The following is a 121,896-nucleotide window of genomic DNA, read 5'->3' on the forward strand; positions in this document are numbered from 1 at the left end:
AATAGATTTTAAATATTGATTAAATCCTTCTTCTGTTCAAAGCATAATAATAAGCACTTAACATGACCTATCTCATTTAAACTACCAATAATCCAATAAGGCAGGTATTATTGGAGTGGTTTAAAATGGGGGAAAGAGGAAAGGAAAAGTTGTGGTTTTGCCCCCTGGCGATGTCTGGCAATGTCTGGAGACATTCTTGATTGTCCTAACTGGGTTTGCTACTGGCATCTAGTGGGTAGATGCTGCCAAACATCCTTCAATGTACAGGACACACACACTACCCGAGAAAGAATTATCCAGCCCAAAATGTCAGTAGAACTGGGGTTGAGAAATTCTTTGTTACTGTTATTCCCTTTTTAAAAATTGGAAAATTGCCACCCATTGAGATTAAGTTGTCCAAGTTCACACAGTTTTCATAGAGTCAGTTATGAGTGAAGACTAGTTCTTACTCCCTGACTCTCCCTTACCAGATGTAGGAGGAGTTGCTTATTACAAAGGAAGCAGGCCGGGCACAGTGGTTCACGCCTGTAATCCCAGCACTCTGGGAAGCTGAGGCGGGCAGATCACTTAGGTCAGGAGTTCAAGACCAGCCTGGCCAACGTGGCAAAACTTCGTCTCCACTAAAAATACAAAAATTAGCCAAGTATGGTGGCATGAGCCTGTAATCCCAGCTACTTGGGAGGCTGAGGCAGGAGAATCACTTGAACCTGAAAGGCAGAGGTTGCAGTGAGCCAAGATCATGCCATTGCACTCCAGCCTGGGCAACAGAGCAAGACTCTGTCTCAAAAAAAAAAAAAAGAAGAAGAAGAAAGAAAGACAGGAAGGAGGGAAGGAGGGAAGGAAGGAAGGAAGGAGGGAAGGAAGGAAGGAAGGAAGGAGGGAAGGAAGGAAGGAGGGAAGGAAGGAAGGAAGGAAGGAAGGAGGGAAGGAAGGAAGGAAGGAAGGTAGGTGCCTGCTGGGCTGGCCATGGCAATGTGAGTCCAGGATTGGTCTCAAGGAGGCTCGGGCATCACATGTTGAAAGATCCAACCCCAGCTGCTTCTAAAGAGTGAGAAGGGGATGACAGTGACACTCTGTCTCTAAATAAATAAATAAATAAATAAATAAATAAGTGAGGGGATTTGGCCCCAGAAATTATTCTCAAAGTGAGTCAATCTGATGGCCCATTGGGCTGTCTGCAAAATTCATTTAGGACAATAAAATGAAAAGGAACATGGAGATCACTCATTGCGTAAATACTTATTAAGAACATACTCTGTGCCTGCACTCTTCTAGGTGGTGGTGGAGTAGTGAACAGAAGCAAAATAGCTCTTGCCCTCATGGAGTGTACAAGCTGGTGGGGGAGTAGAAAAGCAAATGAAGAAGTGGGTTAGAAAAATTACAGTTGTGATAGATGCTGTGAAGGAAGGAAGTGCGTGAAGTGCTATAGTAAATAATCTCCGTAGGGTCCTCTTTAGAGAGGATAGTCAGGGAAGACTTCCCTGAAGAAGGGATATGTGAGCTAAGATCTGAAGGATGCAAAGCCAGCCGTGGGAAGAGAAGAGAACAGGCATCGACACAGTGGGACCAGCAGGGCAGGTGATGAGGCTCTGAGCAGAATAAGTTTGCTGTTTTCTAGTCACCAAAAGGAGGTTATTGTGGCCTGGTTCACTGGCTCATGCGTGTAATCTCAGCACTCCGGGAGCCCAATGTGGGAGGATTGCTTGAGGCCAGGGGTTTGAGACCAGCCTGGGCAACAGAGTGAGACCTCCCACCTCTACAGAAAAGGTAAAAATTAGCCGTGCGTGGTGGTATGTGCCTGTAGTCCCAGCTACTCTGGAGGCTGAGGAGAGAGGATTGCTTGAGCTTGAGTTCAAGGCTGCAGTGAGCTAGGATCGAGCCACTGCTCTCCAGCCTGGGCAACAGAGTAAGACCCCATCTCAAAAAAAATAAAATAAAAAGAGAGAGAGAGATTATTGTGACTGGAGCACAAGGACAGAGGGAAGGGGCAATTCAGGACCAAGGTAAAGAGGTCAGCAGAGACCATGCCACACTGAGCTTTATAGCACTATGTTCCTCTCATCTGCCTGCGCTCAGGACTCAAAATAGGTGTGACAAAAAGGAAGCCCCAGGTAATAAGGGCTGGGCAGGTGAGTGTCTAAGGAGGGTGTATTAGTCTGTTCTCATGCTGCTAATAAAGACATACCTGGCCAGGAGCAGTGGCTCACGCCTGTCATCCCAGCACTTTGGGAGGCCGAGGTGGGCAGATCACTTGAGGTCAGGAGTTTGAGACCAGCCTGGCCAATATGGTGAAACCCCGTCTCTGCTAAAAATAAAAAAAAAGAAGACATATCTGAGACTGGGTAACTTATAAATGAAAGAAGTTTAATTGACTCACAGTTCCACATGGCTGGGGAGGCCTCACAATCATGGCAGAAGGCCAATGAAGAATAAAGTCAGGTCTCACATGGTGGCAGGCAATAGAGCTTGCGCAGGGGAACTCCCATTTATAAAACTATCAGATCTCATGAGACTTATTCACTATCAAGAGAACAGTATGGGGGAAACCACCCCCATGATTCAGTCATCTCCACCTGGCCCTGCCCTTGACACGTGGGGATTATTACAATTCAAGGTGAGATTTTGGTAGGGACACAGCCAAACCATATCAGTGGGTGGTGGGGAGGGGTACCTGTAGGTACCTAGAGGGACTTCTAGTCTCTCCCGTGCTCCCACACTCACCTCCCTTAACCCGTCACCTCTACTGACCCAAGATTCCCAAATGCCAGGATCCAAGATGTGAGTGTGTGTATGTATGTGTACAACAATGATGAAGATCAGATGGCATTGGAGAAATCCTCAGCACATGGGACTGGAGGACCAACATGCCTGGCTCTGTGCTGAGAATGTCACACTAATAATTAGTCATTTGATTAGCAGCTGCCCACTTAACCACTGCACTGTTCAACAACAGTCCAATGGACTGGTGCCCTAGAGCTGGATTAACTTTGCAGAGTGGGTGAACAAACTAAGCTCTGCTCAGGGAAGCCCAGAATTCCAGAACAGTGAGACTCATCTCAGAAAGCAGAGAATGGCAGAAGGTGGAGAAAGAGGGGAAGAAACAGACCCTGAGTAAATTCACTGTGCCAGCTGCTACGTGAAGCTTCACTATACATGCATTATCTCATTTCATCCTTCCAACAATACACTTCAGGGGTACCCTTTTCCCTATTCTCCACTCGGGAACTGTATTAGATCCAGTCAAGTCCAGGATTGGAATCCAGGTCTCCCTTTTCCTTGGTGAAGTGCCCACCCAATGTCTGGATTTCACCGTCAGTGATTCAAGGAACTTCTTTATCTATTCAGAATTAAAGAAATGAGCCGAGGAGCCACTGGTGTGCCCAAGACAAAGATGGCCTCTGAAAGGAGAGAAAATATAGCCCTGATGAGGGGAGGAAATGCTAAACAGAATTTGCCAGAACTCTCCAGAAATAATGAATGCCCAGGAGAAGAGCAAAGGTATTGAGAACTTGGGGAACCATTTGACTGTGTAAAGGGGGTAATATTTTTGAAACTATCAAATAGATCCATCTACTTTTCATCCCTGTGAGTCATGATGCTCTGAATCTCTTCTTTCCACCACCCCCAGCCCCATTAAATCAAGAGGAGTGCCGACCCCACCTGAAATAAAGAGGCCATCCTTTAGCTTTGAGTCTGTACAGAGGCCATAGTCTTAAAACCTAGCCTGGTGGGGAATACGGAGAGGTTCTTAATTTCAAAAACTTCCCTTTCCATGCAAAGGCAAATCTGGGAGGTCTGAGCTCTGGTATATATTATAAGCAGTCATTAGATGGCATTCAGTAAAAGAGCTCAGAAGAAGGTGATCTCTTCCAAGCCCAGAAGTGGAACCAAGAAGGCAGGGAGATTCAGAGAAAATGCAACCAAGAGAAAGATGTTGCCTGGAACACTCAGGGATTCAGTGCCCCCACCTCCCTCAGCCCTTGCCCCAGTATGGGATGGAAAGAAAATAGGAATCCAGGGCTGGGCTCAGTGGCTCACACCTGTAATCCCAGCACTTTGAGAGGCCGAGGCGGGAGGATCACTTGAGGTTGGGAGTTCAAGACCAGCCTGCCCAACATGTGAAACCCCATCTCTACAAAAAATATAAAAATTAGCCAGGCATGGCGGTGCACACCTTTAGTCCCAGCTACTCAGGAGGCTGAGGCAGGAGGGTCGCTTTAACCAGGGAGGTGGAGACTGCAGTGAGCCGAGATCATGCCACTGCACTCCAGCCTAAGCAACAGAGCAAGATTCAGTCTCGAAAAAACGAAAATAGAAATCCCAGAAGGTGAGAGGAAAAGGAGAAATCAGAAAGGGTTTTTCTTCATTGAAGCTCTGAGACTGTGCCTCTGGGTGACCAAGGAGCAGCCAAGATAGCAGAGAGATGGTCGTAGCCTTGGAGGATCCATCAGGGGCAGTCACAAAAACAGAGCCTCTACAAGCACTGTGGGAATCAGATTTCATATTGGAACAAGAACTCACGCAGATGTGGGATAACTTAGAGGTGGAAATCAGAGGGCCAGACAAACAGCCACTATCATGTCTGCTGGAGCCACTGATGTGAGTGGACACACCACAGCTTGCAGGGAGAATCCAAGAAGCTCTTCCTATCTGCCCAAAGGAGGCCATGAATGAGGTCCTTACAGAGGGGTTGTAGCAATGGAGAATAAAAAAAAAAAAAAAAAAAAAAACAAGACAAATTTGAGAGATGCTTAGAGGTAGAACTGAAAGTCCAGAAATGGTATAGCAGGGAGAGGGGAGGGAAAGGGTGGGGGGCAAGGGAACCCTAGATTTTTGACTTGAGCAGCTAAGTGGACTGAGCACTGTGCAGTAAGATGGGAAAGATGGGGGAGGGAGCAGGGTCAGGACTAGAGTGAGCAAGTGAGGTACTCACTTCAGACACCAAATATAAGGCTGCGCCTCCAAAAAAAATCATTAAAAAATATAAATAATGTTTTAATGTGGTAATTTTTTTTAAAAAAATCAAAATGAATGCAAAAAAAAAATCCATGAAGAACAAGATCAGGGTTACTGATTTTTCCTTTTGCTTCAGGCTTCAGTATGGCTCAGCACAGCACTATTTCTGATCCTGTCTTGATTAAAATGTTTAATCTTTTGCTCACCATGGATTTTTTTTGCATTCATTTATTCCTTTTTAATACTGCATCAAAATATTATTTGATGGTTGTGTTTTCTGGTGCCACCCACATTTTGCACCTAGGATGAGAGCTTCACTCACCTCCCCATTTCCAGCCCAGAGGAAGAGGTCTGGGGAAAGGAGGTTAACTAAGGTTCAGTCTTGGATATACATGGGGATTAAAATAGATCTCAGGGCTGAGCATGGTGGTTCATGCCTGTAATCCCAGCACTTTGGGAGGCCAAGGCGGGCAGATTACCTGAGGGTAGGAGTTCGAGACCAGCCTGGCCAACTTGGCAAAACCCCGTCACTACCAAAAATACAAAAATTAGCTGGGCATGGTAGCAGGTGCCTGTAATCCCAGCTACTTGGGAGGCTGAAGCAGGAGAATTGCTTGAACCTGGGAGACAGAGGTTGCAGTGAGCCGAGATTGCGTCACTGCACTCCAGCCTGCCCCTGGGCAACAGAGCAAGACTCAGTTCTCAAAATAAATAAATAAATAAATAAATAACCTCAGGTGTGAAGTGCCTGGACCAGAGAGGACCTTTAACCTGTATTGTAGTGGATTCTGTGGGTACCTGGCTTGTTCCCTAGGTCTAACCATTTCAGGGCACAACAGCTGCCATCACCTGCATTTCCTGCCTCAGGACTCTCTTGGCCACCAAATGAGAGATACTGGAAATGCTGGGTAATTAACAGCCCCCCCATCCGCATCCCCACACACACACCCCCCCACATCCCCCACCCAGCAGCCTTCTGAGGCAGGAGAATGGGGTCTGGAGGCAGGGAACCTAAGGCCCTTTCAGGCTGACTCCCTAGAACTAAATTGAAAGAAAAACCATAACTTTCCATACCTAAGTAAAAAAAGGACCAGAGTCTACACCCTTTGCAAACACCCACCTTTTCTGCGGGGCAGATGGGAAATGAAAGTACCAAGACGTTTGCATAGGAGTGTAACTTTGTGACTTCACTTCAGCCTCTGATTATGGGCCACCACTTCATTTACATGAGGTGAACACCAAGTGGCCAATGGGAAACCTCTAGCGGATATTTGGACCACAGAAGATTCTGTATCCAGGGCCTGCTCCCACACTGTAGAGTGTACTTTCATTTTAAATTTCTGCTTTTGTTGCTTCATTCTTTCCTTGCTTTGTACATTTTGTCCAATTCTTTGTTCAAGACACCAAGAACCTGAACACCCTCCACCAGTAACACTTCAACTACTGATCCACAGGAGTTGGTGTATAAATACCCCAGCTCCCTCGCCCCTCAGATGGGACCATTTTGAGATATATATGTTGCACCATTTCCCAGAGTCCAGGTGAGATGAAGCTCCAGTTGTCCAAAGTGTAACTGATTGGATGATATACCCATATGCTCTGTCCCTTCCCCATCTCAATTCTCTCCCCTGTTAATGGCGTTTCCCAGGGTGACTTCCCAAAACCACTGCATGCACTTGAATCCTTGTCTCAGGGCCTGCTTTTAGGACAACTGAACCAAGAGACCTATGCGTCCTTCCTTTTTCCCCCTCTTCTCTGTGGAAACACAGAATGTTCTGCACACACTTGGAAGTCTGAGCATACCCTCTAAGGAGAGACCCCTGACTCCCAGCATTCCCCTGGGACGGAGGTCTGTAGGGTGGTAATTGCCAGCCAGCGCTAGGAGGACTGGATCTGAAATGGGCTTGGCTGTGTTTCTGTAATCTCTGCACCTTGAGTGGAAAAATAATTGGTAGACACCTTTCTTGGCCATTAATTCTTTACAGCCAACACTGAGCCCTTGAGGCAAAAACTGATTGTCTGCAGTTACTGCCTGCCTGGTCCTGAATTCCGAACAGGAAGCCTGACTCTCTACCACCCTTTATTACAGACAACCACTCCTCCCTCTTACAGAGATGAGATGCCCTCCCTCACTTCCTCCCAGAGTCCAAGAGGGGCCAGAGAAGGCTGGTTGTACAGATTGGAGGAGACATAAATGCCCCTCAAGCCAGGGGAACTAAGGGTTGAGAGCCATGAGTTAAAAATCATGGAAGGCATAGCCTTTATTCATGCTTTCTTTTTTAAAAATATTTTTCATCATGCACACTTTTTGCCCATTAATACCCACACAACAACTTATGCAGTAGATGTTACTCTTAACACCCATTTTATAGATGAAGAGGCTCAGAGAAAAGGAGGGGCTTAGCCCAGGCCACATAGAGAATAAACTGATTTGGACACAGGTCTGTCTGACTCCAAACACCATTCTCTTCTTCATGCTATAGGTTGTTTTTCTCCCTTCAGTAAACGTTTCTTGAGCACCTACATGTCCCACACCCCATGCTGGCCTGAAGGAGGACACAAAGATAGGTAAGAAGCATTTGTTCCTTTCAGGAGGAAGAGATAAAATCTCCCCAATTCTTCCCATTTCTGCCCATTCCCTATACAGAGGGTCAGCATTTGCTTGTTGTTTTTTGTTTTTTGTTTTAGACAGTCTCGATCTGTTGCCCAGGCTGCAGTGGCATGATCTTGGCTCACTGCAACCTCCCCCTCCCAGTTCAAGTGATTCTCCTGCCTCAGCCTCCTGGGTAGCTGGGACTACAGATGCCTGCCACCACGCCTGGCTAATTTTTGTATTTTTAGTAGAGATGGAGTTTCACCATTTTGGCTAGGCTAGTCTCGAACTCCTGACCTCATGTGATCTGCCCCCCTCAGCCTCCCAAAGTGCTGGGATCACAGGCGTGAGCCACCACGCCCACTCAGCATCTATTTTTATAAGATGTATATATTGCCTATAGCAGCTTTAATGCTACAAATTTGAGTAGGTGTAGCAGAGACCATGTGGCCCACAAAGCTGAAATATTGGCTGCCTGGCCCTTTACAGGAAAAGTTTGCCAACTCCTGGTCCACACCGTGCCAGGCACTGACGATGCACCACCACACTTACTTCTCAACTCGACTCTGGAAGGTGTCCTACTACGATGTCCATGCTACAGATGAGAAATGAGGCTCAGAGGCAGGAGATGGCTTGTCCCATTGCTGGAAAGGTACAAAGTTGGATAATTCCAAAGCCCACCACGGCTCCAAGCCACATAAAAAATGTTGATGGCCAATGTTTTGAAACATTGGCATTCACTCTTGAAAGAGCTCACAACCGGCCAGCGCAGTAGCTCACGCCTGTAATCCCAGCACCTTGGGAGGCCAAGGTGGGCAGATCACGATTTTAGGAGATCAAGACCATCCTGGCTAATACGGTGAAATCCCGTCTGTACTAAAAATACAAAAAATTAGCCGGGTTTGGTGGGCAAGCGCCTGTAGTTCCAGCTACTTGGGAGGCTGAGGCAGGAGAATCGCTTGAACCCGGGAGGCAGAGGTTGCAGTGAGCCAAGATCACACCACTGCACTCCAGCCTGGGTGAGAAAGCGAGAGTCTGTCTCAAAAAAAAAAAAAAAAAAAAAAGAAAGAGCTCACAACCTCTATTAGCAGTGGGCCACTGGACTATCCCCATAGTCCCCACTCCGCAAACACCTACATCTGCCATGTTGTCTTAGAGAGACCTGAACCTGGCCAGGTCCCCAGTCCTGCACGGGTACCCTTCTCCTACAGGCACCAGAAGACCTTTCACTGTGGTGAACAGGCATTCATGAGTTCATCCAAAATCTGAGGCTGGTGTCATGATCTTCTGTTACTCAGTCTTTGTGGGAGGGCAGGTTCACGTCTGAAGGAGGAGCTGAAAGTTGGCTGGAGTGCACCACATGGCAAAAGTGGCCCATTTACGAGAAGCTCCTTTAACTTGGTCTTTGTTTTTCTCTACTCCTGTGAGACAGGTAAGATGCTTAAATCTACACTTTTTTTTTTTTTTTTAAGAGACAGGGTCTTGCTCTCTTGCCCAGGCCGGAGTGCAATACCACGATCCTAGCTCACTGCAGGCTTGAACTCCTGGGATCAAGCGATACTCCCACATAGCTGGGACTACAGGTGCCCGCCACCATGCCCAGCTATTTTTTTTTTTGTTTGTTCGTTTGTTTGTTTTTGGTAGAGATGAGGTTGTGCTGTATAGCGCAAGCTGGTCTCAAACTCCTGGGCTCAAGCAATCCTCCCGCCTTGGCCTCCCAAAGTGCTGGGATTAGCAGGCCTGAGCCACCACGCCCAACTATATTACCTAGTTCTTTTTTTTTTTTTTTTTTTTTTTTTTGAGATGGAGTCTCACTCTGTCTCCCAGGCTGGAGTGCAGTGGTGCGATCTCGGCTCACTGCAAACTCCACCTCCCAGGTTCAAGCGATTCTCCTACTTCAGCCTCCCAAGTAGCTGGAATTACAGGCATGTACCACCACACCCAGCTAATTTTTGTATTTTTAGTAGAGATGGGGTTTCGCTATGTTGGTCAGGCTGGTCTCAAACTCCTGACCTCAGGTGATCCGCCCACCTTGGCCTCCCAAAGTGCTGGGATTACAGCCATGAGCCACTGCTCCTGACTACATTAACTAGTTCTTATCAGGAGCTGACTGCCTTTAGCATACACAATTTGCACTGTTGTCCTCCCAGCACTCACCTTCACAAGCCAAAGGCTTGCTCGGAACTCCTACCTCCCAGCCCTGGGGCTTCTTAATTTCTGGCTGTGGAAGAAGATTCAGCCAATCAAGCAAGCAGGAAATGCCAGAGTGAACACTCCTGGAAGCAAGCTTCAACCAAGGGCAGCTGGGCAGTTAACGTATGAACACCCAGCTTTCTCCCTGCTTGGCTGGGAGGCCATCCTCTCCCCTCTGTCCGAGGTGTGTTCTGCACCGTCTCCCAGAGTTCACAGAGGCATGAAGCTCCAGTTGCTCCGGGCTGTCCTCATCCCACAAACACATTGGCTGACTTCCTCCCATTCCCTGTCTCACATCTTCTCCTACTGGTGCTTGCTGGGATCACCTCCCAAATCAACTACTTGTAAAATAATACTGAGAATCTTGTCTCAGAGGCTGCTTCTGGAAAAATTCAGAGACAAGCACCAAGAGTTCTTCATGCCCTCTCACCTGATCCTGACACTGCCCCGGGAGCCAGCTTCATCCCCATTTTTCTGAGGTGTAGGCTGAGGAGCTCATAGACGTAAAGCAAGCAGAACCCCAGCCTGCTAGGCATTAGCAAGGGCCAGAGGGCTCAAGAAAAGGTCCTGCATCAGGCATGGTGGCTCACGTATATAATCCCAGCACTTTGGGAGGCCAAGGCAGGCGGATTACTTGAGTCCAGGAGTTCGAGAGCAGCCTGGGCAACATGGCAAAACCCTGTCTCTAAAAAAAAATCAGCCAGGCACGGTGGCTCATGCCTGTAATCCCAGCACTTTGGGAGGCCGAGGTGGGTGGATCATGAGGTCAGGAGATCGAGACCATCCTGGCTAACACGGTGAAACCCCGTCTCTACTAAAAATACAAAAAGTTAGCCAGGCATGGTGGCGGGCACCTGTAGTTCCAGCTACTTGGGAGGCTGAGGCAGGAGAATGGCGTGAACCCGGGAGGCGAGCTTGTAGTGAGCCGAGATCGTGCCACTGCACTCTAGCCTGGGCAACAGAGCCAGACTCCATCTCAAAAAAAATAAAAATAAAAAATAAAAAACTTAGCCAGATGTCGTGGCTCATGCCTATGGTCCCAGCTACTCGGGAGGCTGAGGTGGGAGGATCGCTTGAGCCCAGGAGATGGAGGCTGCAGTGAGCCATGATCATGCCACTTAACTCCAGCCTGGGCGACAGAGCAAAACCCTATCTCAAATAACTAAATAAAATAAAAAGAAAGCGTCCTGGGGGGGAGGGGATTCAAGCCTGTCTTCATCACAGAGTGAAACTGTCCCAAACCGAGGCTACACTCCAACCTTCCAGCTCTTTCTGCTCCAGGTCCAGCTCCCACCTCCCATGTAGCCATCCTCTATCCAAGAAGATGGCTGTAATGGGACCAGAATCAGCCTGTCATAAAAGATGGAGAACTAAGAGCTCTCCATAAAAATGATCTCCATGGCAAAATTAGGAGGGAAAAACAGCATGGATGAAAGTTGCATTTATTAAATAATAATCGCGAACGCTCACTTCATGCCTACTGTATGCTAGCTGCTGTTCCAAGTGTTTTACAATGAAATAAATTTTTAAAATTTTTGCACGACTCTTTGAGATAGGCACTATTGCTTTCTTCATTTTACAGTCAAGGAACTGAGGCACGAGAAAGTTATGAAGTTTGTCCAGGGTCATAAAGCTAGCAGATGAGGGAACTAGACTCAGGCAGTATAACTCCAGCTACACTCATTACAATGAGCCACACAACATAGTGGGTCAAGGAGGAGCCACTCACACAAAGATCGTCCCATAAGATTATAACCGTATTTTCAACATACTTTTCTATGTTTAGATGAGGTTGGAGGCAGGACTGGACTCGAGGTGGAGCTTGCACACCAGACCAGATTGAAGACTAGCTGAAACAGGAAAGAGGTAAAAGGATGCTCTGTAAGACACACCCACCAGTGCCCTGTCAGTTTACTGTTGCCATGGCAACACCCGGACGTTCTCACCCCTTCCCATGGCAATGACCCGTCTACCCAGAAGTTACTGCTATTTTTCTAGAAATTTCTTCATAATCCACCCCTTAATTTGCATGTAATTAAAAGTGGATCTTGACCGGCTGCAGTGGCTCATGCCTGTAATCCCAGCACTTCGAAAGGCTGAGGCAGGAGGATCACCTGAGATCAGGAGTTTGAGACCAGTCTGGCCAATATGGTGAAACCCCGTCTCTACTAAAAATACAAAAATCAGCCGGGTATGGTAGCAGGCGCCTGTAATCCCAGCTACTACAGAAGCTGAGGTGGGAGAATCGCTTGAACTCTGGAGGCAGAAGTTGCAACGAGTCGAGATCGTGCCAATGCGCTCCAGCCTGGGTGACACAGCAAGACTCGATCTCAAAAAAAAAAAAAAAAAAAAGTGAATATCAATATGAGTGCAGAACTGCCCCTGGCCCTGAGCTGCTATTCTGTCACACTGCCTGTGGCAGTACCTCTGTGGCTGATGTACGCTGCTTCAATAAAAGTTGCTAACATCACCGGCTCACCCTTGAATTCTTTCCTGGACAAAGACAAGAACTCTCCCAAGCTAAGCCCCAATTCTGGGGCTTGCCAGTCTGGCGTCATCCATACACAGACACTTCCCACTGTCTTACCATCGTCTATGTTATGGGGTCAGTTGCATGCTGCAGTTTGTAGCCTAGGGGTGGCAGGCTGCACCAGCCCTAGTGTGTGGGAGGCTATCCCATCTAGGGATGTATAGTGGACTCTATGATGTTCACACAGGGTTGAAATCACCTAATGCAACTTTTCTCAGAACATATCCCCGTCTTTAAGGGACACACGGCTGTACTCCCAACCCTCTTCCCCATAGGGTGCCTGTGGCACAAAGTGGGTTCTCTCAATGGTCCGTTGAGAGACACTGTGGCACTGCGGGAGACAGCGTCCCCTACAGGCCTGGAGGTCCCAGTTTTCGGTTTTGTTCAGATGCGAAGGAAGTTCTGGCATCTGCCTAGGGTGGGGTGAATTTTTTAGGTGGGGGGTGGGGAATGGAGTCTCCCTCTGTTGCCCACGCTGGAGTGCCGTGGTGTGATCTTGGCTCACTGCAGCCTCCACCTCCCGGGTTCAAGCGATTCTCCTGCCTCAGCCTCTGGAGTAGTTGGAATTACAGGCACGCACCACCATGCCCTTTTGCATTCTTAGCAGAGACGGGGTTTTACCATGTTTAGCCAGGCTGGTCTCAAACTCCTGACCCTCAAGTGATCCGCCCACCTCAGCCTCCCAAAGTGCTGGGATTACAGGCGTGAGCCACTGCACCGGGCCGTAGCGTGGGATGAAAGAGGCTTAACCAAGGCTCTCTGAGGACAAAAACATGGGATGACCTTCTTAGCTTTTTTTTTTTTTTTTTGAGAGGGAGTTTTGCTCTTGTCACACAGGCTGGAATGCAGTGGCACGATCGTGGCTGGCTGCAACCTCTACCTCCCGGGTTCAAGCGATTCTCGTGCCTCAGTCTCCCGAGTAGCTGGGACTACAGGTGCCTGCCACCATGCCTGGCTAATTTTTGTATTTTTTAGTAGAGACGGGGTTTCACTGTGTTGGCCAGGCTGGTCTCAAACTCCTGACCTCAGGTGATGCACCCACCTCGGCTTCCCAAAGTGCTGGAATTACAGGCGTGAGCCACTGCGCCTGGCCAGCTTTGTTTTTTATCATCTTTATTGATACATAATTTACATATGGTAAAGTGCACCTATTTTAAGTAGACAGTTCAATGAGTTTTGACAAATATATACGTTTGTGTAGACATCGCAATAATCATGATCTGGAACATTTCCCTCACTCCTTCCTGCCTCTCGACAGTCAATTCCCTCCTCCAGTCGCCAGCTGGGGCAGCCACTTATCTGCTTGCTGTCCCTTCAGTTCCACCTTTCCTAGTGTGGTCCCCTGAGCATCTGCCTCTCGGCTCTGCAGGAGGATTTTAACATGCAGGGCCCCAGGCCCTGCATGCACCCAGGGAGCCTGATGCTGATGATGGGACCCACATATCCATGTTTCAGTGGTGCTCGCCAATGCCTGAGATCACTGCCTTGGGACTGCGATTTTTGGATGGCCCACCTGGGCCTGTCTCATCTGGTTATGTCCCCTGAGATGAGCACTGTGCCTGGGCTAGTTGAGGTGCCTGAAAACAACTCATTTCCCCTCACTCTCCAAGGAGGTACATTCTGTACCTCTGCCATGTGGCAGACCCGCTCAGCTTTTCCTGCCTGTGACATTAGAGGGCCACCATGTGAGGCAGCTTTTGCTACCAGAATAAGGGCTGCAGTGAAAAGCACATGCACCCCCGAGGCAATCAGGAACATGCTTCCATTATATCTGTCCAGATGACAGCATGTGGAACTAATGATGAGTAAAAGGTCTGCAAGCCACAGCCTGGCCAGGCCGGAAACCTGCATGCACCAGCTTCAGGAAAGATCTGAGAGGGGACCTCAGTGCTGCTTCCTGCAGGATTCTGACAGGCTTGAAGACAATGCTGCTAACTGAAGTATGCTGTGGGCTGTGAGTAACTGTCTCTGATCTTCCCCATGGCCTCATGCTCTTCACCTGACACGTGGCCAACTAGGATTTTCCTCATCAACATTTCTTTTTTTTTTTTTTTTTGAGACAGAGTTTCACTCTTGTGCCCAGGCTGGAGTACAATGGTGCAGTCTCAGCTCCCTGCTACCTCCACCTCTTGGGTTCAAGCCATTCTCCTGCCTCAGCCTCCTAAGTAGCTGGGATTACAGGTGCCTGCCACCATGCCTGGCTAATTTTTGTATTTTTAGTAGAGACGGGGATTCACCAAGTTGGCCAGGCTGGTCTCGAACTCCTTACCTCAGGTGATCCGCCCACCTCAGCCTCCCAAAAGTGCTGGGAATACAGGTGTGAGCCACCACACCTGGCATTCTCATCAGCATTTCTATTTCACCACTGCCCTGGAAACCCGGGCAATGATCCTGAGTCTACCCACCAGTACCTACTGGATTTCCATTCTGCTGACTGGCCTGCTTCCACATTTGCCACAATGGACAATTCCAAAAGCTTCTTTTTTTTTTTTTTTTTTTTTTAAGAGATGGGGTCTTGTCTAGGTACAATGGCTCACACCTGTAATCCCAGCACTTTTGGAGGCCAAGGTGGGCACATCACTTGAGGTCAGGAGTTCAAGACCAGCCTGGCCAACATGGTGAAATCCCTGTCTCTACTAAAAATACAAAAATTAGTTGGGCATGATGGCGCATGCCTGTAGTCCCAGCTACTCAGGAGGCTGAGGCAGGAGAATCACTTGAACCCAGGAGACGGAGGTTGCAGTGAGCCGAGATCCAACCGCTGCACTCCAGCCTGGGTGACAGAGTGAGACTCTGTCTCAAAAAAACAAAAAACAAAAAGAGATGGGGTCTTGCTATGTTGTCCAGGTTGGATTCAAACTCCTAGACTCAAGTGAGCCTCCTGCTCCAGCCTCCCAAGCAGCTGGGACTATGGGCACTCATCACCCTTCCCAGCTTTTTCCAGCAGCTTCTTGATTCCAGTCTGGCTCCACGCAGCAGGAGAAGTAGGACTGAGTGAGGAATTGGGCTCCAGCCACCACCTGTGTAAACAAAGGCCACAGCTCTTACCTGGCGTAGAGAACAACAAACTGTGGCACCAATAGTCATATCCAGACAAGTCCAGGAAGGCCAAGGTCAGCTCTGAGGGCCACACATGAAACTGAGCACGTCAGCGGTGAGCAGCCAGAAGGATGAACAGACTTGAAACCAGATCACAGGAGGGATATCTGGGGATGTGTTAGTCCGTTCTCACACTGCTATAAAGATAATACTGAGACTGAGTAATTCATAAAGAAAAGAGTTTTAATTGACTCATGGTTCTACATGGCAGGGGAGGCCTCAGGAAACTTACAATCATGGCAGAAGGTGAAAGGGAAGCAGGCACGTCTTACCTGGCAGCAGGAGAGAGAGAGAAGAGAGAGAGAGGGGAGAAAGCAGGGAGAGGGAGAGGGAGAGACAGGGAGGGAGAGAGAGGGAGAGAGGAAGGAAGGGAGAGAGGGAGAGAGAGGAAGGAAGAGGGAGAGAGGGAGAGAGGGAGAGAGGGAGGGAGGGAGGGAGGGAGAGAGGGAGGGAGGGAGGGAGAGAGGGAGGGAGGGAGGGAGAGAGGGAGGGAGGGAAGGAGAGAGGGAGGGAGGGAGGGAGAGAGGGAGGGAGGGAGGGAGAGAGAGATCGAGAGAGAGAGAGAGATAGAGAGATAGATAGAGAGAGAGAGAGAGAGCACAAAAGAGAAACTGCCACTTATAAACCATTAGATCTCATGAGAACTCCCTCACTATCACGAGAACAGCATGGGGGAAACCACCCCCGTGACCCAATTGTCTCCCACCAGGTGCCTCCCTCCACGGGGGGATTACAATTTGAGATGAGATTTGGGTGGAGACACAGAGCCTAACCGTATCAGGGAGACTATGGGCACTTAGCCAGAAGAGAGGACATGAATAGAGCATCTGAGTGCTGACCCCAACATCTGAAAGACCCATTTGTGGGAAACAGATGTATTTGCACAGCCTCGGGCACAGCCAGGACCAGTGGGTAGACAATTCAAGGAAGGCAATTGTTTATATAAAGAATTAATAACACACAGTGAAAGATGTCCAACAATGGACTTGGACCCCCAGTTAAATAGTGAACTCTCCAACAGGGGTGTAGCCAAGTGAGGGCCAGAAAACTTCTAGGTGAATAAGAGGCTTGACAATTAGAAGACTTGGATTCGGGGACCTTCAAGAACCTTCTATCAATAGCTGTGAGCTTCTTTCAGGCAGGAATGAGCCGCTGTTAATTTTTCTGCCACCGTAATCACACTGATAGCCACCAGGTGGCAACAAAGCCACACCTTCAGCACCATGGATCATGTCCTAGCCAACAGAAAACCCATTGGAAAACAAGCCCCCTGCCCCCTCAACCAAACCATAAACAACTAATTGATTCAGATTAACATTTCTGGACAAAGACTGTAAATCAAGTTCTCAGCCGAGCGTGGTGTAATCCCAGCACTTTGGGAGGCCGAGGTGGGCGAATCACAAGGTCAGAAGTTTGAGACCAGCCTGGCCAACATGGTAAAACCCCGACTCTACTAAAAATACAAAAATTAGCCAGGAGTGATGGCACACGCCTGTAATCCTAGCTACTCAGGAGGCTGAGACAGGAGAATTGCTTGAACCCAGGAGGCAGAGGTTGCAGTGAGACAGGAGCATCACTTGAACCCAGGAAGTGGAGGTTGCAGTGAAACAGGAGAATTGCTTGAACCCAGGAGGTGGAGGTTGCAGTGAGCTGAGATCGTGTCACTGCACTCCAGCCTGGTGGCACAGCGAGACTCCATCTCAGAAAAAACAAATAAATAAAGTTATCAGTAGAGCTTTAGTTACCAGCATGACCCAGAGGGCTCTAGGTGAAGTGTGTAATTGTAATTTTCTTTAGAGATTTATCGTCTTTTTTGTTTTAATTTTCCGGTGAAGTACAACATGCATACAGTAGCATGCACAAATCATCAGCACACAGCTCAGCGCCTCTTCATAAACAGAGCACCCCCGTACCCAGCTCAAGAAAAAAAAAAATGTGATCAGAATTCCAGCAGCCCCTCATACCCCTTCCTAGCCCTCCCCTCCCTAGGTTACGGTGACAGCCACTACCAGCTTTCAGCTTTAATGGACACCACCATGCAGCTTTCCAAAGTGATTGTGCCAATTTACACGGCCAACAACAATCTGAGAGTTCCAGTGGCTCCAGAGCCACACTGGAATTTTCTGTTTGGATAAGTCTTGGCGGAGGAAATGTGGGATCTGGTGAGGACATCCTTGCTCCCCTCTGAAGGTGGTGTGTCTGGGCAGCACTAACCAGAAGGTGGAAGATTCCATCCCACCAGCACATCCTGGTGAACCCATCAGCACACTAATATCTGCTGAATGGAGAGTCTCGCTTCACGTGCTCTGCACAATGTCCCAGAGTAGCACTGCTCTCAATTAGCACTTACTATGTGTGCTGCAGTTTTGTTTTTGTTTTGTTTTGTTTTTAGAGATAGGGTCTCACTCTGTCACCCAGGCTGGAGTGCATTAGCTCACTGCAGCCTTGAAACCCTGGTTTCAAGCACCTTTCTGCCTCAGCCTCCCAGGTAGCTGGGACTACAGGTATGTGCTACTGTGTCTAGCTGTATGTGGACTTTTCTTTTTTCTTTTTTTTTTTTTGAGATGAAGTCTTGCTCACTCTATTGCCCAGGTTGGAGTGCAGTGCTGTGATCTTGGCTCATTGCACTGCAACCCGTGCCTCCCCAGTTCAAGTGATTCTCTTCCCTCAGCCTCCCGAGTAGCTGGGATTGCAGGCATGCACCACTACACCCAGCTAATTTTTGTATTTTTACTAGAGACGGGGGTTTCACCATGTTGGCCAGGCTGGTCTCGAACTCCTGACCTCAGGTGATCCGCCTGCCTCAGCCTCGCAAAGAGCTGGAATTACAGGCTTGAGCCACTGTGCCCGGCCCGTTTTTGGACTTTTCTAAGGACTGGACATGAAGGTGTAAAAAGACAGACAGCATCCCTGCTCCACTGACACTGACATTCTCGTTGGGGATGGGAGAGGCAGAAATACATATCTCGGGTGATGAAAATTTCTACGAAAAAAAGTGGAACAGGGGAAGAAGAGACACAGAGTGCAGGGGAAAAACTCTATTTTTAAATAGGTGGTTGAGGAGGCGCTTCTGATAACAGTCTGTTTCCTGCTGATATACCACAAACTGGGTAATTTATAATGAAATTAGAATACCACAAACTGGGTAATTTATAATGAAAAATTTATTTCTCTCCCTCTTTTTTTAAGGCTAGTCAAGTGACGCAGTGGAAGTGGAGAAGGAACAAAGAAATCTGTAACTGATTGTGATCAATTAGTTGCAAACATCATCGCACTTGGACCAGCCAGAAAAGAAATTTATTTCTTACACAAGACAGAGAGGCACCGGGGCCAGACTCGCTTTATAACAATCCACCCTCTCAATAACCAACCCACTCCTTCCGTAATAACAACATTAATTCGTGAAGGCTCCACCCCCATTCATGATTCAATCGCCTCTTATTAGGCCCCACCTCCCAATATCATGCACTGGGGATAAAGTCTCCAACACAGAAATTGTTGAGGGACATGTTCAAGCCACAGCAATAACGTTGAGCAGAAACCAAAAGAAAATGAGGGGAGCAAATCACAGAAAAATAGTTCCAGATGCAGGGAGCTGTCCCGTGACAAGGCCCTCAGGTCAGTGTATGTTTGGCACATTCAAGAGCTGGTGGGAGAAGGAAGGGTAAGAAATGCAGGGAGAGTTGGAGGGATGTGACTGTATAGGACCTACCCCCATTGATGTTCAAAAGCAACCGCAAACCCATCCAATACACACATGTGTAGTCGTATCAAGAGCTGGGGGTTTTAGGCCAGGCAAGGTGGCTCATGCCTGTAATCCCAGCACTTTGAAAGGCCGAGGTGGGCAGATCAGTTGAGTCTAGGAGTTCGAGACTAGCCTGGGCAACATGGCAAAACCCCATCTCTAAAAAAAATTAGCTGGACGTGGTGGCGCATGCCAGTAGTCCCAGCTACTCAGGAGGCTGAGGTGGGAAAATTTCCTGAGCCCGGGAGGTGGAGATTGCAGTAAGCCAAGATGGCACCACTGCACTCCAGCCTAGATGACCAAGTGAGACTCTGACTCAAAAAAAAAAAAAAAAGCGGGGTGGGGCGGGGCTTGAGGTGGTGTTATTTACAAAAAAAATGGGATCATGCATATATTAAAACTTGCCTTCTTAACAACACTCAGAAGCATCATTAGTGGTCAGTCACACAGATTGAGGTAAGCAAACCTCTTCTGTGAAGAGCCAGCGAGGAAATAGTTCAGGCTTTGCAGGCTGGATAGTCTCTGTTGCAACCACTCAATATAATAACAAATCAAGACTGCTGTTGTAGCTTGAGAGGAGCCATAGACAATGTGTAAATGAATGGGTGATACTGTGTTCCCATAGAACCTTATTTACAAAACAGGTGGCAGGCCAAGATTTGACTGGGGCCCTAGTTTGCAAAGCTGACACATGACGTTACTATGGTTTTCCCAATGCTGAGAACAGTAGGCATTCAATAAATATTTATTTGAAATGAGAATAATCTTACTTATTTTCATTGTGGAAGAGTATTCCATGGCTTGAATAAGCATCCCTGGACCTATGATTTTACAAACTGGCCCCTTGTCAAATAGATTTCTAGGATTAAGGTTACTGGGTCAAAGGTTTATGAACTTGCTGTTTGTCAATTAACCACTACCTCCCTGAAACCCTTTCCACTCCTAGCTTCTGTGACACCACACTCTTTTCGGGTTTTTTCCTTACCTTTTTAGACACTTCCCAGTTGCCATTCCTGAATTTTTGGAAGGGAGGGGGACAGGTCTTCACTCTGTGGCCCAGGCTGGAGAGCAGTCACACAATCACGACTCACTGCAGCCTGAAACACGTGGGCTCAAGTGATCCTCCTGCCTTTGCCTCCCAAGTAGCTAGGACTACGGGTGCGTGCCACCATGCCTACTAACATTTTTCTTTCTTTTTTTGACACGTAGTCTTGTTCTGTCGCCCAGGCTGGAGTGCAGTAGTGCAATCTCTGCTCACTGCGACCTCCACCTCCCAGGTTTAAGCGATTCTCAGTCTCCCGAGCAGCTGGGATTACAGGCCTGCACCACCACACACGGCTAATTTTTGTGTTTTTAGTGGAGACGGGGTTTCACCATTTTGGCCAGGCTGGTCTCGAACTCCTGACCTCAAGTGATCTGCCCACCTCGTCCTCCCAAAGTGTTGGGATTACAGGCGTTAGCCACTGTGCCTGGCCTTTTTTCATTTTTTGTAGACTTGCTATATTGCCCAGGCTGGTCTTGAACTCCTGGCCTCCAGAGATCCTCCCACCTCATCCTCCCAAAGCGCTAGGATTACAAGCACAAGTCCCTGCACCCAGCTTCCATTCCTAAATTTAACAAAATTTCAGAGTCCCTGTGGTAGTGTGTGTGGAATTGGTTCCTTCCGGTGGGTTCTTGGTCTTGCTGACTTCAAGAATGAAGCCGCGGACCCTCGCAGTGAGTGTTACAGTTCTTAAAGATGGTGTGTCCGGAGTTTTTCCTTCAGGTGTTCAGATGTGTCCGGAGTTCCTTCCTTCCAGTGGGTTCGTGGTCTTAAGCTGCAGACCTTCTGCAGTGAGTGTTACAGCTCTTAAAGGTAGTGCGGACCCAAAGAGTGGGCAGCAGCAAGATTTATATGTGCATGTATACATAAATATGTATAGAGAGAGGCTTAAGTCCATGGAATGTAGTTAGGGAAAGGAGAATTTGACAATGATAACATTTGTTACTCATCAAACTCTCATTTTTAAAAAATTTATTAAAATTATTTGCAAGAGTTGAAGCAGGAAATGACACTCTTACGGTATTGGTGGGACTGGACATTGCTTTGGGGAGTTAGTGGGATAGTATTTATTGAAGGATAGGGAATTCGTTTGTCAAAGAGAAAGATGCAGCTGATATCATCCACTCTTCCTCTCACTTCTCTTTCCCAAAGCCCAGTGGCTACCCCTAACAAAAAACCCAAGAGCACTGCTGAGGAAGAGAAAACAGTTTCAAATATCATAATTGAGAGAGGTGTTGGATTGTCACCATTCTGTGGAGTCTTCCTGAGGACTCAACTCTGCTGATGTGTTGGGAGAACAACTCAAAGGAGAAATGGTAGATGTGCAGCATGGGAGCTCATATCTTTTCTTATTTCTTTCTTTCCTTTCTCTCCTTTCTTTTTTAGACAAGAGTCTTGCTCTGTCACCCAGGCTGGAGTGAAGTGGAGCCATCATACCTCACTGCAGCCTTGACCTCCAGGGCTCAAGTGATCCTCCCACCTCAGTCCCTGGAGTAGCTGGGACTACAAGTATACGCCGCCAGTATTGGCCTTTTTTTTTTTTAAGAGATGGAGTCTTGCTATGTTGTTCAGGCTGGTCTTGTGCTCCTGGGATCAAGTGATCCCATCTCTGCCTCTCAAGGTGATGGGATTACAGGTGTGAGCCACGGTGCCCGGCAAATCCCCTCTTGTAGCAACTCAGGTGTATTTGTATGGCGTGGAGTGAATATAGCAGTAGTTGCTCCAGGAACAGAATCCAGAATTGGAAACTGTCAGTGACAGAGTTAGAAAGAATCATGAATCAGATGACTGAAAGATCCTCTGAGGCTCTTCCAACTGGGAGATTGGATTGCATGTTGCCAAGCTAGTCCAAACTTCGTTTTAAAAACTTCCATAGGCTGGGCATGGTGGCTCATGCCTGTAATCCCAGCACTTTGGGAGGATGAGGCTTGAACTCCTTGAGCCCAGGAGATCAAGATCAGCCTGGGTAACATAGGGAGACCCTGCCTCTATTTTAAAAAGAAAAGAAAAAAACTTCTGTACAGGATTCATTTGGAATAGCACTTCTCAACCTCAGCTATTGACATTGGGGACCAGATAATCCTTCGTGGTGGGGCTGTCCTGTGCCTTGCAGGATGTTTCGTGGCATCCCTGGCCTCTACCCATGAGATACGAGCAGCTCCTTCCCTCCTCCAGCTGTGACAACCAGAAAGTCTTCAGATATTGACAGATGTCCGCAGGGGGGACAGAACTACCCCCTGTTGAGAACCACTGCCCCCTGTTGAGAGCCTTCCCAATAGCTGTGACTACAGGCATGTGCCACCATGCCCAGCTAATTTTTTTAAAACAAGTTTTTTGTAGAGATGGGATCTTGCCATGTTGCCCAGGTTGATATCGAACTCCTGGGCTCAAGCAATCCTCTCACCTGGGCCTCTCAAAGTGCTGGGATTACAGGCGTGAGCTACTACGCCTTGCTCCTTGTTTTTCTTTATTTCATTGAGTCAGAGTCTTGCTTTGTCATCCAGGCTGCAGTGCAGTGGCATGATCATAGCTTACTGCAGCCTCGAACTCCTGGGCTCAAGAGATCTTCCTGCCTCAGCTTCCCAAGGTGCAGGGATTACAGAATCATATTTTTTATCTGACTTTAAGCACGGTCTCTATCTCCCCCAGTCGTGACAAACAACGTTTCCCTCCAGACTGCCAAATAGCTCCAGGAGGACAAACCCCGCCCCCCCTTTTCAACCCGAAGCGGAAGGATATTGAGGTTGCACCACTCAAAACAGAGCAGGAATACAAAAATATCCAAAGAGCTGGTGTTGGGCTTGGCACAATGGCTCACGCCTGTAATCCCAGCACTTTGGGAGGCAGAGACGGGTGGATCACCTCAGGTTGGGAGTTCGAAACGAGACCAGCCTAACATGGTGAAACCCCGTCTCTACTAAAAATACAAAATTAGCTGGGCGTGGTGGTGCATGCCTGTAATCCCAGCTACTCGGGAGGCTGAGGCAGGAGAATCACTTGAACCCAGGAGGCGGAGGTTGCAGTGAGCCGAGATGGCACAGGTGTGAGCCACAGAGCCTGGCCTGGGCTGCGTTCTTTCAGGAGGCTCTGGGGCGAATCTGTTCCCTCGTGTCTTCCAGCTTCCAGAGGCTACTGGCACCCTTTGGCTTATGGTTCCTTCCTCCATCTTCAAAGCCATTAACTTCGGTTGTGACTTTCTTACAGCCAATCACTCTGACCCCAATCCCAGCCTCCTTTGTCACATCTGCTTCTCTGACTGTGGCTCTCCTGTCCCCCTCTTGTAATCACCCTTATGATCACATGGGGCCCACCTGGACAATCCCGGGGCATCTCTGCATCTCAAGATGCTCAACTTAATCAGATCTGCAAAGTCCCTTTTGACATACAAGGTAACATCTTCACAGGTTTCAGGGATTAGGATTAGGACATAGACATCTTTAGGGGGAACCCTTATTCTGCCTACCGAGGTGAAGAGGTGAAGCCGGCTGGGCTTCTGGGTTGGGTGGGGACTTGGAGAACTTTCCCGTCTAGCTAAAGGATTGAAAACACACCAATCAGTGCTCTGTCTAGCTAAAGGTTTGTAAACACACCAATCAGCACTCTGTAAAAACGGACCAATCAACATTCTGTAAAATGGACCAATCAGCGCTCTGTAAAATGGACCAATCAGCAGGATGTAGGCAGGGCCAAATAAGGGACTAAAAACTGGCAGTCCAGCCAGCAGTGGCAACCCGCTGGGGTCCCCTTCCACGCTGCGGAAGCTTTGTTCTTTCCTTCAGGCAGGTTGGAGTCTTGCTTTGTCACCCAGGCTGGAGTGCAGTGGCATGATCATAGCTCACTGCAGCCTCGAACACCTGGGCTCAAGAGATCCTCTTGCCTCAGCTTCCCAAGGTGTGGGGATTACAGACTCGTATTTTTTATTTATCTAACTTTAAGCACGGCCTCTACCTCCCTCAGTCGTGACAAACAACGTTTCCCTCTAGACTTCCAAATAGCTCCAGGAGGACAAAACCCCCCTTTTTCAACCCGAAGCTTAAGGATATTGAGGTTGCACCACTCAAAACAGAGCAGGAATACATAAATATCTAAAGAGCTGGTGTTATCTCAGTGATATCCCTTCCTTTTTTTTTTTTTTTTTTTTAGCTTCGGTGACACCCTACTCTCCTGGTCTTCTCCCTACCTCGCTAGTCACTCCTCCCAGTCTCCTTTCCTGTGCTTAAATTTCAGAGTACCCCAGGCGTTGGCCTGGGTCTTCCGCTCTCCACTTAAACTTACTCCTTTGAGGTTTTCAATCTGGTTCTCCAGCTTTAAACAGCATCTCCATTGATAAACTCACAAAATAAGGCACTTTCAAGTCAATGGAGGAAATGATAGTATTGGGACAAAGGACTTTCCCCGTACACGGGAGAAAAAAAATCGTTCGTCGCTGTGGGAGGGCTGCCGGGTCTCGTCCACGCTCCCTTTTGAGCACCTACAGTGAGCGTAGGATTGCCACGGATAGCCCAATCCACAAGTGAGTCAAGCTGCCAGGGCTCCAAGAAAGACCCATGGAGGGAGAGGAGAACGTCTGGGGAGGCGAAGGCTGCGAGTGAGACCCGGAGAGGCTGATGTCGGCGGGTCTGCGCGCTCGCAACGCGACCCCCGCCCGGTCAGCAAGACCTCGGCGCGCGATCCTCAGATTCTGCGAAACAAGACAAGCGACTGGGTCCGAGACCGCGGTCCCCATCAAAACGAGCATCAACCAATCGCTGGGAGAAATCGGCAGCCTCGTTTTAAGCCACCAAGCAGAGACCGCGGCGACCTATTATGATAACCTCGAGAACCAATGAAAAACGGGGATTCGCTCAGCCCGCCTCCCGAGCTTCAACCCCGAAGAGATCGCGCAGAGTTTTATAAAAGGTACAAATTAGAAAACAGTTCTGCGGCTGGATTAGAGACATTGTGTTTTCAAAGACGGTGGGGAGGGCTAGAGAAAAATCCTAGAAGCTAGCAAGACCGCACTACACCGAAACGTCGCGGGCAACGGACTCGCCAGTCACCATCTAGCCCAGGGACGACGCGGGACGGACGTGCCGCTGCGCGCTGACATCACGCTCCAGGCCCCGCCCCACCGGCCGCCCATATAGCGTAAGCCTGGCGCGCGCGCGCGCCATTGTGTGGCTGGACTCGGCCGCCCCTGTGGCGTGAGGCGCGTGTTCGGGCTCTTGCCGTCCCCGCACCCGCACCGCGGCTACTGGCTTGCGGTCCGCCGTTCGACAACCAGCCCTTGGGCCCCCGCCCGCCACGGACATGCCGCGCGTCTACATAGGACGCCTGAGCTACAACGTCCGGGAGAAGGACATCCAGCGCTTTTTCAGTGGCTATGGCCGCCTCCTCGAAGTAGACCTCAAAAATGGGTGAGTCGGGCCTGGGCGCCCGCGCCCAGCGTCCCAGGCCTGGTGGCGGCGGGAACTCTCCAAGGAAAGAAGCGGCCAAGGCCGCGGCGCCGCGTGGCAGGGCCTCAAAGATGGCGACGGCGCGGCGTCGCGGGGGCGCGCGGTGGGGTACGGGCGCGCGCACGGGCGCGCCCTGGCTAACGACTCCCCCGCCGTTGTCCGGCCCTCGCACCGCCCCTAGGTACGGCTTCGTGGAGTTCGAGGACTCCCGCGACGCCGACGACGCCGTTTACGAGCTGAACGGCAAGGAGCTCTGCGGCGAGCGCGTGATCGTAGAGCACGCCCGGGGCCCGCGTCGCGATCGCGACGGCTACAGCTACGGAAGCCGCAGTGAGTCCCACCCCCGCGCGCTCCGCGCCCTTGGGGACCCTGGGGGCGGGGGTGGGTGGGGTGGGGCCTCCCAGCCCGGGCAGGCGCGAGGGCCGGGGGTCGTTTGACTTGGGTGTCCCCGAGCCCCGCTGCCTTCACGTCTGCCCGGGGCAGCCATGGGACGCCGGAGCGCGGGGATTGGGTTTGGGTGTTTGGTTTTGTTTATTTGCCAAGTTGGGAGGTGGGTGGCTTCTTCTGGCCCCTTGTCAGCACTGTCACGGGTTCTTCCCACAGAGGAAGTAAGGGGTGGCTGTATTTGTTGTATCCTCCTTACTTACCTATCAGTGCATTAGTTAGAGGTTCGGGGGCAGGCTCGGGTGGAGGTGGGGTAGGGGGCGCGGGGGACGGGGAAGGGGAGGAGCATAAAGTATAGGTCTTAAAGCTATGGAACTTGATGGGGGCCAAAGAATGTACTATTTTTAAGTAATGTGGTATTGTACCACAAAGTAGATCTAAATAAGCTTTATGCTGTATTTGAACTAATTGGGGCATGTTATTGGGAGGAGGTTGGGGGGATTTTTGGTTATGTTAAATGTTTGATGTTTAAATTGTTGCATGTTGAATTCAAACTTTTTAACAAGTCCTTGATGTTTCAATTTGAAAGTGACCAATGGGGCTGAGGCTGTGTCCACTGAGGCTAAGATGACTGCCTTTCCTGATTGGCCTTGGCTTTTCCATACATTGTGTGACCCTTGCCCTATGACCCTTTGGCTGACCTTACCGGAAGCCATGACGACAGCAGCCTTTTGCCATTAGACGCAGGGTGATGGTGAGGATTCCAAGGGTTAGACAAAACTGGTTAATCTGAACTAGGTGACTGTTACCTTGCGTGTTTTGTGGCCAAACCACCACCAAAAACCTCACACTGTGATGTAAGTACTTAGTGTAAAACTAGTAAACATTTTTGTAAAATGTAGAAATGCATGTAATCAGTTAAGTTTTATATTTTACAATGTTCTGTAAAATAAAACTTAGCGAGGTAAATCGAATAAAGGAGCAGTCACTCTCTAACAGATTGTAGGAGAGGTTTAGTTGGATTTAGTCTATTTGACTTGCCCTTAATTTAATTTTATGGCAAATCACAAATGTGTCGAAGGTTTAGCAATATAATAGCAAAGTCCTACTCCAGTAAATAAAAGTTGATATGTTTGTACTAACTTTCAAAGACATTATGCGTTTTTATCATTACAAGGCATCTAATTGTTCCCTTCATGTGATAAAGGTGGTGGAGGTGGATACAGCAGTCGGAGAACATCTGGCAGAGACAAATACGGACCACCTGTTCGTACAGAATACAGGCTTATTGTAGAAAATCTTTCTAGTCGGTGCAGTTGGCAAGATTTAAAGGTATGTTTTGTAATTCAAGATAGAAATGATATGACTAATGCTTTAAAGTAAACTCATTTTATATTCTTATTTCTGGGAATTTATTATGGTATATAGATGTTTTAAGATTTCCAAGTCTGACCAATCTTGTCTTTCAGGATTTTATGCGACAAGCAGGTGAAGTAACCTATGCGGATGCCCACAAGGAACGAACAAATGAGGGTGTAATTGAGTTTCGCTCCTACTCTGACATGAAGCGTGCTTTGGACAAACTGGATGGCACAGAAATAAATGGCAGAAATATTAGGCTTATTGAAGATAAGCCACGCACAAGCCATAGGCGATCTTACTCTGGAAGCAGATCCAGGTAACTTGTTGAAGGACACTGTGGGAAGGAAACAATATTTGCCAATAAAAAGGGAGTAATTGAGTGATGTCAATTGTTGCCTACTTGAATTAAAGCCAGCTTTTAGTTTGTTTTGGCTGTGCATCATTGCGTTCTTTTCTAGATGTTTTGAACAGTGTTATTTAATTTCGTAGTAAAGAAAAACATTATTCTTTGGCTTATCTATTTTTGCCAGATGGTACGGATGTATTTAAGTTGGATTGGGATTAAGACTTCATTGTTTTTCTCCTAATAGGTCTCGATCTAGAAGACGGTCACGAAGTAGGAGTCGCAGGAGCAGCCGCAGTAGATCTCGAAGTATCTCAAAAAGTCGCTCCCGGTAAATAACGTTGTGTTGAGTCACTGTGAATATTACCGTACTTGTTTATGGAGTATGTGTACATTCTCACAAAGTATTGAGAAAATCGATCTTTCCTTGTCCAGTTCCAGGTCGCGGAGCAAAGGTCGATCACGTTCTCGATCAAAAGGCAGGAAATCTAGATCAAAGAGCAAATCTAAGCCCAAGTCTGATCGGGGCTCCCATTCACATTCTCGAAGCAGATCTAAGGATGAGTATGAGAAATCTCGAAGCAGGTCTCGGTCCCGATCCCCCAAAGAAAATGGAAAGGGTGATATAAAGTCAAAATCCAGATCAAGGAGCCAGTCCCGTTCCAATTCGCCGCTACCTGTTCCACCCTCAAAGGCCCGTTCTGTGTCCCCTCCACCAAAAAGAGCTACTTCAAGATCCCGTTCTAGATCTCGCTCAAAGTCAAGATCAAGGTCCAGGTCGAGTTCCAGAGATTAACTCAGAACTCCTTGTTTGCACACTATTATGGAACACTTTCCTACTTAGGCAGTTACTCTTCCATGTTTATACTTGGCCTCTTCTGCAAGAGGAATCTCTTGAAAACAGGGGCACACAGAAATTTGATTTGTGGCCAAATTGGATGAAAAAGATGAGGCTCTAAGGAAATGGTGGCATGAAGACCCTCTCCCTTCTTTGTAGAATTAAGATAACTTTGATTTTATAGCTTTTGAGCTAACGTAACTTTTGTAAAGATTAAGCTCATTTAGTTTTTTTTTTTTTTTTTTTTTTTTTTGAGTATTTCAGCAGGATCTGCTGGCAGGGTTTTTTTTGTTTTATTTGTTTGCTTATTTTTAAATTAACTGTTTTGAGCTTTGAATACTTAAGGCTTTAGAGGGAGAACCCAATTTTCAATTATGTTGGCTTTTTATAAAGCTTGAGTTATGTAAGATTTAAATAAAAGTTTGCTACCAAGATGATTGCCTTATTGAATAGGTCACTATTAAATTCCTTTAAATGTTGATAATCTGCCATTTGTGGAAACAACGTAAATTCTACTTAAGTGTAAACAAGGCAAGCCTCAGACCAGCAATAAATTACTCAGTTTGGATAACATTATTTTGTGCAGTTAATCAAATTTGCCAAAGTCTTTATCTGCCCCTTTAACAAGTTGAGTAAAAATAAAAGGTATTTTTTAGTCAATGTGTTCCATGATTTTGCTTAAATTAATACTTTTAAGTAATGGAACTTTTTTCAAAGGCAAATTTAAACTATTTAAGAAATAGCTCCTAATACTTGGGATCTTGTTTAGAGAATCCACTTACTGGAAGTTCTCAGCATAATTAGTGTTGAGAGTGGTTCAGTTGTCTTTAATGTTTGTCATGTGGAAATGGAAGTGGCCTCTTTTTGTTCTGAAATTGAGTTTTTTCAAAGTGTAAAAGCACATACTGCATTTTCTGCTGAAAGATCATTATGTTTAACAGGCACTTAATCTCAGTAAAGTCAGTTGCCAGTTAAGTTCCACCCAGTAGTCAGTCCCCTTTGTAGTTAGTGGGATTATTTGATAATTGGTTAGATCATACTTGTAAATTTTAATGCTTTGTGTAATTGGTTTGAAAAACAGTGAAATGGGTAAACGCAAAACTTTTGTACTTTATTACGAGTAAAGTGTAATGAGTACTGTGGAAACCAAATTTGAATACTGCAAATTTGTAGGAGTTACTAGGTTAGCAATTAGTCCATACATCCATAAGCCTGATGAGTTGAAATTGCAGTTTGAGAAGTGAATTAACCTTACATCCCTTTGTTCAGATACCTTAAAAGTTACTTTATTTAAAAGCATTTATTAATCTTAGTCTGAAATCAAAATATAGATTAATTGGCTCAGCTTTAATACCTGTCTAGGAGGTGTCACAATGTAGGGTACCAAGGGTTGGATTGTGATGGGGCATGGTCGTACACTGCTCATTGTGCCACAGGTGTGACTGGAAAGCATGATATTCTAGGGTTGGTTTGTAGATTCAAATAATCCAGAAATATACCTAATAAGATTGAGTGAAAAACTTGAGTCAAATATCTAGGGCATTCACAGAGTAGCTGTGAGTTCTTGGTAATGTGAAAAAGGCCTTGTTTTTCAGAAATTCCTGGGTTTCCTGTTAAAAAATCTTAAAGCCCAACCTTAGGAATATAGTGCCCCAAAAGGCGGATGCTTCTTCCATTATCTTACTTTCTTTGATACTTTATTTAATTAGATGTTTATAAAGAAATGGGTTTATTTTTCCAGCATAAACCTCAGAATTTAAGGAAAGAAAATGATGTCTGTTGTTATAGTTCATTGTTTTGCCTACTCAGCAGAAGTGATGACTCTTAAAAATTGGCTTTGACCAAAGTTCTCTTCTTTTCAGGGAAAGAACATAAAAGCTTTTTGAACTACAGCCTTTTTAAAAGAGGGATGGGAGGATATTACAGTAAGAAATTAGGCTTTCTAAAAGTATGAAACATCCTTCAACTGGGCTCTCTTGTTAATAGGACATCATATGGTAATAGACTGGTTTGACTATATTGTTAGCTGCCACAGTAAGCAGGTCATTGTATAGGTAAATGCCTGCACCCATAATTTTCTAGTAATAGCCACGACCAATTTATTAACAGTCAGGGCCTATCCTTGCCTGTAGTTCTCAGTCACTGGATGCACAAAATCACTGTGTAACATTGGCTCACTTGGTGAGCATAGGGTTGACTGATAAAATGTTTAATTCCCTTGCTAGCTTGTGAGAAGAATGAGTTGATGACATGCTCCATACCAGTGGCTAGATGGAGTATTAAGGTGGAGCAGAAAAGAAGTGAGAACATCTTGATTCCCCTTTCTTTTACTTGATGGTGTTTATGAACATGCCATAGTGCCTTTATGGCCAGTTTGAGTCCTGCCTACTTTGACTTTTACGTTCCCATTCCTGTGTTACCACCTTCCTCCCGATTTGTTCACCTATTTTGTGCTTTAAATCTCAATAAAATACTTACTGAGGGAAAGGCTTGTTTTGAGTTTATTGCATATGCCCACTTAGGACCAGATTCTTAACAAATGTTTTTTTGAATTGGAGTTTGCATTGGCAAGCCATTCCTGTCTTGAGTATGAGAACAGGATCTTGTGTTCACTTACCCAGAAACGTGAGTTTGGGATTTAGTATATGGTTTATGTTGGGCAACTCATTAATCACTGTGCTTCAGTGTCATCCATGAAACTAGGGATAAAACATGCATGGGATGTGAAGATTAAAAGTCAAGAATATGAACAGTACAAGAGAGTACCATAACAAATACAATTTTATTTACAAATATACATGGTTGGACCATACCTTGGAATCTACTTGCTAATGCAGCTGCTGTTAACAGTTCTTGTATCTGCTCAGAGATTTCTATGATCATATAAAAATGCCTTTTTAGGTTTTCAGTGTTCATGCCCTGAGTAGTAGTCTGCAGTTTGCTTTAATACATGGTAATACAAAGATCGGCTTTAAATGGCTGGCTGGTTACTGTTGAATGAATGTATGATAAATTTTTTTTCAGAACCAACAGTGTGAATAATCCTTTCAGTTGTGTATCAGCATGAATTTAAAAATTACTTTCAAGATTCAACATTATACAATAAAACTTTTAGAGTTCTTGCAATAGAGCACCTAGTGTAGTAATTACCGATTTATATGCTAATCTTTGAGTTTCCTCAGTGACCATATTTTGAATAACAGATTAGTATCCCAAACACGTATGCATCCATTTACTGAAAGGACAAGTCAGTACAATTGTGCAGTTGGTCTTCGTAGATCCAATATAGCTTGTTTACATATGCCTGTTTATCTTTGAGCAATCCTGCAGATGGCCCCCAGTATAGCACTTAACACAGTCGTTAACTTTTTATTCCTTTTGAATAGAAAGGAATCATGGTTCAAAACTTAGAAGAGTGGGCGCGGTGGCTCATGCCTGTAATCCCGGCACTTTGGGAGGCCAAGACAGGAGGATCACCTGAGCTCAGGAATTCAAGACCAGCCTGGCCAACATGGTGAAACCCTGTCTCCACCAAAAATATAAAAATTAGCCAGGCATGGTGTTGCGTGCTTGTAGTCCTACTACTTGGGAGACTGAGACAGACAGGAGAATTGCTTGAACCCAGGAGGCGGAGGTTGCTGTTAGCCAAGATAACACCATGGCACTCCAGCCTGGGCGACAGAGTGAAACCCTGTCTCAAAAAAAATTTTTTTTCAATGTGTTTTCTGGGAACAGGGCCATTATCTTCTATAACTACAGAATTATCAAAATCAGGAAATTAACTGATAAAATACTGTTGTCTGATACACAGTTCATACCGAAGTTTCATCAGTTGTCCCTTAATGTCCCTTACATTTTTTCTCTTGGTCCAAGATTCATTGGTTGCATTTTGTTGTCATGGTTCTTGAGTCTCTAAATCTCTAATGCATCCTCAGGCTTTTTCTTCATGTTACTTTTTGAAGAGGAGTTAATATACCTAGCCTCCAGTTAGCCTCCTCTCCCTCAAAATTATTTTTAAAAATGACTTCATAGTGATCCAGGTTATTAACATGGGTCATTGGACATAATACATCGAGGACAGAGTCTCATTCTTGTGATATTCCTGCCCAAAATGCTGTCATGTAGAAACGAGACAAATCCAAGATGAGGGCAAAACCTACAAAATAAACTTTTTTTTCCCCCACGAGACAGAGTTTAACTATTGTTACTCAGGCTGGAGTGCGATGGTGCAATCTCAGCTCACCACAACCTCCACCTCCTGGGCTGAAGCTATTCACCTCCCTCAACCTCCCGAGTAGCTGGGATTACAGGCATGTGCCACCACGCCCAGCTAAGATTGTATTTTTTTAATAGAGGCAGGGTTTCTCCATGTTGGTCAGGCTGATCTCGAACTCCTGACCTCAGGTGATCCCCCGCCTCGGCCTCCCAAAGTGCTGGGACTACAGGTGTGAGCAACCTTGCCTGGCCTTCTACCATAAAGGAATTGCTTTGGAGGGGTGGCGGGAAGGAGGGGGCAGGTACACTATATGGGTTTTCTTTAGGTTTTCTGTTTTTTAAGAGATGGAGTCTCACTATGTTACCCAGGCTGGAGTGCAGTGGTGCAATCATGGGCCCAAGCGATGCTCCCACCTCAGTCTCCCAAATTGCCGAGACAAGTGTGCACCACCACACCCAGCTAAGGGAGTAGACTGTTTTAAAGGTAAGGTTTAAAGAAGGTGGTTTTTTATTTTTGTCTTTAGGAGGGAACCAGTTTGGAGATTAAGAGCTGCTGAAGGCAAAGCTTTGATGGCATCAGATAGAACCCCCATTACTGCTGAAAGCAGAGCAAGTCCCCTAGCCCAAGGCCAAAAGGATTGGGAGGCAAATAAGTTGCACCCTCATCTATAAAACAAGACCTAATATTGTGAAAAGTAAATACTATTATCAAAGCATTTGGCATAGTCACTCATTAAATAGTAACTGCATTTAGGAAAACATTCTGAAATAGAAGAGCTGAACTCTCCGGGTGTGATGGCTCATTCCTGTAAAGGAGGCCAAGGCAGGCAGATCACTTGAGATCAGCAGTTGGAGACCAGCCTGGCCAACATGGTGAAACCCCATCTCTACTAATAATACAAAAAGCCGGGCGTGGTGGCGCAGGCCTGTAATCCCCGCTACCCTGGAGACCAAGGCAAAAGAAATGCCTGAACCTAGGAGGGGGGTTTACAGTGAGCAGAGACTGCACCACTGTACTCCAGCCTGAGCAACAGAGCAAGACTCTGTCTCAAAAAAAGAAAAAAAATAGCTAAACTCTAATAATACTGTTCTAACCAACTTGAGAAAAAGGCAAAACAAAGATGCCAAACGTGGAATGTGGTGCCCAAGTATTAAAGTATCTACTACCCCTACTTTTTCGTCCTTCATGAGCAGCCCGAGTGTACTAAACACATTACTGTTACTTTTGTCTTACAAAGTTTAAAACACCAGTGAGAATAGTGGAATGAACCACCCTTGTGCTCCTCTAGCTTTAACAATGTATACCTGTCTACTTCCTCTCCCAAATAATTTTGAAGGAAATCCTAGACATTTTATCTGTAGATGCACTATATAGCTCTTTAAAGACATCTAAACTCTCTTTAAATCTAGAGTCTCTTTGTCCCCTTGCAGTGTGTTTATTGGAGAAGCTAAGTCATTGTCCTGGAGAGTTTCCCAGTCTTGATTTTGCTGATTGCAATCTCATGGCGTCATTAAGTGTATTCTCCTGTATGCTGCATTTCCTGTAAATTAATAGACTAGAGAAAGCGGGTGTGTGTGTGTGTGTGTGTGTGTGAAGGGTCTCACTCTATCACCCAGGTTAGAGTTGCAGTGGTACAATCAGCTCACTGCAACTTCTGCCTCCTGGGCTCCAGCGATCGTCCCACCTCAGCCTCCTGAGTAGCTGCCACCATGCCCAGCTAATTTTTTGTCTTTTTGGTAGAGACGGGGTTTCACCATGTTGCCCAGGCTTGTCTCAAACTCCTGACCTCAAGCGATCCTCCCACCTTGGCCTCCCAAAGTGCTGGGATTACAGGTATGAGCCACTGCACCCAGCAAGAAATGTGGTTCTGCCAAGGCACAGTGGCTCACGCCTGTAATTCCAACACTCTGGGAGGATCCATTGAGCCCAGGAGTTTGAGACCAGCCTGGGCAACATAGTGAGACCCCATCTCTACAAAAAAATCAAAAATCAGACTGATGCTGCCCACCTGTCCCATCTACTCAGGAGGCTGAGGTGGGAGGATCACTTGAGCCCAGGAGGTTAAGGCTGCATTGAGCCAATCATGCCTCTGCACTCTAACCTGGGTGACAGAGCAAGACCCTGTCTAAAAAAAAAAAAAAAAAAACATGGTTCCCAACCAGCAGCATCAAAATCATCTCCGATGTTAGATGTTACAAATACAGTCTTCACCCCAGACTCTGAATCAAAAACTGTGGATAGAGTCAGGCACAGAAAGACAAACTTCACATGTTCTCACATATTTGTGGGAGCTAAAAATCAAAACAGTTGAACTCCTGGAAATAGTAAAAGGATGGTTATGAGAGGCTGGGAAGGGGTAGTAAGGGGGTGAGGGGTAGGTAGGGATGGTTAATGGGTCCAAAAAAGAATAAAATATAGTATGTGATAGCACACAGGGTGACTATAGTCTGTAATTTAATTGTACATTTTAAAATAAAGACTATATAACTGGATTGTTTGTAACATTAAGGATAAATGCTTGAGGGTATGTCTGTGTAGTGTGGGTAATTAAAAAGAAAAAATAAAAATACAAAAAAATGCTTGAGAGGATGAATACCCCATTTTCCATGTTGCGATTGTTACACATTGCATGCCTGTATCAAAGTATCTCATTTACTCTTATGAATATATACACCTACTATGTACCCACAACAATTTTTTTTTTTTTTTTTTTTGAGATAGAGTCTCACTCTGTTGGCCCAGCCAACTTTTTTTTTAAACAAATAAATTAAAACTCTGGGCCGGGCACAGTGGCTCACTCCTATAATCCCAGCACTTTGGGAGGCCGAGGCAGGTGGATCACCTGAGGTCAGGAGTTCGAGACCAGCCTGAGCAAGGTCGTGAAACCCCACCTCTACTAAAAATACAAAAATTAGCCGGGCGTGTTGTCGCATGCCTGCAATCCCAACTACTTGGGAGGCTGAGGCAGGAGAATTCCTTGAACCCAGGAGGTAGAGGTTGCAGTGAGCCAAGATCGTGCTCCAGTATGGGGACAGAGCGATACTCTGTCTCAAATAAATATTTAAAAAATAAAACTGGGTAGAGCGCAGCCATAGGTGTTTTTTAAAGCCCCTTAGGTGGTTCTGGCACATACTAAAACTTAAGACCCACTATTCTAGTGGTTTTGTCAAATTCCAATTTTAAAAAAAATTTTGAATAGGATGTGCAAGTGCAGGTTTGTTACATGCATATATTCTGTCGGTGAGTCTGGGCTTTCAGTGTGCCCATCACCACCTTTATTTTTGTTTCAAAACTTCTTGGGGGCTGGGCATCGTGGCTCATGCCTGTAATCCCAGCACTTTTGGGAGGCTGAGGTAGGCAGATGACTTGAGCCCAGGAGTTCAAGACCAGCCTGGGCAACATAGGGAGACCCTGCTTCTACAAAAAAAATAGAAAAATTGGCCAGGCATGGTGGCAGGTGCCTGTAGTCCCAGCTACTTGAGAGGCTGAAGTGGAGGATCACCTGGGCCCTGGAGGTGGAGGCTGCAGTGAGCCGAGATCACGCCTCTGCACTCCAGCCTGGGTGACAGAGCAAGACTGTCTCAAAAAAAAGAAAAAACAGAAAACTACGTGGGGGCGAGTGCGGTGTCCCACACCTATAGGAAGCCAAGGTGGGAGGAGTTCAAGGAGTTGAAGGCCAGGAGTTCAAGACCAGCCTGGGTAACTTAGCAAGACCCCATTTGAACATCTTTTTTGTCATAATGGCAACCATTGATTATTTTTGCCTAGATACATTAAACCATGGACTTGTGGCTTTAAACATTTATTTCAATCCATTGCAGCTCGCCTTATCAATGCTACCTTTTTATTTTTTTCTTTTTTGAGTTAGGGTCTCACTCTGTTACTTAGGCTGGAATACAGTGGCATGATCACGGCTCACTGCAGCCTTAATCTCCTGGGGTCAAGCCATCCTCCCACCTCAGCCTCCCAAGTAGCTGGGACTACAGGCACATGCCACCACGCCTGGCTAATTTTTGTATTTTTTGTAGGGACAGAGTTTCGCCATGTTACCCAGGCTGGTTTTGAACTCCTGAGCTCAAGCAATCTGCCTGCCTCTGCCTCCCAAAGTGTTGGGATTACAGATGTGGGCCACTGTGCCTGGCCTTCTAATCAATGTTACCTAATTCTGTCTTCGGTCAGTGGAACTCAACTCAATTTGTCTCCTGAGTCCTTTTGAAACTATTCTAATCTTGTCAGTTTCCTCGCTTTCTGGTATGGTAAGATTTCCAGGATCATGTTGTACATTTTCAGTCCAGATCTGAAATCAGCCATTTCTCCAAGGAGCCCTGGTTTTGTTGGAAATGGTATTTAGCAACCAGTCTAGGCAATAAGCAAATTCATTGCCACTTGTTTGGTCATAGGCCTTTTCGGTGGACAGAGCTAGGAAAATATTACCTGATTCTCCCTCTAGCCACACAAATCATGTCACCTTCTGGTCATCTGAAGGTCCTCTCTTCTCCAAGCGGAAACCCTCTCAACCCTGCCTCAGTCAGTGCCACAGTTTTGAATCTCCTAACTATATGTTGTCTTTCTGCACTCTTAATTTGTGAGTGCCACTCTTTTTTTTTTTTTTTTTTCGAGGCGGAGTCTTGCTCTGTTGCCCAGGCTGGAGTGCAATGGCGCGATCTCAGCTCACTGCAAGCTCCGCCTCGCGGGTTCACGCCATTCTCCTGCCTCAGTCTCCCAAGTAGCTGGGACTACAGGCGCCCGCCACCACGCCTGGCTAATTTTTTTTGTATTTTTGGTAGAGACGGGGTTTCACCATGTTAGCCAGGATGGTCTCGATCTCCTGACTTCATGATACGCCCGCCTCGGCCTCCCAAAGTGCTGGGATTACAGGCATGAGCCACCGTACCCGGCCTTGTGTGTGCCACTCTTACAGAGTGGTGTCCACTGGTAGACAAAGCACTCCAGGTTTGCTCTAACCTGCTCAAAGCAGAGCAGTACATGGCTTCCCTGCCTGGATATATGGTTCCTCAGCTGACTTCTGGGCCGTTTCTGGCAAAGGGATAAGAGGATTAAAAGGAAACTGTTTCTCTAAGATCCTGCAGCCTCTTTTCCGCGCCGTCAGAGGGTTTAAAGCAGATAATGTGTCATCTTGCTCTGAATAATGAGTAGAGGAAGAAGGAAAATTCAGAGCCTAACTTTCAATGTGATTCTAGAGTACACAACAGCACTATAAATGGAATGAGTAAATAAAGATCTCAAATTATAGTTTTCATCCACCTTGACCATTGCCTGCAGACCTAGCAGTAACTCAAGTCCAGACAACAGTGTGGCTGTGATCATAATAAGATGATCAGTGCTCACTGGTGTTTTCAGGAAGCCCTCGAAAAGTACAGCACCATGAGTCATCATAGTCCAACTCATATTCAGTAAGCGTTTATTAAAAACTTTGGCCGGGCGCAGTGGCTCACACCTGTAATCCTTGCACTTTGGGAGGCCAAGGCGGGCAGATCACTTGAGGTCAGGAGGTCAAGACCGGCCTGGCCAACATGGCGAAACCCCATCACTACTAAAAATACAAAAATTAGCTGGGCATGGTGGTGGGCGCCTGTAATCCCAGCTAGTCCAGAGGCTGAAGCAGGAGGATCACTTGAACCCAGGAGGCGGAGGTTGCAGTAAGCCAAGATCACCCCACTGCACTCCAGCCTGGGCGACAGAGCAAGACTCTGTCTCCAAAAAAAAAAAAAAAAAAAATGCCTTACCAGATGTGTGGTAGATTACATTACTATAAGAAATATTTACTGTCTCCCTTTTCTGCATTTATGAGTACTTCCCTCACTTGATGTTGGCCAATGGAATTTAGCAGGCATGATCTATTTGGTAGGCTGAATGATGCCCTCCCCCACCCCCCAAAAGGTCCATGAGCTAATCTCCAGAACCTGTGAATATGTAACTTAATATTGTAAAAGACACTTTGCAGATGTAATTAAATAACGTTCTGGAGATGTAATTATCTGGCTAGGCCCAGTGTAATCACAAAGGGAGGCTTTTTTTTTGACTCTCCAGCCTCCCTTATAATCTAGAGAGGCTGGAGAGTCAAAAATCAGAAAAAGTTGGTGTAAAAATGGAAGCAACAGTAGATTGGAGATGCTCTACTGTCAGCTCTGAAGATGGACGGAGCCACAGAACAAGGAAACGGATTCTCCCTAAGGGAGTACAGCCCTGCCGACTCCCTGACTGGGCCCATGCCTCCCTCCCTCCCTTGATTGGCTCAGTGAAACCCATTTCTGACTTTTGACCTCCAGAACCATAAGACAATAAATTTGTGTTATTAGGTTGGTGTAAATGTAATTGCAGTTTTTGCCATTACTTTGAAAATATTTTAGGCCGGGCGCTGTGGCTCACGCCTGTAATCCCAGCACTTTGGGAGGCCGAGGAGGGCGGATCACGAGGTCAGGAGATCGAGACCATCCTCACTAACATGGTGAAACCCCGTCTCTACTAAAAATTCAAAAAATTAGCCAGGAGTGGTGGCGGGCACCTGTAGCCCCAGCTACTCGGGAGGATGAGGCAGGAGAATGGCATAAACCTGGGACTCGGAGGTTGCAGTGAGCCAACATGTGCCACTGCACTCCAGCCTGGGCGACAGAGCAAGACTCCATCTCAAAAAAAAAAAAAAAAAAAAATTTTAGACCACCAAGTTTGTGGTAATTTGTTACCAAAGCTCCAGAAAAATTATTACAACACAGCTAAAGCCTTAAGACACACTTGCACACCTGGGCTTGCTCTCCTGCATCCCAGCTGTCTCCATGAGAATGATACACCTCAGCCAGCCTGCTGGTCCAAGAGGACAAGAGACAGGCTGGCCAGAGCTGCCTGTGAGCCTTGGCCACCAGCTCGAAGCAGAACCCAGCCAGATCAGCCAACCTGCAGAAATGTGAAAAGTAAAAATGTAGTGGTGTGTGCTACTCATTTTTGGGGGTTAGGGACAATGATAGCTAACTGATACGGGGTGCTAGGCAACTCCACATATGTCCCTGCAATAACTATACATGGTAGAAACTGTTACCCAGCATTTTACAGATGATGAAACAGGTCAGGTAAACCCACATGCCCAAAGTCACACACAAGGCAGCATTCTGAAGTTCAGTCGTTTCATTTTGCCTAAATGAATATGAGAGATATCTTCCATTTTTCCATCCCAATTCCCTAACCGCCTGTCTGAGCCTCAGGAAACTAGCCTCATGACTTCCTCCACACACTTCCCTGCCCTCTGGTTTCTGAGTGGGACGTGGAGAGAGGGAGGAGATGGAAGTTGGGGTCTTTATTCCCACAGCACCCCACCCCTACCCCCGCAGACTTAACTAAGGCTGGCAGTGGCCTTCAACCAAAGGCCATAGTGTCTGGTGTACACAGCCCTCTTGTTCCAAGTCCCGGTAACCACTGCCTCCCCTTGTCCTAGCCCCGCCGTCTTACGCTAACCATTGTAATTTTTCTACACCCTGCCCACACCATTATAAATAAGTTAATGATTTATTGTGTCGTCTTCAAATTACTGAAGTGGGAGTGTGCCTTCTGTTTCCTGTTGTGACGCTGCAGATAATAGCAAGTAAGTTAAACAGTAAGTAAATATTTCCTATTTCAGAGGAATATAAAACATCACACTTAGTGCTTGCTTCAGCAGCATATATACTAAAATTGGAACGATACAGAGAAGATTAGCATGACCCCTGCGCAAGGATGGCACGCAAATTTGTGAAGCATTCCATATTTTAATTAAAAATTATTAAAAAATAAATAAATATCGGGTAGATATGCAGGCAGGACGGGGCAAAGCTCTGAGGGGTAGGGTATGCAGGTCAGCATTATCTAGTTGCAATGGTTATGTTGGGTAATGGGCCACCTGGTGGTCTAGCTGGAGGCAACAAGGCTGTAAATCAATTGTTCATTCTTTCCTGAGATGGGACACTCTCAACCTTGGTTTGGTATTCTGGATCTCCTAAGGCCAGTTCCTGGAATTATTTAAATAAAAGGCATGGTTAAACATTAAGAGAGCACAGAAGAACAATATAGAATGGCTGGACTAGGTGTGGTGGCTCACACCTGTAATCACACACTTTGGGAGGCTAAGGCAAGAGGATCACTTGAGCCTAGGAGTTCGAGACCAGCCGGGGCAACATAGTGAGACGCTGTCTCTACAAAAAAATTAAAAATTAGGCAGGTGTGGTGGCGTGCACCTGTAGTCCTGCAGGTCTAAAACTGGCCTGTTTGGAGATTTGGTTATTATTTCACTCTCTCCTGATTTCCTTGAAGGTTTGATAACAATCCTGGTTTCAGGCTGGGTGCAGTGGCTCACACCTGTAAATCCCAGCACTTTGGGAGGCCAAGGCAGGTGTGTCACCTGAGGTCGGGAGTTCGAGACCAGCCTGGCCAACATGGTGAAACCCTGTCTCTACTAAAAATACAAAAATTAGCTGGGCGTGGTGGTGGGCGCCTATAATCCCCAGCTACTCAGGAGGTTGAGGCAGGAGAATTGCTTGAACCTGGGAGATAGAGGTTGAAGTGAGCCAAGATCATGCCATTGCCCTCCAGCCTGGGTGACGAGAGCAAAATTCCATCTCAAAAAAAAAAAAAAAAAAAAATCTTGGTTTTGGCTTGGTGGTGTAGAACTTCAGCATTTGTACTCCATTTTGGCATAGACTCCATTGGGTCTAATGCCAGAGCCCAGTCCAAATAATGAACTCCTAAAAATTGTATTTAACATAAGGAAGGGAAGGAAGGAGATAGAGGGAAAGGGGGCATGAGAAAGAAGGGAATGAGGCCAGGTGTGTGGCTCACACCTGTAATCCCAGCACTTTAGGGGGCAGAGGCAGGAGGATTGCTTGAACTCGAGTTCGAGACCAGCCTGGGCAACATAGTGAGACCTCGTCTCTTAAAAAAAAAAAAAAAAAAAAAGACTGAAGAAGAAAGGAAGTAGAGAGAAAGGAAGGAAAGAACTCACTCTTCATTTATATTTCCTGGCTCTAGGTTTGCTAAATATATGTGTATATTCTGACACTTTTTAAAATAGTAAAGAGGATTTTATTCAGGACTATTGGAAGAGGGGAGAGAGCTCTGCCTCAACCAAACAGCAAGGGCAGGAAGTGGGGATTTATAGCCAACAAGAAGAGTGAGGGGTCATGGCTGAAAAATTAGTAAGAGCAGACATCATGGGTAGGGGGATTCTAGCTAAACTGAACTCACAGGATTCTTGCTAGAGGCAGACCAAGGACTTACATATCAGAGGTGAAGGATCAGAAACTTGATCAGATATGAAGGATGGGGGATAACTTAGCAGGATTCTTATTAAAACTGGGCCAGGCAGGCCAAGGACAGGAGGGAGTGGAGGCCAAGTTTGGACAAGGAGAGAGCCTTTTGTCAGTTTTTTAAATCACTCTTTGAGTATGAGCCTGGGGAACTGGAGAATTCATTTTTTTCTTTTTAAAATGTAGATATGGGGTTTTGCGACATTACCCAGGCTGGTCTCGAGCTTCTAAGCTCAAGCAATTCACCCACCTCAGCCTCCCAAAGTGCTGGGATTGTAGGCATGAGCTGCTGCACCTGGCTTAGAATTCAAAAACAGTAAAAATTAGTAAGATTAGAGTACTTTAATGTGGTGCTTCACAGTATACAACGTTTTTAAAATCAGGGCCGGGCACGGTAGCTCATGTCTGTAATCCCAACACTTTGGGAGGCCAAGGCTGGTGGAAGTCAGGAGTTCAAGACCAGCCTGGCCAATATGGCGAAACCCCGTCTCTACTAAAAATACAAAAATTACCCGGGCGTGGTGGCGCATGTCTGTAATCCCAGGTACTCGGGAGGCTGAGGCACGAGAATCACTTGATCCTGGGAAGTGGAAGCTGCAATGAGCCGAGATCACACAACTCCACTCCAGCCTGGGAGACAGACTGAGACTCTGTCTCAAAAAATAATATAAAAAAAAATAAAATCAGTAACCTGAGGATACTGGATATCAACTCCTGTGTCCAATTTATTTCATTAACCACTTTAGATTAGTAAATATTAGAACACTACACAGAGCTGTATCATCAAGTTGAACCACACTCCAATTTTCAGGGCAACTGCTGTGAAGTCAATAGTAGCAGCATCCCCACAAGCAGTCTGCACCATTTTCTTGGGCCTCGTTTGAAGCCACATTGCATACATCCCACAAGTCTCTACTAAAAATACAAAACTTAGGCGTGGTGGCACAAGCCTGTGATTCCAGCTACTCAGGAGGCTGAGCTGGGAGGATGGCTTGAACCCAGAAGGCGGAGGCTGCAGTGAGCTGAGATCGGGCCACTGGACTCCAGCCTGGGCAACAGAGTGAGACGCTATCTCAAAAAAAGAAAAAAGAAATGCCGTTTAGCTCTTCCCTGTTTTTGCACATACCAGCAGTAGAACGAAAGTCTCACATAGTTAGCTTAAAAATTAATAATAATAAAATCAGTGGGCACTGTAGCATGCACTTGTAGTCCCAGCTACTCAGCAGACTGAGGTGGGAAAATTGCTTGAACCCAGAAGTTTGAGGCTGCAGTGAGCTGTGATTGCACCACTGGGGACGCCAGCCTGGGTAACACAGTAAGACTTTGTTTCTTTAAAAAAAAAAAAAAAAAAAAAGAGTCTGCAGCTCCATAGTCTAATTGATAGAAACAAGAATTAAGTTCCTACGGCATATTTAGCATATTCCTGGTAACAAAAACATCACCAAACTTCTAAACAAGATCAAAACACTTCTCTAATATTAAACACTGAAATAAATGTGAGCTACACTTACCTTTTACAAAGATTAATAGAAACGAGAATAATTGACCCAATTTTTGGTTAATCAGTGAGTGAGGGCGGTCGTCGTGGTGATGGGTTAAGTCACGGAATCAATGTTTGTAAAGCAAAAATGTTCAGGAGCGCGTCCTCATGCTATACAGTTCAAAAACAAGAACCAATCTGGCAGGCTTGCGGAGCGCTTTTGGATCACGTCATTTATTGTCCTGCATTTGTATGATTATCATATACTGTATGGATTTTTTATTTTACAATAATTTGTATTCACTAATTTTCATTCATTCCGTTTCCAAGCTGCTTGTTCCAATTCAGGGTCTCAGGTGGCAGCCTGTACTAGCAACTCAGGACGCCAGGTGGGCGTCCCCCCAGACAGTATGCTGTCCCATCGCAGAGCGCGCGTGCACACACACACACATACCCACACACTCAGACAGGAACCATTTAGACACGCCAGTCCACCTAAAGTGCACATCCATGGGATGTGGGAGGAAACCAGGATACCTGGAGAAAACCCACGCAGGCATGAGGAGAACATGCAAACTCCACACAGACAGTGGCCCTGGCTGGGAATTGATTTGTTTTCTCAACAACGTTATAACAAAAGGATGTTGAGTGTAATGATGTTATTTGAGGACTTGCTGTAATGAACCAACTGGCCAGTCGACTGCATCTTTATAGTTACTATTATTCCATGTGCAAACAAGAGATCCAAAGAAGGAGAGAAGGGTTAGAAATCCATTTTTTTCTTATCAAAGTATATTATTTTATCCGTTTCCTTACAGTCTTTTATCCATTTCATTACAGTCTTTCCTGAGCAAAGTGGAAGTTCAAGTCAAAAGTCAGATGAAAGTCGCTTTAAAGTTCAAAGAGGAGAAGAAATGAACTTTTCTTTTGAGAGCCTCTTTTGTGCCAGGTGCTTGCCCCTTGCTATGAGAAATGTCAAGATCTTTGCATCTATTGAAGTACAGAGTAAAAATTTTTTTAAAAACGCAAAGATGAATACGATGAGAGTTTGTGACCTCATGCCACATACCAAATCAGGACAAGGCTATCAGTAATAGCACCTGAGATTCTCCGGGCTAGAATAAACCTCCATCATCATCTTGTTCTATCCCTTGTCTGATACTCGAGTCAGCTCTTGCTTCTTCATACCCAGTCTGCCTAGCATTTTTTTTTTTTTTTTTTTGACAGGTTCTCACTCTGCTGCCCAGGCTGGAGTTCAGCTGTGCAATCTTGGCTCACTGCAACCTCAGCCCCCTGGGCTTAAGCAATCCTCAGGCACACAGCACTACGCCCAGTTAATTATCTTCTGTATTTTTTTGTAGAGACAGGGTTTTGTCATGTTGCCCAGGATGGTCTCAAACTCCTAGGCTCAAATGATCTACTCACCTTGGCTTCCTAAAGTGCTGGGATTACAGGCATGAGCCACCACACCCAGCCTGCTTAGCTGTTTTAAAATAAAAACTTTAGACAAATTAAATGTAACAGAGTTTAATTGAGCAAAGAACGATTGGTCAATCAGCCCCCTAAACCAGAATAGGTTCAGAAAAACTCCAGGGTTGCTGCATGGTCAGAGAAGACCTATGGACAGAAATAGGAAAGTGACATACAAAAAACAGAAATGAGTTACAGAAACAGCTGGATGTGTTACAACTTGGCATTTGCCTTATTTGAACACAGTTTGAACAGTTGGCCGTCTTTGATTGACCAAAACTCAGTGATTGGTATGAGAGTGGGTTACAGTCTGTTTACACATTCAGCTAGAATATACTTCACTATGTACAGGGAAATCCTTAGGCTGAATATAAGGAGGCAGATTTAGGCTAAACTTAATTTAACAGTTCCCCGCTTTTGGTCAACCTCTCAAAACTTTAGGCATTGATATCATTCTGTCATCATTGTAAATGTACTTATTTGGTCTCAAATCCCACTTGGAAACAGCAGAACAGTGAGTTTTGTGAGGGCTTTAGATTACCTTTTGGTAAGGGTTAGAGTAGAGAGGACCTCCTTGTGCTAAAATCTCCTATTTTCTATTCTACAATCTCTTGGTCTGTTTCAGGATCTATCTGCTTCTTTAAAGTTTTAGTTTGATTATTTTGCATTTAGCATGAATGACTCCATTTTGGTGTAATCTGTTCTGGTCTGTTGAGGTCTAGTACATGAGCTCACTCCAAACTTATGACTTGCCATAATTTTGTTTAAAAACCCTCCCGTTTTAGTTAAGCTCTCACTTAGGAATGTGACCAAAACTGAGGGCTTTAGCAGCAATCTCAGTTACCATCATCTGGGTTTCTAGTTTCAACACAAAACTTACAGGTTACAGTGTCCTCATGGTTATGTTTTTTAAAATTTTGTTGTTCCAGTTGAAGAGAGACCATATGACATTCTATGATGGCTGTGTGCAAACACTTAAAATTTTTGAGAGAATACAGTGTACCAGGGAGAATACTATTATTAAAATGACTATCAGGAAGATAATATCAAGAGTTTGGAGTACGTGCCATAGAGTCCCCATGAACCAAACCAACAAAAATCAAATAGATCAAAGAATGAACTAGATAGAGTCGATTCCTTTCAACCAAGCATGAAATTAATTATAGGGGATTTGTTAATTTTCTATAACTGAACCTCTATAATACCCAATGTATTCTTCTATGTACAAGAAGTGTCAGCATTGTGCACATGTACCCTAAAACTTAAAGTATAATAATAATAAAATAAAATAAGAAAATTATTAAATGCTTAACAAGTAATAAAAGAATTTAAAAATGAAATAAAAAGAAGTGTCAGCAACTGCACAGATATTTCTCTATTCAGCCATTAAGTAATCTAAAGCAATTCTATTATCTAGCACAACCTTATTTATTCAATTTTTTTGAAACAGGATCTCATTCTGTCACTCAAGCTGGAGATCATAACTCACTGCAGCCTCGATCTCCCAGGCTCAAGTGATTCTCCTGCCTTAGCCTCTCAAGTAACTGGGACTACAGGCACATAACACCATATTTGGCTAATTTTTGTGTTTATTTTTTGTAGAGATGGTATCTTGCTATGTTGCCCAGGCTAGTCACAAACTCCTGTGCTCAAGCAATCCGCTGGCCTCTGCCTCACAAAGTGCTGGGATTACAGACATGAGCCCAGCCTACTACAACTTAGCAAAATAAATTAAAGTCTGTTGTCTAACGAAAACCTTTGTAGTAGAATCTGTTATAGAGACTATTATAAGGGATACATTTCTAATTATTGCCTCATTTACTCCAAACCATAGAAAAAGAGATCTAACAAGTGATGCCCATCTAGAAGAGTGAAGCCCCCCTGGCGATGTTTTCTTTTTCTTTTTTCTTTTTTTTTTAAGAAGCAGTGAAAGTTTTTCAAAAAGTTTTAGAGCAGGAACGAAAGGAAGTAAAATACACTTGGAACAGGGCCAAGCAGGCAACTTGAGCAATCCAAGTGCCCTGTTTGACCTTAGACTTGGGGTTTTATACACTAGCATGCTTCTGGAGTTTTGCATCTCTCCTCCCTTGATTTTTCCTTGGGGCTGGCTGTCCGCATATGCAGTAGCCTGCCAACACTTGGGAGGGGGTGCATGCATGGTGTGTTTACTGAAGCAGTGTGCGTGCTCACTTGAGACATTTTCCCCTTACCAGCCGAGTGTTCCTAGCGAAAGGTCGTGTACCAGTTAAACTCCACCATTTTGCCTCTTAATGCACATGCTTGGACCCACTCGCCCAAATTCTGAGATCTTAGTGGGAAGCTGCGGATCACCAGCTTCAGGTGTTTTCTATCTATTGGGAGATTGATTTTTACTTGATGCCAGATGTGACCAATTATTATTTTAGAGAGACAGCTTAACAACTGCCTGACCATTACCTGATGGTTGCCTTGAGATGGTACTTGTTCCCTTGACCTTGAACCCCTTGTGGGCAGGAACTGGAGTGACTCATTTCACTCAGCTTACAGTCTGTGGACAGCTAAGTGTTAACAGCTCAGCGAAGGGTCAGGCTGATTGCCTCCTGCACCTGGCACAATGTATTCTTTAATCTATGATGTAGGTTAAGAGCGGACCAGTGTTCTGTTTCTGACTGATTATGATGCAACAAATGTACCATTAAAATTTCTCACCGACATTGGCCCTGTGTCTTCCATCTATCAAGGCATGGGATTGTCCATGTATAAGATAGGCTGCAAAATCCTCCACAAATAAAAGTATACCCCACGGGTGCACACAAGACCTTTTTTCCAGTTCTATTGTTCATAGAGGCATAAGTAAGGGAAAAATTAGGAGAAGTAAGAATCTCATGATGACAGAGGAATGTTGATCCCTGATTTTGGGAAAGCTGTCCACATCTAGGATGTCGTCTGCTTCTGGAGAGAACCTTCTCTGGTTAGCTTTACCTTATGTTCTCCGATAGGTATACAGTTCTGGAGGGGCTCTTCTGAGTTGCAAGATCACAAACCCAAAGCTCAAAGTCACAAAGTTTTGCTGCAGTGTGGGTGGCAAGTGCAATTTTTCTTTGATGTTGTTTCCAAAAGTCTCAATCTCTGAGTTCTAGATAGTGAAGTCTTCAACTGTCCTTAGTCAGTGGATCATGAAAAGTTTCCTTTACCTGGTGAAAATATACTTTGGCAGAATGCATTTAAAGCATTGAAAGGCTGGGTGCAGTGGCTCACACCTGTAGTCCCAGCACTTTGGGAGGCTGAGGCAGGAGGATTGCTTGAGCTCAGGAGTTGGAGACCAGCCTGGGCAACATGGTGCAACTGAGTCTCTACCAAAAATACAAAAATTAGCCGGGCATGGTAGTGTACGCTCGTGGTCCCAGCTACTGTACTTGGGAGGCTAAGGTGGAAGGATGACTTGAGCCCGGGAGGTGGAAGTTGCAGTAAGCCACGATGGTGCCACTGCACTCCAGTGTAGGCAACAAAGCCAGACCATGACTCAAAAAAAAAAAAAAAAAAAAAAGAAAAGAAAAGAAAAGAAAGAAAGAAAAAGAAAAAGGAAGAAAGAAAGCCTTGTAGCATTTAGTCACATCAGAGATTAGGAGTGGAAGATACATGCGATTCTATTATTAGGAGCATAGACCTTTTAGTGACTATTTCATATGGGGTCAACTCATGTTTTCCACTGAAAGTGGATCTGATTGTTATCAATTCCTAATGCCTTTGACCAAGGCAATACAGTTGATTTAGTTAGCGTTTCCAGATATTATTGTATCTGTAATACCTTATTTAACCATTTTACAACTTGTCTGGTGAAACAAGTACCTCTATCACTGGAGATTTCTCCAGTAATGTCCATGAGAGAAACACACTTCCTAATAACCTTTTAGCTACTGTTAGAGCATCAGCCCGCTTACACGGGAAAGTTTCTGTAAAGCCAGAAAACATACATTGAAAATGACAATTGACAGCCCCCCGCCCGGCCAGCCGCCCCATCCGGGAGGTGAGGGGCGCCTCTGCCCGGCCGCCCCTACTGGGAAGTGAGGAGCCCCTCTGCCCGGCCACCACCCCGTTTGGGAGGTGTACCCAACAGCTCATTGAGAACGGGCCATGATGACAATGGCGGTTTTGTGGAATAGAAAGGGGGGAAGGGTGGGGAAAAGATTGAGAAATCGGATGGTTGCCGTGTCTGTGTAGAAAGAGGTAGACATGGGAGACTTTTCATTTTGTTCTGTACTAAGAAAAATTCTTCTGCCTTGGGATCCTGTTGATCTGTGACCTTACCCCCAACCCTGTGCTCTCTGAAACATGTGCTGTATCCACTCAGGGTTGAATGGATTAAGGGCGGTGCAAGATGTGCTTTGTTAAACAGATGCTTGAAGGCAGCATGCTCCTTAAGAGTTATCACCACTCCCTAATCTCAAGCACCCAGGGACACAAACACTGCGGAAGGCCGCAGGGTCCTCTGCCTAGGAAAACCAGAGACCTTTGTTCACTTGTTTATCTGCTGACCTTCCCTCCACTATTGTCCTGTGACCCTGCCAAATCCCCCTCTGCGAGAAACACCCAAGAATGATCAATAAAAAATAAATAAATAAATAAAAAACAAGAAAATGACAATTGAATGAAGTCCATCTATAAATGTTTAAATAGCCCATCAGGTAGCAGAAATATACCTGAAGTTTTGATTGTCTTCCCAGGATTATAGGTTTAACAAACCAAACACTGGTCATAAATTTATTTTAGCAATTTAGAACAGTCATCAAATTTTATATATATATATGATTCCTGTTTGGATAATTTTATCTCTTCCATGAGGAGTCATGGAGCACAGAGCTTTTAATAACGGAAGCTTTAAGGACTCAGGAAGGACTAGACAACCATCCGGGCTCTCTATGAATCCATGCTTAACATTAGGTTTATATCCTCTTAAATACTGATTTTGTTTCCCTAAGTCAGATGTATAGCACTATTTGTTAGATGGGTTATCATAGGTAATTTGTCTTGGACCATGGGTTCATTCAAATTGCATATCTAAACAATTTCCGGACTGTCTGATTTAGCATGAAAATCTGGGAAACTATTGTCTTGGTATTCAATTAATTCCTCTCTTGCTTGGGTGAGCAGTTTTATCAGTCAGTCTCTTTATTACAGGTCTGGGAATTCTTACCCAGTCCAAATGATATGATTGAAAACTTACCAGAAACCTGTAGTTAAGAGTGCCTGTCAGGAAAAAAAATTGCTATTCAGGGTCTTTTTTACTTTTTCCATGAATCTCCTTGAAGACATGATACTCTAGGATTTTACTTCTTGAGAAGAGTTTTCACTTTATTTTTAATTTTTTATTTTTCTGAGACAGGGTATCACCCTGTCGCCCAGGCTAGAATGCAGTGGTGTGATCACGGCTCACTGCATCCTTGACCTCCCAGGTTTAAGCCTCCCTGGTAGCTGGGACCCACAGGCATGCACCGCCACACCCGGCTAATTTACTTTTATTTTTTGTAGAGACAGGATTTCCCTATGTTACCCAGGCTAGTCTGGAACTCTCAGGCTGAAGCGATTTTCTGACCTTGGCCTCCCAAAGTGCTCGGATTATAGGTGTGAGCCACCATGCCAGCCAAGAACTTTCAGAAACTGCATCAGAATTAAGCAATTAACTATAGAACCAACTTAATTGTCATTGTTAAAGACACAATTGACAAATTTGTTCATTTCTGTGATCTGCAGTAATTTAACATAACTATAATTATATATATTAAAAACTATATATATATATATATATATATATATATATATATATAAACCCTGTATATATATATATACACACACACGCACACATCCAGACATATCAGAATTTGGGGAATCTTATACAATTTTGGAACATATGTTAATAACATTCATAAAAACAAAACTCAAAGAAAGTTAAACATCATTACTTTTTCCTTTTTATTTGTTTATTTAAAATAGAGACAGGATTTCCCCATGTTGCTCAGGCTGATCTCATACTCCTGGGCTCAAGCGATCCACGCTTGCAAAGTTCTGGGATTGCAGGTGTAAGCCACCACGCGTGGCCTAAACATTATTTCTTATTTGACAATGCTTCCCATGTAATTTAACATATCAAATAAGCCCTTTTATTATCTTTCTTCTGAATGCCGCAAGGACCCTATGATACATCCCAAAGTTAATGGTAAAATAAAAGAGACAATTTTTAATTTGCAATTTGGTTTGGAGAAGCCTGTCAAATATGTTAAAGGATTAAAAGACCTTATCAAAATAGGATCACTGGTCACTGTGATAATTCAGATTTTAAAAAGCAAAAACCTTTACTCTTTGACAGAGAGAAGACTCCATTTTCCAAACAATCAAAAGACCTAAAGGAGAATAGCATGAGACAGAATCTGTCTCTCCTGCCCTTTCTTTTTTAAAAAAATTTTTGCAGTTTACTCAAAAGGTGAGCAAAAATATTTTATTGTATTTTATTAATACTGCATGCAATTTTTGTTTAAAAGAGAAAACCAGGCTGGGCATGGTGGCTCACACTTGTAATCCCAGCTCTTTAGGAGCCCGAGGCAGGAGAATCACTTGAGCCTAGGAGTTGGAGACCAGCCTGGGAAACATAGTGATATCCTGTTTCTATAAAGAATAAAAAAATTGGCCAGTATGGTGTTGTGTACCTGTAGTTCTAGTTACTCAGGAGGCTGAGGCAGGAGTATCACTTGGGCCTGGGAGTTCAAAGCTGCAGTGAGGTGTGATCGCACCACTGCATTCCAGCCTGAGTGACAGAGTGAGACTCTGTCTCCGAGAGAGAAAAATCAGATTTTATTATTATTATTTTAACATACAAATATAAAATGTGGCCTGTAGTCCAAGCTAATTTTTTTTATTTTTGTAGTGATAGGATCTCACTATGTTGCCCAGGCCGGTCTCAAATTCGTGAGCTGAAGCAGTCCTCCTGCCTCAGCTTCCCAAAGTGCTGGGATTACAGGCATGAGCCACTGCACCCAGCCTCACATTTTTCTTTATTAGCAAATCTAAATATATTTAGCTTTTCTATACCATATAAAAAATAAGATGCCAAAGCATATCAACTTAAACTTATGTTTAATAATTAATGTTTGGTATTTTCATTTATTTATAAATGACTCAGACATTTTATGATTATTAATTTAACATAACATGACTTTAAGATTTTAGATTACTAAAAATAATTTTGAAACTCTAACACAGGTACCCTCCCTAATGTCTTCCCCAGTCATCTTGGGTCTCAAGTAACCATGTGGCACCCATGATGGCTAAAGAGGGCAGGGTTCCTCTGGGTCCAGAATTTATATGCCAAGTTTGGAGCTCGGGACAGAAGGCAGGTCTGTGAAAATGATGCCTAGAGGATCAAACCCCTCCCAGAATAGCCAAGATGCAAAGATGGACCAGGGAGGAAGGGGCCTATGTTGGGCTTGATTCTGCCTTGCAGCTAGCTGGTGGTCTAGGTGCTGAAAACGTGTCCCTAGGTCTTAATATGGCCACCTGTCCGGATTCCAGAATCCAAAAGCTCAAAACCAAAAACAAGCTCACGACAAATCAAGCAAGTATCAAAAATATTATAGAAGCAGCAGTTTTATGGCCCATAAAACATGTATTGGAGACAGCATAAACCTGTTTAACCAGTAGACCCAGGCAACAATTTCTGAATTATATTTAACTGATAATTTTGAAGCCATTGCTATTATATCAATAATTTAAAAACCAGCTTAATTTACCAAATATTATCACATACACACAACCCATATAGACATATAGATATACATACAGAAAGTGATCTTAAGCTTTCATAAAGAATTTGTATTTTCTGGCTTTTAAATAATTTTTTCAGCCAAGCATGGTGCCTCATGCCTGTAATCTCAGCACTTTGGGAGACCAAGGTGGATGGATTGCTTGAGCCCAGGAGTTTGAGACCAGCCTGAGCAACATGGTGAAACCCTATCTCTACTGAAACTACAAAAATTAGCTGGGTATGATGGCACATGCCTGTAGTCCCAACTGCTTGGCAGGGGTTGAGGCGGAGGATCACCTGAGCCTTCAGAGGCCAAGGCAGCAGTGAGCTGTGATTGTACCACTGCACTCCAGCCTGGGCAACAGAGCGTGACCCTGCCTCAATATAAATAAATAAATAAATAAATAAATAATTTTTCCCCACTCAGACAATCGATCTTCCAATTACCTGTTTCATTGCTCAAAGCAATTGTTCACTAGGCAATAATTTGCCTTCTGAAAAGATGACTCAGCCAGGCATGGTGGCTCATGCCTGTAAGCCCAGCTCTTCGGGAGGCTGAGGCAGGTGGATCACATGAGGTCAGGAGTTCAAGATCAGCCTGACCAACATGGTGAAATCCTGCCTCTACTAAAATACAAAATTAGCCAGGCATGGTGGTGCACACCTGTAATCCCAGCTACTTGGGAGGCTGAGGCAGGAGAATCACTTGAACTCGGGAGGCAGAGGTTGCAGTGAACCAAGACTGTGCCATTGCACTCCAGCCTGGGCAACAAGAGCGAGACTTCATCTCAAACAATAAAATAAATAAATAAATAAATAATTATTCAGTGAAGACACAGTTTATATCTCAAAAGCACAGAGCTGAGACTTGAGGTCTAAACATTGTACCATCATTTGTCAAAACCAAGGAAGAAGGGTGTGAAGGCCCAATTAAAAAAAATTGGGAAGGAAAAGCACCTTAAACAAAGCAAAGACTTGTTATGTAAATTTAAAACAATGGTAAGAGTTTTTAGTGACTCAGTCATCCCTCTCAGAACTCTTACAAATGAAAATTTTCATTATAGATGTAAATTTATTTTACAAAAATGTGTAAAGATGGCCAGCTAAATGTCAGAAAGGTGTATTTTGGAGAGGGATTTAGTTCAATAGGTGGTCTTTTTAATGTAGCTACTGTTTCTTAGCTAAATTTACTGAGTTATTTCTCCTTCTCTTTGCACATTATAAAAAAATGAAATAAAATAAAATAAAACTACTGAGTTCTGGGTGAAGCCCATTCAGGAATTGGGCAAAGAAAGGATTTGCTATGCATGAGCCCAGCATGGATATCTCTGAAAAGGCAGCAAACCTACTTTACCTGAGGGCATAACTTTTTAATTTTTTTTTTTAAGAGAAGAGGTCTCACTGTGTTGCCCAGGCTGGTCTCCAACTCCTGGGCTCAAGTGATTCCTCCCACCTTGGCCTCTCAAAGAGCTGGGATTACAGGAGTGAGCTACCATGCCTAGTCAGAGGGCATACCTTTTATAAACACTTTATCCAGGATGGTTTCTTTTAGCCTTTAGGGTGGAATAGTGTATTAGTCCATTTTCATGCTGCTGATAAAGACATACCTGAGACAGGGCAATTTACAAAAGAAAGAGGCTTAATGGACTTACAGTTCCACGTGGTTGGGGAGGCTTCACAATCATGGTGGAAAGTGAAAGGCATGTCTCACATGGCGGTAAACAAGAGAAGAGGGCTTGTGCAGGTAAACTCCCCTTTATAAAACCATCAGATCTTGTGAGACTCACTAGCATGAGAACAGAACAGGAAAGACCTGCCCTCATGATTCAATTACCTCCCACCAGGTCCCTCCCACAACACCTGGGAATTCAAGATGAGATTTGGGTAGGGACACAGCCAAACCATATCATTCTGCCCTGGCCCCTCCCAAATCTCATGTCTTCACATTTCAAAACCAATCATGCCTTCCTAGCAGTCCCCCAAAGTCTTAACTCATTTCAGCATTAACTCAAAAGTCTACAGTCCAAAGTTTCATCTGAGACAAGACAAGTTCCTTCCACATATGAGCCTGTAAAATCAAAAGCAAGCTAGTTACTTCCTAGATACAATGGGGGTTACAGGCATTCAGTAAATACAGCCATTCCAAATGGGAGAAATTGGTGAAAACAAAGGGGCTACAGGCTCCATGAGAGTCTGAAATCCAGCAGGGCAGTCAAATCTTAAAGCTCCAAAATGATTTCCTTTGACTCCATGTCTCACATCCAGGTCACGCTGATGGTGGGTTCCCATGGTCTTGGGTAGCTCTGCCCCTGTGGCTTTGCAGCTTTTGCACCCCTCCTGGCTGCTCTCACTGGCTGGCGTTAAGTGTCTGCAGCTTTTCCAGGTGCACGGTGCAAGCTGTCAGTGGATCTACCATTCTGGGGTCTGGAGGATGATGGCCCTCTTCTCACAACTCCACTAGGCGGTGCTCCAATAGGGACTCTGTGTGGCAGCTCCAACCCCACATTTCCCTTCCGCACTGCCCTAGTGGACAGTCTCAATGAGGGCCCCACCCCTGCAGCAAACTTCTGCCTGGGCATCTGGGCATTTCCATACATGCTCTGAAATCTAGGTGGAGGATCCCAAACCTCAATTTTTTATTTCCGTGCACCCACAGGCTCAACACCATGTGGAAGCTGCCAAGGCTTGGGGCTTGCACCCTCTGAAGCAACAGCCTGAGCTGTACCTTGGCCCCTTTTATCCATGGCTGGAGAGACTGGAACACAGGGTACCAAGTCCCTAGGCTGCACAGAGCAGGCAGACCCTGGGGCCAGCCCACAAAACCATCTTTTCCTCCTAGGCCTCCAGATGTATGATGGGAGGGGCTGCTGTGAAGACCTCTGACATGCCCTGGAGACATTTTTCCCATTGTCTTGGGGATTAACATTCAGCTCCTCATTACTTATGCAAATTTCTGCAGCTGACTTGAATTTCTCCTCAGAAAATGGGATTTTCTTTTCTATCATATTGTCAGGCTGCAAATTTTCCAAGGTTTTATGGTCTGTTTCCCTTTTAAACTTGAATGCCTTTAACAGCACCCAAGTCACCTCTTGAATGTGTTGCTGCTTAGAAATTTCTTCCAAAAGATACCCTAAATCATCTCTCTCAAGTTCAAAGTTCCACAGATCTCTAGGGCAGAAGCAAAGTGCCGCCAGTCTCTTTGCTAAAACATAACAAGAGTCATCTTTGCTCTAGTTCCTAACAAGTTCCTTATCTCCATCTGAGACTACCTCAGCCTGGATTTCATTGTCCATATCATTATCAACATTTTGGTCAAAGCCATTCAACAAGTCTCTAAGAAGTTCCAAACTTTCCCACATTTTCCTGTCTTCTGAGCCCTCCAAACTGTTCCAACCTCTGCTTGTTACCCAGTTCCAAAGTTGCTTCCACATTTTTGGGTATCTTTTCAGCAGTGCCGCACTCTACTGGTTCCAATTTACTGTATTAGTCCGTTTTCACACTGCTGATAAAAACATACCTGAGACTGGGTAACTTACAAAAGAAAGAGGTTTAATGGACTTACAGTTCCACGTGGCTGGGGAGGCCTCACAACCATGGCAGAAGGTGAAAGGCACATCTCACATGGCAGCAGACAAGAGAAGAGAGCTTGTACAGGAAAACTCCCCTTAATAAAACTATCAGATCTCATGAGACTTACTCACTATCAAGAGAACAGCACGGAAAACACCCCCCTCCATGATTCAATTACCTCCCATCAGGTCCCTCCCACAACCCATGGGAATTCAAGATGAGATTTGAGTGAGGACACAGCCAAACCATATCAGATAGTAACAAAGTGAAAATTAGCAGATTTAATTTTTTTTTTATTTTAACAAAAAAAAAAAAAAAAAGAAGAAGAAGAAGAAAAGAGTCTCACTCTGTCACCCAGGCTGGAGTGCAGTGGCACAATCTTGGCTTGCTGCAACCTCCGTCCTTCGGTTCAAATGATTTTTGTGCCTCAACCTCCTTAGTAGCTGGGATTACAGGTGCCTACCACCATGCCTGGCTAATTTTTGTATTTTTAGAAGAGACAGGGTTTCACTATGTTAGCCAGGCTGGTCTCCAAGTCCTGGCCTCATGTGGTCTTCCTGCCTTGGCCTCCCAAAGTGCTGGGATTACAGGTGATTACAGGTGGATTTTATTTTTTAATTAATTAATTAGTCTCTTAAGGTTTTTTATTTGCCTTTCATAAATTCTTTTAAAAGAGCCAATAACAATACTGAATCTTTTTAAAGACTTTTGCACATCAATAGACATCCCTGGAGCCTTTTTTTTTTTTTTTTTTTTTTTTTTTTGAGACGGGTCTTGCTCAGTCGTCCAGGCTGGAGTGCAGTGGCGCAATCTCAGCTCACTGCAAGCTCTGCCTCCCGAGTTCACGCCATTCTCCTGCCTCAGCCTCCAGAGTAGCTGGGACTACAGGCGCCCGCCGCCACGCCTGGCTAATTTTTTGTATTTTTAGTTGAGACAGGGTTTCACCATGTTAGCCAGGATGGTCTCGATCTCCTAACCTCGTGATCTGCCCACCTTGGCCTCCCAAAGTGCTGGGATTACAGGCATGAGCCAACGCGCCGGGCCGGAGCCTTTATTTTTAAATGCACTTCTTAAAGTGCAGTGTTGAAATGGGAGCGTCCCCTGGTCCCCCTCCCAGGACATGCGACAGGGGTGTGGCTCTCTGTTCAGCCACAGCAAGCTCAAACCCCTCATGGGAGTGGGAGCACACAGATGGGCAGGTGCAGGAACCGGAGTGGACACTTTTGGGATCCAGCCCCACGGCAGTGTCTAAGGGTGACTCTGTGTCAAAAACTTCCTGTAAATCTCTGAAAGCTGAACTTCTTACTCTCTGAAGTATTGCCATTTACTGCCAGTTTTCTATCATGACTTCTGAAGACAGCTTGGATCAAAAATTTGCTCAAAGAAACTTAGATAGCTAGAAACCCAAATTCATGGGGCTTTGGAATCTGAGAGCTTACCCACAATCCCCAGTTGCTGTGAGAGAGGAATGGACAAAACAAGTCCAGCACGTCACTCATTTCGTCACTCGACGCTCCTGGGAGACCCTAGGAGCTCCACTTTGGTTCCTACTTCTGACACCAAATTGTTCTTTGCTTAATTAATGTTTAATTTGTCTAAAGTTAAATGAAAAACTGTAGACAAATTAAACAGATTAATTAAGCAAAGAACAATTTCTGAATCATTCAGTCCCCCAAACCAGAAAAGGTTCTGTGGCTGGGCACAGTGGCTCACACGTTTGGGAGGCTGAGATGGGAGGATCACTCGAGCCCAGGAGTTCAAGACCAGCCTGGGCAACATAGCAACATCCTATCTCTTAAAAAAAAAAAAAAAGAAAGAAAGAAAGAAAGAAAGAAAGAAAGAAAAACAGGATAGGTTCTGAGAGTTTCCAGTGCTGCCGCATGGTCAGAGAGAATTTATGGACAGAAAAAGCAAAGTGAGGTAAAGTAACAGCTGGATTGCGTACAGCTTTGCATTTGCCTTATTTGAACACAGTTTGAACAGTTGGCCATATTTGATTGGCCAAAACTCAGTCATTTGGTATGAGGGTAGGATGTAGTCTGTTTACATACCCAGTTAGGTTATAGTTCACTATGTACAGAGAAACATTTAGGCTGAACTTAAAATATGTAAGGAAGCAGATTTAGGCTAAACTTAATTTTAACAGCTTGCTTATCTATTTCGGTATCTAGAATTCCACAATGCCTTTTTTTTTTTTTTTTTTTTTTTTTTTTTTGAGAGTCTCTCGCCCTGTTGCCCAGGCAGGAGTGCAGTGGTGAGATCTCAGCTCACCGCAACCTCTGCCTCCTGGGCTCAAGCAATTCTCCTGCTTCAGCCTCCCATGTAGCTGGGATTACAGGTGTGCACCACCACACCTGGCTAATTTTTTTTATGTTTAGTAGAGACAGGGTTTCATCATGTTGGCCAGACTGGTCTCAAACTCCTGACCTCAAGTGATCCACCTGCCTCGGCCTCCCAGAGTGCTGGGGTAACAGGCATGAGCCACTGCGCCTGGCCCCACAGTGCGTTTTTAACGGACCTGAGTTATTATAAACGGCTTTGCTGTACTGAGCCGTGGCTGTCACACCATCATCTGTTTCTTTGATTCCTCTGTTCCTCATTCATGCATCCTGTACTACACTAGGCAAGACAGATAAAGAGCACAGATCCCCAGGCTTCAGCAGCCTGTGCTTTCAAACAAGGCAATACAGCATCTTCAGTATGAGTGCAGGTTCTGGAGCCAAAGTCTGGTTTTACTACCCACAGTGACTTAATCTCACTATTAAATGAAATTTGTGGGAAGCCATTATTTTGGACTGAGCTTCTGCAATGGGCCCCAACAGAAAAGATCAAACCAAAATGAAGTTATTGATGCTAAAGTTATTTGTCACCAAACCAAAAAACTAAACTGGTTTTCTGATCTTCGGAGAAGTCAGGAGAGAAAGATGACAGCCAAATCCCTAAACTGGCCAGTTTTGGTCTACATAATAAGGAAATTCCCTATGCTTTAGTCTTTATAAGAAAAGTAACCTGAAGGTAACTGATCTGCTTTTTGTATTATGCTATTTCCTTGTTGTTGCTCAAACTATCTTATAAAAACTGATCTGTCATGCCCAATGGAACATGAAATCTTTAGAGGAGACACTGCCCAATTTATGGTTCACTAATAAAAGCCAATTAGATCTTTTTTTTTTTTTTTTTTTTTTTTTTTTTGAGACGGAGTCTGGCTCTGTCACCCAGGCTGGAATGCAGTGGCGCAATCTCAGCTCGCTGCAAGCTCTGCCTCCGGGGTTCGCGCCATTCTCCTGCCTCAGCCTCCCGAGTAGCTGGGACTACAGGCGCCCGCCACTACGCCCAGCTAATTTTTTATATTTTTAGTAGAGACGGGGTTTCACCATGTTAGCCAGGATGGTCTCGATCTCCTGACCTCGTGATCCACCCGCCTCGGCCTCCCAAGGTGCTGGGATTACAGGCGTGAGCCACCGTGCCTGGCCTCTTTTTTTTTTTTAAGACAGTCTTGCTGTGTCACCCAGGCTGAAGTGCAGTGGCGCAATCTTGGCTCACTGCAAGCTTCACCTCCCAGGCTTAAGTGATTCTCCTGACTCGGCCTCCCGAGTAGCTGGGACTACAGGCATACACCACCACCCCTGGCTAATTTTTGTATTTTTAGTAGAGACAGGGTTTCACTATGTTGGCCAGGCTGATCTCAAACTCCTGTTCTCAAGTGATCTGCCTGCCGTGACCTCCCAAGTGCTAGGATTACAGGCGTCAACCACTGCGCCTGGCCACATCTTTAAACTAAATTTGTTGAAATTTTGTTTTTTAATGTCACTAAACTGTAAGAAAGAGAAAACCAGGAGCTGGCCTGGCAGTCACTGCCAGGCCTTGGTGTTCTGTGGAACATACATGTTTTCACAGAATAACAACATTGGACAAGACTGCTGTAAGACCACAATGGAACAAGACAAAAGCAAGTCTATTCCCCAATCATGTCTGAGCACAAACAAAACCAAGAATATGTCTAAACCTCAAAAGGACCAAACATACCCTTAGGCTGGCTGATATGAGTCACAAGCTGTCTTTACCAATTATAGGTATATCTCTACTCTAGATTTCCTGCCTTCTAGCGAAAACATTATTAAGATTCCACGTCGTAGTACTCGTACCTTTGCTTCCTGACGACACTCAATCCAGAGCAAAGCTCTGCTTCCCTGAACCCTCTCCAAAATGATCTTACAGAAGCCATATTTGCCATTTTTAATTAATTAATTAATTTATTTATTTATTTATTATGAGACAGAGTCTCACTCTGTGGCGCAGGCTGGAGTACAGTGGCACGATCTCGGCTCACTGCATCCTCTGCCTCCAGATTCAAGTGATTCGTCTGCCTCAGCCTCCTAAGTAGCTGGGATTACAGGCACCTGCCACCACGTCCGGCTAATTTTTGTACTTTTAGTAGAGACAGGGATTCACCATGTTGGCCAGGTTGGTCTCGAACTCCCAACCTCAGGTGATGCCCCCACCTCAGCCTCCCAAAGTTCTGGGATTACAGGTGTGAGCCACCATGCCTGGTCAGTATTTGCCATTTTTAATACCTGTATTTTGCTGGGATATGCCTCACACCAGCTAACCCAGGATTTGCATGTTTCTGGAAGTCCTTGAGAAGAACCTTCGATGTGCTATAATCCTAAGGGTAACTTGCCTGCATTGCTCCCTAGTGGTCTGAGGTTTCAGCTGAGATAGTGAGGGTGGAGAGGGGAGGGTGTGATAGTGATGGAAACACACCCCATGTAGATCAGAGGCAGCAGAAGAGGGCAGGGAGAAAGTTGAGACCTGGCTTTGCTGTATACTACTTTGTAAGGCCCTGACCAAGGCTGGTGACCTCTCTGAACCTTGTAGTTCTTCCTCTAAAATGGAGCTTCCTTCTTCAGGGGACTGGTAAGAATTAAAAGCACAAAGTACATAAAAAGCTTTGTAGAACTGGACTCTTTTTTCCTGGATCCTGGTACCAAGGCAAGATCATGACTTTCCCAGGACCCTTAGCAAAATGTCCTATTTAACTTTTTTTTTTAATGTAAACCGATTTTTAGGTAGGGTGTGCCGTCTCATGCCTATAATCCAAGCATTTTGGGAGGCCAAGGTGGGAGGCTCACTTGAGGTCAGGAGTTCAAGACTAGCCTGGGCAATATGGCGAGATCCTGTCTATAAAAAATGAAAAAATCAGCCAAGTGTGGTGATATGTGCCTGTAGTCCCAGCTACTCAAGAGGCTGAGGTGGGAGGATCGCTTGAGTCCGGATGTTTGAGGCTGCAGTGAGCCATGGTTGTGCCTCTGGGCTCCAGCCTAGGTGACAGAGTGAGATCCTTTCTCAAGAAAACAAACAAACAGATTAAAAAAACACACACACACAGCTGCTACTGTGGTTGAAGTAGGGGAATTACTTGGAATTCTCCCTCCAGGGACCACCAACCCCTTACATGCATCCTTTTTTTCTTTAATGTCCCTGGGGACATAGCCCAAAAGTTCCTGGTTTATACATTGTGCTATTCAAAATGCTGCAGTCTCCCACAAATGAAATCTAATTCCGTACGTGTCATTAAGCCTCATAGATCCAATCCTGTTATGTAAAAGTTGAGGGAGTTACACAGTCCTTTTATGAAACAAGAATTTGTCAAATCAAATGCTGCTTCAGTCTTTGCAGTGGCCCTGGCTGCCACGAGATTCACCCTGAAGTACAAAGTGCTCCAGAAAACCACTTACATGAGCTGAGCCTCCTGAGCTGCCACGAGCTTCTGGGGCACACACTTCAGAAACATCCTCATGTGCTTTGCACTCACCCCCTGCTTCTGTTGTTTTGGTGATTGCTGCACATACATTCCAAAAAGAATCACTTACATGTGTTACAGGAAAGGGGTCCTGATCCAGACCCCCAAGAGAGGGTTCTTGGATCTCGTGCAAGAAGGAATTCAGGGCGAGTCCACAGAGTAAAGTAAAAGCAAGTTTATTAAGAAAGTAAAGGAATAAAAGAATGACTACTCCAGGCCGGGTGCGGTGGCTCACGCCTATAATCCCAGCACTTTGGGAGGCTGAGGCGGGCGGATCACCTGAAGTCAGGAGTTCGAGACCAGCCTGGCCAACATGACAAAACCCTGTCTCAACTAAAAGTACAAAAGTTAGCCGGGCGTGGTGGTGGGCATCTGTAATCCCAGCTACTCGGGAGGCTGAGGCAGGAGAATCATTCGAACCCGGCAGGCAGAGGTTGCAGTGAGCTGAGATTGCGCCACTGCACCCCAGCCTGGGCGACAGAGCAAGATTGTCTCAAAAAAAAAAACAACAACAACAACAAAAAACTGACCCTACTAAGGGCTGCTGCCTGCCCATTTTTATGGTTATTTCTTGATGATATGCTAAACAAGGGTTGGATTATTCATGCCTCCCCTTTTTAGACCATATAGTGTAACTTCCTGATGTTTCCATGACATTTGTAAACTGTCATGGTGCTGGTGGGAGTGTGGCAGTGAGGCATACCAGAGGTCACTCTTGTCGCCATCTTGGTTTTGGTGGGATTTTGCCAGCTTTTTTACTGCAACCTGTTTTATCAGCAAGGTCTTTATGATCTGTATCATGGGCTGACATCCCATCTCACCTTGTGACTTAGAATGCCTTAACAGTCTGGGAATACAGCCCAGTAGGTCTCAGTGGCATTTTACCCAGCCCCTACTCAAGATGGAGTTGCTCTGGTTCAACTCCATTGAACCAGATTTACCTCCATTGGATTTACCTCTCCAAGTTGCCACCTGTAACCCTAGGATCAGTATTATGACATTTACATGACCAACCTTCCCAATGCCTGCACAATTTGCCTATTCTGGAAAAACTTATTTTAATTTTTTGTTTCCTGTGGGGTTTTTTTCTTTGTTCTTCTTTTTTTTTTTTTTAAGTGAGTGGTTACTTCTAATGTATATGTATCAATAACTTTTATCAGCTTATCTCAGTATACAGTGACACCATGAAAGTGAATGTGAATGCCAGGCACTTCATAAGAGAATCAGTTACTTGACCAACTGTATTAGTCAGGGTTCTCCAGCGGAACAGGACCAATAGGATATATGTATATATAAAAAAGGGTTTATTAGGGAGAATTGGCTCACATTGATTACAAGACAAGTCCTACCATAGGCTATCTGCAAGCTGGGGAAAAAGAGAAGGTGGCAGCCTGGCTCAGTCCAAGTCTGAAAGCCTTAAAACCAGGGAAGCCCAAGTGTAGCCTTCAGTCTGAGGCTGAAAGCCTGAGAGCCCCCAGGATGCTGCTGGTGTTAAGTTCCAGAGTCCAAGGCCCAACAAACTGGAGTCTGATGTCCAAGGGCAAGAGGAGAGGAAGCAAGCATTGGCACAGGAAGACAGAGAGAGCACGCTAGAGGACATAGCCAGCTGAATATCCCTTCTTCTGCCTGCTTTGTTCTAGCTATGCTGGCAGCCCATTGGATGGTGCCCACCCACATTGAAGGTAGGTCTTCCTCTCCCAGTCCATTTACTCAAATGTCAATTTCCTCTGGAAACACCCTCACAGACACTCCCAGGAGGTGTTTCACCAGCCAGCTGGCATCCCTCAATCCAGTCAAGTTGACACAATATTAACCATCACACCAACTTTGTTGTTACCTTGTATGCTAGGCAGAATAATGATCCCCCAAACATGTTCACATTCTAATCCCTGGAACCTGTAAATATGTTATGTTTTATGGCAAGACGGAATTAAAGTTGCAGATGGAACTAAGTTTGCTGATACACTGAGTTTAAAATAGGGAGACTCTCCTACATTATTTGGGTGGGCCCAATGTGAGAACAAGCATCCTTAAAAGATGCAAAGAGAGGCCAAAGAGTGAGTGTCATAGTGATATGGTGTGAGAAAAACTTGACCAGCAATTGATAGCTTAGACGATGGAGAAAGGGGCCACAAACCAATGAATGTAGACAGCCTCTTGAAGCTAGAACACGCAAGAAACTGGATCCTCTCCTAGAGCCTCCAGAAAGGAATGCAGCTCTGCTGACACCTTAAGGCTGAGTGAGACCCATTTTGGACTTCTGACCTCCAGAACTATGACATAATAAACGTATGTTAGGTGTTTTGGCCAGACGCAGTGACTCACGCCTGTAATCCCAGCACTTTGGGAGGCCAAGGTGGGCAGATCACGAGGTCAGGAGATCGAGACCATCCTGGATAACACGGTGAAACGCCATCTCTACTGAGAATACAAAAAATTAGCCAGATGTGGTGGTGTGTAACTTGTTACAGCAGCAATAGAAAACTAATACAGCTCGATTTTTTTCATTGGGTTCCTCAGCATCATTGTAAGACATGAATTCTAAGGGTGTGTTGAGAGCAAGGTTCAGATATTTAGCAGTGTAGGAGAAAAGGAAATAATCGAGGCTCTGGCCCTCGCCGACACAAATTTTCCTAGTGGATATAGACCTATTTTTTCACAAACGTAAGTGCAACAGTAAATTTCCAAAGCCCCGTAGAAAATTTGTCAGTCTCTGATGTTCTGAATAACATACAGCCATACCCACACTGTAAAGTTACTAATCTCCCTCCCCATCCCTTGCCATACTGTGCTCTTTCGAAGGAAGTCACTCTGTGCAACCCACACTTGAGGAGCGGTGCTACGGTTTGAGTGTCCCCTTCCAAACTCATGTTGAAATTTCATTACCAATGTAATTAAGAGGCAGGACCTTCAAGAGGTGATTAGGTCAGGAGGACTCTGCCCTCATAGTGGATTAATGCTGTTATTTCAGGAGTGGGTTAGTTATCCCAAGAGTGGGTTCCTGATAAAAAGGATGAAGCTGACCATCAGCTGAGTAAGGTATAGTTCCAGCTACTTGGGAGGCTGGAGCAGGAGGGTTGCTTGAGCCTAGGAGTTCAAAACCATAGTGTGCTATGATTCTTGTGAACAGTGATTGTACTCCAGCCTGGGTAACATAGTGAGACCCTATCTTTTTTTTTTTTTTTTTTTTTTTTTTGAGAAAGAGTCTTGCTCTGTCACTCTGTCCCTAGGCTAGAGTGCAGTGGCGTGATCTCGGCTCACTACAACTTTTGCCTCCCAGGTTCAAGTGATTCTCCTGCCTCAGCCTCTCAGGGATTACAGGTGCCTGCCACCACGCCTGGCTAATTTTTTTGTATTTTTAGTAGAGACAGGGGTTTCACCATTTTGACCAGGCTGGTCTTGAACTCCTTACCTCAGATGATCCACCCACCTTGGCCTCCCAAAGTGCTGGGATTACAGGTGTGAGCTACTGTGCCCAGCCGCAAGACCCTGTCTTTAAAAAAAAAGAAAAAAAAGTTGAGTTCAGCCAAATTTCCTCTCTTTATCCATGTTCACTTGCCCTTCTGCCATGTTATGATTCAGCACAAAGGCCTTCACTAGATGCTGGTGCCATGCTCTTGGACTTCCCAGGCTCCAGAACCATAAGCCAAATAAACTTCTATTGTTTATAAATTGTCCAGTCTGTGGTATTCTGTTATGCACCAGAAAACAGACTAAGACAGGTGGGGAATTATGCTTCCTTTTCTTTATCTAATCCCTTTGCATTGGAATCCCTCTGCATGAGAGATTTGTCTCATCTCCCGTATTTATTATTCAATCTTTTTATATCAATATGGACTCCTGGGTATTTATTTTATTCTTTAGCTTATAATTCAATATTACTTTATTTTGTTGTGCAAATTATTCCAGTGTCAGCCATTTGGAGCACTTGTTGTTTCCTTTGCCCCTTTGATTAATGCCCATCATTGTGTTTTGTTTTGTTTTTCTTTTCATTTCTGGCACTATAAGATAAATCCTGTGTATATTTCATCTCAAACATTGTATTTTTTATATCTAGAAGTTTAATTTGGGTCTTTTAAAAATTATCTCCTTTTTTTTTTTTTCCCAAGATGGATTCCCACTCTGTCGCCCAGGCTGGAGTGCAGTGGCACAATCTTGGCACAACCTCTGACTCCTGGGTTCAAGCGATTCTCCTGCCTCAGCCTCCCAAGCAGCTGGGATTACAGGCGCCCGACACCATGCCTGGCTAATTTTTTTGTATTTTTAGTAGAGACAGAGTTTCGCTGTGTTAGCCAGGCTGGTCTCAAACTTCTGACCTCAGGTGATCCGCCCACCTCGGCCTCCCAAAGTGCTGGAATTACAGGCATGATCCACAATGCCCAGCCTCCTCTTCTGGCTGGGCGTGGTGGCTCACACCTGTAGTCCCAGCACTTTGGGAGGCCGAGGCAGGTGGATCATGAGGTCAGGAGATTGAGACCACACTGGCCAACACGGTGAAACCCCGTCTCTACTAAAAATACAAAAAATTAGCTGGGCGTGGTGGTGGGCGCCTGTAGTTTCAGCTACTTGGGAGGCTGAGGCAGGAGAATGGCGTGAACCCGGGAGGCAGAGCTTGCAGTGAACTGAGATCTCACCACTGCACTCCAGCCTGGGCAACAGAGCAAGACTTGGTCTCAAAAAAAAAAAAGTATCTTCTATTTCTCTACTTAACATGTTCAATTCTTCCTCTAGCTTCTTGAGCATATGGAATATAGTTATAATAACTGTTTTTAAAACCTTTTCTACTAATTCTTTCATCTCCTCCTTACAGGTCATATTTTCCTGCTTCTTTGGAAGCCCGGTAATTTTTTTTTTCACAGGGTCTCACTATGTTGCCCAGGCTGGCTTTAAACTCCTGGGCTTGAGTGATCTTTTCACCTCAGCCTCCTGATTAGCTAGGACTATAGACATGCACCACCTCACCTGGCTTATGCCTAGTTATTATTATTATTATTATTATTATTTGTATCAGATTCTTGCTCTGTTGCCTAGGCTGGAGTGTAGTGTCATGATTATGGCTCACTGCAGCCTCCACCTCCTGGGCTCAAGTGATCCTCCCACCTCAGTCTCTTGAGTATCTGGGACTATAGGCACGCACCACCATGCCTGGCTAATTTTTGTAATATTTTGTAGAGACGGGGTTTTACCATGTTGCCCAACCTGGTCTTGAACTCCTGGGCTCAAGTGATCTGCCCCTTGGGCCTCCCAAAGTGTTGGGATTATAGGTGTGAGCCACCACCCCGGCCAAATTTTTTTATTTTTTTGTGGAGACGGGGTCTTGCCATATTGCCAGGGCTGGTCTCAAACTCTTCGGCTCAAGCAATCCTTCCGCCTTGCCCTCCCAAAGTGCTGGGATTACAGGCATGAGCCACTGTGCCCAGCATGCCTGGCGATTTTTAAGTGGATGCCAGACATAATTTTTACCTTGTAGGATGCTGGATATCTTTGTATTTCCAAATATTCTTAAGCTTTTTACCTGGGATGTGATTAACATAACTGAAACTAGTTTGACTCTCTCTTGGGTCTTATTTTAAAACTTTGTCTTTTTAAACTTTTAAACTAAGACCAGAGTGGTGTTTTGTGTAGGCTTCATGTTTCCCCACTAGCAAGCACTCAGAACTCTCCCTGATTGCCCGTGAGTTATGAGGTTTTCCACTTGGGTGGTGGAAGCTATAGGAATTGTTGTCTTTAACCCTTTCAGCCTGTTCTTTCCTCAGGCTCAGGTATTTATGTCACACATGTGCTGATTAGTACTTAACTGAATACTCAAGGCCAGGGCTGTCTACAGTTCTCCAGCATTTTCTCTTACATCGCTTTCCTTTCTGGTACTCTTTCCTGTTGACTCTAGCTGTCTTGCCCTCACTGGACTTCCAGCTCCATCTCCTCAATTCAGTGAGCCTGCTAGGCTCCACCTGGATTGCCCCAGCTGCTAATATTTCTCCAGCAATCATGGGGATCGCCTTGATTATTTCTCATCTTTCAAGAATTTCTATTCTACCAGCCTAGGCAACATAAAATAATTTTTAAAAATAGCAGGGTGTGGGCCAGGCGCAGTGGTTCACATCTGTAATCCCAGCACTTTGGGAGGCCGAGGTGGGTGGATCACGAGGTCAGGAGTTCAAGACTAGCCTGGCCAACATAGTGAAACCCAGTTTCTCCTCAAAATACAAAAATTAGCTGGGCGTGGTGGCAGGAACCTGTAATCCCAGCTACTTGGGAGGCTGAGGCAGAGAATTGCCTGAACCCGGGAGGCAGAGGTTGCAGTAAGCCGAGATCGCACCACTGCACTCCAGTTTGGGCGACAGAGCAAGACTCCGTCTCAAAAACAACGCCAACAAAAACAACAAAATAGCTGGGTGTGGTGGCAAATGCCTGTAGTCCCAGCTGCTTGGGAGGCTGAGATGTGAGGATCACTTGAGCCCAGGAGGTCAACGCTGCAGTGAGCTATGATCGTGCTACTGGACTTTAGCCTGGGTAACAAAGTGAGACTGTCTCTGATATGGTTTGGCTGTGCCCCCACCCAAAATCTCATCTTAAATTGTAATCCCCATTATCCCCACAGTCCCCATGTGTCAAGGGAGAGGGGGAGGTAATTGAATCATGGGGGTGGTTTCCTCCATGCTGTTCTTGTGATAGTGAGTAAATTTTCATGAGATCTGATTTTTTTTTTTTTTTTTTTTTTTTTTTTTTGAGACAGAGTCTCACTCTGTCACCCAGGCTGGAGTGCAGTGGCGTGATCTCGGCTCACTGCAAGCCCCGCCTCCTGGGTTCACGCCATTCTCCTGCCTCAGCCTCCCTAGTAGCTGGGACTACAGGTGCCCGCCACCACGCCCAGCTAATTTTTTTGTATTTTTATAGAGATGGGGTTTCACCGTGTTAGCCAGGATGATCTTGAGCTCCTGACCTCGTGATCCGCCCGTCTCGGCCTCCCAAAGGGCTGGGATTACAGGCGTGAGCCACCGCGCCTGGCCTGATCTGATGGTTTTATAAGAGGCTCTTACCCCTTTACTGGGCACTTCTCCTTCCTGACACCTTGTGAAGAAGGTGCCTTGCTTCCTTCCGCTTTGCCTTCCACTATGATTGTAAGTTTCCTGAGGCTTCCCCAGCCATGCTGAACTGTGAGTCAATTAAACCTCTTTCCTTTACAAATTACCCAGTCTTGCCAGGCACGATGGCTCACACCTGTAATCCCAACACTTTGGGAGGCCAAGGCAGGTGGATCACTAGGTCAAGAGTTTGAGACCAGCCTAGCCAACATGGTGAAACTCCATCTCTACTAAGAATACAAAAATTAGCCAGGCGTGGTGGTGTGTGCCTGTAATCCCAGGTACTCGGGAGGCTGAGGCAGGAGAATTGCTTGAAATCGGGAGAAAGAGGTTGCAGTGAGCTGAGATCGTGCCACTGCACTCCAGCCTAGGTGACAGAGCAAGAGTCCATCTCAGGCAACAAAAATAAATAAATAAAGTACCCAGTCTTGGGTTTGTCTTCATAGCAGTGTGAAAACGGACTAATACAGTCTCTAAATACAAAAGAAAGAAGAATATATCTTTTGTTGCCTGGTGGTCAGTGTCTTGAGAAACATTTGCTATATGATTTCCCTTTTCTCGGTTGTTTCAGTAGAAAGAGTAAATCTAGTCCCTGTTATTCCAACCTGGCCAGAAGCTGAAGTTCTTGGCCCCAACAGTCTTTTTTTTTTTTAGATGGAGTCTCACTCTGTTGCCCAGGCTGGAGTGCAATGGCACTATCTCAGCTCACTGTAACCTCTGCCTCATGGGTTCAAGTGATTCTCCTGCCTCAGCCTCCTCAGTAGCTGGGATTACAGGTGCCCGCCACCACACCCAGCTGATTTTTGTATTTTTGGTAGAGATGGGGTTTCGCCATGTTAGTCAGGCTGGTCTCGAACTCCTGACCTCACGATCTGCCCTCCTGGTCCTCCCAAAATGCTGGGATTACAGGCGTGAGCCACCACGCCTGGCCGACCCCCACGGTTTTTTTAAATGAGTGGCTACTTTTACATATACTAGTCACTTTAATCAGTTTATCTCTGTATATGGTAAAACTATTAAGGTGACTATTAATTCTAGGCACTTTGTAAGAGGTCCTTCCACCACTACCTTTCATCTTGTTTTCCATAGCAGCTGCACTTACATTCCCACCAAAAGCGCACAAGGGTTCGTTTCTCCAAATCCTTGTGTAATTCCCATTCCTTTTAAAATAGTTTTAACATATTTGCTTTCGTTTTTTGTTCTTGTTTTTGAGAGACAAGGTCTTGCTGTGTTGTCCAGTCTGGTCTTGAACTCCTGGCCTCAAGTGATTCTCCTGCCTTGGCCTCCGAAAGTGCTAGGATTACAGGCAGGAGCCACTGCACCCAGCCCACATTTTACAATCTCTTTATAAATTATGCTATTGTCTCAAGTTATTGTGGGTGCTAATTTTCCTGTTTATTAGGTCTGCTGATGGTTAAATATGGTAGATCGTTTCCTTGACTACTTTATGTTTTTCTATTGTGAGCATTCCATTTGGCTTGGGTTGTAACGATGTCTCTACAGAGAAGTTGTGCATGGATATTACTTGCCCAGGATCAATTTTTGCACTGCTTTCTTAGCTGAAGCTATCAATACCAGGAGGGCAGCACAAATCCCTACAAATCTAATCTACAAATAGGGTTCCCAAATCCATTCACAGTGTAGGCTTACAGTTTTGATTTTCCATGGTTGACTTGCCCTGATCCTCACTTCTATGCATCCCAGGCAGAGACAAGCTTCCTTTCTATTTCTCTGGACTGTTGTACTGAACAGTTTCTAGAACTCTCTTCAATGAATATATAGTCTGGGAGGAGTATCCAGTCTTTTTTTTTTTTTTCTCCTTAAGACAGCGCCTCACTCGGTTGCCCAGGCTGGAGTGCAGTGGGGCGAACATGGCTCATTACAAGCTTAAGTGATCCTCCTGCCTCAGCCTCCCAAGTAGCTGGGACCATAGGAATGTCACCACACCCAGCTGATCTTTTTATGTTTTGTAGAGACATGGTCTCACTTTGTTGCCCAGGCTGGTCTCGAATTCCTGGGCTCAAGCTATCTTCCCACCTCAGCATCTCAAAGTGCTGGGATTACAGGTGTGAGCCACCACACCCGGCCCTCCAGTCTTTATACATGGGCTTCAGTTCCAACTCTCAGGGCCACATGGACCCAAGGTTCCATCTCCCATCATTACATGTGTAGTAAAACCCAAGTCTCTAGCAGCTGGGTCCTGTCTGTATCCAACAACCACCTCCAGGACAAGAGAGACATCAGGCCACATCTTATTGCTCTGGTTCCCTTTTTGTTTTTGACTCCTGAGGATTTCCTCTTACACGTTCAGCAATGAAGGTACTTTTTTTTTTTTTGGAAACGGAGTCTCGCTCTGTCACCCAGGCTGGAGTGCAGTGGCAGAATCTCAGCTCACTGCAAGCTCTGCCTCCCGGGTTCATGCCATTCTCCTGTCTCAGCCTCCTGAGTAGCTGGGACTACAGGCGCCCGCCACCACGCCCGGCTAATATTTTTGTAATTATAGTAGAGACAGGGTTTCACCGTGTTAGCCAGAATAGTCTCAAGCTCTTGACCTCATGATCCACCTGCCTCGGCCTCCCAAAATGCTGGGATTACAGGCATGAACCACCGCGCCCGGCCAGCAATGAATTTACTTTCTTTCCCTGTGTGCTTGCTTGCTTCCTTTCTTGTAATATAATAGGCAGGGTTTTCTGGTGTTTGTGTTAGAAAAGATTCCCAGCCAGGCACGGTGGCTCATGCCTGTAATCCTAGCACTTTGGGAGGCCAACGCAGGAGGATCCCTTGAGCTTAGGAGTTTGAGACCAGCCTGGACAACACAGGGAGACCCTGTCTCTATTTTATGTAACTACATTTAAAAGATAAAAATAAAAAAAGTTTTTAAAACGTTCCATACTAGCTCAGTCTGACGTTGGAACCAGAAGAGTTTTTATACATAAAGGGCACAATCCTGATAATTTCCCTAAAAATCTGCAGACAGTCACAATGGTGAATGAAACTCTATTGTAGGAACAGAATGGTGTGGGCTGCTTAGAAACAACAGTTTTCTTTTGTTTGTTTGTTTTACATACAGGGTCTTGTTCTATTGCCCAGATTGGAGTGCAGTGGTATGATCACAGCTCACTGCAGCCTTGACTTCCTGGGCTCAAGCAATCCTCCCATCTCAGCCTCCCAAGTAGCCAGGACCATAGGCATGTGCCATCACACCCAACTAATTTTTAAATTTTTTGTAGAGACTGGAGGGGGTCTGTCATTGATACAGGAGTGGGGCAGGGAAGTGCTGGGTAGAGAAAGGCAGGGTCCCTGGCGAGGGCCCCACCCATGGACCCAGGTGAAGACAGGCACTCCTGTTTTTGTGCCCAAATGTTGCATTTTCCAAGACCACTCTGGCCCGCACACCCCCCATCTTGTGCCTATATAAACCCCAATACCCTAGTGGGCACACATACAAATGGCTGGATATGCAGAGGAACACATCAGAAGAACACACGGACGCTGACAGGCCATCAACTGCAGAAGGATGCGGATGCCTAGGGAAATTCAGCTGAGGGTGGTTGAAGGAGAGCCAGGCAACTCCAGGGGAAGACCACCTTCCCACTCCATTCCCCTTCTGTTTCCCCACACATCTGCTGAGAGCAACCTCCACCATTCAATAAAACCTTGCACTCATTCTCCAAGCCCATGTGTAATCCGATTTTTCCAGTACACTAGGGCAAGAACCCAGGATACAGAAAACTCTCTGTCCTTTCAATAAGGCAGAGGGTCTAATTGAGCTGATTAAAACAAGCCGTCTTCGGACGGCTAAACTGAAGAGCACACGGTAACACACATCTACTGAGGCTTCGGGAGCTGTAAATACTCAACCCTAGATGCTGCTGTGGGGTTGGAGCCCACGCTCCCCACTACCTGCCCGTCTGTATGCTCCCCCTAGGGTTTGAGTTGCAGGGCACTGAAGAAGCAAGCCACTCCCCCGCTGTCACACACCCTGCTAGGGGGATAAGGGAACTTTTCTTGTTTCATTACTATGTTGACCAGGCTGGTCTTGAACTCCTGTCATCAAGCAATCCTCCCACGTTGGCATAAGTGCTGGGATTACAGGTGTGAGCCACTATGCCTGGCGTAAACAACAGTCTTCTCAGTGCTTTGACTCATCAACATTTCAAAATATTTTGGGTCCATGCTTGAGCAGGGGGGTTAACATGGAGAAGACAATGGGGGCTGTGAACTTGTGAAGAGGGGGCTATCACTTGAGGGGAGGACTGGACTTGCTTACTTGCTCCTGAAGGCAGACTGGTACTGGAAGGGGAAACTCTGGCTTCATGAGGCAGAAACTTCTCCAAATCATATTAACGTGGGAGCAGCTCTTCACCCCAGGATTTGGTGATCTTGATACCTGGTTTGTTTGCTTGACCCCTGTTCAAGCCAACAAGCCAGGTATCAAGACCACAAAAATACAGTTTTTTTCTTGGGTGAGGGGAGAGATTTTTTGTTTGTTTAGACAGGATTTCTCTCTGTTGCCCAGGCTGGAGTGCAGTGGCTCACTCATGGCCCACTTCAGCCTTGAGCTCCTGGACTCAAGCGACCCTCTCACCTCAGCCTCCCTAGTAGCTAGGGAGGACTACAGTTATGCGCCACCACACCCAGCTAATTTTTTTTTTTTTTTTTTTTTTGTAGAGACAGGATTTTGCCATGTTGCCCAGGCTGGTCTCAAACTCCTGGGCTCAAGCAATCCTCCCACCTCAGCCTCCCAAAGTGCCGGGATTACAGGCGTGAGGCACAAAAATACTGTCGATAGCCAGAAAAATAATGTCTTAGCAACTCACATCCATGTTAGTTGTTTGTTTCTAGGTCTTGCTAGCTCAAATTCCACTTATCAGTCTTAATCACCATCTAAAAGATGCCTTTGTTTTTGAGAATCCATGTGTTTGTGTAGGTTCACCACTTTCTTTTAATCTTCTGAATACCTAAAATAAACCTTTGAAATCTAGATCAAGCACAGTCTAGGTTGAGATGAGAGAATACTGAGCGGATGGTTGTGTATGTATCAATGTGTAGAAAAAGGCATCCATTGTTATGGCAACCAGCATCCTTAACTGATGCAATCCTGTTCCCAATAATATGAGATGTGATTAAAAATTGACATTGCAGCAAGGAAGAACACATGCAATGCGTTGGCGTGGCAACCAGAATAGTTAAATTCTGCATAAATTTAAACCTGTCGATCACAGCAATTTGGAGAATTTGCCTACATTTCATTAGGAACCCTTTTCTCATCTGGCCTGGGAGGGAATCAGGAGCCTGGAGGTCTGACATGTGGCCATGACTTAAGGCCAAGTAAAATCAAGGGATTAAATTAAATCATTGTTTCTGTAAAAACAAGGGATTAAATTAAATCATTGGTGTGGGAGAGGGGGCTGGATGGTGGTCTGTACCAAAAGTTACCCTGTTTTCATCTGCATACCCTACATCATTTAGTCACTCAACAGATATTTATTAAGCACCCACTCTGTGCCCCGCTCTGGGCTAGGTACTAGGAATACAAAAACTAGTATTTCCTACCCTCTTGGAGCTTGAAACCTCTTCGCCTCTTGAATTACTCAAATCTATGTGAAGTGCCAGCTGTGGTATGTGTAAGCGAGACAGGTATCTTGTGTTACCAGAACCAATAACAAGGAGATTTGATTAATTAGAGAGATCAGGTGGAGGCGAAGAGATCAGTCAAAGTGAAGCAGAGAGGGGCAGTGACTGCTACACCACCACAGGAACCCAAACTGAAAACGACCATACGCCATCAAGTGGGTGATAGTCTTTACCAATGTCGAAATGGAGGACCTGGGGGATAGTGATGTTACCCAGCCCGTGGCAGTGGGGTCACCCAAAAGTAGACGCGGCTCATGCCGCTCTTTATGCCCGGCAGGGCCAGGACCAGAGCCCCCGCACGAGGGTTCCTCTCTCCGGTCGCACGTGCCCTTCACCCTTCCTGAGGCCGTTTTCTGACGCTCCTGAGCTCCCCTCCAGGGTGAGGGCAGGCGCGGTGGGAAGGCGTTGGACAGAGCAGACACTCGGCTGGGGTGCGTGCCTGGGTGCAGCCTCGTCTTTTGTCACTAACCACTCAGCTCGGTAGCCCTCCAGGCTCTCTCTTCGAGCTCCGCGGTCCCTGCGCCCCCGCTGCGCTCTGCTAGCTGTGATGCAGGGGTTCGGGGGCAGGAAAAATCTCGACCCGCCACGCCCGTGCGGCAAACCTGTCCTAGGTTGAGGGGGCATGAGGCGCGCACAACCAGGGCCTCGAAGGCAGGCAAGAGGGCGCGGGCGCCACAGAAGCCGGTGCCTGCGCCTGGGCCGTGCAGATGTGCCCGGCGCTCGGGCCCCGCGCTCTGCGTCCTGCAGGGAGGCGGACCCGCCCCCCCGAGCGCGCAGGCGCGCGGCGCCCGGCTCGGACCGTAGCTAGGCGCTGGGCGGCCACCGGCTGGCCAAGCAGGTAAGCACCCAGCGGTGCGTGGGCTCAGATCTTGCGTCCCCTGGGCGCCGCGCCACCCCGCTCCGTCCAGGGCGGCGAGGGCTCAGGTCTGCGGCCCCGGCGTCTCGCTCCTTCCGAGCGCCTCCGGCGGGGGGCGCGGGCTGGGGAGGAGGTTCGGGAAAACGCCGGGGAAAGCGGTCTGGGCGGAGCGCGCAGGGGACCAGGCGGGTGCGGGACTCCAGGCCCAGCCGACCCTGCGGCGTGGCTTCGGGCTGCGATCAGGAGGGGCGAGGAGGGTGGAGGCTGCGTGTTTGGAGATACGCAATCAATTAAGAGTTTTTTTATTAATGGAAAGGTGTGGAGGGCGGGGTTTTGGTTTTCTTGGGAAATGAATGAGTCATTTGGCAAACTTTCCTACCATTAATTTTCGATTTTTATAATGGAATATGGAATTTTTTTTGTTTCTTTTTTTTTTTTTTGGCCATAAAGAGAAAGAATAAAAAGAATTCCGCCATTTTAGCGTTTTAAAAAGTAACCGTTCTGCGGAACTGTCGGATCAGTGACCGCCCTGCCCGCCTTTGCCTATACCAGTCCCGGGAGGCTGGTGGCGGGTCCCGATCCTGGAACCCTGCGCTCAGGGCCGCTTCCGTCCCCTCCCGCGTCCGGGAAGCAGCTGCGGCGAGGGGCGGGGCCGAGGCCCCAAGTTTGTAGCGCTCAGCCTTGCTGTGTGTTGTTTTCTGGGTAGCTGTAGAGGGCTCTACTCCCCACCCAACACCTATAGTAAGGACATTTATTGGTCGTTTTTGTACACAAGGCCTTGGAAGGCAAGGGATTGAGAAAACCTTGTCAGACATCAAGAGAAAATACCCATGGACACATTCAGCCAACAGATATTTATTGAGCATCTGCTATGTGCACGGCTCTGGGCTGGGGCTACAATGGTTGTTTTAGGTCGGGTCCTCCGAAACAGACTCCGATAGCAAGATTTGAGTGTAGGTTTATCGGAGTGCTCTTGCGAATATCACCAGTAGGGGAATGACGGGTTGGGCGGAAGAAGAAGCTGAACTGCCGATGTAGTCTCAACAGAGGCCTCAGCCTGACCTAATGGAAGCTCTGGAACTGAGATGGCCCTGCAGAGGTGTTCCAAAGTAAGGCAAGGGGGTGGGGTCTTTACACCTCATAGCAACTCGTCATTGGCTGGCGGCTTCGAGGAGAGCCTTCAAGTCAGGTAGCTCCCTAGGCTCAGAGCAGTTCCAAGAGAGGCTGACGGCAGAAGGCTGAAAACTTTCTTCAGTGTCCACCAGAAACCCAGACTCTTCTGAGTCCCCCCTCACTTCATGGCAGACTCCTTCTCAGTCCCTTTTGCTAGACCCTTTTCCTCTTCCCAACCTATAAATGTGGGTGTGCTCCAAAGTTCCCACTTTTTTCTTTATACTCAGTTATGTGGTTTTTTCTTTTTTCTTTCTTTCTTTCTCTCTCTCTCCTTCCTTCCTTCCTCTCCTCCCCTCCCCTGCCCTCCCCTCCCCTTTCTCTCTGACAGGGTCTTGCTCTGTCGCCCAGGCTCGAGTGTAGTGGTGTGATCATAGCTCACTGCAGCCTTTACCTCCCAGGCTCAAGCAACCCTCCCACCTCAGCCTCCCCAGTAGCTGGGACCACAGGGGTGCACCACCATGTTCAGCTAATTTTTAAAATCTTTTGTTGAGGCTGAGGCCTCACTATGTTGGCCATGCTGGTCTCAAACTCCTGGGCTCAAGTGATCCTCCCACCTTGGCCTCCCAAAGTGCTAGGATTACAGGCATGAGCCACCAGGCCTCGCCCCAGTTCTGTGGTTTTAAATGCCATCTACACATGCTGGTCTTCAAATTTATACCTCCAGCCCTAACCTCATCCATTATCTCCAGAATATAAGCTTCATGAGAGCATTTTGTCATGTTTGTGACTGTAACCCCAGAGCACAGAATGGTGGTGACACCTACTTGGTCCTCCCATGCTTGCTGGAAAAGAGGCAGCGAACCCAAACAGAAACGTAGTCTTCAAATCCAGCTTCTTCAATACACCTGAGATGTGACAGGTTTTGACACAGAGTGAAATTCTTTCAGAAGTAACCACATTCACTCTTAACTGCCAGTGTTTCAAATAAAAAGATTAACTCTATTTATTTATTTATTTATTTATTTATTTATTTATTTATTTATTGAGACAGGGTCTCATTTTGTCACTCAGGCTGGAGTGCAGTGGCGCGATCTTGGCTCACTGCAACCTCCACCTCCTGGGTTCAAGGGATTCTCCTGCCTCAGCCTCCTGAGTAGCTGGGATAACAGGCGTGTTCCACCATGCCCAGCTAAATTTTTGTATTTTTGGTAGAGATGGAGTTTCAACATGTTGCCCAGGCTGGTTTTGAACTCCTGGCCTCAACTGATTGGCCTCCCAAAGTGTTGGGATTACAGGTGTGAGCCACCACGCCTGGCCTGCCTGGCTAACTTTTGTACTTTTTGTAGAGATGGGGTTTCACCATGTTGCCCAGGCTGGTCTCCAACTCCTGAGCTCAAAGCGATCCACCCACCTTGGCCTCCCAAAGTGCTGGGATTACAGGCGTGAGCCACCACGTCCAGCCTAACTCTATTTAAAGGTATTTAAAATAGTACAAGTACTTCAGCTGTGCAAAGCAAATTGGAATTGAAATTCAGGGAATTATGTTTTATAATTTTCTTTCTTTCTTTCTTTCTTTTTTTTTTTTTTTTTTTTTTTGAGGTGGAGTCTTATTCTGTTGCCCAGGCTGGAGTGCAGTGGCATGATCTTGGCTTACCGCAACCTCCACCTCCTGGGTTCAAGCAATTCTCCTGCCTCAGCCTCCCAAATAGCTGGGATTACAGGCGCCTGCCACCACACCTGGCTATTTTTTTTTAATTTTTTTGTGTTTTTAGTAGCAATGGGGTTTCACCATGTTGGTCAGACTGGTCTTGAACTCCTGACCTCAGGTGATCTACCCACCTCGGCTTCCCAAAGTGCTGGGATTAGAGGCGTGAGCCACTGCGCCCAGCTAATTTTTTTTTTTTCTTTAGAGACAGGGTCTCGCTCTGTCACCTAGACCGGAGTACAGTGGTGAGATCATGGCTCACTGCAGCCTTGACCTCCCGGGCTCAAGCAATCCTCCTGCCTCAGCCTCTGGAGTAGTTGGGACTACAGGCATATACTGCAACACCTGGCTTATTTTTATTTTTTAATTTTTTATAGAGACAGAGTCTCCCTGTGTTGCCTAGGCTGGTCTTGAACTCTTGGGCTCAAGCAGTCCTCCCACCTCAGCCTCCAAAGTACTGGGATTACAGGTGTGAGCCACTGCATTGGGCCCATACAGTGTTTTTTTGTTTTGGTTTTGGTTTTTTGTTTTTGAGATGGCGTCTTGCTCTGTCTCCCAGGCTGGAGTACAGTGGGACGATCTCGGCTCACTGCAACCTCTACCCTCCACCTCCCGGGTTCAAGCGATTCTCCTGCCTCAGCCTCCCCAGTAGCTGGGATTACAGGCACATGGCACCAAGCCGGCCCCATACACTGTTTTTTATTAACAAGTTCAAGTTACTGAAATCCAACACAAGGACTTATTAAGCACCTACTATGTGCCAGGTACTAAGTGTTGGGGATACAGCAATGAATAAGACAGACGGTCAGCATTTATGTGGAGATGACTGATCAAACACAGAAATAAATAATTGAAGATCACTATTGATTATAATGAAGGATGAGAAAGAAAGAAATATATAATAGTAATGAGACAGATAGTGGTGGGATGGGGTGAGGGGTGTGCTGCTGCTTTAAATTCCTTGGTCAGGCCGGACTCGATGGCTCACGCCTATAAACCCAGCACTTTGGGAGGCCGAGGTGGGCGGATCACCTGAGGTCAGGAGTTCCAGTCCAGCCTGGCAACATGGTGAAACCCCGTCTCTACTAAAAATACAAAAAATAGCCAGGCTATGTGGTATGTGCCTGTAATCCCACCTAGTCAGGAGGCTGAGGTAGGAGAATTGCTTGAACCTGGGAGGCAGAGGTTGCAGTCAGCCGAGATGGTACCACTGCACTCTAGCCTGGGCAACAGAGTGAGACTCCATCTCAAAAAAAAAAAAAAAATTGGTAAAGAAAGACCTCTTCTGAGGAGGTGACTATTGAGTTAAGGCCTGGAGGATGGGAAGGAGCCAGTCAAGCAGAGAGCTTGGGGAAGAGCATTCCAGAGGGAGGGAACAGCAAGGGCAAAGGCTGTGAGTGGGAATGTTGGTCAAGCAATAGAAGGAAACCAGAGTCTGTTGAGTGCAGAGAACAGGGGAAGAGTGGTGGAGGATGAGGCCAGAGGGAAAAGCAGAGGTCAGATTTTCTAGGGCAAAGCACTTTGATTTTACTGTAAGGGCAATAGAGAGCCACTGAAGAATTTAGATAGGGAAATTATGTGATTTGGTTTATGTTTTTAAAGCTTTTTCAACTGGAGAGTAGACTGTAGGGGTGCAGGAAAGGAAGCAGGGAGATGGGTTAGAAGGCAATTTCAGAAGTCCAAAGAGAGCTGATGTTGGCTGGGACTAGCATGGCAGCAGCAATGGAGATGGAGAGAAGTGGTTAGACCTTCAGTGTGTTTTGGAGGTAGCACTGACAGGCCGATTTTAATACGTCTAAAGCTGTGCTGTCCAATACAATAGTCATAGCTACTGTCGCTATTTATTTACTTATTTCTTGTCAGAGACAGGGTCTTGCTATGTTGCCCAGGCTAGCCTCAAACTCCTGGGCTCAAGCCATCCTCCCGTGTCAGTCTCCAGAGAACTTGGGACTACAGGCATGCACCACTGTACCTACCTTCTGGTCACTATTTAAATTTAATTAAAATTAAATAAAATAAAAAATTCAGTTCCTCAGTCATAGTAGCCCATTTCAAGTGCTCAGTAGCCACATGTGGCTAGTGGCTACTGTGTTGGACAGTTTAATTATTGGACATTCTCATTATCACAGAAAATTCTACTGGACAGTGCTGGTAAGGCAAGTAGGACAGTGGTCAGTACATTTTAGGTGCTGAGTAAATAGATATTAAGTATATTCTTTGTATCTCTAGGTCTTTTTCTTTATGTCTTTACCTGTTGAATGAACTGTGAAATGCTTCTACTGCCTTTGCGTTATTAAAACAAAATCACGTACTGACTTGACTGCGTTTTCGTACACTATGTCTTTGCTCTTCAGATGCATACATTTGTTCAGCAGATGTCTGAGTGCCCACCCTGTGCTTGGGGTTGGAGGGAGTGGTGGACAGGGCCATAAAAGAACATGATCAGGAAAGATCCCACCTCCCAGGAAGATGAACCCTGTATGGGTGAAGGAAAACCTGGTACTTGAGGTCTCTGAATCCCCAGAGGGAGGAGGGAGTGATTCCAGTGGGGATAGAGGTGGGGTCAAGAAAAAGGTGAGTTTGGATGTGGCCTGGGCTATGTCCTGGAGACAACTGGCCACACAGAACCTTGACCTGAGTCATGCTCCCCAGAGTCAGTTTTGTACATCACAGTTTACAAAGTACCCTCACACATGCCACCCTACCCATCCTTACCATCCTTACAGAGACTGGGGAGGTGCAGGGCCTGGCCAGAACAGGAGCCAGACCTGATGCTGGTCTCTGAAGACACCCTACTCCCCACAGGACTGAGGCCTTTCTCTGCAGGTCACGGGTTTGAAGGTGGCTAGCTTCTCAAAGAAGCCCCATCCCTTCACATCTCCATTGCTGCTGTAACAAAGGTCCCCACCTGATCACCCTGGGGGCTATGTTTGGCTTGTAGGCCTGCCAGGATGGAAGGGCATGCTGAAATGGAGATGCTGAGGACACTGAAGGGGCCTTCCACAGGGGAGGTCAGCATGCACTTGGTGGCCGGAGACAGCCCTGGTTCTGGTCCTCACCTGCCCGCAACTGCCTTCATCATTCCAGGTGAGTCAAGCTAGGGTAGGAGTCTGGGAAGGAAGAGCATCTCTGTACCTGCTCAAGCAAGTGTGGATCCTGGAGAGGGGATGACCGTTTTCACTCTCCTCCACCTGCCTTCCTTCACATGCCTACACATGCATGGCCGGATTGAGGTAGGGCCACTAGACTCACCTGTGTCGTGTCTATTTGTATATCTGTTTACAGCCAGTTCGGCCACCCTCGGCCTGCCCAGCAGTGCCCTGGATGTGTCTTGCTTTCCCCGGGAGCCAATCCATGTGGGTGCCCCGGAGCAAGTGGCCGGCTGCGAACCAGTTTCTGCCACCGTCCTGCCGCAGCTCAGCGCCGGGCCGGCCAGCTCCAACACCAGCACAGTGCGGCTTCTGGAATGGACAGAGGCCGCGGCCCCGCCCCCAGGGGGCGGCCTGCGGGTCAGTGTCTGTGGGGATTGGCTAAGCCTCGTAAACCACAGCCATGGGGCGGGGCTTACAGGCCCGGAGGCCGGACCTGAGACGGAAGTGGGGGAAGCTGGCTCAGATGATGGGCCCTAGGGGTGGGCTTTGAGTGAGGGACTCTCGGGGCGTGGCTTGAGTTGAAGCACTCCTAGGCCCTGGGGACTATGGGGGCGTGGCTTGGAGTGAGGCACTCTGGGACTGGGCCTGTGGGTGTCTGGGGCGTGGCTTAGACTGGGGCACCCTGAGTGGGCCTGTGGTAGTTTGGGGGCGTGGCTTAGAGTGGGGTACCGTGGGACTGGGCCTGTGGGAGCCTGGGGGCGTGGCTTAGAGTGGGGCACCCTGGGACTGGACCCCGCAGGTGCTTGGGGGCGTAGCCTGGAGTGAGGGTTTGGCTGGTATAGCTTGGAGTGAGGCGCCCTGGCGTGGAGTCTTGAGGCCTGCTGAGGGCGTGAGCTGGCATGAGGCGAAGAGAGGGCCATGGCACCGACTCCGAGGTGGGTCAAGGACCCGTACGGGAGTCGCAATCCTCAGACCCTCCCGCGCTCCAGTTCCGGATAAGCGAGTATAAGCCGCTGAACATGGCGGGAGTGGAGCAGCCCCCGAGCCCCGAGCTGCGGCAGGAAGGCGTGACTGAATACGAAGATGGCGGGGCCCCGGCGGGAGATGGCGAGGCGGGCCCCCGACAGGCGGGTAGGAGCCCCGCTCCCCAGGCCCTGAGCTGGGCCCTGTGCGGGTGGGGCGAGGCCTGAGCCCCAGAAGGTTCGGGGGCGGGGCCCGGGGCCCGGGGTGGTCCTGGGGTGGAGAAGGCTGGAGGAGGCCATCCGATGCGGAGATGGACCCAGGCGGAGGCAGGGCCTGAGGGGGCGTGGGCGGAGCCTGAGTGTGGCTGCTATGGGGAGGGAGGCCTGAGGCCCATTTGGCCCCCGCAGAGGACCACCCCCAGAATCCTCCAGAAGATCCCAATCAGGACCCCCCAGAGGATGATAGCACCTGTCAGTGCCAGGCGTGCGGGCCTCACCAAGCCGCGGGTCCAGATCTTGGTTCCTCTAATGATGGCTGCCCTCAGCTGTTCCAGGAGCGGTAAGGGGAGGAGGTCGCAGCCCTACTTGCTCCACCTTCAGCCCCCAAAGCCTCATTCCTGTTCAGGGGTTAGGAGAGGGGCTGGGTGGTGCAGGGCGGGTGGTTCTTTCCCTAAGGCTGGCCCTTCCTCAGGTCAGTCATAGTGGAGAACTCCTCAGGCTCTACCAGCGCTTCTGAGCTCCTCAAACCCATGAAGAAGAGGAAGCGCAGGGAATACCAGAGCCCATCAGAGGAGGAGTCGGAGCCAGAGGCCATGGTAGGAAGAGGGCAGTGGGGAAGGGAGCGGGAAGCTATAGCCTATGCCTCAATTCCCACTGTCCCCTCCATCAATCCAGATTATGGAGCTGGGCCAGAGAAGACATGCATAATGACTCACTCATCATATTTTGGGGTCCCATCCTGAGTTAGGTCCTATACCTGGTTGAAGGGAAATGAATTAATCACTCTCTTGATTTTCCAGAGCTCCCATCTCAGTTTAGTGTCAAGGTTAAGACATAGTCAGGTGAACTAGCACCCAAAGTACATGTGCAGGCAGCTGGAAAACTCCATCACTGGAGTCCAGTGCCTAGGCCAAAGGCCGGGGAACACCCAGGGCTCTAGCTGCAGAAGCTGGAAGGGACAGAGCATGAATTCTACTGGGCGTGTAAGAGCATCACAAAGGAAGTTTTTGTGTACTCAGTTTGTCTACCAGATAATAAGGAGAGTTGTAGTCAGGCTGTTTAATTAGGATGTGCATGCTCATGTGAGTCTGTGCTCAAGTGATAGGGGGATGTCTGCTGGAGCTGCACTCCTGCTGGCGGCCTAGAAGAAATTCTGCCTGTTTGGGGCAGAACACCACATGGCCAGAGAGCCAGGTAGGGGCCAGGATCAGACCCTAGGGCTTCATCCCAAACCATGAGGAGAAGAAGCTGGGATCAGGCTTGCCTTCTACAGGAGAAGCAAGAAGAAGGAAAGGACCCAGAGGGACAACCCACTGCTAGCACCCCAGAGAGTGAGGAGTGGAGCAGCAGCCAGCCTGGTACGGTGGCTTGTGTGTATATATATTCGTGTGAGGTGTGTATATACCTTTGGAGGTGTGAGGCTGAGAATGTGGGTTATGATTGTGATGGTAGGTTGTACATGCATAAATGAGCATGAGTTAGTGTGTGTGAAAGAGAGAGAGACAGTGAGAGACTATTTTGGGTTTGTGTATTAGTGTATGTGTTTTCTTGGGAGTTATATCATGTGTTTGTTTATCCTCTATTATCCAGTCATGACTAGGCCCCAGTGCCAGGGAGATCTTGGCTCAATTTTTGAAGACTTGAGTAACTTTTACTGGCACCACATGTCATTGCTTCTCTTTAGTGGTGGGGCAAGCCTGCACTGGTCATTGGTCTAACATTCCTGTTTGGAACCCTATTCTCACTCTTTGATTCTAAGAAAAATGGAGCAGAGGTCATTCATATCTCCAACCTTCAGGCCTTCTCAATTACCATCTCCACATTCCCACGTGACAACTGTCAACTGTAGCTAAGTAGCATACTTGTAATCACATAGATACTGTGTAGCAGTTTGTTTAATGTCTCTCTTCTGCCCTCAAAACCATCAACACAAGGACAGTATCTGTTTTTTTTTTCTTTTTTAAAATATTTTAAATTAAAATTTTTGGAGGGTGACCGGGTCTTGCTCTGTTGCCCAGGCTGGAGTAAAGTGGTGCAAACACAGCTCACTGAAGCCTTGACCTCCTAGGCTCAAGCAGTCTTCCACTTCAACCTCCTGAGTAGCTGGGACCACAGGTGCATGCCACCATGCATGGCTAATTTTTTTAATTTTTTTATAGAGATGGGGATCTTACTTTGTTGCTCAGGCTGGTCTCGAACTCCTGGGCTCAAGCAGTCCTCCTGCCTAGGCTTCCCAAAGTTCTGGGATTACAGGTGTGAGGTACCACGCCTGGCCGTCTTTTTTTTTTTTTTTCTTTGAGACGGAGTTTCACTCTGTTGCCCAGGCTAGAGTGCAGTAGCGCCATCTTGGCTCATTGCAACCTCCACCTCTTGGGTTCCAGCAATTCTTCTGCCTCAGTCTCCTGAGTAGCTGGGACTACAGGCACATGCCACCACATGTGGCTAATTTTTGTGTTAATAGAGACAGGGTTTCACCATGTTGGCCAGGCTGGTCTCGAACTCTTACCTCAGGTTATCTGCCCACCTCAGCCTCCCAAGTGGTGGGATTACAGGAGTGAGCCAAGGCACCCAGCCTTTTTTTTAATTTTAATTTTTAATTTAAGAAATGGAGTTTCACTCTATTGCCCAAGCTGGCATGTAGAGCTGTTCACAGACACACTACAGCCTGGGACTCCTGGGCTCAAGGGATCCTCCTGCCCCAGCCTCCTGAGTAGCAGCGATTATAGGCATGTGCCATTGCACTTGGTTCTTGTATCTGTTTTATTAATCATTTTATCCCTGGTGCTTAGCTAGAGCCTGGTATGGAATAGGTTCTCAATCAGTGTTTGTTCAGTGGATGAATGGATTGAATGGATGATTGTATGTTGATGGTTTCTCTTGGACTATGGCTTAGTTGCCTCAGTCACTGTCTTTCCCGTCCCACAGAGAACCAGACAGATGAGGTCATTTCTTAGGACATTATCCTGCCTTGATGGATCCAGTGCCAGCTGGAGGAGCCCAATCTGCACCCAGGGCTCTGAACTTTTTATAGTGCTTCTTCCAACTTCTGCCCATTGTAGCTAAACCAGAACTTCACTATTATGTCTCACCCATGGTATTCATATCAGAAGGCAAAGGTTTAGCTCTCTTTGGTTTATGGCCTCTTAAGACTTATGCAGAGGAAAGAAGCAGTGTCTTAACTCCTGTGGGCTCAACTGCTGTATCTTACTTAGATAAATAGATTCATAAATCAACATTCTTTTAGCTGGGTCCTGTTGACCAGTACAAATCTTTTGAAGCATACTACTCACTGTCTCAACTGTGAATATTAGTGTGACATTTTCCCCCAACGCCTTTTTTTTTTTTTCGTTTTCCAAGGAAAGAAACTGTATCAGTAGACAGAAGTTTGCATCTGTGACTGAAATGTTTTCTCATTTTCAGAGTCTTCTGACAGAAGAATCTGGGGGATAGGAATGGGGGTTGGGATTGCTTGAGTTTCTTGTATGTGGGAAGAATCTATGTTTGAGCTATACTCTATTTGGCAGTTTGATGGCCAGCTGTTCAATTCACGTCCCACAGACCTGACATACCTAGTGCTGACGGAGTGCTCCAGTAGTTTAAGAGTTAAAAACATGTGACTCATATGCCCATTCGGGCCTTCTGTCTCATAGATCTTCTCCTTTTCGATAACCATATTTTGTGAATGATGATTTTCTAACACACCATTGCAAGTTTCTACAACTTACTTAGTCGTTAATAGATATTCTGACTGTGTTCACAGTTATAGTAGTCCCCTTTTATCTGCAGGGAATACATTCCAAGAACCCCAGTGGACGCTTGAAACCATGGATAGTACTGAACCCTATGGATACTGTGTTTTTTCCTATCCATACCTACGATAAAGGTATGATAAATAATACACTTTAAGGCCGGGCACGGTGGCTCATGCCTGTAATCCTAGCACTTTGGGAGGCTGAGGCAGGCGGATCATGAGGTAGGAGTTTGAGACCACCCTGGCCAACATGGTGAAACCCCATCTCTACTAAAAATACAAAAAAAAAAAAAAAAAAAAAGCCAGGCATGGTGGCTCGCGCCTGTAATCTCAGCTACTCGGGAGGGTGAGGCAGGAGAATTGCTTGAACCTGGGAGGAGGAGGTTGCAGTGAGCCGAGATTGCGCCACTGCACTCCAACCTAGGCAACAGACCAAGACTCTGTCTCAGGGGAAAAAAAAAGAAAAAAAAGAATACACTTTAAGGCTAGGCATGGTCCCTGTAATCCCAGCACTTTGGGAGGCTGAGGTGGATGGATCACTTGAGCTCAGGAATTCGAGACCAGCCCAGGTAACATGGTGAAACCCTGTCTCTGCAAAAAATACAAATATTAGCTGGGCATGGTGGTGAGCATCTGTGGTCCCAGCTACTTGGGAGGCTGAGGCTGGAGAATCGCTTGAACCCAGGAGGCAGAGGTTGCAGTGAGCCGAGAGTGCACCACTGCACTCCACCCTGTGTGACAGAAGGAAACCCTGACTCAAAAAAAAAAAAAAAAAAAAAAGGCTGGGCGCAGTGGCTCACTCCTGTAATCCCAGCACTTTGGGAGGCCGAAGCGGGCGGATCACCTGAGGTCGGGAGTTCGAGAGCAGCCTGACCAACATGGAGAAACCCCATCTCTACTAAAAATACAAAATTAGCCAGGCATGGCGTCGCATGCCTATAATCCCAGCTACTTAGGAGCCTGAGGCAGGAGAATCGCTTGAACCTGGGAGGCGGAGGATGCAGTGAGTTGAGATCGTGCCATTGCATTCCAGCCTAGGCAACAAGAGCAAAACTCCATCTCAAAAAAGAAAAAGAGATGAGGTCTTGCTGTATTGCCCAGGCTGGAGTACAGTAGTGATTCACAATGCAGTCATAGCACGTTGTAGCCTCAAGCTCCTGGGCTCAAGGGATCCTTCTACTTAAGCCTTCTGAGTAACTGGGACTACAGGCACCCTGCTCTTGGTTTTTTGTTTTTTCTAAATGGTGTCTTTTAAGGAGCAGAAAGTTCGTTTTGATGGTGCCCAATTTGTCAATTTTTTAATGATTAGTGCTTTTTCCATACAGTTTTATAAGGTACCGGTTCTTAATAGCTTTATTGAGATATAATTCACACACCATACAATTCATCCATTTGAAGTGTACAATTCAGTGGGTTTTTTTTTGGTGTATTCACAGAGTTCTGTAACCATCACCAAAACATTTCCATCACTCCCAAAAGAAGTCCTATATATCTATTAGCCATCATTCCCCCTAAAGACCACCAGCAGTCTGCTTTCTGTATACCAGATTTGCCTATTTTGGACATTTCATATAAATGGAATTATATATTGTGGTTTTGTATGCCTGGCTCTTCACTTAGCACAATGTTTTCAAGGTTTACATATTTTAGGCTGTATGTGCTTCTTTTTATTGCTGAATAATATTCCATTGTATGGGCATACCACACTTTGTTTATTCATCAGTTGATGGACATATGGATTGCTTCTACTTTTGTGCTATTATGAATAATGCCAGTATGAACATTTGTATACAAGTTTTTGTGTGGACATATGGACTCATTTTTCTTGGGTATATACTTAGGGGCGGAATTGTTCAGCCATATGGTAACTCCATGTTTAGCCTTTTGAGGAACTGTCACACTGTTTTTCAAAGTGTCTGTACCATTTTACATTCCCACCAGCAGTATATGAGGATTCCAGTTTATCCCCATCTTCACCAATGCTTGTTATTATCTTTTTTATTATGGTCATTCTAGAGGTTATCAAGTGGTATCTCATTGTGGTTTTGATTTGCATTTCCCTGATGGCTAATGATGTTAGCATGTTTTCATGTGCTTATTTGCCATTTATATATTTTCTTTGGAGAAATGTCTATTCAGATCCTTGCCCATTTTTAAATTGGGTTTAAAAAACAGATTTTATATTGAAATACAAGGACTGCCATATGGAGTTGGTGAACAAGTTGAGAATATGAGTGTGTAATTCAGTACCAGACATGGATCAGTATGCTACTTAAAGCAGCACTTACTTAACTGTGGTCCTTAATCTAAGTTCACATGCAAAATTCTGTGACTTGTTTATGTGAATTGTCCATGGCTTTCATTACATTTTCAAAAAGGGTCCATTTATACTTCCTAGAAACCAAAGGCAATTTTAATGGCTGACACCAGGTAAACAATAGACTATAACATTTTGGAGCCCAGCCTCTTCAGTTTGGTGTTCCCAGGCGTAGATCCCTATAAGGCACATGTTAAACATAAGTATCAGGCTCTTGGTTAAACTTTCAGTGTCTTAAAATGAACTGATTCTGAATTGGCTAACCATGCTCTATAGGAGAGGCAAACACACAAATATCTCTGTAGCAAATTGAAAGCAAAAAGACCCAGCACATAGTGGTACCCTGATGACTGCTTGTAATTAATTGATTCTTGAATCTTGGCATTCTGTTCTTCCCTTTACATTTTCTGTAGACATTGTAGTGAAAGGTCTAGAGCCATTAATTTTTTAATTATCTATACTGAGATAACTGAAAGTATGCTGAAGAAGCTTCCCGAAGGAATAAGAAAGGAAAGAAGATGGGAGGGAAGTACTGTGTTGGTTTCTAGGTTTGCACCATTGAGGAGCAGGGTTGAGGCAGGAGGAGGAAGAAGAATAGAGCTAAGAGAGTGTGGTAAGAAAGAAATGCCAAGATGGAATGGGTGGTTGGGAGCACATGAAGATCAAGAGTTGAAGAATAAGAATAGGTCATTGGATTTTGACCTTAGTAACTGAAGAGAGCAATTTCACTAGTGTGTAGAGGTAGGCATGAGACTAGGTGATTAAGAAAGGAATTCATCAAAAGGGCGTAAAGTTCATAATACCCCCTTTTAATTATTTTATTTTTTATCATTATTTTTAGAGACAGGGTCTTACTGTGTTGCCCAGACTGGCCTTAAACTCCTGAGTGCAAGCAATCCTCCTGCCTCAGCCTTCTGAGTAGCTGGGACTGCAGGCATACACCACTGCACCTGGCTCCCCTTTTTTATTTATAGTAAACTTTATTTTCACTGATATTCCATTTAACGTAATTTCAAAGTAGCTCTGTGCCCTAAGATGAGCAAAAGAACAGATATCCTAAATATCATAAGAGATTTTCTTCACACTGTTTCTCTGAGCGCAGCATGAGGTTTCAGAGCCCCCAGTGTTGCCACTTAACATTTTATTCCTTGAGATTTTACCTATAAGATAAAGAAAGAGGCCGGGTGCAGTGGCTCACGCCTATAATCCCTGCACTTTGGGAGGCCGAGGCGGGTGGATCACGAGGTCAGGAGATTGAGACCATCCTGGCCAACATGGTGAAACCCCATCTCTACTAAGAATACAAAAATTAGCCAGGCGTGGGGGCGGGCGCCTGTAGTCCCAGCTACTCAGGAGGCTAAGGCAGGAGAATCACTTAAACCCGTGAACCGGAGGTTGCAGTGAGCTGAGATGGCTTCACTGCACTCCCGTCTGGGCGACAGAGCAAAACTCCGTCTCAAAAAAATGATACAGAAAGAAGATATAATATCAATACACAAGAATCAAACTGTATTAGGGTATCTGTGGGATTGTAATGGTAACTGAGTTTTTCCCTGCTAAGTTTTTTTTTTTTTGGAGACAGGATCTGGCTCTATCACCCAGGCTGGAGTGCAGAGGTGCGACGTCCGCTCACTGTGACCCCCGCCTTGCAAGACTCAAGCCATCCTCCCTCCTTAGCCTTCTGAGTAGCTGAGACTACAGGCGCACACCACCATGCCTGGCTAATTTTTGTATTTTTGTAGAGACAGGGTTCCGCCATGTTGCCCAGGCTAGTCTCAAACTCATGATCTCAAGCTGTCTGTCCGCCTTGGCCTCCCAAAGTGCTAGGATTACAGGCATGAGCCACTGCGCCCGGCCAATGGTGTCTTTTTTTTTTTTTTTTTTCTAAAGTAAAATGTCAGATGGCCGGGCATGGTAGCTCACGTCTGTAATCCCAGCACTTTAGTAGGCCAAGGCAGGTGGATCACTTGAGCTCAGGAGTTTGAGACCAGCCTGGTTAACATGGCGAATCCCATCGCTAATAAGAATACAAAAAAAAAAAATTAGCTGGGCATGGTGGTGCACGCCTGTAATCCCAGCTACTCAGGAGGTTGAGGCAGGAGAATCACTTGAACCTGGGAAACGGAAGTTGCAGTGAGCCGAGATCCACCACTGCACTCCAGCCTGGGTGACAGAGTGAGACCCTGTCTCAAAAAATAATAATAAAAATAAATAAAGTAAAATGTCAGAATATGCAAAAATGCTGTACTTATTTCTGTTAATACCTTGAAAATAGTGGAAGTTTGAAGATTTTTAATTCTTAAAGAGTCCAAGCCGGAAGATGACTGCTACTGATGGGGTTTGTTCAACGTACTGATTCCAAGCTTGGCGACCATCAGCAAACTGGTACCTGCAGTTAAACCTGGAGACATAAATTTTCCAGAGTGGTAGAATCTCATTCCCATAATGCCAGCCAAGGTCTCAGACGTAGCAAGGAAAACCCAAGCATCCCTTGGATCCTGAGAGCTGATAAGCACCCAGGCCTGTTAAACCCCCAGAGAGGAATAGCATTCTACCTGCTTTTGCATAGTCAGTGATCCCTCCAGCAATCAGTGCTGCCTAGCCAAAACCCAAACCAGTGCAAAGGCACTAGTGGACCAGTATCCTGCGGCATTGTTCTCTTCTCACCCTGTCCTGTGCAGACAGTAGACTATAGCAGGCCTGCATTTGCACTGCTCTCCTGAAGGTCTGTACTGGTCAACAAGATCTCCTTATCCTTTTAATATCTATAGGACATTTTAAAATTTCTCTTATTTTCTTTTTATTTTTGACTTTTTTTAAAGATAGAAATAGGGGAGGCCAAGGCGGGCGAATTGCCTGAGGTCAGGAGTTTGAGACCAGCCTGGCCAACATGGTGAAACCCCATCTCTACTAAAAATACCAAAAATTAGCTGGGCGTGGTGGCGCATACCTGTAATCCCAGCTACTCGGGAGACTGAGGCAGGATAATCACTTGAACCGGGGAGGCGGAGGTTGCAGTGAGCTGAGATCGTGCCACTGCACTCCAACCTGGGTGACAGTGAGACTCCATCTCAAAAAAAAAAAAAAAAAAAGAAACAGGATGTCACTATGTTGGCCAGGCTGGTCTGGAACTCCTGGCCTTAAGCAATCCTCCTACCTCAGCCTCCCAGAGTTTTTCTTTGTTTATTAATCAGTCTTTCCAGAAACTTACTAATTTTATTTGTCTTTTAAAAAAAATTTATTTCCATTTTCTTTGGGTTAATTTTACTTTTCTAACTTCATGAGACAGATTTATTTTGATTTTTAAATTTCATTAATTTTAGCCATCCTCCTTTTCTAATATGTTTATTTAAGGCTGTCATTTTCCTCTAAATACTGCTTTGGCTGCATCTCAGTTTTTGATACATAGTTATTTCCATCGTTGTTCTTTTATTTAACAAATACTAAGTGCCTCCTATGTACCAGATAGTGGGCTAGATGCTAAGAGTTCAGAGTAAGCAAAACACAGTACTAGCACTTAATGAGCTCATAATCTAGTTGCAGAAATAGATATGTCAACAGATTATTATGTAACCATATAATAAGTGTTATGTTTGAGGTATGTAAATACGAGGGGCTGTCACAGAACAAACTCTGCCTGCTGGAGTATAGAAAGGTTCCATGGGGTAGATGGGATGATATTCATCCATCCATCCACTCATCCATCCATCCATCCTTATAGTCATTTAACAAGCATTTGTTGTGCATCTATTTTATGTAAGTCTTGTGCTAGGTGCTGGAACTATGGCTACGTCTTGAAGGATGTGAAAAAAATAGGCTAATAGAACAAGGTGGGGGTGGGATTTTAAAGCAGAAGTATCAACCTATGCAAAGGCACAGAGGCACAGGGGCATGGAAATGCATGATGAAGCTGGCATGATGGGGAGTAGCTAGTTCACCAAGGCTGTGTGTGGTGTGGAAAGGTGTTTAGATTTTTGGGTTTTGGGTTGGAAATGAGAAGCCATGGAACTTAAAGAAAATAAACACGTTTTTTCATTTGATATGTATTCTGGCAGTAGAATAAGTGTGAGGCAGAGACCAGTTAAGAGGCTTTTGGACTAGGCTCAAAGCAAGGACAGTAAATGTGGAGAGATGGATATAGATCCAAGAGATAACTAGGAGTTGGAATCAGTAGAATGGAAGGATCCTGGGGAGTTAAAAAAAAAAAAAAAGGCATAAAGTATCACTTCCAAGTTTCTGGCTTGCGTGACTGGATGAATGGATGGTGGTGCCATTGACTAGGGTAACGAATACCGAAAGGGCCACAGGCTTTGGCAGAGAAGTTACAAGTTTGGTTTTAGATCAGGCTGAGCTTGCCAAAGAAAGTGCTATCCAAGAGCATCTGGTCTAAGGAAGCAGGAATAAACAAAGGAGCATTTCTGGAAGTGGAGAGAGGATCAGTGCCACCGCTAGCCAATATGGTACCTTTGTACAAGTTATTAAAAAAAAGCATCTCTCCTGGGCAGACCAATTAGAAAAGGGCAACCTTTCTTCACAGTAGACTCAGCCACTTGGCTTGGCAGAAAGCCCAGGATGGATTTTAGCCCCATTCACACCCTTGGCTGGGCACCTATGTATAGTGCACAGATTATACAACCATACACAGGAGCCTTGGGACTTACTTGGGTTTAGGGATGTGCCTAAGGGCTCAGCCCATTGTTCAACAATAGAAAAAGGAGGCAGGAAACTGAATTTGGCTGGGGGGGTTGGTCAGGGAAGGAATCTAGTAATTGCTGAAGGATTTGGTGGTCAGGCCTCTTTCCAGTGGATTACATTGAATCTTGTCCTCACCTGTGAAAGGGGTTACTATGAGCCCTCCCTATCATCTAAGGGCATTATGAGGACTCAAGGAGACCATGTATATGAAGTCTTTCCGGCATCTCTGTACCCCCAATTTCTAGTACCAGACATGGCACATAGGTTTAACCATTAAATGGTAAAAGGAATGGTGAAGGTCAAATGAAGAGGTGCATAGTGGTAAACTGAAGAATGTATACTTGGTAAGTGTTGTGACTAGTGAGCAAATATGAAGATAGTACAGGCCCAGGGAGGGACATCTTCAGGGGACCAGTGGTAAGAGATAATGGCAGATAAAGAGGGTGTTGGTCAGAGGTGTCTGCTGTGGCATGGGGGTCTCAGAGCTTGGTCTCTGGAGTATGGGTAAAGGGAAGCAAGCTGAGAATTGAAGCACCAAAGAGCAGCAGAGGCGCCTGAGACAAGAAATCTGGCAGGTAGTCAGCCCCTTAGCTGATGTTACGGTTTGGGAAGAGTGAGGCAAAAAGAAGAAAGTCATCCAGGGAGGAAGAAATGGCTGTTGGGAAGGGTTCTGTCATAGTAGAAGAGATTTGGGAAAAGTGAAGAGGTCTTATGCATGATGATGTGGAATCCCAGTGGCAAGAAACAGCAGGATGATGGCATCCTGAAGTCTACTCTCTCTTCTCTTTGCCCTACTCAGTAAGAATGGAGGAAGACTGAGTGGGAGAACTGGAGGGTTTCTTGAGGGAACATAGTAGGTGATATGTTATACTCAGGACAAAGGATAGCCGGAAGAGATGAGCTCTAGATTGGTTTCCGCGTAGGTCCTTGAGAGTTTGATAGCTTGCTTGATCCACTGATGAACAAAATATCTGTTGTGACCCAACTGGATCAGGCAGTTGAGATCTCAAGGTTTGGTACAGTGTCTGAGGAATTTAGGCAGCTGCAAGACAGGTGCTTCTAGGCTGAGTGCGGTGGTTCATGCCTGTAATCCCAGCACTTTGGGAGGCCAAGGCAGGCGGATCACCTGAGGTCAGGAGTTACTGGCCAACATGGTGAAACCCCGTCTCTACTAAAGATTTAAAAAATAGCCATGTGTAGTGGTGGGCACCTGTAATCTCTACTCGGAGGCTGAGGTAGGAGAATGGCTTGAACCTGGGAGGCAGAAGCTGCATTGAACTGAGATTGCACCACTGCACTGCAGCCTGGGCGACAGAGTGAGACTCTGTCTCAAAACAGACAAACAAAAACAAAAAACAGGTGCCTCTAGCCACTTAGGTCCCAACTAAAGCAAAAAGGGAAAAAGCATCTTCCTGAGAGACAGACCACTCCAAGCCTGAATTATCCAGGGTAGTAGCCAAGAGAAGCAGAGCTAGAATCCAGTCCTACAGCCTTAGTGAAGACCCAGGAAGCACTGGTAACAGAAGTCCAGCACTCTGTATTTCATAAGGATCTTTTATACATAGATCTGACTTAATCATCATAGTGATCCTGTATGGTGGGTATCTGCATTTCACAGATGACAAAATAGAGGTGTAGAAGTTTCTAGAAGAAGCTGGAGCTATTTACCTAAGGGATATGAATTGATTCTTGTGAGTTGTTACGTCTTTAGTTGTCTGTAGCCTTCGATTGGAGGCAGCTCATGCTAATCTGGTCAGCCTACATGTAACTGAATATTCTAGCCTTTAAAGGGTGTTTGTCCTCTGTTAGAGGCTAGGACTCCACCTCAGGTTAGATGGAAGGTGCTGCAGGAGTATTCATCTCCCTCCCCAGGACCCTGAGACTTGGAGGCATGGACAGGACCTGGGCTGTAGGTCCTGACCATAGTGTATGTGTGTTAGTGTATGTGTGTGTGCACATAGGCTGTGTGTGTGCACATAGGCTGTGTGTGTGCACATAGGCTGTGTGTGTCTGGGAGGGCTGTGGAATCAGTATATCCACTCTGGGGGTACCCATCAAGCACACATATACACATTTGTGTAAGTCTCTGTAAGTGTTCAGGGGAAGAAGGATCAAAAAAGTGTTTCTTTTTTTTTTTTTTTTTTGAGACAGGGGCTCCCTCTGTCACCCAGACTGGAGTGCAGTGGCATGTTCTCGGCTCACTGCAGCCCCCGCCTCCTGGATTCAAGCAATTCTTCTGCCTCAGCCTCCCAAGTAGCTGGGACTACAGGCGTGTGCCACCACGCCTGGATAATTTTTGGTTTTTTGTTTGTTTTTTGAGACAGAGTCTTGCCCTGTTGCCCAGGCTGGAATGCAGTGGTGCGATCTTGGCTCACTGCAACTTCTGCCTCCCAGGTTCAAGCAATTCTCCTGCCTCAGCCTCCCGAGTAGCTGGGATTACAGGCATGTACCACCACGCCCAACTAATTTTTGTATTTTTAGTGGAGACGGGGTTTCACCATGTTGGCCAGGCTGGTCTCGAACTCCTGACCTCAAGTGATTCACCTGCCTCGGCCTCCCAAAGTGCTGGGATTACAGGCGTGAGCTACCATGCCCAGCCGTGTTTCTTGTTTCTCCCAACCCTTCCACTTCTTCCTATTTTCATGTTTTCTCTCTCATTTCTCTTTTTCCTCTCCTTTCCTTGTGAGTTTAGATGGCATTGTGATTAAGTTCTCTGGCACAGGACTTGTCACTCAGCTTTGTCATGTCAGAGGACAGGGTCCCTCTGTGGCTGAGACTTTGTAACTTCAGTCAATTGCTGAATAATCCAAAGTACTTCTGCTGACAGTGGCCTGAGCGGGTGGGGGGGAAGTGACGGGCAGAATTTGGTGTAGCCACACCTGAGACTGAGCCTCCCCTCAGCCCCGTGTCTGGCACCATCATGGTGGGTGGGACCAGAGGGTACATGTGAACACAGACAAAGATTTGTTTTGGGGGTGAAGGTAGAGCTTGGTCAGGGGAAGCTGAAGAAAGTCATATATCAGGAACAGCCCAGGAGTTAGCCTGTCTGTCCCCTTTCCACAGCAACAGGTGAGAAGAAGGAATGCTGGTCGTGGGAGTCCTACCTAGAGGAGCAGAAGGCCATTACTGCTCCAGTCAGCCTCTTCCAGGACGTGAGTTGGACAATTTCCCCGTAGGAACAGCTTGTCTTCCTAGCCTAGGGACACACCACCAACCTCAGGCCTTCTGGCGTTTTCTGTGTCAGGCATGCCTCAGTGGACTGGCAGAATGGAAAGGGAGAGACTGTTTAGGGGCCCAGAGTGGAAAAGGGCCCGCCATAAGGGGCTGGCAGGGTGGGAAGAAACAGAGAGGTGGAAGCTAGGCTCACTCATCACTGGGCCTGCAGACTTTTGAATTCTGGTGACTTCTACTCAATTCAGCATTGATCTTTCCATGACTTTGGTGAGAGGGAGCCCTTGAGTCCAGCCCTGACTCACCCACATTTTTCAAGGGACCTGGGAGATATTCTCTCTCTCTCTCTCTCTAGATCCCTGTAGTAACGATCCCCAAATAAGTTGCCCCTTTGGAAATACCAGGCGGGTGGGGCCTAAAGGCAGCTCCTTCACCCCAAGCCCACTAGGCAAGGATAAGGCTGGATGGAAGCTGGGTCCTCTCCACTCTGTGCGTTGACAGTCCCAGGCAGTCACTCACAACAAGAATGGCTTCAAACTGGGCATGAAGTTGGAAGGCATTGACCCTCAACACCCGTCCATGTACTTCATCCTCACCGTGGCTGAGGTGAGCTGGGGCTTGGTACCACCTTTCTGATGATGTCTCTCAGTGCAGATTGATGGATCTTGCTGGGGACATAGAAGGAAACACCTCCCTCCCCTCAGAGCACACACAATCTAGTAGTGGATGAAGCTGGAATACATAGAAAGCTTAAAACAACAAAAACCAGATGGAGTTCATGGGACAGTCCTGTTACTGGATGAATGTATACTGTCCACTCTGGGGGAGCTTGAGGAGATCCCGAGGGCCAGGGATGTTGGCATGAGTCAAACAAGGTCCTTGTCCTCTAGGAGCTCACAGTTGTCTGGGGAATCAGCCAAATAAACATGTCGGTGACATGCCACAGGGGTGGCAGCAGACTTGAGCTGGGAGGCACAGTTGGGTCAGTTCTGTCTGAGGAGCAGCAAAAGCATAGAGGAAGGGCCTCCTTTGCAGAGTCTTGAGAGATAAGTTGTGAATAAGGAGGGAGCTCCAGGCAGAAGGAGCAAAGTGGGCAAAAGCCCTGGGGCACGGAACAGACTGCTACCTTCAAGGAATTGCCACTAGCTCAGCAAGACTGGAAGCAGAGTGCGAGTGGGGAGCAGTGAGAGAAGGTAGCAGAGGGAACGGTCATCAGGAGCCCTCAGCAGTCCTGAGCCTTGGTGGCTGCCCTCGGAATTCTGTCCAGGGCTCAAAAGGGCAGGAAACTGTCATAGGGTCCACCTCCCTTGCATCCAGAACTCAGGGCTCATGAGTACATGAACTGTCCTCACTGTAGAATAGGACAGGATGGGGTACAATTGGGAGGAAAGAAAGGTGGGGTTGGGGAACCTGCTAGCGTTAGAGCCCCTGAGACCACCAGACTGGGCCAGGAGAGGTGAGGGAGATGGGAAGTGGGGCATCTCCTGACATTGGAGTTCCTGATTCCCCTCATGGGGCCAGGTATGTGGCTATCGCCTACGCCTGCACTTTGATGGGTATTCTGAGTGCCATGACTTCTGGGTCAATGCCAACTCCCCTGACATTCACCCTGCTGGCTGGTTCGAGAAGACGGGCCACAAGCTGCAGCCTCCCAAAGGTAAGGCCTAGCTGGGTTGGTCACAGTGAGGCAGTGAGTCCTCAGACCCTTCGCTTCTTCCCCTTGGGTCCCCGGCTTCCAGCTCTTTTGTTTTCTGACCCTGTACCCTGTTCCAAAGCCAGCCTCTCTTCATCGCATCCTGATGACTCTGCGCTGGGGCCAAGCTGACCAGAAGCCCTAGAACTTCCGCTTTGCACTTGCCCTTTGAGTGTCTACTCAAGTCGTGTCCTGCTTCAGTAGTGGGGGATCCCTGGGCAAGTTCTTGAGGGTTGGGGGGAGGTCCTCAGGCATGCCTGATTCTGCTGCTTCACTGTGGGGTGCCCTCGCTGTGGCCCAGCCTCTGCACGGCGCTCTGTTCATCCCCCTCGAGGGGCCTAGGTTACAAGGAGGAGGAGTTCAGCTGGAGCCAGTACCTGCGCAGCACAAGAGCTCAGGCTGCCCCCAAGCACCTGTTTGTGAGCCAGAGCCACGTGAGTGCCCCTGAGTGAGAGTGGATGTCACTCCCATGTGCCAGAGTTCACTGCAGCTGGCCCAGGGTATCTGACTCATCAGAAGGGAGCTCATGTGCTGGTTCTCTCAGCTTTGTTCTGATCTCTCATATCAGATGGGAGGGGCACAGCTGGGCAGGGTCCAGGGCCAGAGATGGGAAGCTGGTTATAGGTTTTTCCCGACTTCCCTCCCTCCTTTGCTACTGCAGATACCCTGTCCTCACATCCCCTTGGAGCCCCTGGCCCACTACCCTAGTCTGAGCACCGAGATGTCATTGCTCATATATTTTTGCTTTGGCTTGCTCTGCAGTTCTTTGGTGTAAGGTCAATGCCTCTATCCTGGGAGCTTCTTTTTCTTTCCTTTTGCCCAACATTGAGACTCTTCCATTTATTTCCAACAATTCATCCCTTGTCCTTTCCTCTGTTCAAGGCAGCTGGCAGCTTATCCAGCAGTTAAAGTATCTCATAATCCCAACCAAAAGGCCTAAGAGATACAGGGAGCCTCCATTAAAAATATCATACTGGACCAGGTGTGGCGGCTCATGCCTGTAATCCCAGCACTTTGGGAGGCTGACGCGGGTGGATCACCTGAGGTCAGGAGTTCAAGACCAGCCTGGGCAACATGGTGAAACCCCCGTCTCTACTAAAAATATAAAAAATTAGCTGGGCGTGGTGGTGGGCATCTGTAATCCCAGCTACTCAGGAGGCTGAGGCAGGAGAATCGCTTGAACCTGGGGGCGGAAGTTGCAGTGAGCCAAGATCACGCCATTGCACTCCGGTCTCAGCAACAAGAACGAAACTCCGTCTCAAAAAAAAGAAGTATATATCAGTCTTACTGGCTGGGTGCGGTGGCTCACACCTGTAATTCCAGTACTTTGGGAGGCTGAGGCGGGAGGATCACTTGAGCCCAGGAGTTTGAGACCAGCGTAGGCAACATAGTGAGACCCCATCTGTACAAAAAATGTCATTAAATTATTAGCTGGGCATGGTGCATGTGCCTGTAGTCCTAGATACCACAGTAGCTAGCTGAACTGGGAGGATTGTTTGAGCCCAGGAATTCGAGGCTACAGCAAGCTATGATTGTACCACTGTACCCCAGCCTGGGCGACAGAGTGAGACCCTGTGTCTAAAGAAAAAAAACCATATTGAATGTCTAGAGTTCCCCTGGGCCCAGGACTCCACCATGCTCTTCAGGCAGAGACAGTTACTCCCCTACCCCAGTCCAGCCCCAGAGTTCATACTTGCAAGTTCCCAGGTGACAGGTGGGGTCCTGCCTGCTGTTGTGACAACGAATGCCGACTTTTAATTCAAACTATTTAAATACTGGCCCCGCCATTGACTAGCATTGTGTTCTGGGCCAAGTGATTTAACTTCTTAAATGGGAATAGGGTTGTTGTAAAGGTCCAAGGAGGTGATGTCTTTTGAAGCTTACATGGCAGGTACTCAGTTTATACTGGTTCCCTGTCTGCCTCTATGCCATAGATGTCCGCTGTTTCTTCCCAGCCACCCCACTGTTGCCACAACTGCCTCAGGACAAGCTGGGAAGGGCTTGTCTGGGTAGGGAAGATTTATACTTGGTTCACCAGGTTCTTTGGGCGAACGCATAGCCTCCTTCCAGGCACTTACCTTCTGACACAAGCCAGGCCTCTGAGTGCACCTTGGAGGCCAGAGGTTCCTGAGTGCCTCAGGGCTCAGGTTATGATTCTGCCCTGGAGGGCCCTCTTTCCCAGCTTATTTCTCCTTCCTTTCTCACTGCCCACACCCCAGGCTTTCCTAGAGAACCTATTCCTTTGTTTGCCAATGGGCTCTGGGCTGGTCTTAGCCAGCTTGGCCCTGGCCGTGGCAGCTCCTTTTTTTCCCCTAGAGTCCCCCACCCCTGGGCTTCCAGGTGGGCATGAAGCTGGAGGCTGTTGACCGCATGAACCCGTCCCTTGTCTGCGTGGCCAGTGTGACCGATGTGGTGGACAGCCGCTTCCTGGTGCACTTTGACAACTGGGATGATACTTATGACTACTGGTAGTAGGAGGGCCCAGACTTGGCCTCAGGGGGTGAGGGGATGGCAGGGGGCAACTGCTTTCATATCTCAGGTACCATGTGGCACCACTCAGTCCAGTTCTGACATTCAGATCTTCCTCCGGTTGGAAGATAATTGAATTGAGCTTTATCATAAGAAATACAGCTCAATATTAAATGTTTCATCTAAAAATACCATGGTTAAGATGAGCAAGCCCCTATGATTCATGATTTTCCCTTAGATATTATGGTGATGGTAGAGTTTGTAATTCATGTTGCAATTTTCTAACTTTGTCCTTGCCATCTGTCTCCCTCTCACTAAGAAGTAGATGAGGGTGGGCCCTGAGCCATGCTTTCAGAGGATGGCAGGCTCAGGGCCTCAAGTTTCTCTTGGGACAGTGACATGTTCTTGGATTTCAGGTGTGATCCCAGCAGCCCCTACATCCACCCAGTGGGCTGGTGCCAGAAGCAAGGAAAGCCCCTCACCCCTCCACAAGGTGACCCTGCAGCCTGAGCAAGCCCCCTTTCCTAAGCCTGGCTCTGCTTCCCTCTCCACTGACCCCTCACCAGTAGTGCCCCAGTAGCTGGCTCTCTAGGGTCAGGGTGAGAGAACAGACATGTCCTGAAGCCTCAGCTTCTTGGCCTGGGAGTTGAGAACCCTTTGATTTTAGGAGACTCCTGTCAAACCCTGACTCCATTGGGGTTTAGGGGAAGAAAGTTACATGACCATCTCAGCAAGGAAACAGGGAATCAGAAGTAAAGAAAATGAGTCCTTCATCCTGGGAGTATTGCATTGGCCCAAATACAATAGAGATTCAAATGGGGCTGGGGTGGGAGCAACAGGCCAAGAGTGACAGGAGTCAGGGTTCCCAGACAGCCCTGTGAACTATTAGGGTGGTGCCTTGCTTGGTTCTACTAGCACCCATCTGCCTGAGGAGCCCAGTGCAAGGAGCTGGCTGTGGTGATGGTGGGAGAGATTCTACTCCAAGGGCTTCTGTCCCTTCCATGTTCCTGGTCCTGCCTGGGGGCAGAGGGCTTCCGCAGTACACCTGGGTGGCTAGACATTGCTCTCATCCTCTCCTCCAGACTACCCAGACCCTGATAACTTCTGTTGGGAGAAATATCTGGAAGAAACTGGGGCCTCTGCTGTCCCCACCTGGGCCTTCAAGGTGGTGAGTCAGTGCTCCCTGCCCCCAGAGCTGAGCTCAGAAAGACATGGAGCACTCAGCTAGCCAGGCTGGGGCCCTAGCCTTCTCCTTTGGGCAGGCCCCAGTTTCCCCAGGCACAGCATTTGGGCTCCCTCTGTGGGGCTCAGCTCTGCTGAGCTGCGCCTTGGCCTGAAGGCAGCTGTCCCCTCTGCAGCGACCCCCTCACAGCTTCCTGGTCAATATGAAGCTGGAGGCTGTGGACCGCAGGAACCCAGCCCTGATTCGCGTGGCCAGCGTGGAGGATGTGGAGGACCATCGGATAAAGGTGGCTCTGGGACCCTAGGGCTGGGAAGTGGACAGGCCAGTTGGGCAGGAATTCTGTAGACTGTTTAGAGGTCAGGGGCATCATGGCATGAGAGAGATGAAGCCAAAGATCTTGAATCTCATTCTTGCCTCATCTGTGACTTATTTTTGTGGGCTTGGACAAGTCATTTTCCCTCTCTAAGCCTTACATCATCTGTAAAATGGGCCTAATAATCCTCGTCCCACCTAAGGATTGCCAGTGGGAGATGCCAGTAACTTAATGAGTGATGCCCTTGGAAAATGTGGTGGCCAAGACTGATCATTGCAGGCTTGGCCCCTTGGTTCTTTCAATCCAGGATCTTGCTTCTGACAGGTCCCAGGGATGGGGAGAGGACCTTCTGGCTGAGCTGGGCTCCATGAGAAACGCCTGACTTCCAAGAGCCTTTCCTCCCCAGATCCACTTTGATGGCTGGAGTCATGGCTATGATTTCTGGATCGACGCTGACCACCCAGACATCCACCCTGCCGGCTGGTGCTCCAAGACAGGACATCCCCTGCAGCCTCCTCTCGGTGTGTACCCCTAGGGCACTCTGATCTTTTCCTTTCCCCCTAGGTTCTGACAGTCCTATAGTTTGCCTACAGAGCTCTGACTCCCCATGCCCAAATATGACACAGAGGGCTCTGATGCCTACCATGAGTTCCGGAATCCCCCATCTGCCCCACCCCCGGACCATCTGCTACACTAAGCAGTGCTTCTGGCTACCCCAGTTGTCGGGGTTTGGGGTGTTGAGGTGCAAAGGGGCAAGCTCACTTGGTTGCATGTGCTTCAGAGGTGGTCAGGCACCCAGGGATTTCTCTCAGCATCTAGCAGAGCCACACTGAGCGTGCACTGTTTGCTAAGGACATGATGGCTTCCTAAAGTAAATTCTGATTGTCTGTGCAGGCAGGGGTTAGAGTTCAGGTCACTGGGCTGCTCAGCCCCATTTTCACCCTTAGGACTTCCCTTCCTTATTTCCCTGCTGCAACCGTGTTTGTCTCACATGGGGTGTTGATCCTTCTTGAATGTTCTCCAAGCATAGGCAGAGCCTTAAAAAAGTTACCAAAGTCTTGGGGATGAAAACAAGAAAAAGAACTGAGAGTGACATGAATCTGCCAGATGTGGCTTCTAAGGTATGGCTACACCCAACCAGCTCTGAGTGGCTCTTCTCCCCCAGAGTTCTCTCAGAGACTGAGGGCATAGCCTGCAGGTTTCAACAAAGTATTAACATATGAGAGCTAAGCCCTCCTTACCCAGAGAGGGGCAGATATCCAGTAACACAGAATGGTGTCACAGCCAACGCAGGGCCCTCATCCTTGGGGAGTGGGTTTCTAGTGCTGATCTCCCCAGTGGAAACTGCTCCTTCCGTGCCCCACACTCCCCACCCCCAGGACTCCATGAGGACTGCCTCCTTTCTGCTCTTTTAGGACCCAGAGAGCCCAGCTCTGCCTCCCCTGGGGGCTGTCCCCCTCTCAGCTATAGGAGCCTGCCCCACACTAGGACCTCCAAATACAGCTTTCACCACCGGTGAGTGAAGGTTCCTGGTGAGAGACCCTCAGCGTTGTTTTGCACTTACTGCATGCAGGCGACTGGGGTCCACCAAAACACACTCCAGTTGGGACCAGGGCTGAGGAGGGCTCAGCGGGGACCAGTGGATTCAACCCAACTGAAGTCTCTTCTTCCCCAGGAAGTGCCCCACTCCTGGTTGCGATGGCTCTGGCCATGTCACAGGCAAGTTCACAGCTCACCATTGCCTCTCAGGCTGCCCACTGGCTGAGAGGAACCAGAGCCGGCTGAAAGCGGAGCTGTCTGACTCGGAGGCCTCAGCCCGCAAGAAGAACCTCTCAGGCTTCTCCCCAAGGAAGAAGCCTCGCCATCACGGCCGGTATGGGGGCCAGGGAATCAGGGCCCGGGCTTCCTGGGGGTGTGGGGCCTTGTAGCCTCTTGGACTGGGCCAGACACTGATTCCCTGCCATGGACCTGGTCCGTCTTTCTCCAGAATTGGACGCCCTCCGAAGTATCGAAAGATTCCGCAGGAAGATTTCCAGAGTAAGTCTGGGTTATCTGCTCCTATGTCCTCCACCACAGAGTGTTCACAGCGAGTGCTCTGTCATTGGTGGGATGAGACAGACTTCCCAGAGTGGGAGAAGCTAGAAGGAGGGCTGTGCCTCTTCGTTTGAGATACTGAGAGCGCAGAGCAGTGGCAAAAGCAGTGGAGGGGCCTTGAGTGACCTTGGGTTCCAATCTCATGTCCCCCATGGCCTTGCTGTGAGTCTGTGGGGAGGGTACAGAGCTTCTCGGGGCCTTTGGTTCTCACTGTGCAGCAAGATGATGCTCCTGCTCTTCTCTGATTCTAGGCTTCCTGGGAAGGAGGCCATGGCCATCACTTTCTACCTGTGTGACCTTAAGCAAGTCACTTAACATCTTTGAGCTTCAGTTTCCTCACTTGAGTAACTGGATAAAACCTGCCTTTCCATTGTCAATACCTGAAATAACAGTGGTTACTACCACTGCTTACTGAGCATCTACTATGGGCCAGGCACTATACCAGGTTCTTTACACATACTGTGTCTAACTCTCACAAGAGTTCTCTAACATGTATATTGTTCTTCTGTGAGAGGAGGAATGTGAGTCTCAGAGGTTGATGTCACTTGCCCAAGGTCATTCACCTTGTAAGGGGGAGAGCTGGCATTCCAACTCGGATCTGGCCTGACTCCTCCTGCTGCATGCTGCTGGTATAAGAGACATAAAGCACCTAACCCAAATGTCAGTTCACTTCTCACTCCCCTTGCACTAGCGTGCTTGCTGCTGTAACAAAAATACCATAGACTGGGTGGCTTACACAATAGAAATTTATTTTCCACAGTTCTGGAGGCCAGAAGTCCAAGATCAAGGTGTTGGCAGGCTTGATTTCTTCTGAAGCTTCCCTCCTTGGCTTGCAGATGGCTGCCTTCTTGCTGTGTTCTCACATGGTCTTTCTTCTGTGCACAAGCATTCCTGGGGTCCCATGATGTGTCCAAAGTGTCTCTTCTTGTAAGGATACCAATTGAATTGGATTAGGGCCCATCCTAATGACTTCATTTTAACTTAATCACTCTTTAAAGGCCCTTTTTCCAAATGCAGTCCCATTCAGAGGCACTGGGGGTTAGGGCTTCAGCATATGAATTTTGCGGGGACACATTTTAGCCCATAACATACTTCAGGGGGAGGGGCATAGTGGCTGAGCCCTCCCCTAGGTGGTGAATTCATCTTACATCTTCAGCCACTAGTACAGGGCCTGATGCACAGCAGGGATGCCTCAGTTGAATGGAATGCATGTCATTTTAAGGCTAAAAGAGACCTTGAGAAATCACCTGGTTTAGTGCACCTTTGGCAAGACCCAAGCTGTCCCAATTCTTCAAGAACAGTCTCTGTAACCTGGGCAGTAAGTAACATAGTGATAAAAAGCATAGCCCTGAAGTCAGACTACCTTTTACAGGCTGAGAGATCTTGGGTGGGTGACACTCCTCTCTGAGCCTCACCTTCCTCATCTGTAAAATGCTGATAATAATCGTACCCACCGTATGATGTGGTGAGAGGCTTAACTGAGATGTTCCATGTGAGGTGCTTAGCACAGCTCCCTGCCAGTATTATTAGTCTGAGTCTCTTGCCTCACCTCCTCTTGCTGTCATCTCATACTGTTTCCTCTTTGTAGGAACAGAAGCAATTTCTTCAGCCTCAGACCTGAGTGATGAGGGTCTTGGCCAGCACCTAGACCCTCAGAGTAAGGACTCCTAAGGATCAAACTGCAGTGGGCACCTCTTGTACCCATCTGTGGTACCCATGGTCAAGTCCACTGCAGGACCAAGTTCTGACCACCAGAGGGCACTTGCCTACTGTGTTCATCCCAGAATTAGGCTGTAGAATTCTTGGGAAGCTACATCTTTCCAGAGGCTGAGACTATGTCACGGAGCTGGCAAAGAAGGGCTCACCCAGATCCTTGAGGCACTTCAAGGATAGAGCAGGGGTCATTGCCCAGGTCTCACTTCCACAGGGCACCCCTGCTCTTCTAGCTGGCCTGTCACCCAGAAGAACCACTGGTCACTCTGGGTTTTGTTCCAGAGGCAACTTCTTACATGCTGGTGGGTAGACCTCCTTAGTGTAGGCTCTGAGGTTTGCTGGTGAACAATTCCATAGGAAGATCTGCCTGGAGAGGACAGGGCTTGGCTGGGCTTAGTCTTTAGGCCTAGGAGTGTCAGCTACTGAAGGAACTGAGGAGCCATGTCTGAGGAGCCATATCTGACCTGCAACTGGATGGTCTGCAGTTAGATAAGACACTGTAACTGCTGGTAAGCGCTCCTGGCCTGTGCTCTTCCCTGTGCTCTGGGGAAGAAAGATAAGGAGAAAAGCTCCCTACAAACTTGATGTTGTCTCCCAAACCCCACCCCAGGGTATGAAACCCAGATACAGGGTTTCAGAGAGGGAGTACCTGGGTGTACCAGAGGCCAAACCTGTGGCCAGGTAGATGAGGTGCTAGTGGTGCTAGCTGTCATGAGAGATGCTGAGTGTGCCCCAGACGGGCCATGAGAGGAGCTGGCTGAGCAGGGAGATGGGCTGTCTGGGGTATGGGCAGGTATTAGGATTTCGCTGATGAACAGAGAGAGCAGCAGGAAGGCAGTGGCACAGAAGTGTGGTTGGTAGGGCTGAGGATGGAATCCCAGAGGCTTTGTGGGTGAATGGAGGTGGAAAAGCCAGGCTGAAAGGCTGACACTCAGGGAGAGAGGGCAGGACAATCTGTGACCAACAGGGAGGGTCTTTGACAAGAGGGCACTTGGAGGTGCTGCATTGATGAGCATCTGGAATTAGCACCAGGAGAATAAAGAGCCAATGCTCCTGGACCATGGACAGAGGCTGGGAAAACCCCTTGGGAAAGTGGCCACATTGCACAAGGCCGGCCAAGGCTGACAGCAGTGAGTGGGGCCAGGTTTGTCAAAGCAGCCAGAGGGGGATGAAGTCCAAGTTGGCACGTGCCAGGCCCCACCAAGGGGGAGGCCAAGCTGAGCAGCATCGGTCATCAGCTCAGTACAGCTGCTTGACCTAGGAGGTTGGGGCCAGTGATCCCAGAGGCAGACCAGGAAGCAAAGCCACAGGCAACATGGAGCTGGGGAGTGGGTCAGGGATCACCCTCTAGTGCTGGCATAGGCAATAGTACAGACCGGGCTGGTGGAGGAAGGGGAGGAACTGGAGCTTGAGGCAATGGCAGTGGCCAGAGGGGTGGTCTTCAGCCTGGTCAGGGGGACTGTGATTCTGAAGCAGAATCTCCCTGGCTCTGAGAAAGTTGGTCGTGGCCCAAAAGGACTCATGAGAACAAGAGTAAACAGAGTGGACTTCTGACATCAAGGCTGAGCTTGTTTGGATGTTAAGGACCCTTTTGATGGTTGGCATCTAGAAAATTATGTCTTTAGAGATGCTGCAGCAGCTCCAAGAGAGTATCCTTGCAGGGCCCAGGGTGGTGCAGCCTCAGAGAGATGGGGTGAGGGTCATTCCGAATAGCTGACCTGAGAGTCTTTAAGAGAGTCACTTTACCAGCAGGAGTGAACACTGTGTGAGGAGTCAGGAGATACGGCTCACCCTCTTGACTCTACAGGCTGTCAGAAGGGGCCCGGAGTCCTGTCTACTCTGCCAGCCAGTCTCCTGAGTGGTGTGGGTATGCATGGGCTTCGGGAACAGTTTAGTCATCCTCGTTGGCCTGCCAGCCTCTGCCTCTGCTTTCCAGCCCTCACGCCTGATGTCGTGCACCAGTCCCTGTTCATGTCAGCCCTGTCGGCCCACCCTGACCGCTCACTCTCAGTGTGCTGGGAGCAGCACTGCAAGCTCCTGCCAGGAGTAGCGGGCATCTCAGCCTCGACAGTCGCCAAGTGGACCATCGATGAGGTGAGGAGCAAGGGCCCTTCTTTATCCTTCTCTTCCTCTCCTCCTCCCTCTCACCATACCCTGGTGGAAAGGCCCAGGTCAGGTAGAACCCGGTACCACTCCTGGCACTACCTCTTGCTCATCTGTCCTGTGCACAGTCCCTTCTAGCTGCCCAGTAGGGGCTGACTGAGACCCTTCCTGATAGGCCCATCATGGCAGAGGGGGCGGGGGCTGTGCTGCTGTTTCAGCCAGAAATCCAGCAGGAGAGGCAGGCTTCAGTCCCAGGCCTCAGAAGCAAGGGGCCCAACTTGGCACATCTGCCAGCATAGAAACCCTAGGATCCTTTTAGGCTGGTGAGAAAAAGCAGCATTGGCACAGCTCAGAAGCACCTAGGCTGTGGAGGCCAGCTCTCCCTACATGCCTAAGCTCTGTCCCCTGGTCAACATGTCATCTTTGGTTTCCAAGGTCTTCGGCTTTGTTCAGACCCTGACAGGTTGTGAGGACCAAGCACGCCTCTTCAAAGACGAGGTAAGGTGCAAGTGCAGAGTGGGAGACAGAGCCGGGGTCACTGTCCTTAAGACGGCAGGAAGCAGGTGCCCTCCCCAGCGTCACTTCTGCTAGGGAGGGACCCGTGTTGCCCCACCGGGCAAGAATAGTCAGAGTGACCCATGTGTCTGGGAAGACTCTAGTCTGGACTGTGGCCCAGCTTGGGGACCTTGTGTGCTCAGATCATCTTCAGGAAGGAAAAGGCATCCTGGAGACAGGAGTCCATTCACTCCTCTGCTCTCTACCCACTCATTTGCTTGCCAAACTTAGCTTTGCCAGTGATAGTCAATATTAAAGTGTACTTTTTTTCCCTTTAATCCAATATAGCTGATAATTAAAGTGTATTTTGAATGACACAGATATTGTGATTTACTGCAAGGATCCTAACACACACTTAAAATCAAGAGCCAAGGAGTAGTGAGTTGTAGATAAAAAAAGAATGTCAGCTTTGGAGACAGTCTGGGTTTAAATCCCAGTTCTGTCAATTTGAGCTGTTTACTGTCTCTGAGCCTACATCTTCTTGTCTGTAAAATGGAGATAAAATGGGTTTAATGAGGTCTACCTTGCAGAGCCATTGTGAGCATTGGAAATGATGAATGAATCATACCAGAATGTCTAGTATAATTACAGTCATGCATTGCTTAACGATGGAGATACATTCTTAGAAATGTGTCACTAGGCAATTCTGTCATTGTGTAAACATTATAGAATGTACTTACACAAACCTAGATGTTATATGTATTTTTATTTACATGTATATTTTCACATGAAAAACCAAATGTCCCAGCATTATTACCGAATGTCAGCCATTTCCCCTACTTGATCTGCAATGCCAATATCAAGGGCCATGTATCAGGTTTCTGTATATGTTCCACTATAATCTTATGGGACCATGGTTTTAAATGTGGAATCATTGACAGAAATGTCTTTATGTAGCATATGGCTGTGTATCACTAGTATATAATAGAGCAATATTATGGAGGAATATGTAGATCTAATCACTTTACCTATACAAAATGACTGCTATGGTGGGAACACAATAAACACCAGTTTTGACTTTTAGTGCATAGTTGCCCTTAAGTAAAGAACTTTGTCGGCCGGGCGCAGTGGCTCACGCCTGTAATCTCAGGACTTTGGGAGGCCAAGGTGGGTGGATCACCTGAGGTCAGGAGTTCAAGACCAGCCTGGCCAACATGGTGAAACCCTGTCTCTACTAAAATTACAAAATTAACTGGGTGTGGTGGCATGCACCTGTAGTCCCAGCTACTCGGGAGGCTGAGGCAGGAGAATCACTTGAACTTGGAAAGAGGAGGTTGCAGTGAGCCGGGATTGCACCACTGCACTCCAGCCTGGGCAACAGAACGAAACTCCGTCTCAAAAAACATAAAAAGAAAGTAGTTGGCTCTTCTTGCCCTGGAAGAGTGTCTGTATCCAAGCCCAGCACAGCCAGTTTCCTCCTTTAGCTGTGTGTGGTGGAGCTCCCAAACTCCTCCCACTTCCAGGTGCTTTCCTTGCCCTCTGTGTTGGTGATCTTCTCTTCATGTACGTGTCCAGAGCTGAACTCCATGTTTTCGATGGCCTCTGGCCAACATAGAACACACCGGGGTGCTGCTCCCCTAGAAGTGTTTTAATTGAGATAAAATGCCTATAGAGAGATAGGCACACATCTTGAAAGTACAATTTCACAGGTTTTATGACATGTCTGCCCTTGAACTCAACACTTCAATCAAGGTACAGACATTTCCTCTCGTGTTAAGTCATACAAAAAAATTTAACAAAAAAAAAAAAAAGAAAAGAAAAAGATACAGACATTTCCCTCATACCAGAAAGTTCTTTCTCAGCCCCTTTTAGTCAGTCCGCACCCCAAAAGACAACCACTATTCTAATTTCTAGCGTCATAGATGAGCTTTGCCTGTTCTGGAACTCATATAAATGGAATCATAGAGCATGTACTCTTCTAGGTCTGTCTCTGCACAGTGTCATGTTTTTGAGGCTTCTCCATGTTGTTATCTGTATCTGTAGTTTGTTTATTGCTGACTGGTGTTCCATTTCATGAGTATACCATAATTTCTTGTTAATGGTCAACATTAGGGTTATTTTCTCTTCCCCTAGATTTGAACCCTATTTTTTTGTTAGCAAAACTTAAGTTTGCCCTAGCTTTATTATAGCCACATCACACTAGTTTGGGGTTCATAAAAGCCCCCAGGTGGTTTTCATGTCAACTACAGTCGAACCAAATTTTCCAGTGAGTACTTTCACCACTGAGTTTTTTTTTTTAATTAACCTAATGTAAAACTTTACATCCACCCTATTAAATGTTATCTGGTTGGTTTCATAGCCTTGTTTTAAATCTTGATTCTGTCATCTATGATGTTAATAAGGCTTTCCAACCTCATACAGCTTGCACATTTGATAACTAAGCCTTCTGTGTCTTTGTCCAAGTCTTAACATGTTTTATGAGAAGGCAGAACCACGTGGCACCCTGTTTCAAACCTTTCTGTAGGTTGACCACAGGTCATAAGTCAACACTCTTCGAATGTAGTTGTTCAGCCAGCTGCAGAGCCACCCAAGTTTCATCCTCCAGCCTATGCTTGGCTTTGCATTCTCTTCTTCTTGTGACAAGGGTTGTGTCTCCCAGGAACATCTGCTGTGTCTCTTGGTTCAGCATGGTCTGTGATATAAAAAACTAGTGGCCAAAGGGAGGTGTACTGGTAGACTGCCAGCATTAAATAGAATCTCAGAGTGGAGCAGGACCTTTATGGGGTCTGAGGATCACCATCTCCAGTGTCTGGCCCATGTCATCAGTTTCCCTATGTAGGACAATGCTCCAGGAGTGGGCTCTCTCTGGCTTAACTGATGATTGGGTATTCAGGGACACCAATCAAGATGCTCTCCATCTGGGACACAGACCAGCCAGTAGAGGGTTGCTTCATGAGTGAGGAATTAGAGCAAAGTGCATAGATGGTCTTATGGTTGTTCTGTACTGGTGGCCCTAAAAGTAGTCTGTCCAGTCCTCTCTTTGTCATCTTTATTGTAGCCATTGTGTATTTGTCTAATTCATCAGCAAATAATTATTGATGTCTGCTTTGTGCCTGGCCTTGTATAAGGTGATGTGATACTGAAGCAGGTAAGAACAGGTCCCTGCTCTTAAGGTTCTCTGCATGGTAGGGGAGACAGAATTGTAAGTTGTTGCTCCTGGTGGAGTGTGGTAAGGGCCGTGAAAGACACATGTGCAGGTGTCCTGGGAGCCCAGAGGAAGGGGAGGTCAGAGAGGGGCCAGTGGGCTCTACTAACTGTGCAGCCAGATGTTTACTGGCAGCTTCCTGCTTCCCAAATGTCTGATTTTCTTGGGCTCCTGGTAGACCACACCTTTCTGCTGTGAAAGCATAGAAGTCCCAGTGGGGTTTTGAAAGTGCCAATTAAATCTTAGCTTGACCTGTGTTAAACATTCCATGTGTGGCTCTCTCAAGATCTATCCAGATCACCTCAATTTTAGGAAATTCCCTGGACCTCTCCACAGCACTACAGGCTGTTGCTTAGGGTGGATTATTGTATGGCTTATTTTATCCATTTTCCTGTTGATTTCCTCTGCCTTCAAGGTCAGAACATGACCCTTTTCCTGATCATATGACTCAAAACTCCCGATAACCCACCAGCACACAGACAACATCTTAGATTTTCTGAGGTCATTCCATTGTTCCCTTACCTAGTCTCAGACTGCCAGACCACAGACTCTGGCCTTTGCTTTGAAGAACCTGGAACCTGGGCTTTGGCAGTTACCGTGGGTGAGAAATCTCAGGCGATATACAAGGAACCATATACCAGTGGGTTCTCTGAATGATAAGAACTGAAATCCTGACCGGGGCGGTGGTTCACTCCTGTAATCCCAGCAATTTGGGAGGCCAAGGCGGGCAGATTATTTGAGGTCAGGAGTTCGAGACCAGCCTGGCCAATGTGGTGAAACCCAGTCTCTATGAAAAATTAAAAAAAATTAGCCAAGCATGGTGGTGCATGCCTGTAGTCCAGCTACTCGGGAGGCTGAGGCATGAGAATCGCTTGAACCTGGGAGGTAGAGGTTGCAGCGAGCTGAGATCGTGCCACTGCACTCCAGCCTGGGCACAGAGCAAGACTCTGTATCAAACAAACAACAACAAAAAAAGAAAATAAATGAACTCCTGTAAGAATCCATGCTTAACTCTGCCAGGGGTTCCTTTCCTTCATATCCTGAACTTCGAGATCTCCCTGGCCAGGCTTTGTGATTCAATGGGACCATCAAGAAGGAGCCCCAGAGGCCAGGCATGGTGGCGCACATCCGTAATCCCAGATGTCAGGAGTTCAAGAGCAGCCTGGCCAACATGGTGAAACCCTGTCTATACGAAAAATACAAAATTAGCCGGGTGTGGTGGCACATGCCTCTGGTCCCAGCTACTCAGGAGGCTGAGGCAGAAGAGTCACTTGAACCCGGGAGGCGAAGGTTGCAGTGAGCTGAGATCATGCCACCGTACTCCAGCCTAGGTGACAGAGCAAGACTCAGTCTTAAAAAAAAAAAAAAAAGGTGGGGAGCTCCAGAGCCAGACCGGCATGAGGTGTCTGAATCTGGATGTTTCTGCACAGACACATCTGCTGGGGGTCAGCAAAGAGAGCTCCTCAGGTCCAAGGGAGCTGCCTCCTGGGATGACCACTTGGCATCCCCCTCACAGCTCCCAGTGTCTTAGGCAAGCAGTATCTCCAGTGCTTCCCCATCGAGGGGGTGCTGGAGAGAGAATAGAATGGCAGACTCCTTGAGAAAGGGGGAAATGGGCTTATTCAGCAGACCCTGGTCTTAGACCTGAGAAGCCGCTTTTCACTTGAGGGGTCATTTTGGAGCATTAGAAAGGAAGCTTAATGCAGATAATCTCATCGGTGTGTTTGGCTACTAGACTTTTCATTTTCTTTTGGGGGAAAGGTTTTTAGCCATCAGAAGTGCCAGTTTTCAGAGCCTCCTTGGTTAGTGAATTGGGAAAGACCAGGTAACTGTTTTCTCAGAGCTGCTGGGGGGACAGATATATGGGGTTCATTCCCCCACTCTGTCCTGCCTCCGTTTAACCTCTAAGGTTGCCAGCCTCTCTGAGATACAGTCCTGTTGTCGCCACACCTCAGAGATCCTTTCATTCATTCTTTCTGGATTTACTGAGCACCTGACTTATGTCAGGTAAGTAGCCCCCTGGTGCTCCTGGAAGGCAAATGAAGAAATACGTATAATTCAGGGGAGTTTGTGGAACTGTGTGAACTCCAGACAGAGTGGAAGGAGTGGGCAGTTCTGACTGCTGGGGAAGCATGCTGACAGCGAGCAGGCCTTCCTGGCAGGGGTGGTAGAGGGAACAGAGCTGCAAGGCAGAAGACACCCAGTTATTGGGGAAGGGTCTGTAGTGCAGTCTGTGGAGCTAGGTGTGAGGAGGGCTCACTTGGAACTGTGGGGCAGGGCCAGGCTTGGGCAGCATCGCCCCCTGAGCTGCATGAGTCATGTCCATAGGATACCCCTACCCAGCTCTCACAGTGATTAAGAACACAGGTCAGCACTTATAAGCTAGGTATATCTTGGGCAAATTCTGTAGCCTGTCTGCCTTGGTTTCCTCATCTGTATAATCGAGATAATGCTGGTATTGCTTCATAGGGTTATTGTGAGGATTAACTGAGTTAATACACAACAGGTGCTTAGGAGCGGTGCCTGGCACGTAAGAAACAACATAGAAGTGTTTTCATTGCTATGATGCTTGAGGGGTGAGCATAGGAGGGATGGCGTCTCCTCAAAAACAGGGTCCCCCAGCTCAGTCTCTTGACCCCCACAGCCTGCCTCCCAGCTCTCTTCATTCTATCCCGTCCTCCACAACTGACCAACTGACTTCCCTCCTTGACTCTACCCATATACCTAGCTACTAGAATTAACAATTACTAATATTTTCCATATTTGTTTCACCTATATTTGGATGAAGTAATTTTAAGTAAATTTTAGACATCATGACATTTCACCCCTGAGGACATAACTTGCATCTCTAAAAACTAAGGACTTTCTTTACATAACCACAATATTGTTATCCCACTACCAAATTGCAAGTAACTCCTTTATATCATCCAATACCCAGTCTGCATTCATATTTCCCCAGTTCTCAGGATACTTTTTGCCGTCTTTAAGCCAGAATCCAAACAAGGCCTACATAATTGGTTTTGGTTTTTATGTCTCCTAAGTTTCTTCTATTCTAGAAGAGCCCCTCCCATCCTTTTTTTCCTTTTTTAATGACTTTTTTTTTTTTTTTTTTTTTTTTTGAGACAGAGTCTTGCTCTCTCGCCCAGGCTGGAGTGCAGTGGCGCGATCTTGGCTCACTGCAAGCTCCGCCTCCCGGGTTCACACCATTCTCCTGCCTCAGCCTCCCGAGTAGCTGGGACTGCAAGCGCCCGCCACCACGCCCGGCTAATTTTTTGTATTTTTAGTAGAGGCGGGGTTTCACTGTGTTAGCCAGGATGGTCTCGATCTCCTGACCTCATGATCCGCCCGCCTCTGCCTCCCAAAGTGCTGGGATTACAGGCATGAGCCACCGCACCTGGCCAATTGACATTTTTAAAAGTCTTTCAGAATGTGGTTTTTTGGATTTGTCTTGTTGCTTTCTAGTGGTGTCACTTAACTTGTTCCTCTATCCCCTGTATTTCCCATGAACTGAAAGTTAGATCCAAAGGCTGGGTTAGATTTAGGTTAAATTTCTCACTGTCACTGTCTCTGTTTCTCTCTCTGTGTCTCTCTGTCTCCCCCTGCCCCCCTCTGCTTTTGGCAAGACTAGTTCCTAGGTGATACTATGTACTTTGTACTGCCTCATGTCGGAATGCACACAATGTCTGCTCGTCTTGCTGTTAGCAGCACTAAGGTTGACCATTGAGGTCATGTGGGGACAACAAGAGCAGGTTTCTCAAAGCCACTGTCTGTGAGGACTCAAAAGACATTTTGCGGATACAAATGCTAAACCTCAGACCAGTCAGCAGAAAGAGAAAGAGAACAAGTGTGTGAACACGGGGAAACCAGTGGCTGTCTTTCTTTCCTTCTCCGTCCCCATTGCTGTCTTCCTTTTTTCCTTTCTCCCTCCCTTCTCCTTTCTCCTGGTCCTTTCTCTCCCCTTCTCTCCTCCTTCCCTTTCTCCCGCATATCCTTTACTCCTACTCCCCTCCCCCATTCCCCATGCACACCCCTCCCTTTCCTTCACCCCTGCCCCGTGACCCTTTCCACCTTCTCCACTTTCCACCTCCCTCCCACAACCCCTCAGATGATTGACGGCGAGGCCTTCCTTTTGCTGACACAGGCGGACATTGTGAAGATCATGAGCGTCAAGCTGGGCCCAGCCTTGAAGATCTATAACGCCATTCTCATGTTCAAAAACGCCGATGACACCTTAAAGTGACTGGCCCAGGGCTGGGCCCTCCTGCGGCCCCTGCTTGGCCTCCCTCTCCAGCTGATGCTTTCTTCCTGACCTGAGTTCCTCATACCCCACACGTCCCCATGCTCCACCTATATCTGACCAGGGCTGGTCCTTCTTAGAGGGTGCATGGGAGCTGAGGAGCCCTGGGGAGGGTAGGCACCCAGCCCCAAGTCCTAGAGCTCATTCGCCACCAGGCATGTCGGTGAGGGCGTGACTGGCAGGGGCATTACTCATGGAGTCAGTTGGACTGTGGCAGCCCCACAGCCCCAGTGGACTTTTATTGTATTACCAAAGGGTCTTTTTCTTGGCAGTGGAGGAGAGACTAGTAGAGCAGCAGTCCTTCAATCTGAGGCCCCTTTCCCTCTTTTGGTATCTCTGTGTACTTTTCTCTCCTTGGCTCCTTTCCTCCTGCCAAGAAGTGACCCCACCACAAACGTATTTACTCCTGGAGGTACCTCCTCCCTTTCTGTCTGCTGGTTTTGCTGCCCTCATTCTGCTGCTTCGTTTCCTGGGCAGTGCCCCCAGCCAGACCCCACTGGCTCTTCCCCCTGAGATATGTGAACCTCGGAAACATGTTTTCATAAGATCCCTTGGAAGTCTCTAGCTGCCTTTCTCTCTTTTGCCCAGAATTGAGAGATTCTGAGCCAAGATGCCTTCCTGAACTTACCCAGTTCTGGACCAGTTGGCATTTTAGTGTCCCACGCCAAGTCCAAGTTCCAGCAGAATGAGCAGGTGGTTTGAGCCTGTTTTATAGATGGCAGAGGTTGAGGTTCCACTGCTGTTTTCCATACACCCTTCATGTGTTGAGTCTGGGAAGGAGTAAGCCTAGCCTGCCAGTAGCCTAGGTTAGGAGACCAGCATAAGGATTTGTTAGACAATCTCGGGTCTTTGGCCAGAGGGGCAGCTCCAGCAGGCATAGTGGTGCCTGAAGTTAGGAATACTGTCCTCTCTGTAGCCTTGGACCTCAGCCAAGGTATTGCCCATGGGGTGATGGCTCCAGGCCTGCCAGGCCTTCTGCCATGAGAATGTAGCACTCTGTGTAGCACACACCCCCATGACATCATTCAACCTGTCCCTTAAATGTTGACCACTAGCTCTTGCAGCGTCTTACAAAGACGACTTGAAGTTGGGAGTTAGGAAGGTGAACTTTTCTATCTGAATTCTCCGGGTCCCTGAAGCCCTCCTTGCCGCTCTCCACCTGCCTTGCACTGCCAGCTGGGTCCCTGCTGGGGCTCTGGGACTTCCACTTCTCAGTCCACATAGGAACCCAGCTTCCACTGAGTCACTGCCAAACCTGCCTCCCAGCCTGGGTGGGAAGGGGGAGAGCCACTGGTAGGAGCCAGCCCCACATGGAGGTGAGGAGCCACTGCCAACCTCCCGTGCCCAGGTGCTGATGTGGGCCTGCAGAGTGTGGGGCCGGTGCCTTCCCCCAGACACCCCTTCTCTCAATCATGTGATGCGTGTGTGTGTGCATGTGTGTGTGTGTGTGTGTGACACTCTCAGAAGTGTTTGACAGGGTGCAGATGTGAGGCTCAGTGTTGGGAAAATGCCAAGGGCTATTATCATTAAAATTTGAAGCTTTATTTTTCCCTTAGAAGTGGGAAACCCAGAGCTCTGTTGATTTCCTACCACAACCCAGTAGGGGCCTCTCTCTCCCATGGGCTGGACAGCTTTTTGAAGAAGCCATTCAGCTCCCACAGTTGAGCTCCCACAGGGCTTTAGGTGTCCGTTCCCTTTCAACTGCTCAAAGGCAGCTTTGAGCACAGCCTTCCTGGAAGGAAGCTAGGCAAGACCTGCCACACAGCGAAGGTTGGGTTTACAAGGGTGACATGGGTACCCCCTTGGCCAAGAGTAAAGAAGAACAAGTCTAAGCCTTGCTTTTATCTTAGTTGTCTGGGTGGTAGCAGAACTCATCAGCTCCTTATCCTCAGTCTGTTCCTCTAAAAGATGAGAGATGTTCACTGACTTTGTGCAGTGAGAAGGCAGCAAGTACTCACGGCTGGTGCTGTGGGACCTCACAGCTTCTAAGGAGAGGGGCTGGGAGGGCCTTTGCCATCGGATCTGCCAAGCACCTAATGCTTGCCTGTGGTGAAGGCAAGATGGACCAAGGGCCTTGGAGAAAAGGGCTCCCAGGCCTCTGAACTTTGAGGCCTCAGCACTTTCTGCACTATTGTCAAACTCTTTGGAAAGAAACCAAATCATTAAAAAGTAGAAAGAAATCTGCCTCTTGTCTGCCCTACTGCCCCTTTACCCACACTCTGTCCCCAAATGATATTATTGCACCTTGACCTGGGAGCGCAGAGAGGGGAGGGAGTTGGCAGAGACTTCTGGTGCCCTCTGCCCTCCTAGCAACAGGTGCCACTTATATTTTGGCCCCTGGCAGCCTCGCCCAGCCCCTGATCAGCCCAGGCCTAGGGCAGTTAGGACCTTTCTGTTTATTTTCTGAAGCAGAGAGAATGATCTCAGAGTTTGCAAATGAAGCCTTTTTTGCACTTTCATTCACATGCACTTTGGTGGGGTTACATTTTTGTACTTGCCTCTTGTGTGTGCACATGTGTGTATGTGTTCTTTAAGAGAATCTTCTGGCTTAAGCTAAGGTGACTCTTGAAGGAGAAAAAGTTACAAACAAAATGTGGTGTGATTTGTCAGTGTATCAAAACAACATAAATAAACTTGAACAACTGATAACGCAGCCAGAGTCTGTTTCTATTTTCATGATAAAACATCCAGAGAACACAAAATGGTTATCAGTAGTGGCATTACTGAAGAGACTAAAGTGTTCTCTTTGTTGTTAGTTAGGGGTCCTTATAGTTTTTAAGGAAAGAAACAAAGGATAAGGATAAATGGTTATCTGTCTGCACTGAAAGTGTAAACAGTGGGAACTCCCAGAGATCAGTGTGTAAAAGGGCCTGATCTTTAACATTTGATAAATGGTCAAGGGCAGAAAATTCAATGAAACCTGTAATTTTTAAAATAATAATATCAGCTGGGCACAGTGGCTCACACCTGTAATCCTAGCCACTTTGGAGGGCCAAGGAGGGAGGATCACTTGAGGCCAGGAGTTCAAGACCATCCTGGGTAATGTAGCTAGATCCTGTCTCTATAAAAAAAAAAAAAAAGTATTTTTTATGGTGGCGTATGCCTGTAGTCCCGGTTACTTAGGAGGCTGAGGCGGGAGGATCACCTGAGCCCAGGAGTTCGAGGCTGCAGTGAGCTGTGATTGCACCACTGTGCTCTATCCCAGTGCTCAAATAAAAAATGAAAACATCAAACTTTCAGATGGGGAAATGTCAACCTGAAGAGTTAGATTTTGTTAAGCTTCCCAGAGACTACGAGCAGGTGGGAAGGTGGCACCTTTCCCACCTTAAAGTGTTTGATCACTTTAACTGCTTTCTCATCAATATCCTTAATTTCTTTGCCCTGCTGCTGTTCCAGATCACTTGTCTAGAAGCTCCAACCATGGAGCTGTCCGAGAGCGCATCCTCTCCACACCACAACTGGGAACCTACCTGACCGAGATTGGTGCCATGATAGACTGGTAGTCCCTGGCTTCAATGTGAACTGAACCCTCAGGGCTACCCAGGAAGCACGTAGGGTCTGGGGGCTTTAGCTCTGACTTCCCTTTTCATGCTTCTCAAACCTCCTACCCCATTGTCTTGACAGATATCCTTACCATCCATGTCACAGAGAAAGTGGAAGTCATAGGAAGAAACACCTTCACCTTCCTGCTGTCGCATCTGCATGTCTCCTCCCACCCCCATTCGTTCTGTTTCTTTCCTATTACAGTGGAAGACTTGATGCTTCCACTTGTCAGAAGCTAATCTTCTACTAGCCATGGCTGCAATAAAAGGAAAAGAAACATCAAGAGACAGGAAGAGGCTTTTGGACATTTAAAATGGGATTATGGAGATAAAAATTCAACACAAGGGTCAAAAGATAAAGTTGAAGACATTTCCCAGTAGGCAGAATAAAAAGAAAAAGAGAGGCCGGGCCTGGTGGCTCATGCCTGTAATCCCAGCACTTTGGGAGGCCAAGGCAGGCAGATCACGAGGTCAGGAGTCTGAGACCAGACTGACCAACGTGGTGAAACCCCGTCTCTACCAAAAATACAAAAATTAGCCAGACGTGGTGGTGCGCTCCTGTAATCCCAGCTACTCAGGAGGCTGAGGCAGGAGAATTGCTTGAACCCGGGAGGCAGAGGTTGCAGTGAGCCGAGATTGCACCACTGTACTCCAGCCTGGGTGGCAGAGTGAGACTTCACATCAAAAAAAAAAAAAAGAAAGAAAGAAAAAAAGAAAGAAAAGATGAGAAATGGGAAAGAAGAAAATATCAGAGGACTAGTTGGAGGCCCAAATATATGATTAATAGAAATTCTAATAAGAGAGAACCGAGAAAACAAATTATATCAAAAATAAACAACAAACTTGTATACTGAAAACAACAAAACATTGCTGAAAGAAATTCAAGAACACCTAACTAAATGGAAAGAGATCTGTGTTCATGGCTAGGAAGACTTAATATTGTTAAGATGTCAATATTACCCAAAGATATTTACATATTCAATGCAATCCCTATCAAAATCTCAGCTGATTATTTTTTTCTTGCAGAAATGGAAAGACAGATCCTTAAATTCCTATGGAATTGCATGAGGCCTCAGATAGCCCAAACAATCTTAATAAAGTATAACAAAGTTGAAGAACAAACCGATTTCTTTCTTTCTTTTCTTTTTCTTTCTTTTTTTTTTTTTTTACAGAGTTTTGCTCTCGTTGCCCAGGCTGGAATGCAAAGCCACAATAATCAAAACAGTGTGTTACTGGCATAAGGACAAATAGACCAATAGGATGGAATTCAGAGTCTAAAAACAAGTCCATATGTCCATAACCAATTGAAATTGTTTTTTTTTTTTTTTTTTTTTTGAGACAGAGTCTCGCCCTGTCGCCCAGGCTGGAGTGCAGTGGCGCGATCTTGGCTCACTGCAAGCTCCGCCTCCCGGGTTCACGCCATTCTCCTGCCTCAGCCTCTTGAGTAGTTGGGACTACAGGTGCCCGCCACCATGCCCGGCTAATTTTTTGTATTTTTAATAGAGGCGAGGTTTCACCGTGTTAGCCAGGATGGTCTGGATCTCCTGACCTCGTGACCCACCCGCCTTGGCCTCCCAAAGTGCTGGGATTACAGGCGTGAGCCACCACGCCCAGCCTAACCAATTGATTTTCAGTAAGAATGCCAAGTCCATTAAACGGGGAAAGTACAGTTTCTTCAACAAATGGGTCTGGGGTAACTGGATTTATACTTGTAAAAGAATGAAATTGGATACCTACCTCACCCCGTATTCAAGAATTAACTCAAAATGGATTGATGACCTAAATATAAGAACTAAAACTATAAAACCCTAAGAAGAAAACATAAAGGTATATCTTCATGACCTTGGAATTGGCAATGAATTCTTAGCTATGACACCAAAAGCATAAGCAACAAAAGAAAAAATAGATAAATTGAACTTCATGGCTGGGCACGGTGGCTCACGCTTGTAATCCCAGCACTTTGGGAGGCCGAGGTGGGCAGATCATAAGTCAAGAGATCGAGACCATCCTGGCCAACATTGTGAAACCCCATCTGTACTAAAAATACAGAAATTAGCTGGGCG

At 46.8% G+C, this 121,896-nt stretch overlaps 2 protein-coding genes, 1 long non-coding RNA gene, 1 other non-coding gene and 2 pseudogenes across 7 annotated transcripts; 3 read left to right on the top strand and 3 right to left on the bottom strand.

Annotated features, from left to right (window-relative positions):
• Positions 1 to 21,706: 21,706 nt before the first annotated feature.
• Positions 21,707 to 31,007, top strand: SRSF6 (serine and arginine rich splicing factor 6). Its single transcript, XM_034947742.2, has 6 exons — positions 21,707 to 25,554; positions 25,775 to 25,923; positions 27,185 to 27,309; positions 27,447 to 27,655; positions 27,930 to 28,013; positions 28,118 to 31,007. The coding sequence occupies exons 1-6, from the start codon at positions 25,448 to 25,450 to the stop codon at positions 28,476 to 28,478; spliced, it is 1,035 nt and encodes a 344-aa protein (XP_034803633.1). The 5' UTR covers positions 21,707 to 25,447; the 3' UTR covers positions 28,479 to 31,007.
• Positions 31,008 to 40,389: 9,382 nt separating this feature from the next.
• LOC112438051 (U6 spliceosomal RNA) lies at positions 40,390 to 40,496 on the top strand. Its single transcript, XR_003026549.2, has one exon. It is a non-coding gene; the product is annotated as a U6 spliceosomal RNA (small nuclear RNA).
• Positions 40,497 to 40,986: 490 nt separating this feature from the next.
• On the bottom strand, positions 40,987 to 43,077 carry LOC129394931 (putative uncharacterized protein encoded by LINC00596; annotated as a pseudogene).
• A 32,559-nt stretch (positions 43,078 to 75,636) lies between these two features.
• Positions 75,637 to 118,944, top strand: L3MBTL1 (L3MBTL histone methyl-lysine binding protein 1). Of its 4 annotated transcripts, XM_008951293.2 has the most exons (22): positions 75,637 to 75,683; positions 81,461 to 81,606; positions 81,805 to 82,028; positions 82,601 to 82,742; positions 82,982 to 83,132; positions 83,265 to 83,388; positions 84,066 to 84,150; positions 96,619 to 96,707; positions 97,228 to 97,332; positions 98,248 to 98,383; positions 98,762 to 98,853; positions 100,736 to 100,887; positions 101,305 to 101,381; positions 101,971 to 102,056; positions 102,247 to 102,357; positions 102,791 to 102,905; positions 103,800 to 103,899; positions 104,060 to 104,257; positions 104,372 to 104,421; positions 108,128 to 108,285; positions 108,730 to 108,792; positions 116,100 to 118,944. In XM_008951293.2, exons 2-22 carry the CDS (start codon positions 81,471 to 81,473, stop codon positions 116,232 to 116,234), a joined length of 2,529 nt encoding a protein of 842 aa, XP_008949541.2. In that variant the 5' UTR covers positions 75,637 to 75,683; positions 81,461 to 81,470; the 3' UTR covers positions 116,235 to 118,944. The 4 variants fall into 4 exon arrangements, with proteins under 4 accessions (XP_008949541.2, XP_054960487.1, XP_054960486.1 ...); XM_055104512.2 differs by lacking the exons at positions 75,637 to 75,683; positions 116,100 to 118,944 and adding an exon at positions 108,916 to 109,105 and having other exon boundaries at positions 77,715 to 81,606; positions 108,730 to 108,797; XM_055104510.2 differs by lacking the exon at positions 75,637 to 75,683 and having other exon boundaries at positions 77,730 to 81,606; positions 116,136 to 118,944.
• On the bottom strand, positions 76,659 to 81,907 carry LOC112437980 (uncharacterized). The gene is made up of 3 exons (XR_004668094.2): positions 81,772 to 81,907; positions 77,639 to 77,719; positions 76,659 to 76,792 (listed from the first exon to the last, which is right to left on the bottom strand). It is a non-coding gene; the product is annotated as an uncharacterized LOC112437980 (long non-coding RNA).
• On the bottom strand, positions 90,364 to 96,593 carry LOC129394854 (transmembrane protein 14C-like; annotated as a pseudogene).
• Positions 118,945 to 121,896: the final 2,952 nt, after the last annotated feature.

The sequence above is a fragment of the Pan paniscus genome, chromosome 21, assembly GCF_029289425.2.
Source record: "Pan paniscus chromosome 21, NHGRI_mPanPan1-v2.0_pri, whole genome shotgun sequence".
Lineage (NCBI taxonomy): Eukaryota > Metazoa > Chordata > Mammalia > Primates > Hominidae > Pan > Pan paniscus.

Coding starts and splice junctions, on each gene's coding strand:
- SRSF6 (XM_034947742.2), top strand. CDS start 25,448: ATGCCGCGCGTCTACATAGGACGCCTGAGCTACAACGTCCGGGAGAAG. Junction 25,555..25,774: donor GAAGTAGACCTCAAAAATGG/GTGAGTCGGGCC, acceptor CACCGCCCCTAG/GTACGGCTTCGTGGAGTTCG. Junction 28,014..28,117: donor ATCTCAAAAAGTCGCTCCCG/GTAAATAACGTT, acceptor TTCCTTGTCCAG/TTCCAGGTCGCGGAGCAAAG.
- L3MBTL1 (XM_055104512.2), top strand. CDS start 81,471: ATGGAAGGGCATGCTGAAATGGAGATGCTGAGGACACTGAAGGGGCCT. Junction 81,607..81,804: donor AACTGCCTTCATCATTCCAG/GTGAGTCAAGCT, acceptor ATCTGTTTACAG/CCAGTTCGGCCACCCTCGGC. Junction 108,286..108,729: donor CCAAGTGGACCATCGATGAG/GTGAGGAGCAAG, acceptor TTGGTTTCCAAG/GTCTTCGGCTTTGTTCAGAC.